The sequence below is a fragment of the Scyliorhinus torazame genome, chromosome 12 (genome assembly GCF_047496885.1).
Source record: "Scyliorhinus torazame isolate Kashiwa2021f chromosome 12, sScyTor2.1, whole genome shotgun sequence".
In the NCBI taxonomy this organism is placed as follows: Eukaryota; Metazoa; Chordata; class Chondrichthyes; order Carcharhiniformes; family Scyliorhinidae; genus Scyliorhinus; species Scyliorhinus torazame.
In genome coordinates this window covers 3616529-3760707 of record NC_092718.1, presented here as the reverse complement: position 1 = coordinate 3760707, position 144179 = coordinate 3616529, and the positions used below count along the sequence as shown (strand labels likewise).

The 144179-nt window shown below is 51.3% G+C and overlaps 1 protein-coding gene across 1 annotated transcript; it reads right to left on the bottom strand.

Annotated features, from left to right (window-relative positions):
- Window positions 1-30485: 30485 nt before the first annotated feature.
- On the bottom strand, window positions 30486-125439 carry LOC140387343 (glycine amidinotransferase, mitochondrial-like). Its single transcript, XM_072470289.1, has 9 exons — window positions 125285-125439; window positions 120366-120602; window positions 72725-72920; window positions 59333-59523; window positions 56559-56696; window positions 56148-56312; window positions 44253-44316; window positions 38421-38537; window positions 30486-33498 (listed from the first exon to the last, which is right to left on the bottom strand). Exons 1-9 carry the CDS (start codon window positions 125351-125353, stop codon window positions 33386-33388), a joined length of 1290 nt encoding a protein of 429 aa, XP_072326390.1. The 5' UTR covers window positions 125354-125439; the 3' UTR covers window positions 30486-33385.
- Window positions 125440-144179: the final 18740 nt, after the last annotated feature.

Sequence of the window (144179 nt, the reverse complement as noted above, 5' to 3'; positions counted from 1 at the left end):
TCCTCACATGCTCCCTATTGTTGTGTGCGCGCTTCTCCTGTGGGGGGGGGGGGGGTGGTGGCAGGGGTAAAAGGCAACAGTGTTAGGCAGGTATATGAATGCACGCCATCGGTTGCACGTGCATTGCAGAGGTTAAGGTTAGTGCTGGATTCACTTGGGGATATGGGGGATATGGGGGAGGGGGGATATGGGGGAGGGGGGGATATGGGAGATATGGGGAGGGGGGATATGGGGGAGGGGGGATATGGGGGAGGGGGGATATGGGAGATATGGGGAGGGGGGATATGGGGGAGGGGGGATATGGGGGAGGGGGGATATGGGGGAGGGGGGATACGGGGGAGGGGGGATATGGGGAGGGGGGATATGGGGGGGATATGGGGGAGGGGGGATATGGGGGAGGGGGGATATGGGGGAGGGGGGATATGGGGGAGGGGGGATATGGGGGAGGGGGGATATGGGGAGGGGGGATATGGGGAGGGGGATATGGGGGAGGGGGGATATGGGGGATATGGGGGATATGGGTTAGGGGGGATATGGGGGATACGGGGAGGGGGGATATGGGGGATATGGGGGAGGGGGGGATATGGGGGAGGGGGGGATATGGGGGAGGGGGATATGGGGGAGGGGGGATATGGGGAGGGGGGATATGGGGGGGATATGGGGGAGGGGGGATATGGGGGAGGGGGATATGGGGGAGGGGGGATATGGGGGAGGGGGGATATGGGGGAGGGGGGATATGGGGGATATGGGGATGGGGGGATATGGGGGAGGGGGGATATGGGGGAGGGGGGATATGGGGGAGGGGGGATATGGGGAGGGGGGATATTGGGGGGATATGGGGAGGGGGGATATGGGGGAGGGGGATATGGGGAGGGGGGATATGGGGGAGGGGGGATATGGGGGAGGGGGGATATGGGGGAGGCTCACCCTGCCTGCTCTGACGAGGTCGTTCACCTTCTTGTGGCACTGGGTGCCTGTCCGTGGTGTCAGGGCCACAGCGGTGACGGCCTCTGCCACTTCCCTCCACAGACGCCGGCTGTGGCGTGGGGCAACTCTGCGGCCGTGCCCGGGATACAGGGCGTCCCTCCTCTGCTCCACCGCATCCAGGAGCGCCTCCACATCCCGTGACTCGAACCTCGGGGCTGAGCGACGGCCAGCCATCCAGTCGGGTGTTGCGGTCGGGTGTTCCGGTCGGGTGGGGGGGAGCAGCGCGGCCTTATGAGCCGTCACGCCGTGCAGCGCGTATGACGCTGCACGGCGTGAACCACTGCGCAAGCGCGGATCCCGTTACGTCGCTGCTAGCCCATTTCGGGCCGGAGACTATCGTCCCATTTTTATGACGTGACGCAAGTGGGATTTGCGCCGTTTTTTGCGCCGATCGGCGGACTTTCCGCCGATAACGGAGAATTTTGCCCCTTAATTCTGCACTCCACTCTGACCTTAGCCTCTGCAGCGTTCCAATAAAGTTCCACTCAAGCTCAAGGAACAGCACCTCATCTTTCAATGAGGCACATTCAAGCCTCTGAACTCAATGCCGAGTTCACCAATTTCAGATCATATTCTTTGCCCCCATTCATTTATTGGAGCTGGGGTTAATTTTGCTGTTGGTAACGATTCTACTTTCCCGTTTACACCTCGCCTAAATACCTCTTTTCTTTGCTTGCCTCATTACCACCTCCTTTGGCCTTACACCCTCAGCCCATCTCTCCTGCCTCCCACCCTTTCATTCTTTCCTCTCGTTTTGCCTTACCCGTCTCTGTTCTTGTTCAAACCCAGTTACATCTCTCACCTTTTACACTTCTGGTGAAAGATTCATCCACCTGAATGTTAACTCCATTTCTCGCTCCACAGATTCCAGAATGACTGAGAATATCCAGCATCTTTCTGAGCTCACTAGCTCCTCTCTACCTGGATTTGAGTGTTATTGTTTTACAGCCGGGTGTTGTCAGATTTCTTACTGTGCCCACCCCAGTCCTAAACAGACAGATCCTAAACCAGGATCTTGCCACTCCACTGGGTTATGGTGGGAGCCAGCTTGTATTTTGGGCAAGGTGGTGACTTTACTTTGAACCAGCAAAGCCCTTTCTCATAGGATATGTGGCGGAAAAATACCTTCTCCTGTCCCTCGGTGAGTCACCTGATGAAGGAGCTAGTGACTCCAAACAAACCTGTTGGATTTTAACCTGTTGTAAGCCTTCTTACTAGGTCACTGTAGAAAGACCCCTGTGAGAATGTGGGCCCAGCTCATATTCCCAACAGTCAGATTAACCTGATGAAGCTCACTGTCTAGACCAAGGCACAATAGGCACTTTACGGGTGTTAACCATTGATACCAAAAGATCCAGAGTGTTCAGAAAGGACCGGGAGGAAAACAGAAGAGGAAGGGAAAAAAAGACAGCATTGATTGGGGAAAAAGGGTTATTAGTTAAGATATTGTAGCTTAAAGGAGGGCAGATAGCAGGATGTAATCTGTGACACACACTCCCGACAGTTTAATCACATTTCACACAAAATCGGCATGGATTTACATCACTCGTCATTTTATCAGGTGTTGAGCAGTAGACCCCTTCCCCTTTTCACAACACATTCCATCACAGCTGCTCCTTCAATGTGGATTAGCCAACCCGTAAGTGTTTAATCAGTTTCATGTGCGTTTGCTTTTAGAGTGGTCATATATTGCTCAATGACTGTTTAAACCTGTGACGTCAAGATTACAGGTACAAGCTCCCAGTAATTTACACTGAACTGTTTTATTACACAAGCACAATAGCAACCCTCCAGATAAAAGCTGAATACCAGTGTCGGTCCTTGGAGGATAAATATTAGTCAGGCCCCCAATCCAGCAATTGATTCAAGCACGGATCACATCAGATTAGACAAAATCGACTAAGAACAGAGTTTTGCCCTTGGCTGTGAATAAAGCCCCTCAAACATACTCTTACCTCCGAGAATAGCAGGCCAGACTTTTCAGATAGCGGGTATGTGACTGATAAAGCTATCCATGGCCTCATGTGGTCTCAACGCATGTGGATTCTCCCGTATGTTTTCTGCACATGATCCAATTTCTTCCCTTCTGGGGTCATTTAAAGACTAAATTGGTTATTCTTCAGATTGTTACTGAGGAAACGGCACTGTACATCTCTGGGAACCTGAATGACAGGCACCATGGTCAGAATGCCAGGATAGGCCCCGCTTTACCTCGAATCAGCCCTTAATCTAGGCATGGCTCAGTTGGCAGTAGTTCAACCAGAAGGTTAAGGGTTCCACTCCAGAGACTTGAACTCTATAACAATGCTCCAGTGCAGTATGGGAAGAGTGCTGCACAGCTGGAGATACTGTTTTTCCGATGAGACATTAAACAAAAGTCCTGCCTGCCCCCTCAAGTTCCCATGGCATTATTTTGAAGGGGAGCAGGGATATTAACTCTGGGTTTCCTGGAAAGCACTTACCACTCAATCACCATAAAAGTAGATTATCTAGTAATTTTCATATTGCTTCGGGTGGAGCTGCTGTCTACAATTCACTTGTTGTATTTTCGACTTTACACTTCAAAACTACATCACTGGCTATAAGGCACTTTACAAGGATGTCCAGGCGGCTATATAAATGCAAGTTTTTTTAAAAAGACACATACTTCCATGTGACTCTCAAACAACAAACAGGTCATTGTCATTTGTATTTTAGAAGAAATCGTCCGTCTGCAGAGCAGGAGAAAGAGGAACGAGAGGATATCAGCTCATTCCTGGATCAGATTAACATCAAAACAATCACTCCAGTATCAGGATCAATGTTTTGTCCCGGCGTGATATTTAGCAAATACTGCTCAAATTAACCATCCCCCCCTAATGTCTAACTCACACATTCATCGTTATTAGCCTGGTTTGGCCCTCGTGGTTGGGAAGGCTGCCCCTCAGGTTACCCACTGAAGCTCAGCCAACACAAGCTGCAACACTCAGACCTGTGAATTAGCAGCAGTGGGTTTGTGAAAGCAGTTTCTGCCACAGATTAGCAATTGTTGCTTGGGCAACTGCATCGCTCTATTACAATAATCTGTCAGCTAATGTTCATTAGTACGCAGCTCATAGTTTTGGACTGACAAACTAATACGCACCGATAATGGATATTGGCACTCCATACAATAAATTAAAATAATTTGGTGTTATTCCAGGTCACACAGTTTTCAGCAACCTGGGCTACAAAAGATTTCTGGGGCTGGATTCTCCGGACCCCATTGCATCCGGCGCCGGGGCAAAGAATCCATTTCCGGCCGTGGAATTGGGGCCGGTACCCCGGCCCTCGAAAAGCACCGCGTATCCCCTACCTGCGGTCATTGCCAGAGGCCCGCCCCGCCATTATCCACCCCCGACCGGCCAAAGTCCCAACGGCGTATTTATAATGTGGTCCTGCCGTTCTCAGGGTACTCAGTCCGCGGCCGACATGGTCGGGGGCGGACTGATCGGAGGGCAGGGGGGGGGGGGCTCATATGGGACCGGGCCATTTTTGGGCGGGCAGTCCGGGTCGAGAGCGCGGCCGATCGGGGGCACTATTTAGGAGGTCTAGCTCCGCGGTCTGAGTTGGCCATGGAGCACGGCGCGGCCGCTGGAGGCCGCCATGAACATGCGCAGCCTCTGACCCGGAGGTGCAGTGACCCGTATCTGCAGCTAAAGCTGCCAGATTCACGCCGGGTTCCTACTCGCACCCTGCAGGGCTGGGAATATGGGGCCTTTTCACACCAGTTATTCCGGCGAGAAAGGCCATAGTTTTTACGACGGCGTGGGGACATAGTCCCAAAAACGGGAAATATAAGGGAAAAACGTTGTTTTTTTAAAAGGAGCCGGTGCCTCCATCATTAAATAGAAGTCTTGAGATTACCTTGCATTTTTTAAAAGTTGTAATTATGACTTTTTTCTACGGAATCCTTCTCGGGTTTAAAGTTCCACCAAGGACCAAACGGAAGTCTCTAAGAACCACATATTATTCTGGTTGGGAACATTTGTTCCTAATTGGACAAGATCCCACCTGATCAATATCCACATGTGCAATGGTTCAGGAGAGAGATCCCATCTATAACAAAATTAATTGGAGAATTGACGGTGTAATCTAATTGAGCGATTTGCCAAGTGAAAGAGACGAAACGGTTACCTGGGAGTGATTACAGTATAAGAATCTAACCAAGAGATGGAATAATCAACAATAATATTGCTCAACATGGCAATATAACCAGAATCCCTGGGCTCAATTACTGGTTGCAATTCACTCCCAAATCTCCATTAATCTACACACAGAACCAGGCCTTCCAGCCCAACCAGTCCCTGCTGGAATCAGAACCCCTTAATGGCATTTTTGTACGTCAGAAATGTCCAATGCAGAACACAACACAAATTATGGTTAACAGATCTTTATAATCACGAGTGAAAGCCACAAGTTACAAAATCACCCTCAGTCGATGATGATGGGAGCAGTGTCTCTGGGCTCACCATTAACCACTGGTGTACAAATCACTCCATGCAGAGATCCAGCAAATGTTACACTCAGCATTGCAATGGTCAATCCCACAAAGCAACACTATTCAGCATTTCAAACACTGCTACTATGGAAAGGTTAAATCACTGGGAGATGTAGGGCGGGATTCTCCAATAATGGGGCTATGTCCCCACGCCGGTGTGAAAACCGGTGCCAACCACTCCGGCGTCAACGGCCCCCGAAAGTGAGGAATTCTCCACTTTCTAGGCAGCTAGGTTGACGCCGGAGTGATTCCCGCAGCTCCAGCCGGCGGCGTAGGGCCGGCGTGAGTTCACGCATGCGCGGAACGGGCGGCGTATTTCCGCACATGCGCGGGGGTTCCCTTCTCCGCGCCGGCCCCCAGGCAATATGGCGGAGCCCGACAGGGGCCCGGCGTGGAGGAAAGAAGGCCCCCACAGAACCAGCCTGCCCGCCGATCGGTAGGCCTCGATCGCGGGCCAAGCCACTGTGGGGGCCCCCCGGGGTCGGATCCCCCCCCCCTCCCAGGACGGCCCCCGCATACTTACCTGCCAGATCCCGCCGTGTGTGAGGTCAGTAATTCACGCCGGCGGGACTGGGCAAAACCTGTCGGCCACTCAGCCCATCAGGGCACAGAGAATCGCTGGAGGGCGGGATTCTCCAATAATGGGGCTATGCCCCCACGCCAGTGTGAAAACCGGCGCCAACCACTCAAGCTGTCAACGGCCCCTGAACCGGCGTGGCGGGAATCCCGCTGGCCGCCCGAAAAACTGCGGCAGAGAATAGGGAAGCCAGTGTCGGGGTGGGATTCGCGCCTCCCCCGGGGATTCTCCGACCCAGCGCAGAATCAGAGAATCCCTGCCAAAGTTTATTTTTTCTTTTTCAAAATAAATTTAGAGTACTGTCATGAGAATGTCGCTTTTAGAAATGGTTAGCTGCTCATGTTACTGCAGTGATGTCAGAGTGTGGGTGGAGCTGAGCTCTGGTTCTACTTTTTAGTGTCACTTTGAGAAAAGCTTGGGTGTGTCTGTCTTTTTGGTTTCGTTTTGCAGTGTGTCGCAGCTGAAGACAGACAAAGCAGCTGTACTGTTGATCTCTCTGCCATGAAGGACTCTCTCTTAATCATTTGGTGAATTCAGAATTATAAATGTTTTCAGTATTTAATGTAAACTCTGATGTGCTTCTGTTTAAAGGTTTGTGAAGTCTTTTGGGTGTAAAAGGACAGCAGACAGGTTACTTAGTGTTGTATTCTTTGGGGGTTATATTTGAATTGATGGTTGCTAAGATATTCACTGTATGTTTTAAAAAGGTTAACTTGAGTTGAATAAACATTGTTTTGCTTTAAAAAATACTTTTCCATTTCTGCTGTCCCACACCTGTAGAGTGGGCCATGTGCTCCCCATACCACAATCTAGTAAAAGTTCTATCCACCCGATTAGGGCAGTGTGAAGGAGAGGTCTCCTCATCAACTACCGCCCTCCTCTTCCGAAATGAACTTATCCTCAACTTTTCCTTTGACTCCACTTATTTCTTCCAAACAATAGCTGTTGCTATGGGAACCTGTATGGGTCCCACCTAAACTGATGTGTTGCTATGGGAACCGGTATGGGACCTACCTAAACTGATGATGTGTTTTTTGTTCCAGTCTAACTCAGGCCCTCTCCCTCACTTCTTTTCCCAGTATATTGATGACTGGTTCAATTTAAGGGCAGCACAGTGGTTAGCACAGTTGCCTCACAGCGGCAAGGACTCGGGTTCAATTCCAACCGTGGGTCACTGTCTGTACGGAGTCTGCACATTCTCCGGGTGCTCAGGTTTCCTCCCACAGTCCAAAGATGTGCATGTTAGGTGGATTGGCCGTGATAAATTGCCCTTCGTGTTCAAAGTTGTGCAGATTAGGTAGGGTTACGGGGATAGGGCGGGGGAGCGGGCCGAGGTAGAATGCTCTTTCAGAGGGTCAGTGCAGACTCGATGGGCCAAATAGCCTCCTTCTGCACTGTGGGGATTCTGGAAACGCAGCTCTTGCTCCGAACTAGAAAATTTAATCAACGTTAGTTCTACTTTCATCCCTCACCTTCAGCGGGTCAGCCTCCAATTCTGGGGAAAGCATGTTAACCAATATCTACTGACAGCCAGGCCACCCTGATATACTCCTCCCTACCCCCATTTTCCTGCTATCCTTCCAGCTTGCCCATCTGCATCGCATTTGTTCTAACAACACCACCTTGTATACCAGCACATCGACTATATCTGCCTTTTTCCAGAACCAAGGGGGCCATAGGTAATAGAATCCTTAACCACTTGCACCCAATTTCCTGCATTTCAGTGCTCTTCTCCTCCATGCCTTGCCAGAAGTGCATTAGGGTTCCTCTTATCCTCACCTTACATCGCACCAGCCTCCCCGTGCAATGGTCCATTCCGTTACTTCTCCACTACCAAACACAGCTTCCAGTCTCCCCACAAAATCCTAAAGGCGTTAAATTCACCATGAACCGCTCTTCAAACCACCCTCAACACTTTCTACTGCATCCTTACATTGTACTTCCTCCATTTCTACTCCTATCCATGGCCCCAAATATTCCCTCCAAATGAAACAGAATTTAAAATGAAATGAAAATCGCTTATTGTCACAAGTCGGCTTCAATGAAGTTACTGTGAAAAGCCCCTAGTCGCCACATTCCGGCGCCTGTTCGGGGAGGTTGGTACGGGAATTGAACCGTGCTGCTGGCCTGCCTTGGTCTGCTTTCAAAGCCAGCGATTTAGCCCTGTGCTAAACAGCCCCTATTAGAAAAAATGAGAATATTGGGCTCGATTCTCTGATTTGGAGACTATGTTCCCACGCCGTCATGGGAACGGTGGCGTTTTAAGCCAGGAAAACTGGCGCAAAACGGCCCTCGATTCCCCGCGTTGCTGGGGACTAGCACGCCGACAGCGTACAGCCCCCGGATCCAGATGCTGATACGTCTGGAGAATTGCTGGGTCCGAGGCAGCACACGCGCACGACGGCAGCCTGCAGCTGTGCTTCATGGCGGACGCAGCCCCCCCCCCACTTCGGCCGGCTCGCGCGTCCCAGACCGCCACACCACAGTGCCCCCAGCCCCGAATATGTCCACTCCTGTCCGCGGATCAGCCCTCCCCCGACTGTGGCGGTGCTGGACTGAGTCTGCAGCCGCCACGCTGAGTTCCCGTCGGGTGAGACCATGAGAGACCTGCGCCGTAGGGAACTCAGCTGGTCGGGGGCGGAGCATCGGGGGGGGCGGGCCTCAGGCAATGACCTGAGGCCGTGGATATGTGGCGCGCCTTACTCTGCGTGTACACCGCTTTGGAGGGGGTGGGGCATAGCACAAGAGGCTCCGCCCCCGATTCTGTCTGGAATTTGGATTCTCTGGCCCGTCACCAAATGCGATTTCGGCGTCCGGAGAATCCAGCCCATTGTGTTTGCTACTCACAATACGGCCTCCTCTACACGAAGGAGACCAAATGCAGATCGGTTGATCGTGTACAGACCACCTTCATTTAGTCTGTAAGTGTGACCGCGATTGGGGGACAGCTGTTATTTTAAAAAAATATATTTTTTATTGAAGCATTTGTAAAATTTTATAACAAAAACAGACAACGAACAATAAGCGTTAAACATTAACATAGAGCAAAAATAGATATTCCCCGAACGGCTCTGTATTCACAGACCACCGAAAATAACAAAAAAACAGACAAACACAACACTTACCCCACCCCCCCCCCCGGAAAGCTGCTCCTGCCGACATTTTAATTTTCCCCGAGAAAGTCGACCAACGGCTGCCACCTCCGGGAGAACCCCAACATTGACCCCCTCAAGGCAAACTTTATTTTCTCGAGAATGAGAAACCCAGCCATGTCGCTAACCCAGGTCTCTGCACTCGGGGGCTTCGAGTCCCTCCACATTAACAGGATCCGTCTCCGGGCTCCCAGGGAGGCAAAGGCCAGGACGTCAGCCTCTTTCGCCCTCTGAACTCCCGGGTCTTCCGACACTCCAAAGATCGCTACCTCTGGACTCGGCACCACCCGCGTCCCAAGCACCTTGGACACTGCCTTGGTAAACCCCTGCCAGTATCCACCAAGCTTCGGGCATGCCCAAAACATATGGACATGTTTGCTGGGCTCCCCGCACACCTCACACATCTGTCTTCCACCCCAAAAAACTTGCTGATCCTGGCCTCCGTCATGTGTGCCCAGTGTACCACTTCAAACTGTATCAGACTGAGCCTGGCACATGATGAGGAGGAATTGACCCTGCTTAGGGCATCCGCCCACAGACCCGCCTCTAACTCCCCTCCTAACTCCTCCTCCCACTCGCGTTTAAGCTCCTTCACCGGGGTTGTAGCCACCTGGGTTGGCCACTTCCCGACTTTAAAATGGAGACCCGCTAAGAATGCTGGGAAATTCAGCCAACGCAGGAAAAACAAGCAGGTGCAAAGTTTCCTGGATATCAGAACTTGCAGGAACCCAGACAGCACTGAAACTAACAACCATCTACATATTGATGAGCGATCTCCGGGAACAATTGGAAACAGTTAAGATAAACAAGGCCAAGCCAGACTCCTCGGTGCCAGCAGGAGCCAAGACAAAGGAAGGCCACCGGACACTCAGGGACCGCCCAGCGATCAGGGAACGGCTCCAGTATTGGAGAAATCGATCCAAGTGATCGGAACGTAGTCCAACCAGATACGGGGTCCGCCCCGAAGGGCGGGAAGCCCCTGGGGACTATAAAATAGAGCCCCCAAGTTCAATTTGTCCTTCTTGGCAGGGCCTCTCAGCAGCTCGAAACAACCCTTGACCGTGACCTGCCTAGTAGCTGCACCAACCAAGTAAGTCTCCAGTCAACGCACGCTACGAGATAGGCGCTCCTAGCTACCAGTCTAGACCAGCATTGAAGCCTGCAGACTCACAATCGAACAAATGGCCACTTGTTCCCCTGACCTTATGGGCCAGTTCCAAAGCTAAGTATAGGCCTTTTAGTGTTAGAGATAGTCTAGTAAGTAGAGTTGTATACATGAGTAGTGATTGACTGTGTATAATAAATGTGTTTTGATTTGAAACGTACTAACTGGTGTATTGAGTTATTGATCAGCACTTGAACTTGAACCTCGTGGCGGTATCATAAAGATACCTGGCGACTCTAGAGCAAAGGTTATAGAAACAGAGCAAATTAAGTAAAGACACAACAAGCAACATTTAAGAGCCAACCAAAAGTTAGCAACATTTACTGGTAACATCTGACGGGACCTGACTTAGAAGTGGCCTAACCACTCCGAGAGAACCCAAAATTTGAATTGAGAGTCCAATTGGGAACAGAAACATTCACAAGTGTTCAAGCAGTTCTGATCAATCCTCAGAATTCGGAAGCGTGTTAATGCATGCGTAACTAACAGGGCTATAAGGTAAAACTGATAGATTTTGTTGCGAAAAACTGTCGGGAGTTTGTATTCCGGAAAGTAGCGAACGCCGTACCCATGTTTACAACACCGCCTTGGTACCCCTCGTTCCAAATTTTAAAAGAGAGCATTCAGATAGGAAAAATGGCAATGAAGGCAATGGAACGCCTCATGAACCCTCAAGAATTTGTGGTCGCAGCGACCAGCAGCAGAGTAGGTCAGTGTCCCGTTTGGGAAGTTGAGATTAGAAGGTACCTCAAAGGGAAGGGATGGCCCCTTTGGAGTGACCTTTGTTCAAATGAGGAAACAGGTCCCAGGAGTATTGGACATACTTGGAGGGAGAACCTGAGCGAAATCCATAAGAAGAGCTTAGGGAAAGCTCGCAAGCCGATGGCAATCGTGTCCTGTCTGGCACAATTGCGAGGCACAGAGGAGGTCGTTCGGACGCTCCGCAAAGAGACAGAAGAGAGACATCGAATGAGCAAGGTCGATGTTAGTGAGGTTGAGAGAGAGAATGTAGAATTGAGAAGGAAGTTGGCAGCAAAGGACGGAGAGGTGGATGATGCCAAGTGGGCACACCAGTCTTGTCTAGCGCATCTGAGCAGCTTCCAAACCCAATACGATAAGGCCTATCAGGACACACAACGTGCAGTGCTGGTAAAAGAGACAGAGAAACAGGTAGAGGCATTGCAAAGACAGTGCAGCGATCTAAAAGCAGCGTTAAGAGCATTCCAAGACACAACGAGCAACGTTTAAGTGCCAACCAAAAGTTAGGAAAAAGGTTTTCCTCCGCCTCCGACAGCTCCTGGTAGATATCCAACACCTTCCCCTCCCCCACCCAGGTACCGGACACTACTCTCTCCTGTAGCCCCCGTGGCGGCAGCAGCGGGAAGGCCACCACCTGCTTCTTCAGGAAGGTCCGCACTTGTAGATACCTAAAGCCGTTCCCTGGCGGCAATTTAAATTTGTCCTCCAGTGCCTGCAGGCTGCGAAAGCTCCCATCTATAAACAGGTCACCCATTCTTCTAATACCCGCCCTCTGCCAGCTCTGGAACCCGCCATCCATCCTACCTGGCAGGAACCTGTGGTTATTACATATCGGGGTCCAGACTGACGCTATCAGTTGTTATTTTAATTGTCCTACCCCTCCCTTCCACTCTGACCTCAGCCTCCTACACTGCTCGACTGAAACTCGAGGGACATCACCCATCGATTAGCTACTTTACAGTCTTCTCGACTCAACATGGTTTAGCACAGGGCTAAATCGGTTCAATTCCCGTACCAGCCTCCCCGAACAGGCGCCGGAATGTGGTGACTAGGGGCTTTTCACAGTAACTTCATTTGAAGCCTACTTGTGACAATAAGCGATTTTCATTTCATTTCATTTCAACAGTTGAATTCAACTATTTCACATCATAACCACTGTCCCTATTTGTTCAGAGGGCAGCTGTTATCGCGCTTCTGTCATTTAAACACTCCTCCCTTTCACCCTACAAAGCTAATTTTCTTTCTGTACTTTGACAACATGAGCAAGCGTTGAAAAACCACTCTTGGATGGTTCACTCATCGAGCTGGCTCTGGTATTACAGAGTCTTCATGTAAATGCAGAGAGTCAGTCTATTCCTGTAACAGGGTGCTCAGAATTTATTAACACAAAAGTTAATTTGTGGCCTTCATTTCCAGGAGCGGGAGAGAGAGAGGGAGCCGGAGTGCAGCTTGGGAATCTGTATATAAGTTGGGCGGTTGCTCTTCTTTTCTTTTTTTTCTTCTTCTTCTTTCTTCTTGTTTTATCTGGAGGGGATGGCAGGGAAGGCAGTGCAATGTTCCTCATGCAGAATTAGATAGGGTGGACAGTGAGAGCCTTTTTCCTCAGATGTTGATGTTGAGCACGAGGGGACATAGCTTTAAATTGAGGGGAGATAGATATAGGACAGATGTCAGAGGTAGGTTCTTTACTCAGAGAGTAGTAAGGGCGTGGAATGCCCTGCCTGCAACAGTAGTGGACTCACCAACACTAAGGGCATTCAAATGGTCATTGGATAGACATATGCGCGATAAGGGAATAGTGTAGATGGGCTTTAGAGTGGTTTCACAGGTCGGCGCAACATCGAGGGCCGAAGGGCCTGTACTGCGCTGTAATGTTCTATGTTCTAATTTGGAATGTTACAAAACAATGACAGCACCACATTATTTTAAAAATTAAACCACTTTTACTCGATACAAAGACAAACATTAATTTTAGCCAGTGGTATCTGGGACACAAGGGGAACAAAATGATCTTTTGGTTCAAGGAGCCTTTGGTTCATTGGCAGCACGGTAGCATTGTGGATAGCACAGTTGCTTCACAGCTCCAGGGTCCCAGGTTCAATTCCGGCTTGGGTCACTGACTGTGCGGAGTCTGCACGTTCTCCCCGTGTGTGCGTGGGTTTCCTCCGGGTGCTCCGGTTTCCTCCCACAGTCCAAAGATGTGCAGGTTAGGTGGATTGGCCATGATAAATTGCCCTTAGTGTCCAAAATTGCCCTTAGTGTTGGGTGGGGTTACTGGGTTATGGGGATAGTGTGGAGGTGTTGACCTTGGGTGGGGTGCTCTTTCCAAGAGCCGGTGCAGACTCGATGGGCCGAATGGCCTCCTTCTGCACTGTAAATTCAATGGTAATCTATGATTAATCTAGGACAAAGGTTCGGCACAACATCGCGGGCCGAAGGGCCTGTTCTGTGCTGTATTTTTCTATGTTCTATGAAATCCCATTGGTAAGAGGGAAGATAGAATCTCGCGTTCTGGAGCTGGGTGACTAGAGGATCCAGCCCATGATACATTGGCACTTTCACACCCTCCTCCTGCATTTATTTTGCAGGATACACTGACTGAATTCCAATATATGAAGTTATCTTGCAGATTGTATGTAAAGAGAAAAAGATTGATAAAAACGAATGTAGGTCCCTTACAGTCAGAAACGGGGAAATTCATAACAGGGAACAAAGAAATGGCTGATGAACTAAATTCATTTTTAGATTTTCTTTAATGTAACATAACTCCTAAGTTGTGAACATCAAAGGTTACAAATAGAATGTCGGGGTTGAGGAGTGTGACTGTGATCAACAACTGGAAGGAATAGGAATATAGAAAACAGAAGGAGGCCATTCAGCCCTTCGAACCTGCTCATTGTGATCAGGGCTGATCATCAAGTTCAATACCCTGATCCCCCCTTCCCCCCAGATCCCTTGATCCCTTTAGCCCCAAGAGCTGTATCTAATTCCTTCTTGAAATGACACAACGTTTTGGCCTCAACTACTTTCTGTGGCAGTGAATTTCACCGATTCACCGCTCCCTGGGTGAAGAAATTCCTCCTCACCTCAGTCCTAAAAGGTTTAGCCCTTTTCCTCAAACTACGACCCCTAGTTCTGGGCTCCCCCACCATCAGGAACATTCTTTCTGAATCTGTCCTGTTTAATCCTGTTAGAATTTTGTAAGTTTCTATGAGATCCCCTCTCACACTTCTAAACTCCAATGAATATAATCCTAACCGACTTAGTCTCTCCCCATAGGACAGTCCCGCCATCCCAGGAATCAGCCTGGTAAACCTTCGCTGCTCTCCCTCCATAGCAAGAACATCCTTCCTCAGGTAAGGAGACCAAAACTGCCCACAATACTCCAGGTGTGGCCTCACCAATGCCCTAGACAATTGCCGTAAAACATCCCTATTCCTATACTCAAATCCTCTCGCTATGAAGGCCAACACACCATTTGCCTTCTTCCCTGCCTGCTGTACCTGCGCGCTTACTTTCAGTGCCTGATGCACGAGGACACCAAGGTCTCGCTGAGTATCTGCCTCTCTCAATTTACACCCATTCAAATAATAATCTGCTGTCCTATTTTTGCTACGGAGGTAGATAACCTCACATTTATCCACATTATACTGCATCTGCCATGCGTGTACCCACTCACTCAGCCTGTCCCAATCCCGCTGAAGCATCTCTGCATCCTCCTCACAGCTCACCCTCCTCACAGCTCACCCTCCACCCAACTTTGTATCATCTGCAAATTTGGAGACAATACATTTTGTTCCCTCGTCCAAATCATTAATATATAATGTGAGCAGTTGGGGTCCTGGCACAGATCCCTGCGGTACCCCACTGGTCACTGCCTGCCAATCAGAAAACAACCCATTCATTCCAACATTTTGCTTCCTGTCTGTGAACCAGTTTTATATCCATCTCAAGAGAATACCTGCAATCCCATGAACTTTAACTTTACATATTAATCTGCTATGTGAGACTTTGTCAAAAGCCTTCTGAAAGTCTAAATAAACCACATCCACCGGTTCTCCCTGGTCAACTCGACTAGTTACATCTTCAAAGAATTCTAGTAAATTTGTCAAACATGATTTTCCTTTCGTTAATCCACGCTGACTTTGTCTGGTGTTCGCCAGGCGAACTCACTTGCTGGGAGGTTTATCATATGTCCCTGTTACCTGTATCTATTCACATGAAACCAATCCCAACATCTTGATTCTTTTACCATGCAATAGCCGGCACTAGAACACCTCACACAAACAAACCCCGAGTCTATGTCTTGCAAGTAAGTATTGGATAGTGAAATAGGAGGGAGAGTACTGGTTATGCAATTTCACATTTCTGACTATACAGTGGGAGCGGAGATTGGTTACAATTACTCAACAGAAGGAGCATCAGTAATTAGAAAGCACCGTCCCTAAACAGAAGAGAATTTAATCAGTGCATTCGCCCAACAGAAACCAGGGGCAGTATTCTCCGAACCCGCCAGGTCGGAGAATCGGCGCGGCGCCTCGCAAATCGCACCACACCGCAACCCTCTGCAGTGCGAAGAATTGGCGCCATTGGTGCCGGCATAGTTTGCTCGCCGCCGGTCGGCGTATGCACCGATTCTCCGGCCTGGGCCGGCGCGCCGATACTCCGGGCAGGATGGGTCGCGCGCCTGTCACCAAAAAGCCGAGTCCTGCCGGCGGCGTTCTAACATCCTCTGCGCCGGCTCCTGTAGCCCTGCGCCATTTGGCGTCGGGGCCGATGCGGGGAAGGCCACTGCACATGCGCGGACCCCGCGGCGCCGGGATCGCCAGCTGGAGAGGCGTGGGCCTCTCCAGTGCCGTGCTAGCCCCCTGTGGGCCGCAGAATGGGGTCCCTGAATGGGCTCCGACGCTGGGGTAAAACACTCCCGTTATTACGCCGCCGTCGGCACGTAGCCGCCCGATGGGAGAATCCAGCCCCAGTTTTTTCGATTGATGGATGTTGATGTCGCTGCTAGACCAGCATTTATTGTCCATCCCTAATTTTCCCTTGACCTGAGTGTCTTGCTCGGCCATTTCAGAGTCAACCCCATTGCTGTGGGTCTGGAGTCACGTGTAGGCCAGACCGGGTAAGGACGGCAGATTTCCTTCCCTAAAGGACATTAGTGAACCAGATTGTTTTTAACACCTTTGTAGTGATGCACTGGCCTACTTCCGATTCATCTCCCGACACTAAAAGTTAGACATCATTCAGGCTTCATTTGAGTCATAGTTGAACTAAAGAATTTTAAATCTGCTGCTGTGATTTATTAGCAATCTGCAAGGTTCCCGTTCGGGCAACACAGCAAGTTGTTGCGATCAGGAATGCACCGCCTCAAAAAGATCCAACAGTGGCTCACTGAAAATATCTGAATGATAAAATGTACAGGACTATGAATAACGAGCAGGGGAGTGTGACATTAATGTTTTAAATTAAAGATAAAAAAAGATCTTCAGGTCATTCATGTGAAATATATAAATCAATGGATTTCTTTCTGGAACCCTCACACCAGGCCATGCACACACACCATGCACACACACACCATGCACACACACACCATGCACACACACCAGGCCATGCACACACACCATGCACACACACCATGCACACACACCAGGCCATGCACACACACCATGCACACACACACCATGCACACACACACCATGCACACACACCAGGCCATGCACACACACCATGCACACACACCATGCACACACACACCATGCACACACACCAGGCCATGCACACACACCATGCACACACACCATGCACACACACACCATGCACACACACCATGCACACACACACCAGGCCATGCACACACACCATGCACACACACACCAGGCCATGCACACATTCCGAGGCACAGCAATAAACCGCTGTACAAAGACAAACCTGTGTTGACATCATTGCCTAAATGATTCACAAATCCACTCAGGATTACAGCATTTAAATTGCTGTTTAACCAGATGATCTTTGAACTCAAAAGTACGCAAGCCAAAAAGACAAATGGAGCCATTTGACCAGCTGTAATTTGAACAACAAGACTCATCACTAACACTTCTTTCTCATGCAAAAGATTCACACAGTACTTGTTGGTACACATTCCAAATTGCGTGTTTTGGATTGGATTGGATTTGTTTGTTGTCACGTGTACCGAGGTACAGTGAAAAGTATTTTTCTGCGAGCAGCTCAACAGATCATTAAGTACATGAGAAGAAAAGGGAATAAAAGAAAATACATAATAGGGCAACACAACATATACAATGTAACTACATAAGCACTGGCATCGGGTGAAGCATACAGGGTGTAGTGTTAATGAGGTCAGTCCATAAGAGGGTCGTTTAGGAGTCTGGTGACAGTGGGGAAGAAGCTGTTTTTGAGTCTGTTCGTGCGTGTTCTCAGACTTCTGTATCTCCTGCCCGATGGAAGAAGTTGGAAGAGTGAGTAAGCCGGGTGGGAGGGGTCTTTGATTATGCTGCCCGCTTTCCCCAGGCAGCAGGAGGTGTAGATGGAGTCAATGGATGGGAGGCGGGTTCGTGTGATGGACTGGGCGGTATTCACGACTCTCTGAAATTTCTTGCGGTCCTGGGCCGAGCAGTTGCCATACCGGGCTGTGATGCAGCCCGATAGGATGCTTTCTATGGTACATCTGTAAAAGTTGGTAAGAGTCAATGTGGACATGCCGAATTTCCTTTGTTTCCTGAGGAAGAATAGGCGCTGTTGTGCTTTCTTGGTGGTAGCGTCGACGTGGGTGGACCAGGACAGATTTTTGGAGATGTGTACCCCTAGGCTCTGCCAGAATCCCGCTCACCGAGAATCCCGCTCAGCCAGAATCCCGCTCACCGAGAATCCCGCTCTGCCAGAATCCCGCTCACGGTGAATCCCGCTCAGCCAGAATCCCGCTCACCGAGAATACCGCTCACCGAGAATCCCGCTCACAGAGAATCCCGCTCTGCCAGAATCCCGCTCAGCCAGAATCCCGCTCACCGAGAATCCCAATCCACCCAGAATCCCGCTCACCGAGAATCCCGCTCTGCCCAGAATCCCGCTCACGGTGAATCCCACTCTGCCCAGAATCCCGCTCACCGAAAATCCCGCTCAGCCAGAATCCCGCTCACCGAGAATCCCGCTCAGCCAGAATCCCGCTCCGCCCAGAATCCCGCTCACCGAGAATCCCGCTCAGCCAGAATCCCGCTCACCGAGAATCCCGCTCACCGAGAATCCCGCTCTGCCAGAATCCCGCTCAGCCAGAATCCCGCTCACCGAGAATCCCAATCCACCCAGAATCCCGCTCACCGAGAATCCCGCTCTGCCCAGAATCCCGCTCACGGTGAATCCCGCTCTGCCCAGAATCCCGCTCACCGAAAATCCCGCTCAGCCAGAATCCCGCTCACCGAGAATCCCGCTCAGCCAGAATCCCGCTCACCGAGAATCCCGCTCAGCCAGAATCCCGCTCCGCCCAGAATCCCGCTCACCGAGAATCCCGCTCTGCCCAGAATCCCGCTCACGGTGAATCCCGCTCTGCCCAGAATCCCGCTCACCGAAAATCCCGCTCAGCCAGAATCCCGCTCACCGAGAATCCCGCTCACCGAGAATCCCGCTCTGCCAGAATCCCGCTCAGCCAGAATCCCGCTCACCGAGAATCCCGCTCAGCCAGAACCCCGCTCTGCCCAGAATCCCGCTCCGCCCAGAATCCCGCTCACCGAGAATCCCGCTCCGCCCAGAATCCCGCTCACGGTGAATCCCGCTCTGCCCAGAATCCCGCTCCGCCCAGAATCCCGCTCACCGAGAATCCCGCTCTGCCCAGAATCCCGCTCACGGTGAATCCCGCTCTGCCCAGAATCCCGCTCACCGAAAATCCCGCTCAGCCAGAATCCCGCTCACCGAGAATCCCGCTCAGCCAGAATCCCGCTCCGCCCAGAATCCCGCTCACCGAGAATCCCGCTCCGCCCAGAATCCCGCTCACGGTGAATCCCGCTCCGCCCAGAATCCCGCTCACCGAGAATCCCGCTCTGCCAGAATCCCGCTCACGGTGAATCCCGCTCAGCCAGAATCCCGCTCACCGAGAATCCCGCTCCACCCAGAATCCCGCTCACCGAGAATCCCGCTCACCGAGAATCCCGCTCTGCCAGAATCCCGCTCAGCCAGAATCCCGCTCACCGAGAATCCCAATCCACCCAGAATCCCGCTCACCGAGAATCCCGCTCACCGAGAATCCCGCTCTGCCAGAATCCCGCTCACGGTGAATCCCGCTCTGCCCAGAATCCCGCTCCGCCCAGAATCCCGCTCACCGAGAATCCCGCTCACCGAGAATCCCGCTCACCGAGAATCCCGCTCTGCCAGAATCCCGCTCACGGTGAATCCCGCTCTGCCCAGAATCCCGCTCTGCCCAGAATCCCGCTCACGGTGAATCCCGCTCTGCCCAGAATCCCGCTCACCGAAAATCCAGCTCAGCCAGAATCCCGCTCTGCCCAGAATCCCGCTCACCGAGAATCCCGCTCAGCCAGAATCCCGCTCCGCCCAGAATCCCGCTCACCGAGAATCCCGCTCCGCCCAGAATCCCGCTCACGGTGAATCCCGCTCTGCCCAGATTCCGCTCACCGAAAATCCCGCTCCGCCCAGAATCCCGCTCACCGAGAATCCCGCTCCGCCCAGAATCCTGCTCCGCCCAGAATCCCGCTCCGCACAGAATCCCGCACAGCCCAGAATCCCACTCACAGAGAATCCCGCTCTGCCCAGAATCCCGCTCCACCCAGAATCCCGCTCACCGAGAATCCGCTCTGCCCAGAATCCCGCTCCACCCAGAATCTCGCTCAGCCAGAATCCCGCTCACCGAGAATCCCGCTCTGCCCAGAATCCCGCTCATGGTGAATCCCGCTCTGCCCAGAATCCCGCTCACCGAAAATCCCGCTCAGCCAGAATCCCGCTCACCGAAAATCCCGCTCAGCCAGAATCCCGCTCACCGAGAATCCCGCTCAGCCAGAATCCCGCTCCGCCCAGAATCCCGCTCACCGAGAATCCCGCTCAGCCAGAATCCCGCTCCGCCCAGAATCCCGCTCACCGAGAATCCCGCTCCGCCCAGAATCCCGCTCACGGTGAATCCCGCTCTGCCCAGAATCCCGCTCCGCCCAGAATCCCGCTCACCGAGAATCCCGCTCTGCCCAGAATCCCGCTCACGGTGAATCCCGCTCTGCCCAGAATCCCGCTCACCGAAAATCCCGCTCAGCCAGAATCCCGCTCACCGAGAATCCTGCTCAGCCAGAATCCCGCTCCGCCCAGAATCCCGCTCACCGAGAATCCCGCTCCGCCCAGAATCCCGCTCACGGTGAATCCCGCTCTGCCCAGAATCCCGCTCACCGAAAATCCCGCTCCGCCCAGAATCCCGCTCACCGAGAATCCCGCTCTGCCAGAATCCCGCTCACGGTGAATCCCGCTCAGCCAGAATCCCGCTCACCGAGAATCCCGCTCCACCCAGAATCCCGCTCACCGAGAATCCCGCTCACCGAGAATCCCGCTCTGCCAGAATCCCGCTCAGCCAGAATCCCGCTCACCGAGAATCCCAATCCACCCAGAATCCCGCTCACCGAGAATCCCGCTCACCGAGAATCCCGCTCTGCCAGAATCCCGCTCACGGTGAATCCCGCTCTGCCCAGAATACCGCTCCGCCCAGAATCCCGCTCACCGAGAATCCCGCTCACCGAGAATCCCGCTCACCGAGAATCCCGCTCTGCCAGAATCCCGCTCACGGTGAATCCCGCTCTGCCCAGAATCCCGCTCTGCCCAGAATCCCGCTCACGGTGAATCCCGCTCTGCCCAGAATCCCGCTCACCGAAAATCCCGCTCAGCCAGAATCCCGCTCTGCCCAGAATCCCGCTCACCGAGAATCCCGCTCAGCCAGAATCCCGCTCCGCCCAGAATCCCGCTCACCGAGAATCCCGCTCCGCCCAGAATCCCGCTCACGGTGAATCCCGCTCTGCCCAGATCCCGCTCACCGAAAATCCCGCTCCGCCCAGAATCCCGCTCACCGAGAATCCCGCTCCGCCCAGAATCCCGCTCCGCCCAGAATCCCGCTCCGCACAGAATCCCGCACAGCCCAGAATCCCACTCACAGAGAATCCCGCTCTGCCCAGAATCCCGCTCCACCCAGAATCCCGCTCACCGAGAATCCGCTCTGCCCAGAATCCCGCTCCACCCAGAATCCGCTCTGCCCAGAATCCCGCTCACCGAGAATCCGCTCTGCCCAGAATCCCGCTCACCGAGAATCCCGCTCACCCAGACTCCCGCTCTGCCCAGAATCCCGCTCCACCCAGAATCCCACTCACCGAGAATCCGCTCTGCCCAGAATCCCGCTCACCGAGAATCCGCTCTGCCCAGAATCCCGCTCACCGAGAATCCGCTCTGCCCAGAATCCCGCTCACCGAGAATCCCGCTCACCAAGAATCCCGCTCACCGAGAATCCCAATCCACCCAGAATCCCGCTTAGCTGAATCCCGCTCAGCCAGAATCCCGCTCACGGTGAATCCCGCTCCGCCCAGAATCCCGCTCCGCCCAGAATCCCGCTCCGCCCAGAATCCCACTCACCGAGAATCCCGCTCCACCCAGAATCCCGCTCACCGAGAATCCCGCTCCGCCCAGAATCCCGCTCACGGTGAATCCCGCTCTGCCCAGAATCCCGCTCACCAAGAATCCCGCTCTCAGAGAATCCCGCTCACCGAGAATCCCGCACTGCCAGAATCCCGCTCCGCCCAGAATCCCACTCACCGAGAATCCCGCTCCGCCCAGAATCCCACTCCGCCCAGAATCCCGCTCCGCCCAGAATCCCGCTCACCGAGAATCCCGCTCCGCCCAGAATCCCGCTCACCGAGAATCCCGCTCCACCGAGAATCCCGCTCAGTCAGAATCCCGCTCACCGAGAATCCCGCTCCGCCCAGAATCCCGCTCACCGAGAATCCCGCTCCGCCCAGAATCCCGCTCCGCCCAGAATCCCGCTCACCGAGAATCCCGCTCCGCCCAGAATCCCGCTCACCGAGAATCCCGCTCACCGAGAATCCCGCCCACCGAGAATCCCGCTCCGCCCAGAATCCCGCTCACCCAGAATCCCGCTCACCCAGAATCCCGCTCACCCAGAATCCCGCTCCACCCAGAATCCTGCTCCACCCAGAATCCCGCTCACCTAGAATCCGCTCTGCCCAGAATCCCGCTCACCGAGAATCCCGCTCCGCCCAGAATCCCGCTCAGCCAGAATCCCGTCTCACCGAGAATCCCGCTCCGCCCAGAATCCCACTCCGCCCTGAATCCCGCTCCGCCCAGAATCCCGCTCACCGAGAATCCCGCTCCGCCCAGTATCCCGCTCACCGAGAATCCCACTCACCGAGAATCCCGCTCCGCCCAGAATCCCGCTCTGCCCAGAATCCCGCTCACCGAGAATCCCGCTCCGCCCAGAATGCCGCTCCGCCCAGAATCCCGCTCACCGAGAATCCCGCTCCGCCCAGAATCCCGCTCACCGAGAATCCCGCTCACCGAGAATCCCGTTCCGCCCAGAATCCCGCTCCGCCCAGAATACCGCTCACCCAGAATCCCGCCCACCGAGAATCCCGCTCCGCCCAGAATCCCGCTCACCCAGAATCATGCTCACCCAGAATCCCGCTCCGCCGAGAATCCCGCTCACCCAGAATCCCGCTCACCCAGAATCCCGCTCACCCAGAATCCCGATCACCCAGAATCCCGATCACCCAGAATCCCGCTCCACCCAGAATCCCGCTCACCGGGAATCCAGCTCACCGGGAATCCCGCTCAGCCAGAATCCCGCTCAGCCAGAATCCCGGTCACCGATAATCCGCTCCGTCGAGAATCCCGCTCACCGAGAATCCCGCTCACCGAGAATCCCGCTCACCGAGAATCCCGCTCAGCCAGAATCCCGCTCAGCCAGAATCCCGCTCACCGAGAATCCCGCTCACCGAGAACCCCGCTCACCGAGAACCCCGCTCACCCAGAATCCCGCTCACCCAGAATCCCGCTCATCCAGAATCCTGCTCACCGAGAATCCCGCTCTGCCCAGAATCCCGCTCTGCCCAGAATCCCGCTCCCCCGAGAATCCCGCTCACCGGGAATCCCGCTCTGCCCAGAATCCCGCTCTGCCCAGAATCCTGCTCACCGAGAATCCCGCTCTGCCCAGAATCCCGCTCACCGAGAATCCTGCTCACCGAGAATCCCGCTCCGCCCAGAATCCCAATCCGCCCAGAATCCCGCTTAGCCGAATCCCGCTCACCGAGAATCCTGCTCACTGGGAATCCCGCTCCCCCGAGAATCCCGCTCTCCGAGAATCCCGCTCACCAGGAATCCCGCTCACCGAGAACCCCGCTCACCGGGAATCCCGTTCCCAGAGAATCCCGCTCACCGAGAATCCCGCTCACCGGGAATCCCGCTCACCCAGAACCCCGCTCACCGGGAATCCCGCTCACCGGGAATCCCGCTCACCCAGAACCCCGCTCTCCGAGAATCCCGCTCACCGGGAATCCCGCTCACCGAGAACCCCGCTCACCGGGAATCCCGCTCACCGAGAATCCCGCTCACCGAGAATCCCGCTCTCCAGGAATCCCGCTCACCCAGAACCCCGCTCACCGGGAATCCCGCTCACCGGGAATACCGCTCCCCGAGAATCCCGCTCACCGTGAATCCCGCTCCCAGAGAATCCCGCTGAGGATTAGAGAATCATGTAGGGGGTCCAGTCTGAGGGCTATGGCAACGGTGTCGCTACCGCTGGCACTGAGGAGGTTCACGGAGAGCCCGGTGGAACAGTCCATGGTCAGGGTGTGGAACCAGTTGAGGAGGGGTTGAAGGATGGAGGGTTGGCGGTGCCGACACCGCTGTGTGGGGTTTAAGCCGGGGAGACGGGCGGCGCGTACAGGAAGCGGGGAGAGGCGGGGCTGCTGAGGGATTGGTATCTGGAGGAGCGGTTCGCAAGTCTGGAAAAGCTGCGGGAGAGGGTGGAGCTGCCAAAGGGAAGTGAATTCAGGGATATACAAGTGAAGGCAGTGGGTTAGCACTGCTGCCTCACGGCACCGAGGCCCCAGGTTCGATCCCAGCCCCGGGTCACTGTCCGTGTGGAGTTCGCACATTCTCCCCGTGTCTGTGTGGGTCTCACCCCCACAGCCCAAAGATGTGCAGGGTAGGAGGATTGGCCACACTAAATTGCCCCTTAATTGGAAAAAAATAATTGGGTACACTAAAAAATTTTTTCAAAAAACATTCAAGTGAGGGACTTTCCACGGGCAGCATGGACAGGGTTACACGGGCAGCATGGACAGGGTTACACGGGCAGCGTGGACAGGGTTCACGGGCAGCGTGGACAGGGTTGGACGGGCAGCGTGGACAGGGTTACACGGGCAGCGTGGACAGGGTTCACGGGCAGCGTGGACAGGGTTGGACGGGCAGCATGGACAGGGTTACACGGGCAGCATGGACAGGGTTACACGGGCAGTGTGGACAGGGTTGGACGGGCAGCATGGACAGGGTTACACGGGCAGTGTGGACAGGGTTGGACGGGCAGCATGGACAGGGTTACACGGGCAGCATGGACAGGGTTACACGGGCAGTGTGGACAGGGTTACACGGGCAGCGTGGACAGGGTTACACGGGCAGTGTGGACAGGGTTGGACGGGCAGCATGGACAGGGTTACACGGGCAGTGTGGACAGGGTTGGACGGGCAGCATGGACAGGGTTACACGGGCAGTGTGGACAGGGTTGGACGGGCAGCATGGACAGGGTTACACGGGCAGCGTGGACAGGGTTGGACGGGCAGCGTGGACAGGGTTACACGGGCAGTGTGGACAGGGTTGGACGGGCAGCATGGACAGGGTTACACGGGCAGTGTGGACAGGGTTACACGGGCAGCGTGGACAGGGTTGGATGGGCAGCGTGGACAGGGTTACACGGGCAGCGTGGACAGGGTTACACGGGCAGCGTGGACAGGGTTCACGGGCAGCGTGGACAGGGTTGGACGGGCAGCGTGGACAGGGTTACACGGGCAGCGTGGACAGGGTTGGACGGGCAGCATGGACAGGGTTACACGGGCAGTGTGGACAGGGTTGGACGGGCAGCATGGACAGGGTTACACGGGCAGCGTGGACAGGGTTGGACGGGCAGCGTGGACAGGGTTACACGGGCAGTGTGGACAGGGTTGGACGGGCAGCATGGACAGGGTTACACGGGCAGTGTGGACAGGGTTACACGGGCAGCGTGGACAGGGTTGGATGGGCAGCGTGGACAGGGTTACACGGGCAGCGTGGACAGGGTTACACGGGCAGCGTGGACAGGGTTCACGGGCAGCGTGGACAGGGTTGGACGGGCAGCGTGGACAGGGTTGGACGGGCAGCGTGGACAGGGTTGGATGGGCAGCGTGGACAGGGTTGGATGGGCAGCGTGGACAGGGTTACACGGGCAGCGTGGACAGGGTTACACGGGCAGCATGGACAGGGTTACACGGGCAGCATGGACAGGGTTACACGGGCAGCGTGGACAGGGTTACACGGGCAGCGTGGACAGGGTTACACGGGCAGCATGGACAGGGTTACACGGGCAGCGTGGACAGGGTTCCCGGGCAGCGTGGACAGGGTTCCCGGGCAGCGTGGACAGGGTTGGATGGGCAGCATGGACAGGGTTGGACGGGCAGCGTGGACAGGGTTACACGGGCAGCGTGGACAGGGTTACACGGGCAGCATGGACAGGGTTACACGGGCAGCGTGGACAGGGTTCCCGGGCAGCGTGGACAGGGTTCACGGGCAGCGTGGACAGGGTTCACGGGCAGCGTGGACAGGGTTCACGGGCAGCGTGGACAGGGTTACACGGGCAGCGTGGACAGGGTTCCCGGGCAGCGTGGACAGGGTTCACGGGCAGCGTGGACAGGGTTCACGGGCAGCGTGGGGAGAGTTCACGGGCAGCGTGGGGAGAGTTCACGGGCGGCGTGGGGAGGGTTCACGGGCAGCGTGGACAGGGCTGGACGGGCAGCGTGGACAGGGTTGGACGGGCAGCGTGGACAGGGTTACACGGGCAGCGTGGACAGGGTTGGACGAGCAGCGTGGACAGGGTTACACGGGCAGCGTGGACAGGGTTCATGGGCAGCGTGGACAGGGTTACACGGGCAGCGCGGACAGGGTTGGACGGGCAGCGTGGACAGGGTTGGACGGGCAGCATGCACTGGGTTGGACGGGCAGCATGGACAGGGTTACACGGGCAGCATGGACAGGGTTACACGGGCAGCGTGGGCAGGGTTGGACGGGCAGCGTGGACAGGGTTACACGGGCAGCGTGGACAGGGTTGGACGGGCAGCATGGACAGGGTTGGACGGGCAGCATGCACTGGGTTGGACGGGCAGCATGAACAGGGTTACACGGGCAGCGTGGGCAGGGTTGGACGGGCAGCGTGGACAGGGTTGCACGGGCAGCGTGGACAGGGTTGGACGGGCAGCGTGGACAGGGTTGCACGGGCAGCGTGGACAGGGTCACACGGGCAGCATGCACTGGGTTGGACGGGCAGCATGGACAGGGTTACACGGGCAGCGTGGGCAGGGTTGGACGGGCAGCGTGGACAGGGTTGCACGGGCAGCATGGACAGGGTTACACGGGCAGCGTGGACAGGGTTACACGGGCAGCGTGGACAGGGTTGGACGGGCAGCATGGACAGGGTTGGACGGGCAGCGTGGACAGGGTTACACGGGCAGCGTGGACAGGGTTGGACGGGCAGCGTGGACAGGGTTGGATGGGCAGCATGGACAGGGTTGGACGGGCAGCGTGGACAGGGTTACACGGGCAGCATGGACAGGGTTGGACGGGCAGCGTGAACAGGGTTGGACGGGCAGCGTGGACAGGGTTACACGGGCAGCGTGGACAGGGTTGGACGGGCAGCATGGACAGGGTTGGACGGGCAGCATGGACAGGGTTACACGGGCAGCGTGGACAGGGTTACACGGGCAGCGGGGACAGGGTTGGACGGGCAGGGTGGACAGGGTTACACGGGCAGCGTGAACAGGGTTGGACGGGCAGCGTGGACAGGGTTACACGGGCAGCGTGGACAGGGTTGGACGGGCAGCGTGGACAGGTTTACACGGGCAGCGTGGACAGGGTTACACGGGCAGCGCGGACAGGGTTACACGGGCAGCATGGACAGGGTTGGACGGGCAGCGTGGACAGGGTTGGACGGGCAGCATGGACAGGGTTACACGGGCAGCGTGGACAGGGTTACACGGGCAGCGTGGACAGGGTTACACGGGCAGCGCGGACAGGGTTACACGGGCAGCGTGGACAGGGTTGGACGGGCAGCATGGACAGGGTTGGACGGGCGGCATGGACAGGGTTACACGGGCAGCGTGGACAGGGTTACACGGGCAGCATGGACAGGGTTACACGGGCAGCGTGGACAGGGTTGGACGGGCAGCGTGGACAGGGTTGGACGGGCAGCATAGACAGGGTTACACAGGCAGCGTGGACAGGGTTACACGGGCAGCGTGGACAGGGTTGGACGGGCAGCGTGGACAGGGTTACACGGGCAGTGTGAACAGGGTTACACGGGCAGCGTGGACAGGGTTACACGGGCAGCATGGACAGGGTTACACGGGCAGCGTGGACAGGGTTGGACGGGCAGCGTGGACAGGGTTGGACGGGCAGCATGGACAGGGTTGGACGGGCAGCATGGACAGGGTTGGACGGGCAGCATGGACAGGGTTACACGGGCAGCGTGGACAGGGTTACACGGGCAGCATGGACAGGGTTGGACGGGCAGCATGGACAGGGTTGGACGGGCAGCGTGGGGATGGACCAGCGAACCACACGCACATGTACTGGGGGTGTAAGAAGTTGGAGGGATACTGGGACGGGGTGTTCGGGGCACTAGCAAAGATTTTGGGGGTTAGACACCGGGCCGGACCCCATGGTGACGATTTTGGGGCTATCAGAAATGCGGAGCTGATGAAGGGGAGGACGGCCCATGTGGTGGGCTTCGCCTCTCTGGTTGCTGGAATGGCGGTCGACAAAGCTGCCAGGAGTGGCGGCCTCGCTCGGGGACCTATACGACTTCCTCTGGTTGGAGAAGAACATTTTGAAATGAGGGGATCAACGGAGAGATTTGAGACAGGGGCGGGGGACGGGGGACGGGGGGCGAAGGAGGAGGTGGTACGGCGGTGCAATGGTTAGCACTGCTGCCTCACGCCGTCAAGGACCCGGTCCCGGTGCCTTGTCAACTTTCAGAACCGACAGTCTATTCAGTTTCCGTGACTGTCACAATGTCCTAGGTAGCATCTATCTCCTTGGCAAAGACGATGCAAAGTATTATTTAACCTCAGCCATACCCCCAGCCTCCATGTGTAAATCCCCTTTTCGGCCCCCACCCCTCCTTTTACTATTTATTTGCCAGTAGAAGTAGAAGGGCAGCACGGTAGCCTTGTGGATAGCACAATTGCTTCACAGCTCCAGGGTCCCAGGTTCGATTCCGGCTTGGATCACTGTCTGTGTGGAGTCTGCACATCCTCCCCGTGTCTGCGTGGGTTTCCTCCGGGTGCTCCGGTTTCCTCCCACAGTCCAAAGAAGTGCAGGTTAGGTGGATTGGCCATGATAAATTGCCCTTAGTGTCCACAATTGCCCTTAGTGTTGGGTGGGGTTGCTGGGTTATGGGGATAGGGTGGAGGTGTTGACCTTGGGTAGGGTGCTCTTTCCAAGAGCCTGTGCAGACTCGATGGGCCGAATGGCCTCCTTCTGCACTGTAAATTCTACGATAATCTATGAGAAGACTTGGGGATTCCCCTTTGTGTCGGCTGACAGTCTTTTCTCAAAATTCCTCTTCAACTCTCTAATGAACGTCTTCACCGCTCTGAACCTTCTCTCTTCCTCTTGGTTCTCAACTGTCTTTTCTACCTGACACCTGTTTCTCCCTTATCTTAATTTCTATCTCCTTTTTCATCCAGGGAGCCTCGGATTTGTTTGCTCTACTTTTCCCGTTTAAGGGAATGGACCGTGACTGTGTCGGGACCATTTCTATTTGAAGGTAGCCCATTGTTCAGTTCCAGTTTTTCTCGCCAACCTTCTGTCCCAGTCTAACCGGCCCAGCTCCGTTCTTGCCCCATTGCAGTCGGCTCCCCTGTAAATTATTTCTCCTCTGGATTGCCGATTTTCCTTTTTTATTATCATCCTAAACCTTACAATACAATGATCACTGTCTCCGAAATGTACCCCCACCCCAACACCTGGGGCTGCATTCTCCGAGCCTTTCATGCCGTCAACCCGGAAATCGGGTCCAGTGCCCGAAGAATCATTCGGGAGTCTTTCGTGCGCGAACTACGCAGCGCGTAGGGGACCATTGACGAGGAAAGTCCAGAGTGAAACGCCAGCGTAAAGTGGGGGCATAGCCCCATTATTGGTGAATCCAGCCCCTGATCTATTGGCCCGCCTCATTTCCAAGAATCAGGACCAACAGGGCATCCTTTAGTGTTGGACTGGACACAAACTGCTGGAGAAAATGGTCCTGAGCACAATCTAGGAGCTTTTACCCCTCTCCGCCCTTTACACTACCATTATCCCAGTCTACAGGCTTTTCCCCAGGGTAGAGGGGTCAATTACTAGGGGGCATAGGTTTAAGGTGAGAGGGGCAAGGTTTAGAGTAGATGTACGAGGCAAGTTTTTTACGCAGAGGGTAGTGGGTGCCTGGAACTCACTACCGGAGGAGGTAGTGGAGGCAGGGACGATAGGGACATTTAAGGGGCATCTTGACAAATATATGAATAGGATGGGAATAGAAGGATACGGACCCAGGAAGTGTAGAAGATTGTAGTTTAGTCGGGCAGTATGGTCGGCACGGGCTTGGAGGGCCGAAGGGCCTGTTCCTGTGCTGTACATTTCTTTGTTCTTTGTTTGTACATTCGGGTAATTAAGTCCTCCATTATAACTACTCTCTAATGTTTGCATCTCTCTGTAATTTCCCTGCAGATTTTTTCCTCTACCTCCAACCCACTTGGTGGTTGTTAGACTACACCCAGCAATGTCATTGCAACCTTTTTATTCCTTAGCTCCAAATCGATCCTGTCCTGGAACATTCCGACATCCTCTTTCTCCAGCACTGCAATGCTCTCCTTCACCAATCCCGCCACCTCCCATCGTTTTTGAGCACCTTGTACCCAGGAGTGTTTACCACTCTGTCCTGCCCTTTCTTGAGTCAGGTTTCTGTTATCGCCACAACATCATATTTCCACATGGTAATCTGCAGACATGTTTGGGAATTTATCACAGCAAAACCTCCAGAGATAAAATGCAATAGAGCTTTTATTGAGAAAGAACACAAAATTAAAAATAGATTGCGTGCTCATTCAACATGTTGCAGCAAAATACAAGTAAACCATTTAATTATTGCCATACTAAATATTGCGTTCATAAAAAAGTGGCAGCATTTCATTACATTCGTCATTTATTCGGTTTTCGGAATAGTGTTTGTACTTTCTGTAGTAGCTGGATTGTAATAGCCGCCTGGGTTAATGGTTCCGACCTTAACAGTTAGAAAACATTTAGTTCTCAGACACAAGGGAAAAAGCTGGGGAATTGGGAATGCGTGATCCTGCCTGATGGATAATCACTCTGCCAGAAGGCTGTGTATGTTGAGGGTAGCTCCGAAGAGCTGGGCGGCAATCCCACAGACCGTCTCCAAAGCAGCAAAAAGGAGAGAACCAAAGAATAAAAATTCCCTCCAGAAGGAAAAGTGGGATCAGGATTGGGACTCACTAAAGGTTGAGAGCAGCCATTGGGAAACGGCAGCAAGACTTCTCGAACAGCGAGTCCATTCCTAATGCTTTGGCTGCAGCACCCTCTGCTGGACTGTGTTTTAAAAACCCTCTCTATGGATTTATCAGTTTATAATTGTTCTAATTGCATGAGCAACAATTTTATGATTTCCAAACAGGAAACTACTGCACAACATGTAGTGTCCAGCAGGCTTTTAGGGTCAGTACGGCAACTTACACTCTCAGGATTCAACTGACTCCATTATTCAAACACAATTGATTTAAAACAAATTAAATGAAGGAAAAAATCAGAGGCATTCCAGTCTGATAACCCCTTGCTACCTTTCAAAAGAGCTTCACATTGAGGAACCCCACACATGCGGATTGTTCTCTGTAATCCCCAATCACTGAGATCTTCAGCCAGTGAGATGTTTTTGTGAAGCACCGGATTACACAGGGTAAGTAATTACATAGTTTTTACTGTCACTCAAGACTGATGAAGAAAGGCTGTGGTCCAAACAGCAGGCGACACTGTGCGGGGCATGTCCAGATGTTTCAGGAATTCTTGGTGCTAAACTGTACTGTGCCAAATCATTTGCTTTGATACAGCTGCCAAATAAAACCTGAGACATGATTTTCTTTTAAATGGGCAATGCACAACTGCCAATTCATATGTCAAATACAAACATGGTCCTAGTTAAAATTCTTGTCAACTTAATAACAAATATAAAATGATCCAGTGAAGTGACTGGCCCAATTTCCGGTAATGAGAATGACAACAGTTTGGGTGAAGACGTGACAGTCTCACACTTACCCTGAAACAACTGAGGACTTTTCTCAACAGAAACTGAAATGCCAGATTCATCAGAAAAGGAGGAAATGTTTTGGAAGCTCGCCAGAGGAGCTCTGTTGCAGATCACAGGTGAATTTTAACACATCTCCCGAAGGGGAGAATGTTGAAAAAAAGCTTTAACAGCACTTTTTGATAGAAGGCACTGTTCAAAAAAAACACATCATGCACACCTTCGACCAAAGTGAATCACCAACTTGTGTTTGTGTTCAGGTTTGGATCAAATTAACAGAAGAAAAAAGGAACAGGAAGAGGTCATTCGGCCCATCAAGTCTGCTCCACCATTCAATTTGATCAATTAATATTCTTGCCAAACTGAAACCTCTCGATCGCTTTTGAAATGTTCAATTGCCCTCAACAACCTTTTTGGGAGAGAGCGTCCCAGATGTTCACCATCCACTGAAGTGGTTAATTTTGGTCAGGAGAGTGAGGAGCGGCAATGTAACCAAAAGGAATGGAGGAGCAAAGAGACCTGGGGTGAGGGGCAGTTTATGCTCACACCAATTCTGAAAGAGGGGGACAAGTTGAGAAATACATGAGATGATTGGCCAGAATACAAAAACCAGGAGGTTTTGTGAAAGCTCTAAAAGTTAGGACTCAGCTCGAGGCTGGTGTTCAGTTCTGGGCACCACATTTCAGGCAAGATGTCTCGGCCTTGGAAAGATTCCAGAGGAGATTTACTGGAGTGACTTCTGGGATGAGGGATCTCAGTGATTGTGGAGAAGCTGGGATTGATCTCCTTAGAGCAGAGAAGGTTCAGAGGAGATTCAATGGAGGTGTTCAAAACCAGGAAGTGTTTTGATAGAGTAAATGAGGAGAAACTTTCTTTTGTTAGAAGAATTAGAAAGCAGAAGATACAGATAATTAGCCAAAGAACCAGAGGTGACTTGAGGAATTTACACAGCGAGTTGTGAGTGGGAGCACACTGCCTAACGGTGTGATGGAAACAGATTGAAAAATAACTTTGAAAAGGGAATCGGTTAAATACTTGAGGGAGAGGAATTTTCAGGGTTATGGTGGTGGGGGGAGGGGGAGCAAGAGAGTGGAATGAGTAAAATAATCTTTTCAAAGATTAGAGACAAGCAGTGGCCTCCTGTCATTCTAAAATTCTACTTAGTGAAGAGTTGTTTCTGAGCATTACCCATTATATGTGCAAGCTCTAATTTTGAGGGAAACCCCTTTGTTTCAAATTTCCCCACCAGAAAATATATTTTCCCTTAATCTACCCAAGCAAATTCTTCAATCTTCTTCGACAACTTAATTGTATGAATTACAGGCAAAACATACAAATTGGGGGCAGGAGTAGGCCTGTGTTTTTAATTGGTGTTTTATCTCCTATGTTGATGCAGAAACAAACCTATTCTATGCAACCTGACTACATAATTCAACCCTTTATAGGCCATTCTGGTGAATCTATCGCCCCTCCAAGGTCTTGTCAAGGTGCAGTACCAGAACTGAATGAAGCGTTAAACAGACCTTTATATAAAACTTCCTTCCCTTTGTATTCCAGCCTCATTGAGATAACGGTCAATATTCCATGAGCTGTTTTGAATTCTCAATGTCCTGACTCCCTGCAAAACTCAGTCAAAGTATGATTGGAGAGTGCCACGACGACGGATGTCACATGTCCAGCAATGAAAGCCCCCGCCCAATGAGTTTGCATGACTGATGTTGACTTTAATCGTTTCGATTCCTGGAAAAGGAAAGAGATTTTATTTAATGGTGGATTACTTCATTGCAGTGTTAATGTAAGCCTACTTGTGACAATAATAAAGTTTATTATTATAACTCCATTGTGCTTTGTATGATAGCGGCAGTCTGTTCACATAAAACGTGGCTCTCAAACTGGGATCCGTACGTGCTTTTGACAGGGTCTGTGAATAATATGAATAGGACCCAAAGGTACAAGCTGGGTGCTGGCTGTTATCCTGATTTCCTTTGCAGCTGGGAGCTTGAACAGGGGGGGGGGGGGGGGGGGGGGGGGGGCGGGTTCAGAGACCGCTCCAAAACAGATTAGCTAGTGGGGCCATGGGCTGACTGGAAAGCCCAAGAGGAGGAGAGAGATCAGAAAATCCCTCTACCTCTCAACAGTCGTGTGTTGAATGGGCAGGTGGGGGATAGTTGCAGCTAAAATGTGCCGATGCTCCCAACACAGGACATTGAACCTGACCCCCCTCCAGGAAGGGCAGGGAGGGGAAATATTTAACAGGTATGTTGCTGAAACTTTACCTGGATGTTCTTACAGGAAACCACACCTATTGTATAAAACTTATTACACTTCTACCTCTCCAGCTCTAAAAAGGAGTCATACAATACCCTCCTGCCAGAAAGGGCAGCACGGTAGCACAGTGGTTAGCACAATTGCTTCACAGCTCCAGGGTCCCAGGTTCAATTCCGGCTTGGGTCACTGTCTGTGCGGAGTCTGCACGTCCTCCCCGTGTCTGCGTGGGTTTCCTCCGGGTGCTCCGGTTTCCTCCCACAGTCCAAAGATGTGCAGGTTAGGTGGATTGGCCATGATAAATTGCCCTTAGTGCCCAAAATTGCCCTTAGTGTTGGGTGGGGTTGCTGGGTTATGGGGATAGGGTGGAGGTGTTCACCTTGGGTAGGGTGCTCTTTCCAAGATCCGGTGCAGACTCGATGGGCCAAATGGCCTCCTTCTGCACTGTAAATTCTATGACATGAACTCAAAACATTAACTCCATCTCTCTCTCCACCAATGCTATCAGAGGTTAGGCCACATTTGGACCATGTCCAATTCTGGTCACCGGAAGGACGTGGAGGCTTTGGAGAGAACATAGAACACACAGTGCAGAAGGAGCCCATTCGGCCCATCAAATCTGCACCGACCCACTTAAGCCCTTACTTCCACCCTATCCCCGTAACCCAATAACCCTGCCTAACCTTTTTGGACACTAAGGGCAATTTATCATGGCCAATCCACTTAACCTGCACGTCTTTGGACTGTGGGAGGAAACCGGAGCACCCGGAGGAAACCCACGCACACACGGGGAGAACGTGCAGACTCCGCACAGACAGTGACCCAAGCCGGAATCGAACCTGGGACCCTGGCGCTGTGAAGCCACAGTGCTACCCACTTGTGCTACTGTGCTTCCCACAGCACTCAGTGCTGAGTACAGAAAAGGTTTACTGGGATGTTGCCTGGTGTGGAGGGTATTGGCTATGAAGAGAGATTGAATAAACTGGGATTGTTCTCCCTAGAGAGACGGAAGCTGAGGGGCGACCTGATAGAAGTTTATAAAATTATTAGGGGTCTAAATAGGGTGAACAGTTGGAGGCTTTTTCCCAGGGTGGAAATGACAATTACAAGGGGGCACAAGTTCAAGGTGAGGGGGGAATAGTTCAGTGGAGATGTGCGGGGGAAGTTTTTTTACTTAGAGGGTGGTGGTGACCTGGAATGCGCTGCCAAGTGAGGTGGCTGAGGTAGATATGTTAGCGACCTTTAAGACCTATCTGGATCGGCACATGAACAGACGGGGTAGAGAAGGACACAGGCGGTTGGTCTGGATAGGGCACGTGATCGGAGCAGGCTTGGAGGGCCGAAGGGCCTGTTCCTGTGCTGTAATTGTTCTTTGTTGTTCTTTGTCATGATAACTTGTCTCTTACCGGTGAGCTTGTGGGCAGCGGTAAGCAATTCAGGATGTTGGCAATGTGTGTTCCTGTGTGATGCTCGATGGGGCACTCATAAGCTGCCAACAATCGTGCTCAGCAGTGGATCAGAGACGAGGCGGTGGGAAAGATCACCGTTTCCTCATTAAAAAAGGCCCCACAGTCCGTAATTATCATAAAATGTTGGCCGTAGATGTTTGGATGGAATTTCTTCACTCCGAATGTCACGGCCACACCCTCTTTTTCAATTTGTGCACAGCATCATTTCATATCTATCAGGGTTCATGATGCAGAGCTGGGCACTGAGAGGAGCGGGAGCTCGGAGATGGCGCACTCAAAAATTGAAGCTGCTGATGCCACGAAGGATCAGCCACTGACTGAGCCAGAAACGGAAGACATCGTCCCAACATTGGAGAAACTGGTCTCAGAGGAACGTGGTGACTCATTCCGGGACTTTGAAACGATTCCTGTAATTGATTCCCAGATCATCGAGAACACTGACGATGAGTGGGAAGACAGCGATGATGACTGCGATGACACCAACTCGGATGACAGCGACCGAGACTGACCCAGAGGAAGCGCTGATGACAATCTCAATATGCAGCTCCACAGATCACTTATACATTCTTCAATTTGACCAAACTGACCCAGAGCCTGGGTCATCGCAACCAGAGAGCATCGTAATCTCGAGTGACGAAGAGCAAGTGAGCGAGGCTCCAGTCAGCCGAGAACGGGCGACACCTGTTGCCCCAGTTCTAATGTCCGCCCAGGCACCCGAAACCGAGGCTCCAACATTTCGGGGAGGCCGCAGAAGTGGGCGGGATCACACTACTCAATGATGACCCATCAGCCCCCCAGGATCCACCTGAAACTGCGCAGACCTCTGAGCACAGGGTGAAGACCAGCACCGAACCAGAGGCTGTCAAACCCAAACATAAAAGCAAGAAACACAAGAAACTACGTCATCATGTTCTCAAAATAAAGAGGAGAAAGAGGGGAGACTGGGAGAGTTAGCTCAGCTCACTAACAAACCAGAAACAGAAACTAATAGAAGCAGCAAGCAGCACCATGCCAGGAAGCGCGAAAGAGGCTGGTGACGCAAGTGTGGCAATCATGGGCACAGGCCTTCCAAAGGTTAGAGAGGTTGAGTAGACTGGGACTGTACTCGTTGGAATTTAGAAGGATGAGGGGGGTTCTTATAGAAACATATAAAGTTATGAAGGAAATAGATAGGATAGATGCGGGCAGGTTGTTTCCACTGGTGGGTGAAAGCAGAACTAGGGGGCATAGCCTCAAAATAAGGGGAAGTAGATTTAGGACTGAGTTTAGGAGGAACTTCTTCTCCCAAAGGGTTGTGAATCTATGGAATTCCTTGCCCGGTGAAGCAGTTGAGGCTCCTTGACTAAATGTTTTTAAGATAAAGATAGATAGTTTTTTGAAGAATAAAGGGATTAAGGGTTATGGTGTTCGGGCCGGAAAGTGGAGCGGAGTCCACAAAAGATCAGCCATGATCTCATTAAATGGCGGAGCAGGCTCGAGGGGCCAGATGGCCTACTCCTGCTCCTAGTTCTTATGTTCTAAAGACACAGAGCAAAGAGGAGAAGAAACAAGAAGCTGGCACGTAAATCAGTCTTTGGAGAGGCTGGCAACTGCCCAGATGATCACCGAGGTGATCCCGTGAGGGAGGCACAATGACTTGTGCGGGAAGAAGACGGACACTGGCCAGGCACAGCATGTTTATGGACACCATAGTTGAACTCATTCACAGTGTTAGACAAAAATCATGATTGTATAAAGTTAAACGGTCAATGTTGGTTGTAAACAAATCTTATTGTTTTCTGAGGAAGGGGGATGAGGTGATATGCCTGGAAGCAATATCATAGGTGGATGGTGTGTGACCTCCAACCAGCAGGTGGCGGTGCAGAGACACCATGCAGTCTCAAGGCCGTGGTCATGTGACCAGGGACTCCAATATAAGTGGGGGCAAGTCCGTCCATCAGCTGATGGTGTAGGAGATGGTAGTCAGACATCAGGTGAACAGTCGGTGCTAGGTTAGTTCCAGACGAGTACAAAGAAACTCCGTGATAACGTGCTCCGTAACAGATCACTATCTTACCCCGTGTGATTCAATAAAGGTCCTGGTTTGGACAAGTCAAGGTGTTTGGTGGATTCCTTTGCAAGGTACAGAAGACCAAACACAACAACGCCCACATCCCATAAATGAATTTTTAAAAGCAGCATTTTGTGTTCTCTCTCTCCCTCACTTGACTGCTTGTCGCTTGTTGTCAATACTCAATACATTCATATGTACTTTCAAACTATTCAACAATGAGCAAGGTTGCATTGTTTGGAGATTGAACTGTCCAGACTAATGGACACATTCAGTAGGACAAGCAACTGAGGGGTAGAGAAGTACGACAATATCCCAGCTTGTGTTAGGAGGGCACGTGGCTGGAAATCGATGGATTCAAAATATATATATATATTTTAGAGTTCCCAATTCATTATTTTTCCAATTAAGGGGCAATTTAGCGTGGCCAATCCACCTACCCTGCACATCTTTGGGTTGTGGGGGTGAAACCCACGCAGACACGGGGAGAATGTGCAAACTCCACACGGACAGTGACCCAGGGCCGGGATCGAACCTGGGACCTCGGAGCCGTGAGGCAGCTGTGCTAACCGCTGTGCCACCGTGCTGCCATGCAGGAAATCGATGGATAATAAGGAGCGAACTGTAGGCTGCAATTACACGGAGTAAGGTTCGGAGTAGCACACTCGCCAGAACCCCCCCAGTCACAGCTGTGTGACAGGCCGTGGAGGAGACTCCATAGGGCCAAATAACCAATCAATAGCTCAGAAATACCGTGTACCTAACCCCTGCTGCAGGAGGGTTAATGTTCCTGGTACTGAACCCGTACAGAAAATCCCCTATCAACATATCTGTGTAGGTGGAGGCTGTGTGTATAGTAATTGTGAATGATCAGTTACCCAGTTTCTCAAACATCTTCTGAATTGTAGTCTCGTTCTTCTGAACCATCACTCTCTTCGCATCCAACATCAGAACATTCATGGATAACCATTTAGACGACATCCAAAGAGGGTGATCTGCAGGAAACATGGAGTGGAGCAATGAACAATCTGCCACCTTGGCCAACATTACTTTACAGGTTGTCTACCAAGAAATTTGTCGCTTTCTTTTTTAAATGGGGACACGTTCCCTGTACTTTATCCCATTTTGAATTGTCTGATGACAGGTTTTGTGACATTGTTCTAGGATGCTCTCTCCTCCTCCATTGCTCTCGTCTGCTCTCTCCTCCTCCATTGCTCTAGTCTGCTCTCTCCTCCTCCATTGCTCTAGTCTGCTCTCTCATCCTCCATTGCTCTAGTCTGCTCTCTCCTCCTCCATTGCTCTAGTCTGCTCTCTCCTCCTCCATTGCTCTAGTCTGCTCTCTCCTCCTCCATTGCGCTAGTCTGCTCTCTCCTCCTCCATTGCTCTAGTCTGCTCTCTCCTCCTCCATTGCTCTAGTCTGCTCTCTCCTCCTCCATTGCTCTAGTCTGCTCTCTCCTCCTCCATTTCTCTAGTCTGCTCTCTCCTCCTCCATTGCTCTTGTCTGCTCTCTCCTCCTCCATTGCTCTAGTCTGCTCTCTCCTCCTCCTCACTGAACCCCCCCCCCCTCCAGGTGTCAGGGACCCCGAGGCAGGAATGGGATTTGTTGGGCCAATTCTCAATCACCATGACTACCAGTCAAAAGCTTCATTAAAACGTCAGCAGCTCCTGGAAAAGCTAATTAATTATTTTCCCCATCGGGTTGGCTGCAACTACAGATCTTTAACATCTGTGCGCACAGCTTCGCAACCAGCCACCCCTCAAAAAAACATTTCCCCACTTTCCTTTCGACCTAATGGTGCTAATTGAGGCCTCACTAACAGTCAGTGATGGGAGTCAATAACAAATCATCCGATTAATCCCGCATCAGAAAACTGATCAAATATTAGTACTGGCCAGGGCTTTGGGCCAGTGGCATGGACACAGGCCCGAGCATGTCGACAAGAGTGTGAAATACCCTGGACACACACCCTGTGGGTGTGGCGGGGGCGGGGGCGGGGGCGGGGGGGGGGGGGGGGGGTACCCTGGACTCGCACCCTGTGGGGAGGGGGGGGGTGGGGGGGAGCTGATAATTGCGAAAGTTTTCCAAATCTCGGCTCGAACAGGTTTGCCTAAATCACAAACAGAATCATTGAGAAAGCAGCTGAATCAATCACAGTTTCAGAATGGGGGAGAGTTGGCTACATTTCTCTTTAAAACCAACTTCATAAACAGAGGGTTTGGGAAAACACAAAATCGCCTATTTCAAAAATTAAATCACCTCGGCTCCCCGACAGGCAGCGGGAAAAATAAAGGAGTTCAGTTTGCATCCCTCCCCTCTCCACAAACACTACACAGAGCCATTTATAGCTTCATTTGTGTACAGTGCTCAGATCTTATAATTGTTAGGAAAACAAAGGTAGTTTTAAGGCATTTATATTGGTAAACATTAGAAATAAGGTATAGTTTTAAAGTGGGTTTAATGTTTTGGTAAAACCTATAGTTAGATTCATGCTGGGCAAAGGTGTTTGTATGTGTGGGCGTTGGCTTTGTTCCAACTGTGTTTCTATTGTGCTTCAGTGAACATCTCTCAACTCTGCCAGAATAAAGACTGGACAGGACTGCAGCTGTGAAGGGGCAGGATTCTGAAAGTATAAGTTACAGTCCAGATAACCAGGGAATTAGGGCAGAAATAAAAAGTGTTTAAGACGACTGGACAAACTGAACAGAGGCCAAGATATTGTTCAGAAAAATTCATCGGAACAGGAGGAGGCCGAGGCCATTCCGTCCCTAAAGCCTCTCTCGCCATTCACTGAGACCCTGGCTGATCTATAACCTAACTCCACATTCCTGATTTGGCTCATATCCCTTCATATCTTTGCTTAACAGAAATCTATCTATCTCAGATTTAAATTTAACAATGATGTAGCTTGAGCTGCTGTGTGTGGGAGGGAGTTCCAATCTCTACCACCCTGTGAGTGAAGAATTTGTTCCCAACATCTCCCCTGAACGGTCTGGCCCTAATTTTTATACTATGCCCCCGAGTTACAGAATCTCCAATCAGTGGAAATAGTTTATCTTTATCTGTCCTGTCTTTCCCTGTGAATTCTGGAATACTTTGATCAGATCACCCCTTAACATTCTAATTCTAGCGAAAACAGGTCTAATTTGTGAAATCGCTCCTCGTAACTCAACCCCTGTAATCCAGGTATCATTTTTGTAAACCTGCGTTGCTCTCCCTCCAAGGCTAAAATATCCTTCCTGATGTGGTGCCCAGAACTGCTGACAGTGACTCTGAGTGGGGTCTAACCAGGGGTTTGTAAAGCTGCAGCATAACCCCTGTGTCTTTATTCTCCAATCCTCTGGATATAAAGGCCAGCATTCCATCAGCCTTTTTGATTATTTTCTGCACTTGCTCCTGGGATATTAAGGCTCTATGTATCTGACCCCCCCCCCCCCCCCAAAGTCTCTTTGGACACCCACTGTACCTAACCTCTTTCCATTTACAAAGTGAAAATGAAATGAAAATCGCTTATTGTCACAAGTAGGCTTCAATGAAGTTACTGTGAAAAGCCCCTAGTCGCCACTTTCCTGCGCCTGTTCGGGGAGGCTGGTACGAGAATTGAACCGTGCTGCTGGCCTGCCTTGGGCTGCTTTCAAAGCCAACGATTTAGCCCTGAGCTAAACAGCCCCTTTAGTGCTCTGCTCTATCCTTTTCTGGTCCAAAATGGATAACCTCACACTTGTTAACATTAAATTCCATCTGCCACAATTTTCCCATTTACCCAGTTTGTCAATATCTCCTTGCAATTTTGTCATCATCTAGACTGTCTACAATGCTGCCTAACTTTGTATCATCAGCAAATTTGGATATATGACTTTCCACGCAGAGCCCAAATCATTAATGAATAATGTGAATAATTGAGGCCCCAACACAAAGGTTAAATCAAGTGTTGTTCTGAGTTAAAGAGACAATTGCAGTAACCAGATTTAAAGTGGGACAGTCAAGAGGGGCGGGGCGGGGGGGGAGGGGGTGGAAAGAGAGGGGGGGGGGGGGGAAGAGACCATGTGCACATGTTCTGAGAGTGTCCAAGGTTGATGGAGTTCTGGAAGGGATTTTCGGATGTAATATCAGAGATTCTGGCGGTAGAGGTAATAATAATAATAATCTTTATTGTCACAAGTAGGCTTACATTAACACTGCAATGAAGTTACTGTGAAAATCCCCCAGTCGCCACATTCCGTCGCCTGTTCGGGTACACAGAGGAAGAATTCAGAATGCCCAAATTACCTAACAGCACATCCTTCGGGATTTGTGGGAGGAAACCCACACAGACATGGGGAGAACATGCAGACTTTGCTCAGACAGTGACCCAAGCTGGGAATCGAACCTGGGACCCTGGAGCTGTGAAGAAACAGTGCTAACCACTGTGCCATCGTGCTGCCCGAGTCAGAGTCCGGAGGTGGCGATATTTGGAAGATCTGGGGGTTCAAATGGGGAGAGAGGCTGAAAACTTGGCCTTTGCCTCCCTGATAGCCCGGAGACAGATTCTGTTGGGTTGGCGGGACTCGGAGCTGCCAAATGCGGGGGTACAGGTGAGTGATCTGGCAAAATGTCTGCATTTGGCACCACCTGGAGGTCGGTGACCAGTGGTGTCCCGCAGGGATCTGTTCTGGGCCCTCTGCTCTTTGTGGTTTTTATAAATGACTTGGATGAGGAAGTGGAAGGGTGGGTTAGTAAGTTTGCCGATGACACGAAGGTTGGCGGAGTTGTAGATAGTGTTGAGGGTTGTTGCAGGTGACAACAGGACATTGACAGGATGCCGAGCTGGGCTGAGACGTGGCAGATGGAGTTCAACCTTGATAAATGTGAAGTGATTCATTTTGGAAGGTCGAATTTGAATGTTGAATACAGGGTTAAAGGCAGGATTCTTGGAAGTGTGGAGGAACAGAGGGATCTTGGGGTCCACGTACATAGATCCCTCAAAGTTGCCACCCAGGTTGATAGGGTTGTTAAGAAGGCGTGTGGTGTGTTGGCTTTCATTAACAGGGGGGTTGAGTTTAAGAGTCGCGAGGTTTTGCTGCAGCTTTATAAAACCCTGGTTAGACCACACTTGGAATATTGTGTCCAGTTCTGGTCACCTCATTATAGGAAGGATGTGGATGCTTTGGAGAGGGTACAGAGGAGATTTACCAGGATGCTGCCTGGACTGGAGGACATGTCTTATGAAGAAAGGTTGAGGGAGCTAGGGCTTTTCTCACTGGAGCGGAGAAGGAAGAGAGGTGACTTGATAGAGGTGTCCAAGGTGATGAGAGGCATGGATAGAGTGGACAGCCAGAGACCTTTCCCAGGGTGGAAATGGCTGTCACGAGGGGACATAATTTTAAGGTGATTGGAGAAGGTATAGGGGAGATGTCAGAGGTTCTTTACACAGAGAGTGGTGGGTGTGTGGAATGCACTGCCAGCAGAGGTGGTGGAGTCAGAGTCATTCGGGACATTTAAGCGACTCTTGGACAGGCACATGGACAGCAGTAAATTGAAGGGGTGGAGGTTAGGTTGATCTTAAATTAGGATAAATGGTCAGCACAACATTGTGGGCTGAAGGGCCTGTACTGTGCTGTACTGCTCTATGTTCTATGTGGCTCTTGGGGCTAAAGGGATGAAGGGCCGAATGGCCTCCTTCTATTTTCTATGTATGTAACGGGGATCATAACATTTAAATATATCTTTTCACTGCCTTCAGTGACACTAAAAAAAGCTGAATACGAAAAGCCTTGGTGAAGGTCTGCAAACAATGCAATCAGTAGAATATCACCATGGTGATTGATTGGAACTGAGGGTATGGCCAGTTTTATGGGTTGGGCCACATTCGAGTCTGGTGCCTTTTAAACCAATGCAAAAGATCCCAGAGACTCGATTAGCGCTGGACATAACTGGCACTGAAATTCCCCGATGTCTGTCCTGATTTTGGGCTCATTGCACCAGGAACACTGACACAATACAGAAACTATTCCAATATTCAAACCCAATGTTAGGGGCAGCATGGTGACGCAGTGCTTAGCACTGCTGCCTCATGGCGCCGAGGTCCCAGGTTTGATCCCGGCCCTGGGTCACTGTCCATGTGGAGTTTGCACATTCTCCCGGTGTCTGTGTGGGTCTCACCCCCACAACCCAAAGATGTGCAGGTGGGTGGATTGGCCACGCTAAATTGCCTCTTAATTGGAAAAAACGAATTGGGTACTCTAAATTTATTTTTTTTAAATTGAAAGCCAATGTATGAATTTAGCTGTCCCAAAGTCATGTCTCAAATCAAATAGTAATGTCACTGGGCTGGTGATCCGGAGACCCTGACAACATGGGTTCAAATTCCACCACGGCAGCTGGTGGAATTTAAATTCAGTTAATAAAACCTGGAATATAAATCTAGTTTCAATAATGGTGACCATGAAACTAGCAGCAATTGTTGTAAAATGTCCTTTAGGGAAGGAAATCTGCCGTCCTTACCCGGTATGGCCTACACGTGACTCCAGACCCACAGCAATGGGGTTGAATTTTAACTGCCGTCAGAAATGGCCTCAGCTGAAGGGCAATTAGGGCCGGGCAATAAGTGGCGGCCTTGCAAGTGACATCCCGAGAACGAATAAAGAAAAACAATAATCTTGGGACATTAGATATTGGGGTGAAATGGTCATTCTTTTATCTCCGGTGTTGGAATGTGAAATAATACAATTACCATCAGGCATCAGAGGACGCGGGGGAGAGACAATCGTCCATCCAGCCTTCTTGAAAATATCAATCTGAGGGTTAAAGAGTGACAAGTCAGACAGTGAATAGCAACTTACATCTTCCCCAGTCGGAGCATGACTTCCCCAGTCGGAGCGTGACTTCCCCAGTCGGAGCGTGACTTCCCCAGTCGGAGCGTGACTTCCCCAGTCGGAGCATGACTTCCCCAGTTGGAGCATGACTTCCCCAGTCGGAGCATGACTTCCCCAGTCGGAGCATGACTTCCCCAGTCGGAGCATGATGTCCTATGTTACACTCACAGAATAGACACAATTGGAGAGCTAATATTTCACTATCCTCACTCAGAATATTATCGGAGATATTAAGAATGTGAACCTTTACCATCCTGAACAAAAGCAAATTCCTGCAGATGCTGGATTGGAAATAAAAACAGTTATTTAAAATGTTGGAAACACTCAGACAGACGGACAGTGTCTGTGGACAGAGAAACAGAGTCAATGTTTCAGGTCAACAACCTTTCTGCAGAATTGGGGAGATCTCGGGGGGGATTCGCTATCGGTCGACGCTGGAATTTCAAATCGCAAACCGGGCGGAGAATACGGTGTCAGCCAATAATGGAAGTCGGCGCCGGGAGCGCATTGCTCTGGCGCCTCGATAGCGCCGTGAATGTGGTCCTCGCCACGCACCAGCCTGCACATGCAAAATCTACAGGAGCAAAATGTACAGGAGCATACATTAACATCTCATTAATGGCCCGACCCAGAATTCTCCGGCCTCCCGCGATGCTCCACCACCCCCAGCCCGTGGCCCATCAGGTGTTGGCACCCCTCAGTGCACCCCTCCGAAGCTTTGCCCCTCCGAGGGCAACAGGGGGGCCCTTCAACCCCTTCGGAAAATGGAGTTCGGTATCCAGCCAGGAATGGTTGGCATCTGCCTGGCCGCTGCAGCCCTGGTGGACACACTGCGGCTGTACGAGCAGGAGCCACTCGGGAAGGGCCCTGCACAGCCGGAGCCCGTCCCAGAGCCACTCGGGGGGGGGGGGGGGGGGGGGGGGGGCTGTACAACCGGAGCCAGTCCCAGAGCCACTCGGGGGGGGGGGGGGCTGCACAACCGGAGCCTGTCCCACAGGAGCAGGATCGAGCCGGTGTAGATGGAGAGCTGGACGCCCAACAGGTCGAGGAGGAGGCGGGAATGAGGCGTCATATCAGGTCTGTGTTTACCGGCGGCACCTGTCATTCGAGGACCTGCCAGGCCGAGCGTGGTGCTGAAGACTCTGGCTAACCAGGGAGACCGTGCGGCATATCTGCCGCATTATGGTGCACCCGGAGCCGTGGGGGTTTGGGGGAGGACACCCCCTCCCGGTCGCCCTGAGCTATTACGCCATGGAGTCCTTCCAGGTGCCGATTGGAGAGCTGTCCGGGGTCTCACAGATTCTGTGCACAGGGGCATCCGCGCCGTTACGGAGGCCCTGTCTGCCCAGGCGGCACAATCCATCAACCGGAATATGGACCGAGCCCACCACGTTGCTGGTGCAGCAGGATTCACCGCTATCGTCAGTATGCCCCAGGTCCAGGGGGTGATCGACGGGATGCATGTCCCACTGTGAGCACTGGCACCCTTCCCAAATCAGAACGGATTCCACTCCCTCAATGTGCAGTCGGTGTGAGACCACCAGCTGCAGGTCTGCGTCCAATACCCGGGCAGTGTGCATGATGCCGTTCTCCTGGCACACTCCACGGTTCCCGACACCTTCGAGGTTCTCCCCTAGGTGAGGGGTTGGCTCCTGGGCGACAGGGGTTATCCGCTGTAGTCGTGGCCTATCCGGAGGCCCCAGACCAACGCGGAGACCCGCTACAACGATGCCCATGAAGCGACCAGGAGCGTGATCGAGCGGTGCTTCGGCGTCCTGAAGATACAGGTGCCTGGACCGCTCTGGAGGGGCCCTCCAATACTACCCCAGGAGTGTCTCCCATATTGTGGCGGCCTGCTGCATTCTTCACAACATAGCGCAGCAGAGAGGGGACATGCTGGAGGAGGAGGATGAACGCCAGGCCTCGTCTGATGAGGAGGATGCGGAGGAGCCTCAGGATGGGCAGGGCATAGGGGAGGGGGTTGGATATCAGGGTGGCATGCGGTGATGGGTCACTCACCAGGTCGGACCCACCACAGGTTAAGCAACGTTTCACCATCACCACTTCCAATTTGGTCTACTGCATTCGCTGCTCCCAATGTGGTCTCCTCTATATCGGAGAGACCAAACGCAGACTGGGTGATCGCTTTGCTGAGCACCTTCAGTCTGTGTGCATTCAGGACCCTGACCTTCCTGTTGCTTGCCATTTTAACACAAGACCCTGCTCCCAGGCCCACATGTCTGTTCTTGGCCTGCTGCAATGTTCCAGTGAAGCTCACCGCAAACTGGAGGAACAACATCTCATCTTCCGGCTAGGCACGCTGCAGCCTTCCGGTCTCAACATCGAATTCAACAACTTCAGATGATTAGTTCTGCCCGGCCCCTCCTCCACCGCATCCTGCAGGGTCTCCAGCTCTGCATCGGTGAACCTCGGGATGGCCTCTTTGTGACTGGAATGAGAGTGTGTGGGCAGTGGAGTCCTTAAATGCGGCTGCAGCTGGTCAGCTTCTCGCGTGTGTCGATCCTGACCCCGGTGAATCACACGCCGGCGGGCGTTGGGACTACACCAGTGCTCGCTCATCAGCAAGTCCTGAATGAGTCCGGGTCTGGCACCCCCATCGTGACCATAGAACAACCGCCAATCAGTCCCGGCGCCAACACTTAGTCTCGGAAACGGAGAGTCCTGCCCCACAATTTTGAACATTTGGTGCAATTCACGGGACAAAAACAGAATCGCATTTTGGCCGGGTTTAGCGAGGTGCCTGTAGCGCCAAGAGCCACGCCGCTATTTAGTGGGACTTTGCACTTTGAGGCCACACTTACCCGATTTCCTGCCCCATTTTTAAATGCCACCCCGATCTTTTGCTGCCACTCAGCCACCCCACTGTGGCTTCCGGACCCCCCACTGCACCCAACTTATCTCTTCGGGGGTCTTCGATATCCCCCCCCCCCTAACCCTTAAGGGCAAGGCACACTCAATGGGCAGCACGGTAGCACAGTGGTTAGCACTATGGCTTCACAGCACCAGGGTCCCAGGTTCGATTCCCGGCTTAACAATAATAGCTTGTTGTCACAAGTAGGCTTCAATGAAGTTACTGTGAAAAGCCCCTAGTCACCACATTCCGGTGCCTGTTCGGGGAGGCTGGTACGGGAATTGAACCCACGCTGCTGGCTTTGTTCTGCATTATGATGCGACCATCAATTCACTCAAGGACTCGTGTCGGAGTAAAACAGTGGTGTTAATTAACTATCAGCTTTGCCTGCCTGCGACTGGTACATACTGAGGACAGTCCCACAGGCCAGCTACTCCTATACTCCTTCAAAGGGGCGGAGCCATGGGCGGAGCCCGTACATGCTCCAACATCCTCCAACATCTCCCCCTGTGGGTGAAGCCATACAATGGCCCACAGATAAAACCCACAGGGTTAATAACATAGAACATAACTGGTGAATTAACTATTTACATTCACCACATTCACCCCCTGTAAAAAAATAAAGTCCGGCGGGGATGATGGGCCACACGCTCAGCCGGTCCGGCGCCCGGATCGTGCGCTGCGACCGCCGAAGCGCTGGTGTTGCAGCCGCTTCAGGTGGCTGGGGAAGTGGGTCCGGAGCAGCCCCAGGGGTGGACTCCGGGAGCGGCTCTTCCTGAGCTTCATTCCTGCGGACTGGTGTGCCGGGTGGAAGGGAGCTCGGGAGCCCAATGGGCGCGAGGGTGCTGGGCATGGGAGAAAGAGCGGGGTACAGCGCGGGGGGTACTGTGGACGTAGTGGTGGCGGAGCCTGCGGGCGCAAGGTCTCGGAGGGAGACGGTATCCTGTCGACCATCGGGGTGCTCAACATATGCGTAGTGCGGGTTTGAGTGCAGGAGCTGGACCCTCTCTACCAGGGGATCGGTCTTATCGGTCCGAACGTGTTTCCGGAGGAGAACCGGACCCGGTGACATCAGCCAGGGTGGGAGCGAGGCCCCTGAGATAGTTCCCCTAGGGAAAATAAACAAGCGCTCATGAGGAGTCTGGTTTGTGGCCGTGCAAAGGAGGGACCTAATAGCATGGAGCGCATCGGGGGGGACTTCCTGCCAGTGGGAAACCAGGAGATTCCTGGACCGTAGGCTCAGTAGGACGGTCTTCCAGACCGTCGCGTTCTCCCTCTCCACCTGGCCGTTTCCCCGGGGGTTATAGCTGGTAGTCCTGCTCGAGGCAATGCCCTTACTGAGCAGGTATTGACACAGTTTGTCGCTCATGAACGACGAGCCCCTGTCGCTCTGGACGTAGTTGGGGAAACCGAACAGGGTGAAGACCCTGTAGGGCTCTGATAACAGTGGGGGTGGTCATATCGGGGCACGGGATGGCAAACGGGAAACGGGAGAACTCATCAATAATATTGAGAAAGTAGGTATTGCGATTATTTGAGGTGAGGGGCCCTTTGAAATCGATACTGAGGCGTTCAAAGGGCCGAGACGCCTTCACCAGGTGGGCCTTATCTGGTCGAAAGAAACGCGGTTTACACTCCGCACAGATTGGGCAGTCCCTGGTTACAGCTCTGACCTCCTCGGTGGAGGAGGGCAGGTTCCGGGCCTTGATATAATGGGTGAGCCGGGTGACCCCCGGGTGGCAGAGGTCGTTGTGGATAGCCCGTAGTCGGCCTTCTTGCGCACTGGCGCATGTGCCGTGGGACAGGGCATCTGGGGGCTCGTTGAGCTTCCCAGGACGATATACTATAGCGTAATTATAGGTGGAGAGTTCGATTCTCCACCTCAAGATCTTATCATTCTTGATTTTGCCCCGCTGCGTATTGTCGAACATGAAGGCTACCGATCGTTGGTCGGTGACGAGGGTAAACCTCCTACCAGCGAGGTAGTGCCTCCAGTGCCGCACGGCTTCCATGATGGCTTGGGCTTCTTTTTCGACCGAGGAGTGTCGAAGTTCAGAGGCGGTGAGGGTGTGTGAAAAAAACACAACCGGTCTGCCTGCTTGATTGAGAGTGGCGGCAAGAGAGACCTCTGATGCGTCGCTCTCCACCTGGAAGGGGACGGACTCGTCCACCGCGCGCATCGCGACTTTGGCGATGTCCGCCTTGATGCAGTTGTAGGCCTGGCGGGCCTCGGCTGCCAGAGGGAAAAGGGTGGCCTTAAATAGTGGGCGGGCTTTGTCCGCATACTGGGGGACCCACTGGGCGTAGTAGGACAAAAATCCAAGGCACCTCTTGAGGGCCTTGGGACAGTGAGGGAGGGGGAGTTGCAGGAGGGGGTCACAGACGGTCAGGGTCGGGCCCTCGGACTCCGTTTTCCACGACGTAGCCGAGGATGGCTAGTCTGGTTGTGCGGAAAACGCATTTCTCCTTGTTGTAGGTGAGATTAAGTTTTTGGGCGGTTTGAAGTAATCGGTGGAGGTTGGCGTCGTGGTCCTGCTGATCATGGCAGCAGATGGTGACGTTGTCCAAGTACGGAAACGTGGCCCGCAGCCCGTACTGGTCCACCATTCGGTCCATCACTCGTTGGAACACCGAAACCCCGTTTGTGACGCCAAAAGGGACCCGGAGGAAATGAAAAAGGCGGCCGTCTGCCTCAAACTGCCTCTGCGGCCTGTGGATCGAGCTCCAGTCTGTCAGGTTTGAGGGCTGACTCCATAATCGTTTTTGTTCAGATGGTTAATTAAATTGATGCGACCATCAATTCACTCAAGGACGCGTGTCGGAGTAAAACAGTGGTTTTAATTCACTATCAGCTTTGCCTGCCTGCGACTGGTACACACTGAGGACAGTCCCACAGGACAGCTACTCCTATACTCCTTCAAAGGGGCGGAGCCATGGGCTGAGCCCGTACATGCTCCAACATCCTCCAACATCTCCCCCTGTGGGTGAAGCCATACAATGGCCCACAGATAAAACCCACAGGGTTAATAACACAGAACATAACTGGTGAATTAACTATTTACATTCACCACACATTACAAGCCAGCTGTTTAGCCCACTGTGCTAAACCAGCCCCTGGTTGGGTTGGGTCACTGTCTGTGTGAAGAGATCAGATCAGTCCATAAGAGGGTCATTGAGGAGCCTGGTGACAGCGGGGAAGAAGCTGTTTTTGAGTCTGTCCGTGCGTGTTCTCAGACTTCTGTATCTCCTGCCCGATGGAAGAAGTTGGAAGAGTGAGTAAGCCGGGTGGGAGGGGTCTTTGATTATGCTGCCCGCTTTCCCCAGGCAGCGGGAGGTGTAGATGGAGCCAATGGATGGGAGGCAGGTTCGAATGATTGCGGCAATTAAATTGATTCTCTTTCCACAGACACAGTTTGACCTCGAGTATTTTGGTTTTAATTCCTTTCTCATTCTATTTTCTCGCTAACATTTATCAGCAACGGCGTTGGAGCCGTAAACGTGATCACCCCCCACCCCACCCCCCCAGACCCCCACCCCACGCCCCCCCACCCCACCCCCCTCCCACCCCACACACGTGATCACCCCCAACCCCCCCACCCCCTCCGTACACGTGATCGCCCCAAACCCCTCCACCCCTCCGTACACGTGATCATCCCTCCAACCCCTCCGTACACGTGATCCCCCCTCCGTACACAGGATCACCCCCCCCAGCCCCCTAAGTATACGTGATCACCCCACACACACACCTTCCTTACACATGATCACCCCCACCCACCCCTCTCCGTACACGTGATTTCCCCCCCCATACACGTGAAAACAGCGCGGGAGGTGAGTGAGCCGGGAAATTTAAAAAGCGCGGGAGATTTAAAAAGCGCAGGAGGAAAGAGAGCCGGGACATTGAAAACAGCGCGAGAGGAGAGAGAGCCGGGAGATTTAAAAAGCGCGGGAGCTGCGAGTCAGAGCGGAGATTTTAAAAGATAGCGGCCTAGTTTCGGGAGCCGTTCGGGGGAGGAGGAGCAGTCTCTGTCGGGGAGAGAACCCGAAAACATCGAAAACACTCAGAAGATAAGAAGGTAAGTAAGTGATTTTTACTCATTTTTAACTTTTATACCTTTTTCAAATTGTGTGTGTGGGGGGGAAACAGAAAAGCTGTGACCTGAGTGGCTGGTTGGGATTCTACACTAAATTAAAAAAATTCAGCATTGGTAACTAATTAAACATAATTACTGAATTATAATTTAGAGGGGTATCTAAGCCAGAGATCGGAGAGTACTATATTTAGCTTTCGCATTTATATTAGAAATCTAGTGCTAGGAAACAGATAGTTAACAGTAACTTTGAAATTTTTTTTAAAATATATTAAAAAATGTTTTTAAAAACTTTTATTTTTAATTAATTGATGCAATGTCAGTTAGAGGGGTGCAGTGCTCTGACTGTGAGATGTGACAGGTCTGGGAGACTTCCAGCGTCCCGGATGGCTTAATCTGCAGAAAGTTCACCCAACTGGAGCTCCTCACAGACCGCATGGTTCGGTTGGAGCAGCAATTGGATGCACTTAGGAGCATGCAGGTGGCGGAAAGCGTCATAGATCGCAGTTATGTAAATGTGGTCACACCCAAGGTGCAGGCAGAGAAATGGGTGACCACCAGAAAGGGCAGGCAGTCAGTGCAGGAATCCCCTGTGGTTGTCCCCCTCTCGAACAGGTATACCCCTTTGGATACTGTCGGGGGGGATAGCCTATCAGGGGAAAACAGCAGCAGCCAGAGCAGTGGCACCACGGCTCGCTCTGATGTTCAGAAGGGAGGGTCAAAGCGCAGAAGAGCAATAGTAATAGGGGACTCTATAGTCAGGGGCACAGATAGGCGCTTCTGTGGACGTGAAAGAGACTCCAGGATGGTATGTTGCCTCCCTGGTGCCAGGGTCCAGGATGTCTCCGAACGGGTAGAGGGCATCCTGAAGGGGGAGGGCAAACAGGCAGAGGTCGTTGTACATATTGGTACTAACGACATAGGCAGGAAGGGGCATGAGGTCCTGCAGCAGGAGTTCAGGGAGCTAGGCAGAAAGTTAAAAGACAGGACCTCTAGGGTTGTAATCTCGGGATTACTCCCTGTGCCACGTGCCAGTGAGGCTAGAATTAGGAAGATAGAGCAGCTAAACACGTGGCTAAACAGCTGGTGTAGGAGGGAGGGTTTCCATTATCTGGACCACTGGGAGCTCTTCCGGGGCAGGTGTGACCTATATAAGAAGGACGTGTTGCATGTAAACCGGAGAGGCATAAATATCCTGGCCGCGAGGTTTGCTAGTGTCACACGGGAGGGTTTAAACTAGTATGGCAGAGGGGTGGGCACGGGAGCAATAGGTTCAGAAGGTGAGAGCATTGAGGGAGAACTAGGGAATAGGGACAGTGGGGCTCTGAGGCAGAGCAGACAGGGAGAAGTTGCTGAACACAGCGGGTCTGGTGGCCTGAAGTGCATATGTTTTAATGCAAGAAGTATTACGGGTAAGGCAGATGAACTTAGAGCTTGGATTAGTACTTGGAACTATGATGTTGTTGCCATTACAGAGACCTGGTTGAGGGAAGGGCAGGATTGGCAGCTAAACGTTCCAGGATTTAGATGTTTCAGGTGGGATAGAGGGGGATGTAACAGGGGAGGCGGAGTTGCACTACTGGTTTGGGAGAATATCACAGCTGTACTGCGGGAGGACACCTCAGAGGGCAGTGAGGCTATATGGGTAGAGATCAGGAATAAGAAGGGTGCATTCACAATGTTGGGGGTTTACTACAGGCCTCCCAACAGCCAGTGGGAGATAGAGGAGCAGATAGGTAGACAGATTTTGGAAAAGAGTAAAAACAACAGGGTTGTGGTGATGGGAGACTTCAACTTCCCCAATATTGACTGGGACTCACTTAGTGCCAGGGGCTTAGACGGGCCGGAGTTTGTAAGGAGCATCCAGGAGGGCTTCTTAAAACAATATGTAGACAGTCCAACTAGGGAAGGGGCGGTACTGGACCTGGTATTGGGGAATGAGCCCGGCCAGGTGGTAGATGTTTCAGTAGGGGAGCATTTCGGTAACAGTGACCACAATTCAGTAAGTTTTAAAGTACTGGTGGACAAGGATAAGAGTGGTCCTAGGATGAATGTGCTAAATTGGGGGAAGGCTAATTATAACAATATTAGGCGGGAACTGAAGAACATAGATTGGGGGCGGATGTTTGAGGGCAAATCAACATCTGACATGTGGGAGGCTTTCAAGTGTCAGTTGAAAGGATTTCAGGACCGGCATGTTCCTGTGAGGAAGAAGGATAAATACGGCAATTTTCGGGAACCTTGGATAACGAGAGATATTGTAGGCCTCGTCAAAAAGAAAAAGGAGGCATTTGTCAGGGCTAAAAGGCTGGGAACAGACGAAGCCTGCGTGGAATATAAGGAAAGTAGGAAGGAACTTAAGCAAGGAGTCAGGAGGGCTAGAAGGGGTCATGAAAAGTCATTGGCAAATAGGGTTAAGGAAAATCCCAAGGCTTTTTACACGTACATAAAAAGCAAGAGGGTAGCCAGAGAAAGGGTTGGCCCACTGAAGGATAGGCAAGGGAATCTATGTGTGGAGCCAGAGGAAATGGGCGAGGTACTAAATGAATACTTTGCATCAGTATTCACCAAAGAGAAGAAATTGGTAGATGTTGAGTCTGGAGAAGGGTGTGTAGATAGCCTGGGTCACATTGAGATCCAAAAAGACGAGGCGTTGGGTGTCTTAAAAAATATTAAGGTAGATAAGTCCCCAGGGCCTGATGGAATCTACCCCAGAATACTGAAGGAGGCTGGAGAGGAAATTGCTGAGGCCTTGACAGAAATCTTTGGATCCTCACTGTCTTCAGGGGATGTCCCGGAGGACTGGAGAATAGCCAATGTTGTTCCTCTGTTTAAGAAGGGTAGCAAGGATAATCCAGGGAACTACAGGCCGGTGAGCCTTACGTCAGTGGTAGGGAAATTACTGGAGAGAATTCTTCGAGACAGGATCTACTTCCATTTGGAAGCAAGTGGTCATATTAGCGATAGGCAGCACGGTTTTGTGAAGGGGACGTCGTGTCTCACTAACTTGATAGAGTTTTTCGAGGAGGTCACTAAGATGATTGATGCAGGTAGAGCAGTGGATGTTGCCTATATGGACTTCAGTAAGGCCTTTGACAAGGTCCCTCATGATAGACTAGTACAAAAGGTGAAGTCACACGGGATCAAGGGTGAGCTGGCAAGGTGGATACAGAACTGGCAAGGTCATAGAACGCAGAGAGTAGCAATGGAAGGATGCTTTTCTAATTGGAAGGCTGTGACCAGTGGTGTTCCACAGGGATCAGTGCTGGGACCTTTGCGGTTTGTAGTATATATAAATGAATTGGAGGAAAATGTAACTGGTCTGATTAGTAAGTTTGCAGACGACACAAAGGTTGGTGGAATTGCGGATAGCGATGAGGACTGTCAGAGGATACAGCAGGATTTAGATTGTTTGGAGACTTGGGCGGAGAGATGGCAGATGGAGTTTAATCCGGACAAATGTGAGGTAATGCATTTTGGAAGGTCTAATGCAGGTAGGGAATATACAGTGAATGGTCGAACCCTCAAGAGTATTGAAAGTCAGAGAGATCTAGGTGTACAGGTCCACAGGTCACTGAAAGGGGCAACACAGGTGGAGAAGGTAGTCAAGAAGGCATATGGCATGCTTGCCTTCATTGGCCGGGGCATTGAGTATAAGAATTGGCAATTCATGTTGCAGCTGTATAGAACCTTAGTTAGGCCACACTTGGAGTATAGTGTTCAATTCTGGTCGCCACACTACCAGAAGGATGTGGAGGCTTTAGAGAGGGTGCAGAAGAGATTTACCAGAATGTTGCCTGGTATGGAGGGCATTAGCTATGAGGAGCAGTTGAATAAACTTGGTTTGTTCTCACTGGAAAGAAGGAGGTTGAGGGGCGACCTGATAGAGGTCTACAAAATTATGAGGGGCATAGACAGAGTGGATAGTCAGAGGCTTTTCCCCGGGGTAGAGGGGTCAATTACTAGGGGGCATAGGTTTAAGGTGCGAGGGGCAAGGTTTAGAGTAGATGTACGAGGCAAGTTTTTTTACGCAGAGGGTGGTGGGTGCCTGGAACTCGCTACCGGAGGAAGTGGTGGAAGCAGGGCCGATAGTGACATTTAAAGGGCATCTTGACAAAATACATGAATAGGATGGGAATAGAGGGATACGGACCCAGGAAGTGTAGAAGATTGTAGTTTAGTCGGGCAGCATGGTCGGCACGGGCTTGGAGGGCCGAAGGGCCTGTTCCTGTGCTGTACATTTCTTTGTTCTTTGTGATCCCCCCTCCATACATGTGATCCCCCGCAACCCCTCCGTACATGTGATCCCCCCTCCTTACACTTGATCTCCCCTCCTCCGTACACGTGATTACCCCCCCCCCCAACCCCTCCATACACGGGATCACCCCCACCCCCCTCTGTACCACAACAGAAAGCTGGCATTTCCGAGTTCAGAGTGGGGTATGAGTGTTTGATTAGTCAACGTGACGAGAAGGATTTCCTCACCAAGTGCAGGAACCAGCCTGTTAAATACAGAGACGATGCTGTAAAAAGATTATGGCCCCCACCTTGTACAGCAGGGTCAATATCAGAAAACCCCTCAATATTTTAACGTCTTCAAACAGAAGGAGCGAATCACAGTGGCGAGTGCTGAGCTCCAGGAATGAGCCCCCCCCCACCCCCGATATCAATTATACTGAATTGAATTTGTCTGTTCAAGGGTAACAATGTGAACATAAATAAAAACATTTATCTGTTCCAAAATCCTTTATTAGACCAGTATTAGGCTGTATGGTGTTTCTCAATGATCTTACTTGGTTACAGGGCCGTTCCGGATTCGCTAATACCAAACCAGGTCCAATGATGTTGAAGGTTGCATCAATATGCATGGGGTTTGGATCCTTGAAAGAAATTGTGTGAAGTCTGTATGTTGGTGCAAGGTGCCTGCGCATCCACTCAATCCCCAGATAATTAGTCACCTGGAAAATTAAAACAAACCCAATATTCACACTGGATCTCAACCTGTTGGAGTTGTTCATGTTTTATATGCTATGTAGACAAGTCAGTCTGCAGATTATGGGCACAGCCCAACTTCAATGGAAATAATGAATGAGTGAACATGAATCTGCACTGAGGGACACTAGCTTTAACCTCAGTTTGGACAGGAGGCATTAGGGAGACAATGAGATGTTACCTTGAAGGATTAAGTGATATAAAACACCCACCTGGCTGCGTTGTACAAATATATCTCTCCCAGCTCTCATGAAGTCGGCAGCATCAAAACACGGCTCAAATTCGGTGGTTACAAATTTCCCAAGGGCAGCGAGTTTGTGTCTGTCCTCCGCTGACTGCATGGGGTAGTCCTGCAGCAGCAAAGATTAGTGCAACAAAATCAAACGTCACAGTCAATCTTAAAATCATCCACTGCTTACTGCAGGGCAGGGGAATGTTCCGTGTCAGGCCTCGAAAGACACAATGCTCTCAGTGCCATCCCCCACCTTCTCCCCATAACCGGCACATTCTTCCGTTTCAGAAAACAATTTCCCTTTGAATACTTCAATTGTCCATGTCTCCACCACACTCACAGACAGTGCACTCCAGATCATAACCACTCGCTGTGTGAATGTCTCCACCACACTCACAGACAGTGCTCTCCAGATCCTAACCACTCGCTGTGTGAATGTCTCCACCACACTCACAGACAGTGCATTCCAGATCCTAACCACTCGCTGTGTGAATCTGTCTCCACCACACTCACAGTCAGTGCTCTCCAGATCATAACCACTCGCTGTGTGAATCTGTCTCCACCACACTCACAGACAGTGCACTCCAGATCATAACCACTCGCTGTGTGAATCTGTCTCCACCACACTCACAGACAGTGCATTCCAGATCCTAACCACTTGCTGTGTGAATCTGTCTCCACCACACTCACAGACAGTGCTCTCCAGATCCTAACCACTCGCTGTGTGAATCTGTCTCCACCACACTCACAGTCAGTGCTCTCCAGATCATAACCTCTCGCTGTGTGAATCTGTCTCCACCACACTCACAGACAGTGCATTCCGGATCCTAACCACTCGCTGTGTGAATCTGTCTCCACCACACTCACAGTCAGTGCTCTCCAGATCCTAACCACTCGCTGTGTGAATCTGTCTCCACCACACTCACAGACAGTACATTCCAGATCCTAACCACTCGCTGTGTGAATCTGCCTCCACCACACTCACAGACAGTACTTTCCAGATCCTAACCACTCGCTGTGTGAATCTGTCTCCATCCCACTCACAGACAGAACATTCCAGATCCTAACCACTCGCGGTGTGAATTTGTCTCCACCACATTCACAGACAGAACATTCCGGATCCTAACCACTCGCTGTGTGAATCTGTCTCCACCACACTCACAGACAGTACATTTCAGACCCTAACCACACGCTGTGTGAATCTGTCTCCACCACACTCACAGATAGAACATTCCGGATCCTAACCACTCGCTGTGTGAATCTGCCTCCACCACATCACAGATAGAACATTCCGGATCCTAACCACTCGCTGTGTGAATCTGCCTCCACCACATCACAGACAGAACATTCCGGATCCTAAGTGAATCTGTCTCCACCACACTCACAGATAGAACATTCCGGATCCTAACCACTCGCTGTGTGAATCTGTCCCCACCACACTCACAGACTGAACATTCCAGATCCTAACCACTCGCTGTGTGAAAGTGCTTTTCCTCAGGTTGCCATTGCTGCTTTTGCCAAAGACCCTCGATCAGTGCCGTCTGTTTCTCAATGTTTTCACCAATTTTCCTTTAATAAATTTGCCCTGACTTTCTTTAATTAACCTACATTTGTTCATGGTGACTATTAATTTCCCCCGAATGATCATTTTTTGAAATTTCCCCACCTCCAAAGTTATTGACTGACCTGCCAGTGTTGGGCTTATCTTTACATCCTTTTGCGAACAATCATAGAATCATAGAATTTACAGTGCAGAAAAAGGCCATTCGGCCCATCGTTTCTGCACCGGCTCTTGGAAAGAGCATCCTACCCAAGCCCACACCTCCACCCTATCCCCATAACCCAGTAACCCCACCCAACACTAAGGGCAATTTTGGACACTAAGGGCAATTTAGCACGGCCAATCCACCTAACCTGCACATCTTTGGACTGTGGGAGGAAACCGGAGCACCCGGAGGAAACCCACGCAGACACGGGGAGAACGTGCAGACTCCGCACAGTCACCCAAGCTGGGAATCGAACCTGGGACCCTGGAGCTGTGAAGCAATTGTGCTAACCACTGTGCTACCGTGCTGCCCTGCAAACAAGGGTGTAACATTCACAATTCTCCAGTCCTCTGGCACCAGCCCACAGTCGGAGGAAGACTGAAGGATTATGGCCGGTTTCTCCAGAATGTCTCCTCTCACTTCCCTCAGTATCTTTGGATACATCTCATCCAGTCCCTCAAATACCTCCTCATCAATCTGAAACTCTACAATAGTGTCTGAATGACCTCCTCTTTCACCATGGCCAGGGTCAGCTTCTTCCGTGGTGAAGACTGGAGTATAATATTCATTGAATATCCCAGCCTTGCCCCCTGCCTCTTTCGATAAATCTCCTTTCTGGTACCTGATCAAATAAATTAGGAGCAGCAGGAGGCCACTCGGCCCCTCGACCCTGCTCCACCATTTAGTAAGATCACAGCTGACTGGATTGTGTCCTCAACCCTCAATAACTTCGGACTCCTTTATTGGTCAAGAAACTATTGGTCCCATTCCTTTTCCCACTCTTTCACTTGCACCCACATCCTTCCTATAGAGTGGCACCCAGCACAATACTGTATTGTGTCCACGTTGGCATTGTGCCCACAACACAATACTGTGTATTGAACTGTACACAATATCCAGCTGAGGTCTCACTCGTGTCTGAGGAAGAGTTTAATGATGTGAGGAATTTTCCCTTTGACACAAACTCTCCGAGCGAGTCCATGCTTACCAAGTCATAGAGTTTGTCGGACATTTGTGGTTTAGGAGCTGTTGTCCATTTTGCTCCCCGCAGAAAGTAATCCTTGATGAGTGTCCGATAGGCTCGGTATTCAAAAAAGCGAGCACGCCAGGCCATTGGTGCTTCAATGATCTCATTGCCAACCACCAGCAATATATCTCTTGGCATAGCAGCGTACATCCCTGAGGAGAGGAGTTACTATCAGTACAACATTCTGTGATCAGTTTACCTCAGCCAATATTCAACTCAACAGTATCTGCTTCAGAAAATATAACAGGTCCTCTGTGCTCATCAAAGTGATGGACTTTCAAAAAAATCATTTTGCAGGATGTGGGCATCATTGGCTCGGTCAGTATTTACTGCCCATCCCTAATTGCCCTTGAGAAGGTGGTGGTGAGCTGCCTTCTTGAACCGCTGCAGTCTCTGTGGTGCAGGGTGATGTTCCCCAGGTCCTGTCTGCTCTTGTCCTTCGAGGTGGCAGTGGCCGTGATTTTGGAAGGTGCTGCCTGAGGAGTTGTGCTGGGTTCCTGCAGTGAATCGTTTAGATGGTACACACGGCTGCCACTGTATGTTAGTGGAGGTGAAGGGAGTGAATGTTTGTGGAAGGGGGAGCAATCAAGCGGGGCTGCTTTGTCCTGGATGGTGTCGAGCTTCTTGAGTGTTATTGGAGCCGCACTCATCCAGGCAAGTGGAGAGTTTTCCATCACACTCCTGACTTGTGCCTTGTCGATTGTGGACAGGCTTTGGGGGGGTCAGGAGGTGAGTTATTTGTCCCAGGATTCCCAGCCTCTGACCTGCTCTTATAGCCACAGTATTAATATGGCTAGTACAGTTCAGTTTCTGATCAATGGTAACCCCCAGGATGTTAACAGTGGGGGATTCAATTATGGTAATGCCATCAACAAGAGAGAATCTAACTATCGCCCCATGACAGTCTATAGATAGTCTTTGTCTATATATGTGTTCATTCACCTGAGGAAGGAGCAGTGCTCTGAAAGCTAATGATTCCAAATAAACCTGTTGGACTATAACCTGGTGTTGTCAAGACTTCTTTCTGTAGTTTAGTGGAGTTCTTCCTCAATGTGGATAAGGGGGAACCTGTGGATGTGCTGTACTCAGATTTCCAAAAGGAAATTTCATATGGCGTGACATCAAAATTATGATGCAAAATAAGAGCTTATGGAGTAGGGGATAACAAATAGGAATTTTTAATCCACCAGCTGGTAACATTAATTGAACTTTTAAAAAAGATTTCTATTTAAATAACAGACTGAAGTAACTTGAACTGACAAACAGAGTGGCGACCTGCAATTCTGTATGTTTCACATTCTGACCCCATTGAGGTGGAAATAACAATAACCCAAAGACAATGACCTCAGCGGAATGTAAATGATACATATTTACTATCCATTAGCATAAAGTCCACATTGTTAGGACACCCAATCAGACCCCAGCTTTTGTTCGGATACCGGACGAGAAAACACAAACACTTTTTTAATTTGTAAAACAGTGAGGAAAGGAAACTTCACCCCAGGAGTAATGATCTGACCAATAGGACTCTTTTCTATTAAAACAGACTTTAATTTAAAACACAGAATTAACCATATTAACATCAAAAGAATAGTTTTACAATTATCAGTTAAATAGTTCTTAAATAAAAGGAAAAACTTGAACTTATTATCTATACCTGCCACTGATTCCAATTAAGAACCCAATACAGTTCAAATGCCATTTAGAAATAAAGTTAACAAAACAGGTTTACTTGCTTAGCTGTGCAGATCATTGGAGAGAGTTCCATTTAAGACCAGATCAAGTATACTTCTGCTCAACCTCACAGCATTTAGCAAAACTGCTGTTCAACTTAAAATCCCATAGCAGACTACAAAGATACAGACAGACCTGGCTCCTCCTGCTAATTATATCACCTGTATCTCAGTCTGTTCCATGACCTGCTGAGCCACGACTAAATTAAATCTCTCATAAATTAGCCATACCCCAGGGAATCTAGAGCAATCTAAACACGATACCATTAACCCTTTATCTGTAGCCATGGGGTTAAAATTATTACCTCACCTTTTACGACTTTTAAACCAGTATTTTTAGTAACATTACTGCGACAGAACATAAAACATAACGTATAACAGTTTCTACATTAATCACAACATACTCAACTGAGTGGGGACAATCCATCAACCTTACCACCTGAACAATTAGACCCTGGCTCATGGAGAGGGCAGTCACATGACAAGCCAACTTGTTTAAAGCCAATATCATCTCAGCAGAACCGAGGGCAAGCAGCTAAGAGAGATCTCAGCATTTATAGCATCGGTTTATATTCTGAAATAATGGCCAGAATTCTCCGGTTGTCAAAATGCACTTTTCCTGCTGGCAGCGCACCTCTCCCGTGGGTATCCCGGCAGATTGGGGTAGTTACAATGGGAAATTACAGTGAGTTTCCTCCGGGTGCTCCGGTTTCCTCCCACAGTCCAAAGATGCGCAGGTTAGGTGGATTGGCCATGATAAATTGCCCTTAGTGTCCAAAATTGCCCTTAGTGTTGGGTGGAGGTGTTGACCTTGGGTAGGGTGCTCTTTCCAAGAGCTGGTGCAGACTCAATGGGCCGAATGGCCTCCTTCTGCACTGTAAATTCAATGGTAATCTATGATTAATCTAGGACAAAGGTTCGGCACAACATCGTGGGCCGAAGGGCCTGTTCTGTGCTGTATTTTTCTATGTTCTATGAAATCCCATTGGTAAGAGGGAAGATAGAATCTCGCGTTCTGGAGCTGGGTGACTAGAGGATCCAGCCCATGATACATTGGCACTTTCACACCCTCCTCCTGCATTTATTTTGCAGGATACACTGACTGAATTCCAATATATGAAGTTATCTTGCAGATTGTATGTAAAGAGAAAAAGATTGATAAAAACGAATGTAGGTCCCTTACAGTCAGAAACGGGGAAATTCATAACAGGGAACAAAGAAATGGCTGAGGAACTAAATTCATACTTTGCTTCAGTCTTCACAAAGGAAGACATGAATCATGTACCAGAGGTTCTGAGAATCACAAGGTTCAGTGAGGAGCTGAAGGAAATTAGCATTAGTAGAGAAATGGTTTTGGAGTAACTGTTGGGATTGAAGGCGGATAAATTGCAGGGCCGGATAATCTTCATCCCACAGTACTTAAGGAAGTGGCCCTAGAAATAGTAGAATTGGTGGTCATTTTCCAAAATTCTTTGGACTCTGGAATGGTTCCTACAGATTGGAGAGTAGCGAATGTGACCCTGCTATTCAAAAAGGGAGGTAGAGAGAAAACGGAACTATAGACCAGTGAGCCTAACATTGGTAGTAGGGAAGTTGCTGGAGTCCATTATTAAGACCATAAGACATAGGAGTGGAAGTAAGGCCATTCGGCCTTAAGGAATTCATAGCACAGCATTTGGAAAGCAGTGATATAATCAGGCAAAGTCAGCATGGATTTACAAAAGGAAAATCATGCTTAACAAATCTACTCGAATTATTTGAAGATGTAACTAGTAGGGTTGACGAGAGAGAACCGGTGGATGTGGTTTATTTAGACTTTCAGAAGGCTTTTGACAAGAGCTCACATAGCAGATTACTATGTAAAGTTAAAGCGCATGGGATTAATGATAGCGTCTTGAGATGGATAAAAACTGGTTCGCAGACAGGAAGCAAAATGTTGGAATAAATGGGTTGTTTTCTGATTGGCAGGCAGTGACCAGTGGGGTACCGCAGGGATCTGTGCCAGGACCCCAACTGCTCACATTATATATTCATGATTTAGACGAGGGAACTAAGTGTATTATCACCAAGTTTGCAGATGATACAAAGTTAGGTGGGAGGGTGAGCTGTTAGGAGGGTGAGCTGTGAGGAGGATGCAGAGATGCTTCAGCGGGATTTGGACAGGCTGAGTGAGTGGGCACACACATGGCAGATGCAGTATAATGTGGATAAATGTGAGGTTATCCGCTTCGGTAGCAAAAATAGGACAGCAGATTATTATTTGAATGGGTGTAAATTGAGAGAGGCGGATACTCAGCGAGACCTTGGTGTCCTCGTGCATCAGGCACTGAAAGTAAGCGCGCAGGTACAGCCGGCAGGAAAGAAGGCAAATGATATGTTGGCCTTCATAGTGCGAGGATTTGAGTACAGGAATAGGGATGTTTTACTGCAATTGTATCGGGCATTGATGAGGCCACACCTGGAGTATTGTGGGCAGTTTTGGGTGTTTTACCTGAGGAAGGATGTTCTTGCTGTCGAGGGAGAGCAGCGAGGGTTTACCAGGCTGATTCCTGGGATGGCGAGACTGTCATATGAGGAGAGACTAAGTCGGTTAGGATTATATTCATTGGAGTTTAGAAGAGTGAGGGGGGATCTCATAGAAACTTACAAAATTCTAACAGGATTAAACAGGACAGATTCAGAAAGAATGTTCCTGATGGTGGGGGAGCCCAGAACTAGGGGTCGTAGTTTGAGGATAAGGGCTAAACCTTTTAGGACTGAGGTGAGGAGGAATTTCTTCACCCAGAGAGCGGTGAATCTGTGGAATTCACTCCCACAGAAAGTAGTTGAGGTCAAAATGTTGTGTCACTTCAAGAAGGAATTAGATACAGCTCTTGGGGCTAAAGGGATCGAGGGATGTGGGGGGAAGGCAGGATCAGGGTATCGAACTTGATGATCAGCCATGATCATAATGAATGGTGGAGCAGGCTCGAGGGGCCGAATGGCCTCCTATTGGCCCTATCTTCTATGTTTCTATTCTTAACTATACTTTTTACCTGCAAACTCTAATTGAGGTCTTTATTTCCACCAGATGTCAATTAAATTACAACCATTTCATTTAGTTTGCAGAGCTCAGCATTAAATGTAAATAATCTTTATTGTCACAAGTAGGCTTACATTAACAGTGCAATGAAGTTACTGTGAAAAGCCCCTAGTCGCCACATTCTGGTACCTGTTCGGGTACGCTGATGGAGAATTCAGATTTGAACCCGCGCTGCTGGCCTTGTTCTGCATTATAAGCCAGCTGTCTAGCCCACTGAGCTAAACCAGCCACTCCCTCACTTCACACTCCCTCATCCAGATGTGTTCATTCCCAATCAATAGATTCCCAATCAATAGATTCCCAATCAATAGATTCAACTCATTCACTTTCAGTTGATTTTGTAATTTCTTTCCAGCTTCAATATTTCCTCGCACGTTTCACTATTCCATTTCTCCTCCACCTGCCTACACAATCTTTATTTTCTTTACAATTTCATCATACTCGGGTGTGTTCCTTTTCTTTCCTCTTTCTATCATTATTGTTCTGATCTCCGCTGCCACCCACCCCTCGTCTGTTTTTCTTTTCCACTTTGTGGCATGTTCTAGACTCTCATTTTCCATTTTTTAATTTTTTATTTCTTGTTCTGAGACCTCGATCTATTTTGATTCTGGAGACATTCAGACTGGTTTTGTCATTTCGGCTGCTGTTAGGTAATGAGTACTGTGTTAAGGTAAGACTTAATTTTTACTGTGTATTTAACAATAGGGAGAATTTATTTGGAAAAAAGGAAAAGTGATAGTTCGATGTGGTTTTGCGAATACTGTTGGCTTATTATGTTCCAAATGTTATAATGGAAAATATACACTTCATGTGGTAAGGGAAATGATAACGGATGAAAGGGATTTGAAGGAAACTTAGCAGAAAGTTATTATCTCATGTAAACCAGGGGCTGGCAGACATACATGGTTCAGGACAATGTTAGATATTAATGTGAGGAAGTCAGGAATAGAAGCAGGATCGATTGACCCTTTTAAATTAATGAAGCAAGGGAATCAATGGATAGTACATGATATCATAATTTACCATTCGAATGAGAAACGGAAAGCAATTTGGATGACGGAAAAATGGGACACTAGACAGCCAGTGATGGACAAAAGACCTTTTTGGTTACTGATGGACTGAGTTGTGTGCTGTTTCTAAGGGACATGAGGAAGCTTCTACGGAGCTGCTACCCCAAGGAAGTAAAATACTTTGGAGGTAGTGGAACACACGGATATAGCCTTTGGGTTACCTTCCTGAGCAGCTACAACTATGGTTCACGGTAATTGGACTTGAGGAAAGAACAAAAAAAGACTCTTATTGACACTGGCCTGTGGTATGGATACATTTACGAATTGACTTTGGTGCACAATTTAAAATCACAACACATACATACAAATGACAAAGATCGGGGTTATATGTTAGTCAGTACAATTAGATGGGGGGATAATTGACCAAAAGAGAGTTATATTTCAAATGACAAGACGGGGTGTAATTGAAAATATGGCAAGATATGTCTTTTGAAACATGGAAGTCTGGCAATACCTGATCTAAGAGTGCATGAGAGAATGTAGGGAAAAATCCCACGAAGGGTTAACAGCAGCTGCAGGAGAGGGCTGTGAAATGCAGATAGCCTTTGTCAAGTAGGCTTAGCAAACAAAACAAGCAGGTCTTTCAAGTCACAATCGAGTGAATTTTAGTATACAGCTAAAAGCAATGTTTTGCATCTCCTTTTGAAGTTAGGTAAGCAGATGGAAAAGAATGGATAAGATTTTCAGCTGAATGGGGTGACACATGTTTAAATGTGAGTCAAGTCTTTTTAACTCACCACCAATTGAATCTTTAGTATAAAGCTAAAAGCAATATTTCACACCTTCATTGAAGTTAAGTAAGCAGCTGGCAAAGAATGGATGAGGTTTTCAGTTGAATTAGGTGACAAATGTATAGATGTGAAATTCTGCTGACACCAGGTGAATATGGGAAGCTGGAGACAACGTGTCTACGAGAACACAAATTAGACCCAAATCTAAGTCAAAATTATGAGCTGGGGGACACAATTTGATAATAAAACTATAGAAATGACAGGAATCAAAAGTCACACTATTTTGAATTCAAAGCATTTTTGAACATCACAAAGGATACAATGTAATCAGAGATCTATCAGCTGAGGTCATGCTCAAAATGAATACTTAAGTCGTATTAGAAAAATTTAGATTAAAGGTACTTTTTACAATCCAAGTGAAATAAAAGTTACTTTACAATAAAGTCATAAAAACTTAATAACTGTTAGAAAGATATATAAACCCGGAGAAAGGGGACGTTAGGCAGAGCAGCACAGAAGGAACAAGAGACGCAAACAGTGTCAGCTCAGAGTCAGCTCTCACAGCTCGGTCATGGGAAAGGGACAGAGCAAAGCAGCCGAGCTAAAACAACTAATACATCTAAGGAAGACCAGAATTTAAAGAGGAGGCAGGGTCAGCTCAGGGTCAGCGCAGAGCCAGCTCTCACAGCTCGGTACATGGGAACATTAGAGCATAGCAACCGAGCAGAACAGCGAATACATCTGAGGAAGACCAAAAGCTAAAGAAGAGTGATTATCAGGGTGGACCTGAAGGTCTCTTCAATTAACCAGGAGAATCCAGAAGCAAGACCTTTTTACTTTTCTGTAAAGACAGTGATTGCATCTTTTAAAAGAAAAAAAATATAATAATAAAATAACTTAAAAGTTTTAACCTGAAACAGTTGTTATTACAAAGTCTACTTACTTAGCAACGCGGGACCTAGGATCGATGCTACTAAGTGGTAAGTAGATGAAATCTTCTGTGAAGGTATGGGTTATACCGGGGGATAACTTGAAAATATAGTTTGATCTGAATAGCACCCACTGAACCCTGTATCGGAGTCAGGGAGTGAGAATCCCTGTTCACCATTTAGAATGTCGACCCTTTTTGGTATAGGGGGAATTCTAAGAACAGGGGTGAGTTTTTAAACTTCAAGTCCCTACCCAGGACAGGAATGAGATCATTTGTAAATTCCATGACAGACATGGACACCAAGGGATAGAATTCACCCTTGCCCACCTCAGACCTCTCTGCTGGTGGCCTGATTTAAAATCTGATGTATCCCATTACGTTGAGAATTGCTTGATTTGTGCACAGAACAACCCGGACAGATATGCGAAAAAGCCCAACTACGACACACCCACCCTGTAAATGGCCCGTGCACAAACCTGCAATTAGATTATAGTGGTCCCCTCCCCCCCCTGCAGAAATGGATACAAATAGGTGTTGGTTGTAATCGACACATTTACGTAATGGGTCAAAGCTTTCCCCTCGAGAGCAAATACAGCCAAGGCCATGGCAAAGATCCTAACCGAGCAAATTTTCACCAGATGGGGACTCCCCCGTGATATTGACTTGGACCAAGGTTCGCACTTCACAGGCAGGGTCATGAAAAATGTCAGGACAATTTGGGGGATAAAGCAAAAGTTCCACATTGCCTATCACTCGCAGTACAGCGGCATTGTGGAACGCATGAATCGGACACTAAAGGCCACACTTAGAAAAATGTGCTCCCATTCGCACTGATGTTTATTAGAAACACGGTGTCGAGTTCGACAGGTTACACCCCCCATGCCCTCATGACCGGACAACCCATGAAGGGTACCGAGTATTTATTTGGACTTGATTTGGCCAGCTCCGCAATCACCACCCTGACCCATGAGAAATCAAACCAGCACATGGTAGGGAATATTAAAGCAGCACAGCTCGCTGCAGCTGTTCGAAACGAACAGCGCTAAACGAAAGCAGAGTAAGGCCTGCTTTGATAAGACAGCACACCCGACAGGGTATACAGTCGGACAGCAAGTCATGATCGCCTTATACAACCCCAGCTCATTCCTCTCCCCTAAATTTGCAGGACCCTATTCAATCTCGGACAAAGTAAGCCCCTCAGTTTATAAAATCACATATCCAAATGGAAAGTCAGGATGGTTCCATGTAAATCAGCTTAAGGTTTATAAAACGCAGTGCAGCCACTCGCAACATCTCTCATTGGCAATGGCAGACAATGGAGACCCGGCCACTGACAACCCAACCCCGCCCTCCCCCAGCAGCAGCAGCAGGTCCACAGACACGACCTTGACCCCACCCCCAGGATCAAATTTTACCCTAACTCTCGATTCGGCTGCTAGCGACAGCGACAGTACAACGGACGCCCCTGAGAGACCCAAACAATGGACACACAGACCAGGCCCCAGTCACTACAGCCCCAAAGACACCAACCATGATATGTTCAGCCCCTTAGAGATGATTTGTTTGCCCTCACCGGAACCTGACCCACCACCCAACGATAGCGACATCTCCTTTGCCCCGACCGCCCTACGGACCGCGATAATTCGTGTCGCCTGACACGGAATGACGAAATTCCATTTCTAATGGACCCCACATTGACACACGCCGCATTGGCACGAAAACTTCATGCACGAGTTTGGCACCCGGGAGATGGTGATGACTACGAGTCTGACCCTCACCATGGTAACCCCTTTGAGACCCTTTTCAGAATGGAACTTTGAGGTGTCCAGATGATGAGAGACAGGAACCGATTGAGATTTACGGTGTCCTATACTCTGATGGAACCTGCCCGCTTTTACCTATAGTTTGTTTTTAAATGTTGTCCGGTCTCTCTTGTACGGTTTTGTGTGCCGGCCTCACAAATAATTTCTTGATACAGTAATGACTACTCTTCTGACGCCACATGGCAGTTAAAGAAACAAGTTTGTTGGAGCCCATATATTCCCAAATTCTTACCGCTCTTGGAAGGTCACTCAGGCAGTGGAGTAACGGCACTTAAGAACATAAGAACATAAGAACTAGGAGCAGGAGTCGGCCATCTGGCCCCTCGAGCCTGCTCCACCATTCAATGAGATCATGGCTGATCTTTTGTGGACTCAGCTCCACTTTCCGGCCCGAACACCATAACCCTTAATCCCTTTATTCTTCAAAAAACTATATATCTTTATCTTAAAAACATTTAATGAAGGAGCCTCAACTGCTTCACTGGGCAAGGAATTCCATAGATTCACAACCCTTTGGGTGAAGAAGTTCCTCCTAAACTCAGTCCTAAATCTACTTCCCCTTATTTTGAGGCTATGCCCCCTAGTTCTGCTTTCACCCGCCAGTGGAAACAACCTGCCGCATCTATCCTATCTATTCCCTTCATAATCTTATATGTTTCTATAAGATCCCCCCTCATCCTTCTAAATTCCAACGAGTACAGTCCCAGTCTACTCAACCTCTCCTCGTAATCCAACCCCTTCAGCTCTGGGATTAACCTAGTGAATCTCCTCTGCACACCCTCCAGTGCCAGTACGTCCTTTCTCAAGTAAGGAGACCAAAACTGAACACAATACTTCAGGTGTGGCCTCACTAACACCTTATACAATTGCAGCAGAACCTCCCTAGTCTTAAACTCCATCCCTCTAGCAATGAAGGACAAAATTCCATTTGCCTTCTTAATCACCTGTTGCACCTGTAAAGCAACTTTTTGCGACTCATGCACTAGCACACCCAGGTCTCTCTGCACAGCAGCATGTTTTAATATTTTATAATTTAAATAATAATCCCTTTTGCTGTTATTCCTACCAAAATGGATAACCTCACATTTGTCAACATTGTATTCCATCTGCCAGACCCTAGCCCATTCACTTAGCCTGTCCAAATCCCTCTGCAGACTTCCAGTATCCTCTGCACTTTTTGCTTTACCACTTCTTAGTGTCATCTGCAAACTTGGACACATTGCCCTTGGTCCCCAACTCCAAATCATCTATGTAAATTGTGAACAGTTGTGGGCCCAACACTGATCCCTGAGGGACACCACTAGCTACTGATTGCCAACCAGAGAAACACCCATTAATCCCCACTCTTTGCTTTCTATTAATTAACCAATCCTCTATCCATGCTACTACTGTCCCCTTAATGCCATGCATCTTTATCTTATGCAGCAACCTTTTGTGTGATCAAGAGGACGGAGTGTAGCCATCTGGGATGGCCACTTACAACTAGGGACAGAGAAACTCGCAAAGCTGAGCGGGTAAAAGGGGCAAAGCAAGACTCAGGCAGGCTCAGAGCCTGAAATGTATATTTGCGAGTGAGGAATCCAGGCGGTATCGAAACTCCGACCAATTAGCATTTGATGGCCCATCTCCGCCAGACAAAGGACTGGTACTTGAGCGACCGGTACAGTCCCAGACATTTTGGCGCCACTCCCTGTACTAGGGAAGCGTAAACAACAGGGTCAGTGACCGCTTGGGACACGCCCAGCCATACAGGCACCCGCCCATTTATTGGTTAGAAATCAAACATAGTGATCAGGGATCATCCAATTAGTGGGGTCCAAACTGAAGGGCCGCCCAAAAGAGCGTGAAAACCCCCAAGCATAAGAAGAGAGTCCGCCGTGCGTTCGTCCTCTCTTAGACCCGGCGCCCTGGCTACGACCATCTCCAATCGCAGCACCACCAGAAGCAAGTCCATGTTCAACGCTCGCTACCAGACGGATGAGCCCAGCTGAGCAGCAGTTACTTCTCCAGACTCGATAGATCCAGAATCGAACAGCGGCCACTGTTTCTCTGACCTAAGCCGGGTGCCTGAAGTTAAGTACAGGTTGTCTTAGTCGATAGGTGTAGTTAACTAGTAGTGTTTATGTTGCCTGACTAATTGTGTGTAAATAAAGTACCCTTGACCTTGAACTAACTAATTGGTGTTTGGCTCTTTGATCGGTATCCGGTTGAACCTTGTGATGGTATCATTCGATACCTGGCGACTCTGAGCATTAGAACATAGATATCAAAAGAAAGGAAAGCAACCTGACTGATTGCCGTAGTTACAGCAGAGCCACAATAAAGACAACAATTTTATGGTGACATTTTGAAGTGTTACGATCAAATCCACTGGTGTGGTGGTGAGACATGTTTGTTAGGGTGAATTGGACATTCTGAATTCTCCCTCTGTGTCCCTGAACAGGGGCCGGAGTGTGGCGACTAGGGGCTATTCACAGTAACTTCATTGCAGTGTTAATGTAAGCCTACTTGTGACACTAATAAGGATTATATATATAATACTAATGAGCGACTAAATGGGAAAATCAGTGAAGGAACATCGGGATTGAACACCAGTCGATATGGCCTCGGATTGAGAAAGTGAAAGGGGAGAGAAACTGATACAATTCTGTCAAGAAAATGATGTGACGGGGTGGCAAATAGCTCTTTTAAACAACTAAAAAGATGAGCATACACTTGTAGAAATCCATGCGATGTGTATAGAATCAAATAGATTGTAATAGTGTAACAACATTTTAGAAAGGGTATAGAGGAACATTGATATGTAAGATGGCAGCGATATAAATTCAGACTATTGTCTCCTTGTGATTAAAAAAGACAAAACTGAAAATACCAAAAAAAGGTGTGTGAACACATAGATCTTTGAAGGATGGGAGCATTAGGGAGGTATGCAGACTGGTGCGTGAATGTTTTAGGATTTAGGAATTGGAACAGATCACCAATTGTATCATTGAAACTGTATTTCACTGACAGGTACCTTTCCTCCAATCTCCTCGCCCTGTCCCACCATTCAGGAAATGATGGAGTTGCTCAGGCCATGAAGCAATCAATCAAAGGCATGGGAAAGATTTGCTTCAGCCCGGCCAGGCAACCCCCCTCCCCTCCAACGTTCCTGGGCCCTGGTCCCTCAGAATCTACCCTGTCAAAACCCCTCAAAATGTTCAATAAGATCATCTCTCATTCTTCTCAACTCCAATGAATATAGGGCCAACCTGCTCAATCTTTCCTTCGAAAACACCTTCATCTCAGCAATCAGCCCAGTGAACATTCCCTGAACTGCTTCCACTGCAAGTAGATCTCTCTTTCAGTAAGGAGACTGCGAACCAAGTGTGCTCTCACCAACGCTCTGCACATTTGCAGCAACATTAAGGATATGGAAGGTAAATCAGGTTGAGGTAGAGATCTGCCATGCTCTGATTGAATGCTGGAACAGGTTGGGAGTGATGAATGGGTTCTTGTTTTTCCTGACCAGTGTTGTACCTCTAAGATCTGATTCAAACACATCACACCTAATTCCATTTGACGTCCTGGTCATCTTAAAACTAGAAAGGACAAAACACATGTCTGGGCTAAAAGAGAACTTCAGCCATAGTTCCTGCTCCCTCCTCATTACCCTGTGTGGACACCAGGTTTGAACAGGGTAAACTCCAGAGATTCCATCTCTTGGTCAAGTGGTGCTCACTGAGAAACAGCCCAGTGGTGGGAGAAAATTGCGATTGGTTCTCTCCAGAGAAAGAGGCAGGATCTTCAGGAAAGGAGGGGCTAATTTAGAAGAAAGGCGGGGCTTTACCCAGAGCCAATGATCAGATGACCTAAATAAAATAGAAAATGCATCGTCTGTTCCAGTCGGGCCACTGTCCATATTGACCAAATATATGTTTTTATTTGGATTAATCACTCATTATTACAGAAAATGTTCCACGGAAATCAGAACTTTTATTTACCTGTCGATGCAAAGTCTGGTGTTTTATAATATGCAGACCAGTCAATGAGGTCTGGGTGTCTAACAGTGACTCCTTCCCCACGGAGAACATTACACATCTCGTCTATTTCTGCAACAACTTTCTTCAAATGTTCCTCAGGAAAGCGGTGGCCTCCGTGCTGCAGGTAAAATGGCCAATTCTTCTCGGAGGTGTTGGCCTGGAAAAGAAATGACAAATCAGAGCGTGGTCCTCGTGCACATGAACAAGGTGGAGTCAAGCTGGTCTTTTCATTTAAAGATCAGTTGGATTAATTTGATACATTTGCTTCTAGGTCAGAGTGGTGGGTGTGACCCTCACTAGCACTTCGCGAGCAAAGTGTTCTTTATTCTTTCGGGTTTTGGCTAAAGGTCGTACCATGACCGGTACAGGCTGGGAGGGCCGAAGGGCCTGACCCTGTGCTGTATTGTTCTTTGTTCTTTATCCTATTGCTTGAAGAGTTTTCCTTCTGTTAAGATGTTAAATCAAGACCCTATCTTGTTGACGACGGTGCCAGGGTTTGAAGGGAAACACCAGGGCAACAGGCCTGTATCTCATTGCCTTCATTGGGTATTTACTGTTCACTAAATGGCCGCCTACTATGGCTAAATTATGTGAAGCACTCAGATCTTTCAGGATGAAAGGGAAGGTGACAGACGGGATAATCTATTGAGAAACATTGGACATTGATCAATTCACGAACGGGGGTGTTACTCCTTACTCCAAAACAACAAAAAGAATTTGCAAAGTAACTAAAATCTTCTTTAAAGCATCAACTGGAAAAAAACCTTTAAACTGCTGTCTACATTCCACCATAATCAGGCGCCCAATCACGGACAGTGGTCAGTCCCCAAGCCGTGAAAACAAAGGAAGTAAACCTTTGAAATTACAGCAGATGTAATCCAAATACAGACCCTCACAAAACAGGAAGCTCGTGTTCGATTGAAACCAACTAATAACAGGAGATTTAATGAATAATAGTTCATAGGGACCTGAATGTCCATCTCCTTTAAACACAAGAACTGTTACCTTAGGAAGAGGAAGGAAACGCCATGTGGACCATCCAGTTGCTCTCACTCCCCACAATAAACTCTCAGCTTTAACTAACTTATAAAATAAAAATCAGAAAGACTGTTTCTCTCTCCACAGATGCTGCCAGATGTGCTGAGTTTTTCCAGCATTTTCTATTTTGATTTCAGATTCGCAGCATCTGCAATATTTTGTTTTTATGTAAATGATTTGGTGGATAAACAGCAACTCCAAGCAACTGTCCTGGGCCCAACCATCTTCAGCTGCTTCATCAATGACCTCCCTTCCATCAATAGGTCAGAAGTGGAGATGTTTGCGGATGACTGCACAATGTTCAGCACCATTCACAACTCCTCAGATAATGAAGCAGTCCCTGTCCAAATGCAGCAAGTGGACAATATCCAGGCTCGGGGCTGACAAGTGACAAGTTGCATTCGTGCCACACAAGTGCCAGGCAATGACCATCTCCTACAAGAGAGGATCTAACCACCGCCCCTTGACATTCAATGACATTACCATCACTGAATCCCCCACAATCAACATCTTGGGGGTTACCATTGATCCAAAACTGAACTGGACTACCCATATTAATACTGTGGCTACCAGAGCAGGTCAGAGGCCAGGAAACTGGTGAATAACTCACATCTCGACTCCCTAAAGCCTGTCCATCATCTACAAGGCACAAGTCAGGAGTGTGATGGAATACTCTCCACTTGCCTGGGTGAGCGCAGCTCCAACACTCAAGAAGCTCGACACCATCCAGTGCAAACAGCCCATTTTATTGGCACCCCTTCCATAAACATTCAAACCCTCCACCACCGACGAAAAGTGGCAGCCGTGTGTACCATCTACAAGATGCACAGCAGTAACTCACCAAGGTTCCTTAGACAGCACCTTCCAAATACACGACCACTACCATCTAGAAGGACAAGAGCAGCAGATATCTGGGAACCCCACCATCTGGAGGTTCTCCTCCGAGTCACTCACCGCCGTGACTGGGAAATATATCACTGTTCCTTCACTGTCGCTGGGGCAACATCCTGGAACTCCCTCCCTAACAGCACAGTGGGTGTACATACACCATGTTGACTGCAGCGATTCAAGAAGGCAGCTCACCACCACCCTCTGAAGGTCATTAGGAATTGGCAGCGAGTGTTTCCCTAGCCAGCGACGCTCACACCCCAACACAGAATGGCATACTATCCCACCCTTGCCTGACATCACTCTCAATGACAGACTTAAAGGCAGTCAAAGCCACCCATTTTTATTGATCTTTATTCCAATAATTTAAATGTTTTATTACTTTATATTCTTGTTGCAACCCTCCACTGCAGTGATGAAATCATTCCTTCCTCTCAGTGTATTAATTATTGTGAATTCTGCTCTTAAAATAAGCAACAAATGATACAATTTTTCAAGCACCTAGTGTACAGTTTAAAAAAAAATTTTGATTACCCAATTCAGTTTTTCCAATTAAGGGGCAATTTAGTGCGGCCAATCCACCTACCCTGCACATCTTTGGGTTGTGGGGGTGAGACCCACACAGACACGGGGAGAATGTGCAAACTCCACACGGACAGTGACCCAGAGTCGGGATCGAACCTGGGACCTCGACGCTGTGAGGCAGCAGTGCTAACCACTGCGCCACCGTGCTGCCCTTCCTCGTGTACAGTTAATGGTTGCTTTCAAATTGTGGAAAGATCTTCCAGTTAAAGACCTTCCAGTTGTTATTCCAATCAATTGGACTTCAAACGTCAACGAAATTGAAAGTGATCTGGAATGATTCCTCTCGGACAGTATCATCAGATCTGGAGGAGGCAACGTTCTCCAGTTACTTTGATTCAGTTTCTTAGAATCACAGTTAAATCTGCTTCTTGCATTTCACAGGTGTGTGACTTGCTTCTCATTTCTCCAGCTTAGCTCTCGGACAGCAATCTGCCAAGTCGACAGTCCCACTCTCTAACCAGCTGATTCGGAGTGGGTCAAGTTCCAATCAGGAAATTAGACACTTAATGTGCAGCAAAATCTGAAAAGACAACACGAGAAATCCTCCAGCAGCATCTGTGTGAAGTGAGAGTGTAAATTGGAACCGAGAAATGGACTGTGTGCAGGGGGTCGCAGTAAGTACCCGGCCTGTGCCTCACTCACCTGTACCTGCACCTTGCTTGCCCAATGAGGAGGGGTTCAGGCGGTTGGAGTGATGGGTCTGAGTGGGTTTCCCGTTGGACCATGGCTAAGGTGGCCACCCACAGGTTCAGGTTGGACACAGCCCATGTGTGGGAGTGGGGTGAGGGGGTCACTCGAGCACATGGTGTCTGACAGTATGCTCGGGGTCTTCGGCTGCCCCTGGGCACCACAGGGGGCTGGCATGTGACGAGTGGATTTAAATTATTGTTTCCTTTGTCAGTTATCTCGCTCTAAAAGAGGACATTTATTTTTCAGAAAACATTTTATTAAGGCATTTATAATTTTAACAGCGATCCAACAAACAAAAAACCCACAATAACATATCCATCTCCCCCAAGCGCAAACCCTAACTGTTATGGTCCATGTAACCACTCCATCTCACGGTTCTCCCTTCATTAGTTTCCCTATCCACATTCATCACTTCCATGCCCCCCTTCCCGCCCCCCCCCCTGCTGACAGTCAATTCTCCTTGAAGAAGTCGATAAACGGCTGCCATCTCTGAGTGAACCCCTGTAATGAACCCCTCAAGGCGAACTTGATTTTCTCCAACCTAAGAAACTCCGATATGTCGCTGACGCAAACCCTCTGCCTATGGAGGCTCCGAGCCCCTCCATCCCAGCAGGGAGCTAAACGCCAAAACGTCAGCCTCTCTTCCCTCCCCCCACTGGGCTCCCACATCTTCCCACACTCCAAATATTGCCATCTCTGGACTCGGAGTCACCCTCCCTTCCAGGACCTCAGACATGGCATCCGCAAATCCCTGCCAAAATCCCCTCAGTCTCGGACACGTCCAGAACATATGTACGCGATTCGCTGGACTTCCCCCGCACAGCCCACACCTGTCCTCCACCTCCTCAATAAACCTGCTTATCCGGGCTACGGTTATATGCGCTGTGTGGACCACCTTGAGCTGGATCAGGCGGAGCCTGGCACACGATGAGGATGCATTGACTCTCCTCAGGACCTTCTCCCATAACCCAGCTCCCCTCCCAACTCTTCCCCCCACTTCCTCTTCACCTCCCCAATTGAGACCCCTTCCCTCTCCATCAGCTCCTTTTATATTTCTGAGACCTACCCCTCCCCAACCCCTGTTTTGACATCACCTTGTCCTTAGTGGGAGGCGCGGGATGCCAGGACCTGACTACAAACAAAATCCACACTTGCAAGTACCGGAACCCATTCCCACCTGGCACCTTCAACTCCTCCTCTGGCTCCTCCAAACTCGGGAAACACTCCTCAATACAAGATTTCCGAATCCCTGCCCTCTGCCACCTCCTAAAGCCCCCGTCCAGCCCCCATTAATGGGTGACATTAGTGAACAGGCTTCTGGGGCACAATCTGGCGAGCAAGAAACATCCAAGGGCGACAGCAGTCGGAGTTCTGCTGGATCCCAGGACTCTGCTGGGTCCCAGGACTCTGCTGGGTCCCAGTCGGATTCCGAGCCTCTGGACTAGGTTCTCCCAGAGCTGATGCAGTTGTTAGGACATAGCCGTGAGACGCATAGAATTTACAGTGCAGAAGGAGGCCATTCGCCCCATCGAGTCTGCACCAGCTCTTGGAAAGAGCACCCTACCTAAGCCCACACCTCCACCCTATCCCCGTAACCTAGTAACCCCACCTAACCTGTTTTGTGGGCACTAAGGGCAATTTAGCATGGCCAATCCACCGAACCTGCACATTTTTGGACTGTGGGAGGAAACCGGAGCACCCGGAGGAAACCCACGCAGACACGGGGAGGACGTGCAGACTCCACACAGCCAGTGACCCAAGCCGGGAATCGAACCTGGGACCCTGGAGCTGTGAAGTGACAATGCTAACCACTGTGCTACCGCGGTGCCCCAAATTCATGAGGGGATATCAGCGACATTCCATTGATCGGATAGCTGATTAGAGGAGTCTCAAAGGCTACAGGGGCTGGAGGTAATGCTGACAATTCGTGGTACCGAGGCCAACACTGTTGGGATGGCCACCACAACGGAAAACCTGGAGCATGATGTCCACGTCTTGAGCGGTGGTGTCCAAGGCGTGGCTCGGTCTGTGAGGACCAAGGTTGAGGGTCTCGACACATGTCCCAGTCGCTGAGGGACATGTCCCAGACGCAGGTGGACTTTGCAGAGGCCCTGCAGAGCACGGCCCAATCACGGAGGACCTTCGCTGAGGGCATTGACACCATGATGCAGACAATATGGAGTCTCCAGGACTGGCAGAGCCAGATGGCTCAGAGACCTCGGGAGCTCACTCCAGCTGCCCCTCCAACCCCTGGAGTCCCCCCGGGCCCTACGGGCATCATCAGGGAGGAGGAGATGCTGGAGGCCATCCCAGGGCCTACTGCCAAGGAGAATCCACCCCCACCCTGCCCCCGACACCGGCACGTCAGGGGCAGCGGCAGAACAGGGTGGCATGGCGATGCTAGTATAACCGGTAAGTCCGACAGGGCCTTCCAGCTCCAGATCCTCGAGACAACGTCCGCCAAGGGAATCAAAGGCCACAGGGCGCGGAAAGCAACAGGCATCCTGGGGACACACCTCAACGTAGCAGTGACCATAGAAAATTGGATTGGATTTATTTTATTGTCACGTGTACCGAGGTACAGTGAAAAGTATTTTAACTGCGAGCAGCTCAAACAGATCATTAAGTACATGAAAATAAAATAAAAAATAAAATACATAATAGGGCAACACAAGGTACATAATCTAAACACATAGACACAGGCATCGGGTGAAGCATACAGGGTGTAGTGTTAATCAGGTCAGTCCATATGCAGGTCGTACAACACCAGGTTAAAGTCCAACAGATTTGTTTTGAATCACTAGCTTTCGGAGCTCACTTGAGGAAGGAGCAGCGCTCCGAAAGCTAGTGTTTGAAACAAACCTGTTGGACTTTAACCTGGTGTTGTAAGACTTATTACTGTGCTCACCCCAGTCCAACGCCGGCATCTCCACATCACAAGAGGGCTGTTTAGGAGTCCGGTAACAGCGGGGGAGAAGCTGGTTTTGAGTCTGTTGTGTTCTCAAACTTCTGTACCTCCTGCCCGATGGAAGAAGGTCAAGAAGATCGAAGAGTACGGAGTGGGCACAGGGGGGAGGGGCTGTGTGTGTATCTGGGGGAGGGGCACTGGGTGTATCTGGGGGGAGGGGCACTGGGTGTATCGGGGGGAGGGGCACTGTGTGTATCTGGGGGGGGAGGGGTTCTGTGTGTATCTTGGGGGGAGGGGCTCTGTGTGTATCTGGGGGGAGGGGCTCTGTGTGTATCTGGGGGAGGGGTTCTGTGTGTATCTGGGGGGGGCTGTGTGTGTATCTGGGGGGAGGGGCTCTGTGTGTATCTGGGGGGAGGGGCGCTGTGTGTATCGGGGGAGGGGCTCTGTGTGTGTCGGGGGAGGGCACTGTGTGTATCGGGGGGAGGGGCTGTGTGTATCTGGGGGAGGGGCTCTGTGTGTGTCAGGGGAGGGGCTCTGTGTGTGTCAGGGGAGGGGCTCTGTGTGTATCGGGGGGAGGGCACTGTGTGTATCGGGGGGAGGGGCTCTGTGTGTACCTGAGGGGAGGGGCTCTGTGTGTATCTGAGGGGAGGGGCTCTGTGTATCTGAGGGGAGGGGCTCTGTGTGTATCTGAGGGGAGGGGCTCTGTGTGTATCTGAGGGGAGGGGCTCTGTGTGTATCTGAGGGGAGGGGCTCTGTGTGTATCTGAGGGGAGGGGCTCTGTGTGTATCTGGGGGAAGGGGCACTGTGTGTATCGGGGGGAGGGGCACTGTGTGTATCGGGGGGAGGGGCTGTGTGTGTGTCTGGGGGAGGGGCTCTGTGTCTGGGGGAGGGGCTCTGTGTCTGGGGGAGGGGCTCTGTGTGTATCTGGGGGGAGGGCTCTGTGTAATTGGGGGAGTGGCTCTGTGTGTGTCAGGGGGAGGGGCTCTGTGCGTGTCTGGGGGTGGGGGGAGGGCACTGTGTGTACCTGGGGGAGGGGCTGTGTGTGTATCTGGGTGGGGAGGGCTCTGTGTGTATCGGGGGAGGGGCTGTGTGTGTGTCTGGGGGTGGGGGTGGGGGGAGGACACTGTTACCTGGGGGGGGGGGGGCAGTGTGTATCGGGGGGGAACAATGTGTATCTGTGGAAGGGGGGGGGGGAAGGGGCTCTGTGTGTATCTGAGGGGAGGGGCTCTGTGTGTACCTGAGGGGAGGGGCTCTGTGTGTACCTGGGGGAAGGGGCACTGTGTGTATCGGGGAGGGGGCACTGTGTGTATCGGGGAGGGGCTCTGTGTGTATCTGGGGGAGGGGGCACTGTGTGCATCGGCGGAGGGGGCACTGTGTGTATCGGGGGAGGGGTTCTGTGTGTATCTGGGGGAGGGGCTCTGTGTGTATCTGGGGGAGGGGCTCTGTGTGAATCTGGGGGGGAGGGGCTCTGTGTGTATCGGGGGAAGGACGCTGTGTGTATCGGGGAGGGGCTCTGTGTGTATCTGGGGGGAGGGGTTCTGTGTGTATCTGGGGGGAGGGGCTCTGTGTGTATCGGGGGAAGGGCGCTGTGTGTATCGGGGGAGGGGTACTGTGTGTATCTGGGGGAGGGGCTCTGTGTGAATCTGGGGGGGGAGGGGCTCTGTGTGAGTCTGGGGGGGAGGGGCTCTGTGTGTATCTGGGGGAGGGGCTCTGTGTGTATCTGGGGGGGAGGGGGCGCTGTGTGTATCGGCGGAGGGGCTCTGTGTGTATCTGGGGGAGGGGGCACTGTGTATCGGGGGAGGGGGCACTGTGTGTATCGGGGAGGGGCTCTGTGTGTATCTGGGGGGAGGGGGCACTGGGTATCGGGGGAGGGGGCACTGTGTGTATCGGGGAGGGGCTCTGTGTATCTGGGGGAAGGGGGCACTGTGTGCATCGGCGGAGGGGGCATAGTGTGTATCGGGGAGGGGGCACTGTGTGTATCGGGGGAGGGGGCACTGTGTGTATCGGGGGAGGGGGCACTGTGTGTATCGGGGAGGGGGCACTGTGTGTATCGGGGGAGGGGCACTGTGTGTATCGGGGAGGGGCACTGTGTATCGGGGAGGGGCACTGTGTATCGGGGAGGGGCTCTGTGCGTTTCTGGGGGGGATGGGGCACTGCGTATTGGGGGAGGGGCACTGTGTGAATCGGGGGGAGGGGCTCTGTGTGTATCGGGGGGGAGGGCTCGGTATGTATCTGGGGAGGGGTTCCGTGTGTATCGGGGTAGGGGCTCTGTGTGTATCTGGGGGGAGGGGCTCTGTGTGTGTCAGAGGGGGAGGGGTTCGGAGTGTCTATGGGGGTGGGGGTAGGGCACTGTGTATACCGGAGGGTGAAAGCTGTATACCTGGGGGCGGGGGGGGGGTGAGGGCAGTGTGTATCGGGGGGACGACGACTGTGTGTATCTGGGGAGAGGGGGGGGGGGGGGGAGGGCTCTGTGCGTATCTGGGGGAGGAGCTCTGTGTGTATCTGGGGTGGGCTCTCTGTGATTCAGGGTGAGGGGCTCTGTGTGTATCTGGGGGAGGGGCTATATGTGTATCTGAGGGGAGGGGCTCTGTGTATCTGAGGGAGGGGCAGTGTGTGTATCTGGGGGAGGGGCTCTGTGTATCTGGGGGAGGGGCTCTGTGTATCTGGGGGAGGGGCTATGTGTGTATCTGAGGGGAGGGGCTCTGTGTGTATCTGAGGGGAGGGGCTGTGTGTGTATCTGGGGGAGGGGCTCTGTGTATCAGGGAGGGGCTCTGTGTATCTGGGGGAGGGGCTCTGTGTGTATCTAAGGGGGAGGGGCTCTGTGTGTATCTGGGGCGGAGGGGCACTGTGTATCTGGGGGGAGGGGCACTGTGTGTATCTTGGGGGGAGGGGCTCTGTGTGTATATGGGGGAGGGGCACGGTGTGTATCTGGGGGGGAGGCGCTCGGTGTATCGGGGAGGGGCTTGGTGTGTATCTGAGGGAGGGGCACTGTGTATCTGGGGGGGGAGGACTCTGTGTGTGTCTGGGGGAGGGGCACGGTGTATCTGGGGGGAGGGACACTGTATCTGGGGAGGGGCACTGTGTGTCTCTGGGGGGGAGGGGCTCGGCGTATCGGGGAGGGGCTCGGTGTGTATCTGAGGGGGAGGGGCTCTGTGTATCTGGGGGAGGCGCTCGGTGTATCTGGGGAGGGGCACTGTGTGTATCTGTGGGGAGGGGCTCTGTGTGTGTCTGGGGGGAGGGGCTCTGTGTGTATCTGTGGGGGAGGGGCTCTGTGTATCTGGGGAGGGGCATTATTTGTGTCTGGGGGAGGGGCTTTGTGTATCGGGGAAGGGCTCTGAGTATCTGCGGGGGAGGGGCACTATGTGTATCTGAGGGGAGGGGCTCGGTGTGTATCGGGGAGGGGCTCGGTGTGTATCGGGGAGGGGCTCGGTGTGTATCTTGGGGAGGGGCTCTGTGTGTATCTGGGGGGGGGAGGGGCTCGGTGTGTATCGGGGAGGGGCTCGGTGTGTATCTGGGGGAGGGGCTCTGTGTGTATCTGGGGGGGAGGGGCTCGGTGTGTATCGGGGAGGGGCTCGGTGTGTATCTGGGGGGAGGGGCTCTGTGTGTATCTGGGAGGGAGCGGCTCTGTGTGTATCAGGGAGGGGCTCTGTGTGTATAGGGGAGGGCCTCTGTGTGTATAGGGGAGGGGCTCTGTGTATCTGGGGGAGGGGCTCTGTGTATCTGGGGGAGGGGCTCTGTGTATCTGGGGGAGGGGCTCTGTGTATCTGGGGGAGGGGCTCTGTGTGTATCTGGGGGGAGGGGCTCTGTGTGTATCTGTGGGGGAGGGGCTCTGTGTGTATCTGGGAGGGAGCGGCTCTGTGTGTATCAGGGAGGGGCTCTGTGTGTATAGGGGAGGGCCTCTGTGTGTATAGGGGAGGGGCTCTGTGTATCTGGGGGAGGGGCTCTGTGTATCTGGGGGAGGGGCTCTGTGTATCTGGGGGAGGGGCTCTGTGTGTATCTGGGGGGAGGGGCTCTGTGTGTATCTGGGGGGAGGGGCTCTGTGTGTATCTGGGGGGAGGGGCTCTGTGTGTATCTGGGGGGGAGGGGCTGTGTGTGTGTCTGGGGGAGGGGCACTGGGTGTATCTGGGGGGAGGGGCACTGGGTGTATCGGGGGGAGGGGCACTGTGTGTATCTGGGGGGGGAGGGGTTCTGTGTGTATCTTGGGGGGAGGGGCTCTGTGTGTATCTGGGGGGAGGGGCTCTGTGTGTATCTGGGGGAGGGGTTCTGTGTGTATCTGGGGGGGGCTGTGTGTGTATCTGGGGGGAGGGGCTCTGTGTGTATCTGGGGGGAGGGGCGCTGTGTGTATCGGGGGAGGGGCTCTGTGTGTGTCGGGGGAGGGCACTGTGTGTATCGGGGGGAGGGGCTGTGTGTATCTGGGGGAGGGGCTCTGTGTGTGTCAGGGGAGGGGCTCTGTGTGTGTCAGGGGAGGGGCTCTGTGTGTATCGGGGGGAGGGCACTGTGTGTATCGGGGGGAGGGGCTCTGTGTGTACCTGAGGGGAGGGGCTCTGTGTGTATCTGAGGGGAGGGGCTCTGTGTATCTGAGGGGAGGGGCTCTGTGTGTATCTGAGGGGAGGGGCTCTGTGTGTATCTGAGGGGAGGGGCTCTGTGTGTATCTGAGGGGAGGGGCTCTGTGTGTATCTGGGGGAAGGGGCACTGTGTGTATCGGGGGGAGGGGCACTGTGTGTATCGGGGGGAGGGGCTGTGTGTGTGTCTGGGGGAGGGGCTGTGTGTCTGGGGGAGGGGCTCTGTGTCTGGGGGAGGGGCTCTGTGTGTATCTGGGGGGAGGGCTCTGTGTAATTGGGGGAGTGGCTCTGTGTGTGTCAGGGGGAGGGGCTCTGTGCGTGTCTGGGGGTGGGGGGAGGGCACTGTGTGTACCTGGGGGAGGGGCTGTGTGTGTATCTGGGTGGGGAGGGCTCTGTGTGTATCGGGGGAGGGGCTGTGTGTGTGTCTGGGGGTGGGGGTGGGGGGAGGACACTGTTACCTGGGGGGGGGGGGGCAGTGTGTATCGGGGGGGAACAATGTGTATCTGTGGAAGGGGGGGGGGAAGGGGCTCTGTGTGTATCTGAGGGGAGGGGCTCTGTGTGTACCTGAGGGGAGGGGCTCTGTGTGTACCTGGGGGAAGGGGCACTGTGTGTATCGGGGAGGGGGCACTGTGTGTATCGGGGAGGGGCTCTGTGTGTATCTGGGGGAGGGGGCACTGTGTGCATCGGCGGAGGGGGCACTGTGTGTATCGGGGGAGGGGTTCTGTGTGTATCTGGGGGAGGGGCTCTGTGTGTATCTGGGGGAGGGGCTCTGTGTGAATCTGGGGGGGAGGGGCTCTGTGTGTATCGGGGGAAGGACGCTGTGTGTATCGGGGAGGGGCTCTGTGTGTATCTGGGGGGAGGGGTTCTGTGTGTATCTGGGGGGAGGGGCTCTGTGTGTATCGGGGGAAGGGCGCTGTGTGTATCGGGGGAGGGGTACTGTGTGTATCTGGGGGAGGGGCTCTGTGTGAATCTGGGGGGGGAGGGGCTCTGTGTGAGTCTGGGGGGGAGGGGCTCTGTGTGTATCTGGGGGAGGGGCTCTGTGTGTATCTGGGGGGGAGGGGGCGCTGTGTGTATCGGCGGAGGGGCTCTGTGTGTATCTGGGGGAGGGGGCACTGTGTATCGGGGGAGGGGGCACTGTGTGTATCGGGGAGGGGCTCTGTGTGTATCTGGGGGGAGGGGGCACTGGGTATCGGGGGAGGGGGCACTGTGTGTATCGGGGAGGGGCTCTGTGTATCTGGGGGAAGGGGGCACTGTGTGCATCGGCGGAGGGGGCATAGTGTGTATCGGGGAGGGGGCACTGTGTGTATCGGGGGAGGGGGCACTGTGTGTATCGGGGGAGGGGGCACTGTGTGTATCGGGGAGGGGGCACTGTGTGTATCGGGGGAGGGGCACTGTGTGTATCGGGGAGGGGCACTGTGTATCGGGGAGGGGCACTGTGTATCGGGGAGGGGCTCTGTGCGTTTCTGGGGGGGATGGGGCACTGCGTATTGGGGGAGGGGCACTGTGTGAATCGGGGGGAGGGGCTCTGTGTGTATCGGGGGGGAGGGCTCGGTATGTATCTGGGGAGGGGTTCCGTGTGTATCGGGGTAGGGGCTCTGTGTGTATCTGGGGGGAGGGGCTCTGTGTGTGTCAGAGGGGGAGGGGTTCGGAGTGTCTATGGGGGTGGGGGTAGGGCACTGTGTATACCGGAGGGTGAAAGCTGTATACCTGGGGGCGGGGGGGGGGTGAGGGCAGTGTGTATCGGGGGGACGACGACTGTGTGTATCTGGGGAGAGGGGGGGGGGGGGGGGGAGGGCTCTGTGCGTATCTGGGGGAGGAGCTCTGTGTGTATCTGGGGTGGGCTCTCTGTGATTCAGGGTGAGGGGCTCTGTGTGTATCTGGGGGAGGGGCTATATGTGTATCTGAGGGGAGGGGCTCTGTGTATCTGAGGGAGGGGCAGTGTGTGTATCTGGGGGAGGGGCTCTGTGTATCTGGGGGAGGGGCTCTGTGTATCTGGGGGAGGGGCTATGTGTGTATCTGAGGGGAGGGGCTCTGTGTGTATCTGAGGGGAGGGGCTGTGTGTGTATCTGGGGGAGGGGCTCTGTGTATCAGGGAGGGGCTCTGTGTATCTGGGGGAGGGGCTCTGTGTGTATCTAAGGGGGAGGGGCTCTGTGTGTATCTGGGGCGGAGGGGCACTGTGTATCTGGGGGGAGGGGCACTGTGTGTATCTTGGGGGGAGGGGCTCTGTGTGTATATGGGGGAGGGGCACGGTGTGTATCTGGGGGGGAGGCGCTCGGTGTATCGGGGAGGGGCTTGGTGTGTATCTGAGGGAGGGGCACTGTGTATCTGGGGGGGGAGGACTCTGTGTGTGTCTGGGGGAGGGGCACGGTGTATCTGGGGGGAGGGACACTGTATCTGGGGGAGGGGCACTGTGTGTCTCTGGGGGGGAGGGGCTCGGCGTATCGGGGAGGGGCTCGGTGTGTATCTGAGGGGGAGGGGCTCTGTGTATCTGGGGGAGGCGCTCGGTGTATCTGGGGAGGGGCACTGTGTGTATCTGTGGGGAGGGGCTCTGTGTGTGTCTGGGGGGAGGGGCTCTGTGTGTATCTGTGGGGGAGGGGCTCTGTGTATCTGGGGAGGGGCATTATTTGTGTCTGGGGGAGGGGCTTTGTGTATCGGGGAAGGGCTCTGAGTATCTGCGGGGGAGGGGCACTATGTGTATCTGAGGGGAGGGGCTCGGTGTGTATCGGGGAGGGGCTCGGTGTGTATCGGGGAGGGGCTCGGTGTGTATCTTGGGGAGGGGCTCTGTGTGTATCTGGGGGGGGAGGGGCTCGGTGTGTATCGGGGAGGGGCTCGGTGTGTATCTGGGGGAGGGGCTCTGTGTGTATCTGGGGGGGAGGGGCTCGGTGTGTATCGGGGAGGGGCTCGGTGTGTATCTGGGGGGAGGGGCTCTGTGTGTATCTGGGAGGGAGCGGCTCTGTGTGTATCAGGGAGGGGCTCTGTGTGTATAGGGGAGGGCCTCTGTGTGTATAGGGGAGGGGCTCTGTGTATCTGGGGGAGGGGCTCTGTGTATCTGGGGGAGGGGCTCTGTGTATCTGGGGGAGGGGCTCTGTGTATCTGGGGGAGGGGCTCTGTGTGTATCTGGGGGGAGGGGCTCTGTGTGTATCTGTGGGGGAGGGGCTCTGTGTGTATCTGGGAGGGAGCGGCTCTGTGTGTATCAGGGAGGGGCTCTGTGTGTATAGGGGAGGGCCTCTGTGTGTATAGGGGAGGGGCTCTGTGTATCTGGGGGAGGGGCTCTGTGTATCTGGGGGAGGGGCTCTGTGTATCTGGGGGAGGGGCTCTGTGTGTATCTGGGGGGAGGGGCTCTGTGTGTATCTGGGGGGAGGGGCTCTGTGTGTATCTGGGGGGGAGGGGCTCTGTGTGTGTCTGGGGGAGGGGCTCTGTGTGTATCTGTGGGGGAGGGGCTCTGTGTGTATCGGGGAGGGGCTCTGTGTGTATCAGGGAGGGGCTCTGTGTGTATCAGGGAGGGGCTCTGTGTGTATAGGGGGAGGGGCTCTGTGTGTATCTGGGGGGAGGGGCTCTGTGTGTATCTGGGGGGAGGGGCTCTGTGTGTATCTGGGGGAGGGGCTCTGTGTGTATCTGGGGGGAGGGGCTCTGTGTGTGACTGGGGGAGGGGCTCTGTGTGTATCTGGGGGGGAGGGGCTCTGTGTGTGTCTGGGGGAGGGGCTCTGTGTGTATCTGTGGGGGAGGGGCTCAGTGTGTAGCTGGGGGGAAATGGAAATGTTCAAAATTAAAGCATGTCACAGCTGATACATGTGAAGCCGCTGTTACGTCAATCTTCACGGCGGGTCTGCGTGGACCCCCGCCCCACATTACCCTCCCCCTCCCCCCCCCCCCGCCCACAGCAGAGCTTTCCCCACAGCGAGTGATTATCACTGTCCTGCCCGTTGACGGTGCCGACAGAGCCCAGCACCCTGGGGTGATGTTACACAGACCCTGGGAGGAGGGGAAACAGGGTAGTTGGGGGGGGAGGGGGGGGGTGTGAGCTGATTGACAAAGCCTCGTCCGCTGAGGAGCAGGAGAGAGTGAGGTCCACCCTGGTCCTCCGGGAGACCGATCCCTCGCCACCACCTGTCCTCCGCCCTCCGGCTCCTCCTGTGGGTCCTCCCCAGGCTCGTCCTCCAGGCTGCCTGTCCCTCCTCCTCCTCCAGCACGTCGTCCCGCTGCTGTGCCAGGTTGTGGAGGGCACAGCAGACCAGCACAAAGAGAGAGACCCTCCGGGGGGTGTACTGCAGGGCACCACCAGAGCAGTCCAGACATCGGAACCACACTCTGAGCTGTCTGATCCACCGCTCAGTAACTGCACAGTGGCAGCAGGGACCTCTCTATCTCGGGTCTCCGCCTCGGTCTCCAGCTCCGCACTGCCATCATCAGCCAGGCCCTCAGCGGGAACCCCTTGTGGTAGTCCCAGGTATTGCGGTACCTAAGAGGCTGATGACCATTGGTTAGACCCAGGAGTCTACCATTGGCTGTTGTACGTAGCTCCGCCCTGGCAGGCAGAGTATAAGAACCGGTGCCGTCCCAGCAGCCTTCACTTTCTGTACCGAAGCTGCTGGGGAAGAGTTCTAGTAGATTAAAGCCTTCAGTTATGAAATCACTTCGTCTTGAGTGTAATTGATCGCGCATCACCCCTTATCCACCAAGAGCCAACCCGTCATCCTGGGGTGGTCCTCGAAGATAGCGGGGATCACCGGGTGTCGCTGTCATGCACGCTCCCTGGGTAGCGGGCACACACGTACATGATCCAGAGGTGGTGGTCGCACACGAGTTGAACATTCAGCAAGTCAAATCCCATCCAATTAATGAAGGGCACTCCCTGATGTCCGGTGTGCGCAAGGCGACATCTGTGCCATCGATTGCCCCATGGACTGGGGCATCCCGGTGTTGGCGGAGACTCCTCCGGCATCTGTCCGGGCACCTTGGTGGGCTTAGTCCAGCACAAAGTTGATAACATCTGCTGCTCGGGCACACCTGTCGGCTGCAACTTGGGAAATGCCCCACAAGCCCCCACTCGAGCCCTGGAAAAAGCCGGTTAAATAGAAATTCAGAGCTGCAGTGATCTTCATGGCCACTGGGGGCAGGTGTCCTCCTCCACACTGTGCCACGCCCGCGAGGGTGTGCCACGGGTACCACGCTGTGCCAAGTCCGCGAGGATACGGCACGGGTACCACACTGTGCCAAGCCCGCGAGGGTGTGACACGGGTACCACACTGTGCCAAGTCCGCAAGGATACGGCACGGGTACCACACTGTGCCAAGTCCGCGAGGGTGTGACACGGGTACCACGCTGTGCCAAGTCCGTGAGGGTGTGGCACGGGTACCATGCTGTGCCAAGCCCGCGAGGGTGTGGCACGGGTACCACGCTCTCTTTATTGAGACGGAGCCTCCTGCGGCAATTGCTGCCCGTCATCTCATCGTCACCTCGCCTGCTGCCAGCACCGCGAGGGAAGCCTCTACAGGACCAACATATGCAGCCATATTGCTATATCTGTAAGGAATTGAAGGAGAGACCAACAATCAGTTCGGGTTTCACCCCAGGACCCTCAAATCCCCAAACCTCCCCCACCCATGTGTCCTCACAGTGCCACCAGCGAGCTGGTTGTGCTGGCGAACCCTGCCCTGCACACTCACCCCGGGCCACAGTCGGAGCTCCCAGACCCCAGACCCGTGCCGGGAACATTAGGGAGACAGTGCTCGAGTGCCCTGATCCACACACTCCCCCTATGGTCATGAGGATATCCCCGTGCTGAAGCCAGACTCTCGAGTGTTTGATTGTTGGCTGCTCCCTCGATGGTTCGACGAGCCCAGGGAAACTGTTCAGGAATCAAAGTTTGATTGAAACGCAATGCAATAATCATCGTCTGAGACATGGCCCATGTGCCCTTGAGAAGCCACTTGAGTAATATTTTGTTTATTAAATAATCAACAGTACCTTTATATAAAAAATATGAAAACAAGCAACTTCACAGTCCATATATCACATTAACCATTAACTGACAAGGAAAAGGCACTGTGCCACACACACAAGTACCTTTTTGCTACAGAACATTGATACAAATACAGAGCTACAAAGGAAACCAAACACACTTTAAACATTAAACAGTCAACATTATAATAAGGTCGGCAGCAATCTGGAAGAACATTTCTTCAACACCTTCATCAAGTTGCTAATTTGGATCAATCCGCCTCTCTCTCCCCCTCCTGCAGCTCCCAGCAAGAGACTCTCAACAGTGGAAAGTCACACCAACACAGAGCACATCAGAAGAGAGAAAGAGCACTCCCTCTCCAGCGCAGGCAGCTGGTCATCTTACAGCCTCCCTTTCCTTACTCCAGGCCACAGAAGCAGAAGGGGTGGCAGCAAACAAACACACGACCTTCCCACCAGCAGCGGCAAACACAACCTCCAGCACTACTCGAGAACTGTAAAGTGCTCTCACAACTAACAAAGCCCCCCCCCCATTTGAAATAGCCTTCATTTGTGAAGCTAGAGGCTGCTCACAGTCAAAGGGTGTTAAAGTTACCTTCAGCATACAGCAAAGAGCAGGGCTCAGTCTTGGATGTGTTGAGTAGGGCAGACAGGCAGCAGCTGTAGTTACCCCTGTTATGGGGATCCGCGATATTTAAAGATGGTTTCAAGGCCTGGCATATGAAATATCCACCCCCCCACCCGTCCTCGTCCCCCGGCTCAGGGGCAACCCCCGACCTGCAATGTTTCAGACCCCCCCCAAGCAAGACTAGCCCCTCTTCACCAAGACCACCACCCCCCTCCCCTCGAGGCAGCAGCTCCAGCACCCTTGAGCTACCAGCCGGAAGGGGAAATGGCCCCTCACCTCCGTTCTCCCTCAGCAGACATTGCGTCGGCTTCACGTTTTTAAAAAGAGCACTAAACGTCGCCCGCGTGACTTCCCGCTGGGGAGTCGGTTAATTCCCGGGAGGCCGTTGCATTAGACTTCAAACTCGATGGTGAGATTGAAATGAATGCAAATGAGGGTTAATGCTATGCCCGCCGTGTTTGGGCGAGATCTGGAACTCTCCACCAGAGGGGGCTGGTTAAACTGCTCGTGCCTCGATTTGGGCCTTTTCCTGTATTTAACCAGCTTGCGCAAATCACACGATGGTTAAATTGTACCCTGGGTGTTCCCGCTGGAACTGAATAGCGTGCCATTCATGTTCCCGTTGGAGCCGCTGTTTGCTCCGAGTTTCAGGACATGCACTCTGCCGGCATGAATTGAAATTCCCAACTCCGGCAGCAGCGGAATTCGTGCGGACGATGGTGGCCGGACAGCTGGAGCAGCTTAGAAACTCCAATCAGCACAAACTCACTGCAGCTGTGAAGGTGGCTCAGTGAAGACCTGCCCCCCCCGATATCAGGAATCCCACATCAGTGAGGAGCGGAGGGACACTCTCTTCCCCAGGGTGGGCCCCAGACCCAAGCCTGCCCTCCTGAAAGTTCCTGGGAGGAGGTGGCAGAGGCAGTCAGCACTGCCAGGCTCACCCGCAGTCAGCTGGTGATGCTGAGGGGTGGGGGGTCGCTGGTGAGGCCTCTGCCATGAAAGGGGCAGAGAACCAGGGGTGGGTTCCAAAGGCCACGGTGCAGGTGTCCTTTGTTTGGGGTGAGCTCCGCTAATCCCCCGCTTCTTCCTCTGCAGTGGGGCTGCTCTTCTGAGGAGTGCCGACACATTGGGGGGGGGGGGGGGGAACAGTGATTGCGCTTGGCCATGCCCATCCCCTTGATGATACCGCTGGGGTAGGAGGGTTTCCAGAGGGGAGCCTGGGTGGGGCCCCACATCACCAGAGGCTCTCTGAGCATTTACAGGCACAGAGAGCAGCGAGGAGCCCTGAGGCAGCAACAGAGAGTGGGTAAAAATCACAGACTGCAGCAATGGTGGCCTGAGCCCAGCCACCCCAATGCCGAGCAAGGGCATTCTGTGCAGCGATGCGCAGTAACAGTGTATATAGCCTCCAACCACTAGGTGTCATGCAACAGGAACAGGACCATGGAACCGGACAGAGCCAGTCTTGGTCACGGTAGCCTTGTGGATAGCACAATTGCTTCACAGCTCCAGGGTCCCAGGTTCGATTCCGGCTTGGGTCACTGTCTGTGCGGAGTCTGCACATCCTCCCCGTGTGTGCGTGGGTTTCCTCCGGGTGCTCCGGTTTCCTCCCACTGTCCAAAGATGTGCAGGTTAGGTGGATTGGCCATGATAAATTGCCCTTAGTGTCCAAAATTGCCCTTAGTGTTGGGTGGGGTTACTGGGTTATGGGGATGGGGTGGCGGTGTTGACCTTGGGTAGGGTGCTCTTTCCAAGAGCCGGTGCAGACTCGATGGGCCGAATGGCCTCCTTCTGCACTGTAAATTCTATGATCTAAGGACAAAGAAAAGTACAGCACAGGAACAGGCCCTTCGGCCCTCGAAGCCCGTGCCGACCATGCTGCCCGTCTAAACTAAAATCTTCTGCATTTCCGGGGTCCGTATCCCTCTATTCCCATCCTATTCATGTATTTGTCAAGATGCCCCTTAAATGTCACTATTGTCCCTGCTTCCACCACCACCTCCGGCAGCGAGTTCCAGGTACCCACTACCCTCTGCGTAAAAAAACTTGCCTCGTTCATCTACTCTAAACCTTGCCCCTCGCACCTTAAACCTGTGCCCCCTAGTAATTGACCCCTCTACCCTGCGGAAAAGCCTCTGACTATCCACTCTGTCTATGCCCCTCATAATTTTGTATACCTCTATCAGGTCTCCCCTCAACCTCCGTCGTTCCAGTGAGAACAAACCGAGTTTATTCAACCGCTCCTCATAGCTAATGCCCTCCATACCAGGCAACATTCTGGTAAATCTCTTCTGCACCCTCTCTAAAGCCTCCACATCCTTCTGGTAGTGTGGCGACCAGAATTGAACACTATACTCCAAGTGTGGCCTAACTAAGGTTCTATACAGCTGCAACATGACTTGCCAATTTTTATACTCAATGCCCCGGCCAATAAAGGCAAGCATGCCGTATGCCTTCTTAACTACCTTTTCCACCTGTGTTGCCCCTTTCAGTGACCTGTAGACCTGTACACCTAGATCTCTCTGACTTTCAATACTCTTGAGGGTTCTACCATTCACTGTATATTCCCTACCTGCATTAGACCTCCCAAAATGCATCACCTCACATTTGTCCGGATTAAACGCCATCTGCCATCTCTCCGCCCAAGTCTCCAAACGGTCAGAGTTACAGGAGCTGTTAGAAGGATGGTTAGAAGCTCCACAGTTTGGTCAGCAATAGTTTAGTCTCCCCACAGGTTATTCAACAATAAATAACTAGTCTTGAACTAGGTGTTCTGTCGGACACGGATTCATTTATTATCACGGTAACAAACACAACACCCCGAGCCACGGACTTGGCACCAAGTCGCTCCACATTACAGCTCCCCCCCCCCAGCCCCACACCCCGCCTCCCCAACCCAGGCAGCCACACCCCCCCCCCAAAAAATCTTGACAATTTTTGAGAGTTTCTTTGCCCCCTTGCAGCCCCTCAATGGCCATGGCGCCCAGGCCGCGCTTGTAAATACCAGTTTGCTGCCGTGTCACGTCTGGCTGAGAGCAAGCAGCATGATGTGTCCAAACTGCTGATGAGATTTTAATCCATGCAAATGACGGTTTTGCACGGGTCCACCGCCCCCGGGGCTCAAACTTCACTAACACCTCCAGTGGGGACTGGAGCCTGGCGTTGGAATCAGCGTTGGCCATAAAGTCCGGTTTTTCCTTTGCGCGCGCTTTTCTCTGGCCAATCGCAATTCCCGCTGCCGGTGGCATACATAGAACATAGAACATAGAAAATACAGCACAGAACAGGCCCTTCGGCCCACGATGTTGTGGCGAACCTTTGTCCTAGATTAATCATAGATTATCATTGAATTTACAGTGCAGAAGGAGGCCATTCGGCCCTTTGAGTCTGCACCGGCTCTTGGAAAGAGCACCCTACCCAAACTCAACACCTCCACCCAACACCAAGGGCAATTTGGACATTAAGGGCAATTTATCATTGGCCAATTCACCTAACCCGCACATCTTTGGACTGTGGGAGGAAACCGGAGCACCCGGAGGAAACCCACGCAGACACGGGGAGGACGTGCAGACTCCGCACAGCCAATGACCCAAGCCGGAATCGAACCTGGGACCATGGAGCTGTGAAGCAATTGTGCTATCCACAATGCTACCGTGCTACCCTTAAGAACAAATAAATCTACACTATATCATTTTACCGTAATCCATGTACCTATCCAATAGCTGCTTGAAGGTCCCTAATGTTTCCAACTCAACTACTTCCACAGGCAGTGCATTCCATGCCCCCACTACTCTCTGGGTAAAGAACCTATCTCTGATATCCCTCCTATATCTTCCACCTTTCACCTTAAATTTATGTCCCCTTGTAATGGTGTGTTCCACCCGGGGAAAAAGTCTCTGACTGTCTACTCTATCTATTCCCCTGATCATCTTATAAACCTCTATCAAGTCGCCCCTCATCCTTCTCCGCTCTAATGAGAAAAGGCCTAGCACCCTCAACCTTTCCTCGTAAGACCTACTCTCCATTCCAGGCAACATCCTGGTAAATCTTCTTTGCACCTTTTCCAGAGCTTCCACATCCTTCCTAAAATGAGGCGACCAGAACTGTACACAGTACTCCAAATGTGGCCTTACCAAAGTTTTGTACAGCTGCATCATCACCTCACGGCTCTTAAATTCAATCCCTCTGTTAATGAACGCGAGCACACCATAGGCCTTCTTCACAGCTCTATCCACTTGAGTGGCAACTTTCAAAGATGTATGAACATAGACCCCAAGATCTCTCTGCTCCTCCACATTGCCAAGAACTCTACCGTTAACCCTGTATTCCGCATTCATATTTGTCCTTCCAAAATGGACAACCTCACACTTTTCAGGGTTAAACTCCATCTGCCACTTCTCAGCCCAGCTCTGCATCCTATCTATGTCTCTTTGCAGCCGACAACAGCCCTCCTTACCATCCACAACTCCACCAATCTTTGTATCGTCTGCAAATTTACTGACCCACCCTTCAACTCCCTCATCCAAGTCATTAATGAAAATCACAAACAGCAGAGGACCCAGAACTGATCCCTGCGGTACGCCACTGGTAACTGGGATCCAGGCTGAATATTTGCCATCCACCACCACTCTCTGACTTCTATCGGTTAGCCAGTTTGTTATCCAACTGGCCAAATTTCCCACTATCCCATGCCTCCTCACTTTCTGCATAAGCCTACCATGGGGAACTTTATCAAATGCCTTACTAAAATCCATGTACACTACATCCACTGCTTTACCTTCATCCACATGCTTGGTCACCTCCTCAAAGAATTCAATAAGATTTGTAAGGCAAGACCTACCCCTCACAAATCCGTGCTGACTATCCCTAATCAAGCAGTGTCTTTCCAGATGCTCAGAAATCCTATCCTTCAGTACCCTTTCCATTACTTTGCCTACCACCGAAGTAAGACTAACTGGCCTGTAATTCCCAGGGTTATCCCTAGTTCCTTTTTTGAACAGGGGCACGACATTCGCCACTCTCCAATCCCCTGGTACAACCCCTGTTGACAGTGAGGATGAAAAGATAATTGCCAACGGCTCTGCAATTTCATCTCTTGCTTCCCATAGAATCCTTGGATATATCCCGTCAGGCCCGGGGGACTTGTCTATCCTCAAGTTTTTCCAAAATGCCCAACACATCTTCCTTCCTAACAAGTATTTCCTCGAGCTTACCAATCTGTTTCACACTGTCCTCTCCAACAATATCGCCCCTCTCATTTGTAAATACAGAAGAAAAGTACTCATTCAAGACCTCTCCTACCTCTTCAGACTCAATACACAATCTCCCGCTACTGTCCTTGATTGGACCTACCCTCGCTCTAGTCATTCTCATATTTCTCACATATGTGTAAAAGGCCTTGGGGTTTTCCTTGATCCTACCCGCCAAAGATTGTTCATGCCCTCTCTTAGCTCTCCGAATCCCTTTCTTCAGTTCCCTCCTGGCTATCTTGTATCCCTCCAATGCCCTGTCTGAACCTTGTTTCCTCAGCCTTACATAAGTCACCTTTTTCCTCTTAACAAGGCATTCAACCTCTCTTGTCAACCATGGTTCCCTCACTCGACCATCTCTTCCCTGCCTGACAGGGACATACATATCAAGGACACGTAGCACCTGTTCCTTGAACAAGTTTCACATTTCACTTGTGTCCTTCTCTGCCAGCCTATGTTCTCAACTTATGCACTTCAATTCTTGTCTGACAACATCGTATTTACCCTTCCCCCAATTGTAAACCTTGCCCTGTTGCACGTACCTATCCCTCTCCATTACTAAAGTGAAAGTCACAGAATTGTGGTCACTATCTCCAAAATGCTCCCCCACTAACAAATCTATCACTTGCCCTGGTTCATTACCCAGTACTAAATCCAATATTGCCCCTCCTCTGGTCGGACAATCTACATACTGTGTTAGAAAAGCTTCCTGGACACACTGCACAAACACCACCCCATCCAAACTATTTGATCTAAAGAGTTTCCACTCAATATTTGGGAAGTTAAAGTCGCCCATGACTACTACCCTATGACTTATGCACCTTTCCAAAATCTGTTTCCCAATCTGTTCCTCCACATCTCTGTTACTATTGGGGGGCCTATAGAAAACTCCTAACAAGGTGACTGCTCCTTTCCTATTTCTGACTTCAACCCATACTACCTCAATAGGGTGATACTCCTCGAACTGCCTTTCTGCAGCTGTTATACTATCTCTAATTAATAATGCCACCCCCCCCACCTCTTTTACCACCCTCCCTAATCTTATTGAAACAGCTATAACCTGGGACCTCCAACAACCATTTCTGCCCCTCTTCTATCCAAGTTTCCGTGATGGCCACCACATCGTAGTCCCAAGTACCGATCCATGCCTTAAGTTCACCCACCTTATTCCTGATGCTTCTTGCGTTGAAGTATACACACTTCAACCCATCTCCGTGCCTGCAAATACTCTCCTTTGTCAGTGTTCCCTTCCCCACTGCCTCATTACATGCTTTGGCGTCCTGAATATCGGCTACCTTAGTTGCTGGACTACAAATCCGGTTCCCATTCCCCTGCCAAATTAGTTTAAACCCTCCCGAAGAGTACTAGCAAACCTCCCTCCCAGGATATTGGTGCCCCTCTGGTTCAGATGCAACCCGTCCTGCTTGTACAGGTCCCACCTTCCCCAGAATGCGCTCCAATTATCCAAATACCTGAAGCCCTCCCTCCTACACCATTCCTGCAGCCACGTGCAGGAAGCGGAGAATTTAGCTTGCGGTCCCCTCATTTTAATTAAAAGAAGCAGAACAGATTAAAAGCATCAGAGTTCGAGCCGCAAAATAAAACCAGTGAATCCCTACTCGGCAAATCGAATCCGTACCGACCCTTCGATAGAGCATTCCACCCAGCCCCACCCTATCCCTGTAACCCCACCTAACCTGTACATATTTGGACTGTGGGAGGAAACCCACGCAGTCACGGGGAGAACATGCAAACTCCACACAGACAGTCACCCGAGGCCGGATTTGAACCCGGGTCCCTGGAGCTGTGAGACAGCAGTGTTAAACCCGGGTCCATGGCACTGTGAGACAGCAGTGTTAACCCGGGTCCCTGGCTCTGTGAGACAGCAGTGTTAACCCAGGTCTCTGGCTCTGTGAGACAGCAGTGTTAACCCAGGTCCCTGGCGCTGTGAGACAGCAGTGTTCACCCGGGTCCCTGGCACTGTGAGACAGCAGTGTTAACCCAATCCCTGGCACTGTGAGACAGCAGTGTTAATCCGGGTCCCTGGCACTGTGAGACAGCAGTGTTAACCCGGGTCACTGGCACTGTGAGACAGCAGTGCTAACCTGGGTCCGTGGCACTGTGAGACAGCAGTGTTAACCCGGGTCCCTGGCACTGTGAGACAGCAGTGTTAACCCGGGTCCCTGGCACTGTGAGACAGCAGTGTGAACCCGGGTCCCTGGCGCTGTGAGACAGCAGTGTGAACCCGGGTCCCTGGCGCTGTGAGACAGCAGTGTTAACCCGGGTCCCTGGCACTGTGAGACAACAGTGTTAACCTGGGTCCCTGGCGCTGTGAGACAGCAGTGTTAACCCGGGTCCCTGGCACTGTGAGACAGCAGTGTTAACCCGGGTCCCTTATCGAGGCAAGACTTAGGATGCATCGGATGGAGAGGAAAACTGCAGGGGATGGGCACAATGGAAATGTGGAGCTTGTTCAAGGAACAGCTACTGCGTGTCCTTGATAAGTATGTACCTCTCAGGCAGGGAGGAAGTGGTCGCGCAAGGGAACCGTGGTTTACTAAAGCAGTCGAAACACTTGTCAAGAGGAAGAAGGAGGCTTATGTAAAGATGAGACATGAAGGTTCAGTTAGGGCGCTCGGGAGTTACAAGTTAGCTAGGAAGGACCTAAAGAGAGAGCTAAGAAGAGCCAGGAGGGGACATGAGAAGTCTTTGGCAGGTAGGATCAAGGATAACCCTAAAGCTTTCTATAGATATGTCAGGAATAAATGAATGACTAGGGTAAGAGTAGGGCCAGTCAAGGATAGTAGTGGGAAGTTGTGCTTGGAGTCCGAGGAGATAGGAGAGGTGCTAAATGAATATTTTCGTCAGTATTCACACAGGAAAAAGACAATGTTGTCGAGGAGAATACTGAGATTCAGGCTACTAGACTAGAAGGGCTTGAGGTTCATAAGGAGGAGGTGTTAGCAATTCTGGAAAGTGTGAAAATAGATAAGTCCCCTGGGCCAGATGGGATTTATCCTAGGATTCTCTGGGAAGCTAGGGAGGAGATTGCTGAGCCTTTGGCTTTGATCTTTAAGTCATCTTTGTCTACAGGAATAGTGCCAGAAGACTGGAGGATAGCAAATGTTGTCCCTTTGTTCAAGAAGGGGAGTAGAGACAACCCCGGTAACTATAGACCAGTGAGCCTTACTTCTGTTGTGGGCAAAATCTTGGAAAGGTTTATAAGAGATAGGATGTATAATCATCTGGAAAGGAATAATTTGATGAGAGATAGTCAACACGGTTTTGTAAAGGGTAGGTCGTGCCTTGACGAATGTGATATAAAATAGTTACTTTAGAGATACTAGTTAATGTAATGTAGAAATAAGCCACTTTGATTTTTGCAGTTAGGGACAAAGGAATTTGAGACCGCATGGAAAAAGCAGGAAGAGGTGTGTCTATGAGAGTGAGACTGCATTGATAGGGGCCAGAGAAAGGGATTGGAAGTGAGCCAATCAGAATAGATCGAACAGGTCAGGAGGGACCTAGGCTGACCTATGTCCGTCGAGTATGTGAAACTTGATACCATTTGAACTGATTTTGCAGAGATCCCTTTGTCTGTTAGTTCAGTCGTTTTCTGGAGTGTAAGAGGCAGGATGTCCTGTTACATTTCTGTAAGATGATTCAAGCTTGCAAGCTAAATAAATAACTTCTGTTTACGTGCGAATCCGTCTCAACTTTTATTGAGGCCAGACTGACAGAGAAAGAAATTTGGGGATCAACATTTGGTGCCGAAAACCGGGATTTCTCTGGGCGATCCTGATCCAACTGCGAAATCAGAATTAGACTGATTATGAACAGGAGGACGGGAACAAAGGGCCCTCAATGTAGAAATGGAAAACGACCAGCATTGATTGTTCCCCTCTTCTTATCGTCTGATTAGTCTGGTCACTCGCGGTTGGCACAGAAAGACCGCCTCGACGAAATCACAGGTCAGTCTGGGGATTAGCACTTTAATTGATGGGATTTCATATTGTTGTTTCGGCTTGGGTTAGGGTTTTGGGCTGATGGGACTTTAAATAATGAAGGTTCAGTCTATTATCGGGGTTCAGAGGCTGATGGGACTTTAAATAATAAAGGTTCAGTCTATTATTAGGGTTCAGAGGCTGATGTGACTTAAATAATAAAGGTTCAGTCTATTATTAGGGTTCAGAGGCTGATGGGACTTTAAATAATAAAGGTTCAGTCTATTATTAGGGTTCAGAGGCTGATGTGACTTAAATAATAAAGGTTCAGTCTATTATTAGGGTTCAGAGGCTGATGGGACTTAAATAATAAAGGTTCAGTCTATTATTAGGGTTCAGAGGCTGATGTGACTTAAATAATAAAGGTTCAGTCTATTATCAGGGTTCAGAGGCTGATGGGACTTTAAATAATAAAGGTTCAGTCTATTATATGGGTTCAGGGGCTGATGGGACTTCAATAGATAGGGGTTCAGTCCAGTATAACTGTTTTTAAATCTGAAGATGGTTCAACTCTATGTGTGAGTGTTTTAAATATATAGTTGATTAAGCTAAAATTGTCTCCTTGGACTGTAAAGTTCCGAGGTCTAGTTGAGATTGTGAGGTTGAAGCAGAAGTCTCTCAAAGGGTTAACAGCAGCAGGCGGAGTTGAAAACAGACAGTGCTTCTCACTCAGGCCTTGAGATAACAGTCTGCAGTGTAATCGGATACCTTTCCTTTGAGTCAGTGAACACCAGCAAAGTTACGTTTTGAATTAATTAAAGGAAACCAGTGGGTTTCTCCACCTCTTTGATAAAAGTTATTATTTTCGAAAGCAATTGATTGAAATTGCCAGAATCTTAAATTTTACTTACTTGAAATAAGGTTTATCTCATTTTATCTGGAGATTAATAGAAACTTAAAGAAGATCATGGACACCATTTTAAAAAGTGTCAATCTGGAGATGATAATTGATTTTGCTAATACTTATGATAGTTGATTTTGCTAATACTTATGTGTATGTAACAGAAAAAAAACTTGTTAAAAGAAAAATTGTTAAGATAAAGAAATAATTAAGTTGTAAATGTTATACAAGTTTGTGTTAAGCAAATTGTAAATTTAGTTCTGAGTTGAGATCAGAGCTAAGCTTGCAAGTTGCAGTAATTCAATTTGAATTTTCAAACATTTTTAAGTTTAAAAAAAAAGAGAGCAAATAGAGAAAAGAAGGACACAGATCTTGAATGCGTTGAATAGCACATTTCAAAGGCCCATAAATCTTTCTGTTATCTTAGACCTAAAACCTAGGAAGATTGATGAGCCATAGGAATGTCTGGGGCGTTTTAATGAAATCTACCGGGGGCAGTCAGGCGATTTGCTGTATCAAACTGGTCAGAATTCCCCTCAATACTGTGCTATGTTAATGCATTGCCTACCACCTTCTGTGGTTACTGCTGTGAAATGTAATAACATGAATTGGACAGAGAACGACCCTTCCCAGATGGCAAGGGCAGTCAGATTTTACTGGAAGGAGGGTGTAGGCCAAGAAGGAGGCTCAGTTACAAAGGTTAAGACTGAGTATGTAATGAAAAAGGATGATCTGCGATCCCAACAAGCGGCAGAAATGGTAGTTTACCAGCAGGAGCTCCAATATAGTGACTTTGGGTGGGTGGATCAGCGAAGAGGAGGATGAGACAACAGTGCTATATTTCTATCACCCCCCAGTGGTGGACGTTAGACATTGAACAGTCACTGCATCACGTTACCCTGGCCTATGACAGAACTGGACGAAACAGGGAGTTGGAGGACAAATACCGGCCATTACTTGAGACCGAATGGCCAGTCAAGGTTACAGCCACAGTCACGGGAAAAGAAGGTACAGCCGATTTTGTTACAATATCACCACATTTATGGCCACAGTCAGCTTCGGTAAGCCCTCATATTACACGTCAGGTCCATGACCAGTACCATGCCAGGGATATGGGGCGAATGGTCAGCATCTTACCGCAGCTCGTCAGAATAGGTATGAGATATACCTTTTGAACAATCCACGTCTGACATTTAAATACTGTACCACTATCAATCCAGCCTGTTTTCTTAGTGGTCCCCCTGTCCATGAAGACGCACCTGGCCACAACTGTTTAGCCTTGATTCAGGAAACTACCACAATAAGGGGCGATTTGAGTGACATTGTCAGAACAACCTGACATGATTATGTGTGGTCAAATATCCCACCGGGGTTTAGTTAATGACCTACTGCAGGCCCTCCTTCTGCCAGCGCAGATTTCCGTTATTAAATGCGCTGCCCACACGAATGGTACAACCCCAGTTGACGTTGGTAATGAACGAGCAGATTGTGCAGCGCGCACAGCCGCACAAATTCAGCAAGTGATGGTGCCTAAAATGTTAAGTCAGACTAAACGATCTACTATGAATGTGTCTGCTTCTGACAAGCCAATGCCAGACGTCATAAGGTTACAGGAGGACGCTCCTGAGAGTGATAAACAAATGTGGAAACGGTTAGGTTGTACATATGATTCTGTTTCCTCTTTATGGACCACGCCTGCACATCAGACTTGTATGTCTGATGTACTGGCTTTATGGGTCATCGAATGTGTACACTTTGCAACTCATTGTGGGGCTCGAGGGACTAGTGATTTGTTGCTGGACACTTGGTGGCACCCTGAAATGCAGGGGTTGGCCCAAAGTATCAGTAATCGGTGTTTGATTTGTCAGCAATATAACACCGGAAAAGGTATCCCTTGTGGGAAGGGGAAAACCCCGTTGCCCAGTGGTCCCTTTGAGACGCTCCAAATGGATTACATTGAGTTGGAAAGGTGTCAATGTTACAAATATGTTTTGGTCATTGTGGATGTGTTCAGCAGATGGGTTGAGGCGTATCCGACTATCTATAGTAAAGCTGCTACTGTGGTTAAAGTCTTGATGAGGGAAATCATTCCCCGGTACGGTATACCAGCTCAGTTAAGTTCTGATAATGGGCCTCATTTTATTGGACAAATTAACAAGGAGTTTTGCTCCCAGTTGGGCATACGCCAGCAGTTACACTGTGCTTACAGACAGGCAGCCGGGGTGGTTGAGAGACACAATCAGACCCTCAAAACTAAATTGGCTAAATTAAGAGCAGACACGGGACTGACATGGCTTAAGTTGCTCCCCGTTGCCCTCTTCCAGCTGCGGGTTACACCTGCGGGACCAGCCCGGCTCTCTCCCGCCGAGATTCTTTATGGCAGGCCTCTTAGAATTCCTTGGAGCCTGCAGGTTCCCAGACGGGTTCAGTTTCATCAGATGACTGAAGAAATGACCACCTATGTTCTAGCCTTTACGCAAGTGCTCAAGGAACTCCATGGCCCAGTCCGTGCGGCTCACCAGCCATTGCCCCAGTACCTAGCTCACTTTCAGTCCAGCCCGGTAGTTATGTCATGGTCAAAAAATTGGACTAGGAAGGGGTCGGAGCCGCGATGGGACGGGCCCTTCCAAGTTCTCCTTACCACCCCCACAGCAGTTAAAGTGGAGGGGCGAAATGCTTGGGTCCACCTACATCACTGTAAATTGAGTCCATCTCCACTACTGTAAAAGGTCGGATACTAACCTGCCTCCCTTCTCCAGTGCTATTTTACAGGTGTGGAGCATGATGGAGTGGCTACGCATCGTCTGTCTGATATTTGGCCTCACTTCGCTTGGCGTGTTATTGGCGATGGACATGGAAAAGGGGAATATTATGTATCTGTGTAGCCCCAACCAATCTACAAGGATACATCACCTATGCACAGGTGATGTTCTTCACTGCCCCCATATACGAGGACATGGTATCGACTCATGGAAGGTCATCAAAGTTAAGGAGAATGCGGGAGTCATGAAGCAGCTGCACCGGTCCCGGCGATGGGAAGGGAACATTATATGGACATTGCCTTGTTTTTGGAATACATGTAAATTTGATTTTGGATGTGTTAAAAGTGGTACAATAAAGGTAACATCAGGCTGTCAGAAGAGTGTAGGAAGAGACCATGAGAAAGAGAAAGGGACTAGAGAGAGGACGGGGCGTGTGAGAAGGGAAGTACAGCTAGAACGTAGGTTACCGGGAGATGCACTTAAGTTAATTAAAGGCCAAACTGAGGAAAACCCGGGTAGTATGAATCTCTTCTACCAGATTTACCACCGTCTGTATGGCCAGGGACGGGTTGTCTGCTACCCAAACCCCGCAGCGGTGTCTAGGTTATTTTCTGTTTCACCGCTTTGGGGCACTCCCCAAACGGTGGTTCATTGTCAGCATTCCGAGCCATTGCCCGAGCACGTCACTCTTCCTTACGATCCGGATTCAGCACCACCGGCTATTTGCCTTCCCCTCCCTCGGGATAATTCCCATTCACAGTACGATAGGCTGCGACGGTGGAGGGCGTACATACCTAGCCACTTCACTCCCAATAGGGATTCCCGGTCGTACGAGAATTGCTTCAGCAGTGAAGGATACGGCTGTTTGCTGGTAGAGGTGGACACAAATATAACATGTCTGTTTCCCACCTGTACGGACAGGAGGTGCCATATCACCCAGGCGTCTGGCCAATGCGTTTGTTACAACATCACTTGCGTTCCATTGAACGCTGGCCTCCAGCTCCTTTGTGGCTGGGCGAATGTCTCTCATATCACTGTTGGGAATAGGGCTTTCTGCATTGCTGGGCGGCCCGAATGGGCATTTCAAAATTGGATAAACTGGGCTACTGGGAGGTCCTTACGCAACCGATATGCTGATTGTGATGCTAGCCTGCACACGGAACAAGGATACTACTTTTTATTTAATGGTACGGCGACCAACGTTTTGTCACCCCATTTCCCCGCCAAATTGCTATAGGGACTCTAGTCCCTACCACAGTCCCCTGCCCTTCGGCGTGGAACCTGCATAATCAGTTAGCACGCCGGGCAGTCTCTGCTGAATTTTGCGAGAACTGGAAAAAAACCTCAGGTTCTTGCACCCAACCGGGGCCACTCAGCCGGGTGGGGCATTCTGAGCGTATTGACACTGGGAGGTGTGGGGGGTTCCTTGGCTGTTAGTGATCGGAATTATTTTATTTGCGGCCTTACCATTTTGGGAAATGAAACCTTGGGAGCCCTCGGGGCAATAACTAAGGAGTTGTCTCAGCTACGGTTGTTTGCAATGCAGAACCGGTATGCTCTTGACTATCTTCTGGCCCGTGAGGGTGGGGTATGCGCCATAGTACAGGGCAAGTGGATCATGTGTGTTCAGGACTTGACCGCTAACATTACTAAATTTATGGATCGCATACGGGATCACTTGGACGGGATGCAGGATCCTGACTCTTGGGGTAACTGGGGATCTGGAGGATGGAAGGACTGGTTGATAAATATGGCCATGTATCTAGTGGTAGCTATCGGCTGTATCTTTGTGGGCCTGGCCATCCTTAAATGTGTGATGGGTAGAATGCGGGGTGCACTAGATCAGATCACCGCCCCAATCACCGAGAAAAAAATTTTAACTGTTAAAATCCATGAGGGTGAGGCAGATGAAGGGGGGCTAAGACCAGAATTGGAACTGCAGCGACGGATCTTTTTAGATGAGGAACCGTAGCTATAGATTGGATAGTTCGGTTATCATGGAATGATAAAAGGAGGGAATGACGAATGTGATATAAAATAGTTACTTTAGAGATACTAGTTAATGTAATGTAGAAATAAGCCACTTTGATTTTTGCAGTTAGGGACAAAGGAATTTGAGACCGCATGGAAAAAGCAGGAAGAGGTGTGTCTATGAGAGTGAGACTGCATTGATAGGGGCCAGAGAAAGGGATTGGAAGTGAGCCAATCAGAATAGATCGAACAGGTCAGGAGGGACCTAGGCTGACCTATGTCCGTCGAGTATGTGAAACTTGATACCATTTGAACTGATTTTGCAGAGATCCCTTTGTCTGTTAGTTCAGTCGTTTTCTGGAGTGTAAGAGGCAGGATGTCCTGTGACATTTCTGTAAGATGATTCAAGCTTGCAAGCTAAATAAATAACTTCTGTTTACGTGCGAATCCGTCTCAACTTTTATTGAGGCCAGACTGACAGAGAAAGAAATTTGGGGATCAACAGCCTCACAAACCTTATTGAGTTCTTTGAGAAGGTGACCAAACAGGTGGATGAGGGTAAAGCAGTTGATGTGGTGTATATGGATTTCAGTAAAGTGTTTGATAAGGTTCCCTACGGTAGGCTGCTGCAGAAAATACGGAGGCATGGGATTCGGGGAGATTTAGCAGTTTGGATCAGAAATTGGCTAGCTGGAAGAAGTGGTGATTGATGGGAAATGTTCAGACTGGAATCCAGTTACTAGTGGTGTACCACAAGGATCTGTTTTGGGGCCACTGCTGTTTGTCATTTTTATAAATGACCTGGAGGAGGGCGTAGAAGGATGGGTGAGTAAATTTGCAGATGACACTAAAGTTGGTGGAGTTGTGGACAGTGCGGAAGGATGTTACAAGTTACAGAGGGACATAGATAAGCTGCAGCGCTGGGCTAAGAGGTGGCAAATGGAGTTTAATGCAGAAAAGTGTGAGGTGATTCATTTTGGAAGAATAACAGTAAGACAGAGTACTGGGCTAATGGTAAGATTCTTGGCAGTGTGGATGAGCAGAGAGATCTCGGTGTCCATGTACATATATCCCTGAAAGATGCCCCCTAGGTTGAGAGGGTTGTTAAGAAGGTGTACGGTGTGTTAGCTTTTATTGGTAGAGCGATTGAGTTTCGGAGCCATGAGGTCATGATGCAGCTGTACAAAACTCTGGTGCGGCCGCATTTGGAGTATTGCGTGCAATTCTGGTCACCGCATTATAGGAAGGATGTGGAAGCATTGGAAAGGGTGCAGAGGAGATTTACCAGAATGTTGGCTGGTATGGAGGGAAGATTTTATGAGGGAAGGCTGAGGGACTTGAGGCTGTTTTCGTTAGAGAAGAAGGTTAAGAGGTGACTTAATTGAGGCATACAAGATGATCAGAGGATTAGATAGGGTGGACAGTGAGAGCCTTTTTCCTCGGATGGTGATGTCTAACACGAGGGGAGATAGCTTTAAATTGAGGGGAGATAGATATAGGACAGATGTCAGAGGTAGGTTCTTTACTCAGAGAGTAGTAAGGGCGTGGAATGCCCTGCCTGCAACAGTAGTGGACTCGCCAACACTAAGGACATTCAAATGGTCATTGGATAGACATATGGACGAAAAGGGAATAGTGTAGATGGGCTTTAGAGTGGTTTCACAGGTCGGCGCAACATCGAGGGCCGAAGGGCCTGTACTGCGCTGGAATGTTCTATGTTTTATAATCCGGGTCGCTGGCTCTGTGAGGCAACAGTGTTAACCCGGGTCCCTGGCACTGTGAGGCAGCAGTGTTAATCCGGGACACTGGCACTGTGAGGCAGCAGTGTTAACCCGGGTCCCTGTCACTGTGAGGCAGGAGTGTTAATCCGGGACACTGGCACTGTGAGACAGCAGTGCTAATCCGTTTCCCTGGCACTGTGAGGCAGCAGTGTTAACCCAAGTCCCTGGCACTGTGAGACAGCTCTGTTAACCCAGGTCCCTGGCTCTGTGAGACAGCAGTGCTAACCCGGGTCCCTGGCACTGTGAGACAGCTCTGTTAACCCAGGTCCCTGGCACTGTGAGGCAGCAGTGTTAACCCGGGTCCCTGGCGCTGTGAGGCAGGAGTGTTAACCCGTGTCCCTGGCACTGTGAGACAGCACTGTTAACCCAGGTCCATGGCTCTGTGAGACAGCATTGTTAAGCTGGGCCCCTGGCACTGTGAGACAGCAGTGTTAACCCGGGTCCCTGGCACGGTGAGACAGCAGTGTTACCTGGGCACCTGGCACAGTGAGACAGCAGTGCTAACCCGGGTCCCTGGCACTGTGAGACAGCAGTGTTAACCCAGAACCCTGGCACTGTGAGACAGCAGTGCTAACCCGGGTCCCTGGCACTGTGAGACAGCAGCGTTAACCCGCATCCCAGGCACTGTGAGACAGCAGTGTTAACCCGGGTCCCTGGCTCTGTGAGACAGCAGTGTTAACCCGGGTCCCTGGCTCTGTGAGACAGCAGTGTTAACCCGGGTCCCTGGCTCTGTGAGACAGCAGTGTTAACCCGGGTCCCTGGCACTGTGAGGCAGCAGTGTTAACCCGGGTCCCTGGCACTGTGAGACAGCAGTGTTAACCCGGGTCCCTGGCACTGTGAGACAGCAGTGTTAACCCGGGTCCCTGGCACTGTGAGACAGCAGTGCTAACCCGGGTCCCTGGCACTGTGAGACAGCAGTGTTAACCCGGGTCCCTGGCACTGTGAAACAGCAGTGTTAACCCGGGTCCATGGCACTGTGAGACAGCAGTGTTAACCCATCCCTGGCACTGTGAGGCAGCAGTGATAACCCAGGCCCCGGGCACTGTGAGGCAGCAGTGTTAACCCAGGTCCCGGGCACTGAGGCGGCAGTGTTAACCCATCCGTGGCTCTGTGAGACAGCAGTGTTAACCCGGGTGCCTGGCGCTGTGAGGCAGCATTGCTAATCCGGGTCCCTGGCACTGTGAGACAGCAGTGTTAACCCGTGTCCCTGGCACTGTGAGGCAGCAGTGTTAACCCAGGCCCCGGGCACTGTGAGGCAGCAGTGTTAACCCAGGTCCCGGGCACTGAGGCAGCAGTGTTAACCCATCCGTGGCTCTGTGAGACAGCAGTGTTAACCCGGCTCCCTGGCACTGTGAGGCAGCATTGCTAATCCGGGTCCCTGGCACTGTGAGACAGCAGTGTTAACCTGGGTCCCTGGCACTGTGAGACCGCAGTGTTAACCCGGGTCCCTGGCACTGTGAGACAGCAGTGTTAACCCGGGTCCCTGGCACTGTGAGACAGCAGTGTTAACCCGGGTCCCTGGCACTGCGAGACAGCAGTGTTAACCCGTGTCCCTGGCACTACGAGGCAGCAGTGTTAACACGGGTCCCTGGCGCTGTGAGGCAGCAGTGTTAACCCGGGTCCCTGGCACTGTGAGACAGCAGTGTTAACCCGGGTCCCTGGCACTGTGAGGCAGCAGTGTTAACCCGGGTCCCTGGCGCTGTGAGGCAGCAGTGTTAACCCGGGTCCCTGGCACTGTGAGACAGCAGTGTTAACCCGGGTCCCTGGCACTGTGAGACAGCAGTGTTAACCCGGGTCCCTGGCACTGTGAGACAGCAGTGTTAACCCGGGTCCCTGGCACTGTGAGACAGCAGTGTTAACACGGGTCCGTGGCGCTGTGAGGCAGCAGCGTTAACCCGGGTCCCTGGCACTGTGAGACAGCAGTGTTAACCCGGGTCCCTGGCACTGTGAGACAGCAGTGTTAACCCGGGTCCCTGGCACTGTGAGACAGCAGTGTTAACACGGGTCCGTGGCGCTGTGAGACAGCAGTGTTAACCCGGGTCCCTGGCACTGTGAGGCAGCAGTGTTAACCCGGGTCCCTGGCACTGTGAGACAGCAGTGTTAACCCGGATTCCTGGCTCTGTGAGACAGCAGTGTTAACCCGGGTCCCTGGCACTGTGAGACCGCAGTGTTAACCCGGGTCCCTGGCACTGTGAGACAGCAGTGTTAACCCGGATTCCTGGCTCTGTGAGACAGCAGTGTTAACCCGGGTCCCTGGCACTGTGAGACCGCAGTGTTAACCCGGGTCCCTGGCACTGTGAGACCGCAGTGTTAACCCGGGTCCCTGGCTCTGTGAGACAGCAGTGTTAACCCGGATTCCTGGCACTGTGAGACAGCAGTGTTAACTCGGGTCCCTGGCACTGTGAGACAGCAGTGTTAACCCGGATTCCTGGCACTGTGAGACAGCAGTGTTAACTCGGGTCCCTGGCACTGTGAGACAGCAGTGTTAACCCGGGTCCCTGGCACTGTGAGACAGCAGTGTTAACCCGGGTCCCTGGCACTGTGTGACAGCAGTGTTAATCCGGGTCCTTGGCGCTGTGAGACAGCAGTGTTAACCCGAGTCCTTGGCGCTGTGAGACAGCAGCGTTAACCCGGGTCCCTGGCACTGTGAGGCAGCAGTGTTAACCCGAGTCCTTGGCGCTGTGAGACAGCAGCGTTAACCCGGGTCCCTGGCACTGTGAGACAGCAGTGTTAACCCGGGTCCCTGGCACTGTGAGGCAGCAGCGTTAACCCGCATCCCAGGCACTGTGAGACAGCAGTGTTAACCCGGGTCCCTGGCTCTGTGAGACAGCAGTGTTAACCCGGGTCCCTGGCTCTGTGAGACAGCAGTGTTAACCCGGGTCCCTGGCGCTGTGAGGCAGCAGTGTTAACCCGGGTCCATGGCACTGTGAGACAGCAGCGTTAACCCGGGTCCCTGGCACTGTGAGGCAGCAGTGTTAACCCGGGTCCCTGGCACTGTGAGACAGCAGTGTTAACCCGGGTCCCTGGCGCTGTGAAACAGCAGTGTTAACCCATCCCTGGCACTGTGAGGCAACAGAGTTAACCCGGGTCCCTGGCACTGTGAGGCAGCAGTGTTAACCCTGGTCCCTGGCTCTGTGAGACAGCAGTGTTAACCCGGGTCCCTGGCACTGTGAGGCAGCAGTGTTAACCCAGGCCCCGGGCACTGTGAGGCAGCAGTGTTAACCCAGGTCCCGGGCACTGAGGCAGCAGTGTTAACCCGGGTCCCTGGCGCTGTGAAACAGCAGTGTTAACCCATCCCTGGCACTGTGAGGCAACAGAGTTAACCCGGGTCCCTGGCACTGTGAGGCAGCAGTGTTAACCCTGGTCCCTGGCTCTGTGAGACAGCAGTGTTAACCCGGGTCCCTGGCACTGTGAGGCAGCAGTGTTAACCCAGGCCCCGGGCACTGTGAGGCAGCAGTGTTAACCCAGGTCCCGGGCACTGAGGCAGCAGTGTTAACCCAGGTCCCGGGCACGGAGGCAGCAGTGTTAACCCATCCGTGGCTCTGTGAGACAGCAGTGTTAACCCCGGTCCCTGGCGCTGTGAGGCAGCAGTGTTAACCCGGGTCCCTGGCACTGTGAGACAGCAGTGTTAACCTGGGTCCCTGGCACTGTGAGACAGCAGTGCTAACACGGGTCCCTGGCACTGTGAGACAGCAGTGTTAACACGGGTCCCTGGCACTGTGAGACAGCAGTGTTAACCCGGGTCCCTGGCACTGTGAGACAGCAGTGTTAACCCGTGTCCCTGGCACTATGAGGCAGCAGTGTTAACCCGGGTCCCTGGTGCTGTGAGGCAGCAGTGTTAACCCGGGTCCCTGGCACTGTGAGACAGCAGTGTTAACCCGGGTCCCTGGCACCGTGAGACAGCAGTGTTAACCCGGGCCCCTGGCACAGTGAGACAGCAGTGTTAACCTGGGTCCCTGGCACTGTGAGACAGCAGTGTTAACCCGGGCCCCTGGCACAGTGAGACAGCAGTGCTAACCCGGGTCTCTGGCACTGTGAGACAGCAGTGTTAACCCAGGTCCCTGGCACCGTGAGACAGCAGTGTTAACCCTGGTCCCTGGCGCTGTGAGACAGCAGTGTTAACCCGGGCCCCTGGCACAGTGAGACAGCAGTGCTAACCCGGGTCTCTGGCACTGTGAGACAGCAGTGTTAACCCAGGTCCCTGGCACCGTGAGACAGCAGTGTTAACCCTGGTCCCTGGCACTGTGAAACAGCAGTGTTAACCCGGGTCCCTGGCACTGTGAGACAGCAGTGTTAACCCAGGTCCCTGGCACCGTGAGACAGCAGTGTTAACCCTGGTCCCTGGCGCTGTGAGACAGCAGTGTTAACCCGGGTCCCTGGCATTCTGAGGCAGCAGTGTTCACCCGGGTCCCTGGCGCTGTGAGGCAGCAGTGTTAACCGGGTCCCTGGCACTGTGAGACAGCAGTGTTAGCCCGTGTCCCTGGCACTGTGAGGCAGCAGTGTTAACCGGGGTCCCTGGCGCTGTGAGACAGCAGCGTTAACCCGGGTCCCTGGCTCTGTGAGACAGCAGTGTTAACCCGGGTCCCTGGCACTGTGAGACAGCACTGTTAACCCAGGTCCCTGGCACTGTGAGGCAGCAGTGTTAACCCGGGTCCCTGGCACGGTGAGACAGCAGTGTTAACCTGGGTCCCTGGCGCGGTGAGACAGCAGTGTTAACCCGGGTCCCTGGCACGGTGAGACAGCAGTGTTAACCTGGGCACCTGACACTGTGAGACAGCAGCGTTAACCCAGGCCCCGGGCACTGTGAGACAGCAGTGTTAACCTGGGTCCCTGGCGCTGTGAGGCAGCAGTGTTAACCCGGGTCCCTGGCTCTGTGAGACAGCTCTGTTAACCCAGGTCCCTGGCACTGTGAGGCAGCAGTGTTAGCCCGGGTCCCTGGCGCTGTGAGACAGCAGTGTTAACCCGGGTCCCTGGCGCTGTGAGACAGCAGTGTTAACCCGTGTCCCTGGCACTGTGAGACAGCACTGTTAACCCAGGTCCATGGCTCTGTGAGACAGCATTGTTAAGCTGGGCCCCTGGCACTGTGAGACAGCAGTGTTAACCCGGGTCCCTGGCACGGTGAGACAGCAGTGTTACCTGGGCACCTGGCACAGTGAGACAGCAGTGCTAACCCGGGTCCCTGGCACTGTGAGACAGCAGTGTTAACCCGGAACCCTGCCACTGTGAGACAGCAGTGCTAACCCGGGTCCCTGGCACTGTGAGACAGCAGCGTTAACCCGCATCCCAGGCACTGTGAGACAGCAGTGTTAACCCGGGTCCCTGGCTCTGTGAGACAGCAGTGTTAACCCGGGTCCCTGGCTCTGTGAGACAGCGGTGTTAACCCGGGTCCCTGGCTCTGTGAGACAGCAGTGTTAACCCGGGTCCCTGGCACTGTGAGGCAGCAGTGTTAACCCGGGTCCCTGGCACTGTGAGACAGCAGTGTTAACCCGGGTCCCTGGCACTGTGAGACAGCAGTGTTAACCCGGGTCCCTGGCACTGTGAGACAGCAGTGCTAACCCGGGTCCCTGGCACTGTGAGACAGCAGTGTTAACCCGGGTCCCTGGCACTGTGAGACAGCAGTGCTAACCCGGGTCCCTGGCACTGTGAGGCAGCAGCATTAACCCGGGTCCCTGGCACTGTGAGGCAGCAGCGTTAACCCGGGTCCCTGGCTCTGTGAGACAGCAGTGTTAACCCGGGTCCCTGGCTCTGTGAGACAGCAGTGTTAACCCGGGTCCCTGGCTCTGTGAGACAGCAGTGTTAACCCGGGTCCCTGGCGCTGTGAGGCAGCAGTGTTAACCCGGGTCCATGGCACTGTGAGACAGCAGTGTTAACCCATCCCTGGCACTGTGAGGCAGCAGTGTTAACCCAGGCCCCGGGCACTGTGAGGCAGCAGTGTTAACCCAGGTCCCGGGCACTGAGGCAGCAGTGTTAACCCATCCGTGGCTCTGTGAGACAGCAGTGTTAACCCGGGTGCCTGGCGCTGTGAGGCAGCATTGCTAATCCGGGTCCCTGGCACTGTGAGACAGCAGTGTTAACCCGTGTCCCTGGCACTGTGAGGCAGCAGTGTTAACCCGGGTCCCTGGCACTGTGAGACAGCAGTGTTAACCCGGGTCCCTGGCACTGTGAGACAGCAGTGTTAACCCGGGTCCCTGGCACTGTGAGACAGCAGTGCTAACCCGGGTCCCTGGCACTGTGAGACAGCAGTGTTAACCCGGGTCCCTGGCACTGTGAGACAGCAATGCTAACCCGGGTCCCTGGCACTGTGAGACAGCTCTGTTAACCCAGGTCCCTGGCACTGTGAGGCAGCAGTGTTAGCCCGGGTCCCTGGCGCTGTGAGACAGCAGCGTTAACCCGGGTCCCTGGCACTGTGAGGCAGCAGCGTTAACCCGCATCCCAGGCACTGTGAGACAGCAGTGTTAACCCGGGTCCCTGGCTCTGTGAGACAGCAGTGTTAACCCGGGTCCCTGGCTCTGTGAGACAGCAGTGTTAACCCGGGTCCCTGGCTCTGTGAGACAGCAGTGTTAACCCGGGTCCCTGGCGCTGTGAGGCAGCAGTGTTAACCCGGGTCCATGGCACTGTGAGACAGCAGTGTTAACCCATCCCTGGCACTGTGAGGCAGCAGTGTTAACCCAGGCCCCGGGCACTGTGAGGCAGCAGTGTTAACCCAGGTCCCGGGCACTGAGGCAGCAGTGTTAACCCATCCGTGGCTCTGTGAGACAGCAGTGTTAACCCGGGTGCCTGGCGCTGTGAGGCAGCATTGCTAATCCGGGTCCCTGGCACTGTGAGACAGCAGTGTTAACCCGTGTCCCTGGCACTGTGAGGCAGCAGTGTTAACCCAGGCCCCGGGCACTGTGAGGCAGCAGTGTTAACCCAGGTCCCGGGCACTGAGGCAGCAGTGTTAACCCATCCGTGGCTCTGTGAGACAGCAGTGTTAACCCGGGTCCCTGGCACTGTGAGGCAGCATTGCTAATCCGGGTCCCTGGCACTGTGAGACAGCAGTGTTAACCTGGGTCCCTGGCACTGTGAGACCGCAGTGTTAACCCGGGTCCCTGGCACTGTGAGACAGCAGTGTTAACCCGGGTCCCTGGCACTGTGAGACAGCAGTGTTAACCCGGGTCCCTGGCACTGCGAGACAGCAGTGTTAACCCGTGTCCCTGGCACTACGAGGCAGCAGTGTTAACACGGGTCCCTGGCGCTGTGAGGCAGCAGTGTTAACCCGGGTCCCTGGCACTGTGAGACAGCAGTGTTAACCCGGGTCCCTGGCACTGTGAGGCAGCAGTGTTAACCCGGGCCCCTGGCACAGTGAGACAGCAGTGCTAACCCGGGTCTCTGGCACTGTGAGACAGCAGTGTTAACCCAGGTCCCTGGCACCGTGAGACAGCAGTGTTAACCCTGGTCCCTGGCACTGTGAGACAGCAGTGTTAACCCGGGTCCCTGGCACTGTGAGACAGCAGCGTTAACCCAGGTCCCTGGCACCGTGAGACAGCAGTGTTAACCCTGGTCCCTGGCGCTGTGAGACAGCAGTGTTAACCCGGGTCCCTGGCATTCTGAGGCAGCAGTGTTCACCCGGGTCCCTGGCGCTGTGAGGCAGCAGTGTTAACACGGGTCCCTGGCACTGTGAGACAGCAGTGTTAGCCCGTGTCCCTGGCACTGTGAGGCAGCAGTGTTAACCGGGGTCCCTGGCGCTGTGAGGCAGCAGTGTTAACCCGGGTCCCTGGCACTGTGAGGCAGCAGTGTTAACCCGGGTCCCTGGCACTGTGAGACATCAGTGCTAACCCGGGTCCCTGGCACTGTGAGACAGCAGCGTTAACCCGGGTCCCTGGCGCTGTGAGACACCAGTGTTAACCCGGGTCCCTGGCACTGTGAGACAGCAGTGTTAACCCGGGTCCCTGTCGCTGTGAGACAGCAGTGTTAACCCGGGTCCCTGGCGCTGTGAGACAGCAGTGTTAACCCGGGTCCCTGGATCTGTGAGACAGCAGTGTTAACCCGGGTCCCTGTCACTGTGAGACAGCAGTGCTAACCCGGGTCCCTGGCACTGTGAGGCAGCAGTGCTAATCCGGGTCCCTGGATCTGTGAGGCAGCAGTGTTAACCCGGGTCCCTGGCACTGTGAGACAGCAGTGTTAACCCGGGTCCCTGGATCTGTGAGACAGCAGTGTTAACCCGGGTCCCTGGCACTGTGAGACAGCAGTGTTAACCCGGGTCCCTGGATCTGTGAGACAGCAGTGTTAACCCGGGCCCCTGGATCTGTGAGACAGCAGTGTTAACCCGGGTCCCTGGCTCTGTGAGACAGCAGTGTTAACCCGGGTCCCTGGCACTGTGAGACAGCAGTGTTAACCTGGGTCCCTGGATCTGTGAGACAGCAGTGTTAACCCGGGTCCCTGGCACTGTGAGACAGCAGTGTTAACCCAGGCCCCGGGCACTGTGAGACAGCAGTGTTAACCCGGGTCCCTGGATCTGTGAGACAGCAGCGTTAACCCGGGTCACTGGCACTGTGAGACAGCAGCGTTAACCCAGGCCCCGGGCACTGTGAGACAGCAGTGTTAACCCGGGTCCCTGGCACTGTGAGACAGCAGTGTTAACCCGGGTCTCTGGCACTGTGAGACAGCAGTGTTAACCCGGGTGTCTGGCACTGTGAGACAGCAGTGTTAACCCGGGTCCCTGGCACTGTGAGACAGCAGTGTTAACCCAGGCCCCGGGCACTGTGAGACAGCAGTGTTAACCCGGGTGCCTGGCACTGTGAGACAGCAGTGTTAACCAGGGTCTCTGGCACTGTGAGACAGCAGTGTTAACCCGGGTCTCTGGCACTGTGAGACAGCAGTGTTAGCCCGGGTCTCTGGCACTGTGAGACAGCAGTGTTAACCCGGGTCTCTGGCACTGTGAGACAGCAGTGTTAACCCGGGTCCCTGGCACTGTGAGACAGCAGTGTTAACCCGGGTCCCTGGCACTGTGAGACAGCAGTGTTAACCCGGGTCCCTGGCACTGTGAGACAGCAATGTTAACCTGGGTCTCTGGCACTGTGAGACAGCAGTGTTAACCCGTGTCTCTGGCACTGTGAGACAGCAGTGTTAACCCGGGTCTCTGGCACTGTGAGCCAGCAGTGTTAACCCGGGTCCCTGGCACTGTGAAACAGCAGTGTTAACCCGGGTCCCTGGCGCTGTGAGACAGCAGTGTTCACCCGGGTCTCTGGCACTGTGAGACAGCAGTGTTAACCCGGGTCCCTGGCGCTGTGAGACAGCAGTGTTAACCCGGGTCCCTGGCACTGTGAGACAGCAGTGTTAACCCGTCTCCCTGGCACTGTGAGACAGCAGTGTTAACCAGGGTCCCTGGCACTACGAGACAGCAGTGTTAACCCGGGTCCCTGGCACTGTGAGGCAGCAGTGTTAACCCGGGTCCCTGGCACTGTGGGCAACAGTGTTAACCCGGGTCCCTGGCTCTGTGAGACAGCAGTGTTAACCAGGGTCCCTGGCTCTGTGAGACAGCAGTGTTAACCCGGGTCCCTGGCACTGTGAGGCAGCAGTGTTAACCCGGGTCTCTGGCACTGTGAGACAGCAGTGTTAACCCGGGTCTCTGGCACTGTGAGACAGCAGTGTTAACCCGGGTCCCCGGCACTGTGAGACAGCAGTGTTAACCCGGGTCCCTGGCTCTGTGAGACAGCAGTGTTAACCCGGGTCCCTGGCACTGTGAGACAGCAGTGTTAACCCGGGTCCCCGGCACTGTGAGACAGCAGTGTTAACCCGGGTCCCTGGCACTGTGAGACAGCAGTGTTAACCCGGGTCCCTGGCACTGTGAGACAGCAGTGCTAACCCGGGTCCCTGGCACTGTGAGACAGCAGTGTTAGCCCGGGTCCCTGGCACTGTGAGATAGCAGCGTTAACCTGGTGAAGAGGGGAGCTCCATTGTCCATTTGACTGTCTCAGGGCCAATTGTGCAGTCGCGTGCAAACCCCAGCCAATGGGGAGTTTGACCGGGGCCCTGTGCAGTTGGATTGTGTTCTGTGCCTGTTATTTAACTGCCTATCATCAATAAACCTGTTTGGCGATGACTACAAGGCTCCAGTGTTTCTCTCGAGCCAACACCATTTTTTACTCCATTAACAAAACAGATTTTTCAAAGCGAGGCCCAGTCCGAAGCTGAATCGTTTCATGTAATTGGCAGGTACGTTAGTGTCAGACAACACAATGTGCTCATCATAGAGCTTTAAAAAAAATACACAATTCTTTTTTTCCCAATTAAGGGGCAATTTAGCGCGGCCAATCCACCTGCCCTGCACATCTTTGGGTTGTGGGGGCGAAACCCACGCAGACACAGGGAGAATGTGCAAACTCCACACGGCCAGTGACCCAGAGCCGGGATCGAACCCGGGGCCTCAGCGCCGTGAGGCAGCAGTGCTAACCACCGAGCTGTTGATAGAGTTGGACTGGAATCCCAACTTTGTTGCTAAGATCACTAACCTTTACTCCAGCTCACAGTTACTCGTGAGAGTAAATTACACTCACCATATGTCAATGCTGGAATTTTAGTCAAGTTGGGCTCACTGCTCAGATTTCAACAGCTGTTCCAATATATTCCTGACCTGCACAGACCCAAGGACCAAGCTGTTTAACATTCAGACAAGTTAAATCATAAAGTGAAGCTTCCAGCGCAGGAGATCCTACAGCTCACTGAGTCCGTAGTGTCAGTGCCACTCTCCCATTCTATCCCCAGGGCCTCCAAGTTGGTTTCCCTCTGTCCCTATCCAGGTCCTGTCCCTTCTGCTTGCCAGCTGCCCCGACCCAATCACTGTCAGCTTCCAACTTCCAGCTCTCCCCAATCCTGGTCTAATTGGTGATTCGAAACAAGATATTAACTGCCGCAAATGTCAAATGTCAGACGGGTTCTGAACCCCAAGTTTCCTCCTCCTCAATCATTTTGTGATGGTTTTGTTTGGCTATGTAAGTGTTGAATGGAGCAAGCCCGAACCTTCTTGGGGCTAAACCACCCAGAGGGACAACTTTTCTGAATTTTCCAACACTTAGGATAGAGAGTTGGAATGACCAGCAAAGGGTCAGTTAACTTTCCATTGCTCCGGGAATGGTAACACCCACCCTCTCCATGAATAGCCGATCACAATTGTACTTACCCGCAGGTTTTTTTCACATCTTTTTAAAGTTACTGGAATGAATGATTAGCGGCTGGCTTCTCTGTTCCGGAGGCTCAGTGTTGACGCCGGGGCAGGATTCGTGGACTTCCGCGACAGCAAAGCTGGCACCGCACCTGGACCGATTCAGTGACTGTGGAGGGACTAGCACCACGTGGAACACAATCGATTCCAATCAGAAACGGTGCGGGACTCGCCGGGTCCGTGATTGACGCTCGGGAGGCTACAAGCTGCAGCCGCACATACACATTACACTCCCCACACACACTCATCCCAGCCGCACACACACATTACACTCCCCACACACACTCATCCCAGCCGCACATACACATTACACTCCCCATGCACACTCACCCCAGACAACAATATGGCACAGGTTGTGCTGGAGCGCGCCCATCCCGCTGATGCGTTTTCTGGGGCCAGAGGGTACCTGGGGGGCACCCATAAGACCCGTGACCCTCAGTTCACAGCGGGCTGTCAGGGGCGTGCACAGCTGCCTGGCTGGCCGCGGCAATGGTGTTCCACTCCGACCCCACAGTCCACCTCCTGGTGACACCCCCCCTACTCCCCCTCACCCTGGCACAAGCCCCCGGCCAGCGGCACGACTGTCAGCGAACTATGGCGATGTTGGACACTGTCCGTACTCTCTTTCTCCCCGTTTAAAAGCGCAAGCGAACCGCGGCGTCGGGAATTCGCTCCAGCGGAGGTGGGGAATACCGGGAGTTTACTCTACGTGCGTTCTGGAACGCATTGACGCGCTGTCGAGGCACTAGGGAATTGTGATTTGGCGTGAAACCGGCGCCCGTCATGATTCCGGTGTTGTAACTGATTCTGCGCCTGAACGCGTTTCCCAATTCTAGCATCAGCCGATGTAGAATTCCGCCCCAGATTGCAACTGTACAACACAAGAATAATTTGTAGCTAGCAACGATAACAATTTATAGAACAATTATAACTGGGTAAAAGAATGTGTAAAGGAGTGAATACTTTAGGATTCTAGACAGGTGTGTGATGATAGGTAGACTATCATCTGCATATAATATGAGTGGATCATCATCATCTGCATGTGGATTATAAATTATGGGCGCGATTCTTCCAGCCCCGGGCCGGGCCGGAGCATCACCGCAACCGCGCCCCGACGCTGGCGCACGACTTTCCGAGGTGTGGAGAATCGGCGCCATTTGCGCCGGCGCGGCGCTGGTCGTGGGCGCGGCGCTGGTCGTGGGCGCGGCGCTGGTCGTGGGCGCGGCGCTGGTCGTGGCGCTGGTCGTGGGCGCGGCGCTGGTCGTGGGCGCGGCGCTGGTCGTGGGCGCGGCGCTGGTCGTGGGCGCGGCGCTGGTCGTGGGCGCGGCGCTGGGCGCGGCGCTGGTCGTGGGCGCGGCGCTGGTCGTGGGCGCGGCGCTGGTCGTGGGCGCGGCGCTGGTCGTGGGCGCGGCGCTGGTCGTGGGCGCGGCGCTGGTCGTGGGCGCGGCGCTGGTCGTGGGCGCGGCGCTGGTCGTGGGCGCGGCGCTGGTCGTGGGCGCGGCTGCCGATTCTCCGGCCCGAATGGGCCGAGCGGAAAAAGCAGAGTCCCGCTGGCGCCGTCCACACCTGGTCGCTGCCGGCGGGAACTCTGCGCAAAGGGTCGGGGGGCAGTCTGTGGGGGGCAGAGGGGGGCTCCGTCCCCAGGGGGGCCACCGATGGGGTCTGGCCCGCAATCGGGGCCCACCGATCAGCGGGCCGGCCTCTCCACCCCCCCGGGCCTACTTTGTTGCGCGTCCGGCCCCTGAACCCCCACTGCGCGTCCGGCCCCTGAACCCCCACTGCGCGCCCGGCCCCTGAACCCCCGCGCTATGGTGCGTCGGGGCCGGAGCATTCAGTAAGGCCATCGCGCATGCGCGGGTTGGCGCCTCCCCCAGTGCGCGCCAGGAAGTGAGGCTGGAGCGGTGTGAACCACTCCCGCGCCGTGCTGGCCCCTTATGGGGGCCAGAATCGCTACTGCCCGTGCCCGTTTCGCACCGTCGTGAAACGCGACGGTGTTCACGATGGCGCGGACACTCTGTCCCCCAATCGGAGAATCGTGTCCTATATCTTTTACTCTTGTAGTTCTAGCATCTGACCAGCATGTTATGCAAGTATCCAGGCACGTGAGCCGGACGCACCATGTGTTCCAGGACAAGGTGTGAGTAAGGAGTTGATAGCAGTCACATATTAGAGTAGCTCTGTACTATCTTCGTGTAAGTTAGCATTACACCATTATTTCCAACTGTATTAATCTTCAACATTATAGTAATCCTTTAGAGTAGTGTTAGTAATAAATAGTTTTGTTGTAAAACAAAGTCTAATGTTCTTTGTTAACACTATCACAAGATTCAACATCAGCATTATCAGGTGCAAACTCATTTTGTTTATGTTACTAATCTGATCAATAAATCAAATAGGTTAAACTTCAATGGAATATAATGGAATATCAGCAGGCTGGTATAGTGAGCATTTTTAAAGCAAGGTGTTATAATTGTATATTCTACTGGATACCATTGGTGTAAACTAGAGATACACCTTTAGGACAAGAATTATACCTTTATTTCCAGTGTGAAAGGGGGCACACATGCATTCTCTGGTCTCCCAACAATCACTTCTTCCAGAGTGTCCCACTCATTGTAGGAGCAGACAGGACACTCTTCAGTAAGGGCATCAGTAGCCTTGTCCTTGTGATTATCATCTGCAACAGAGGACCTCTCGCTGGCTGTAGCAGCAACAGCAGCCCGAGTGCTTTGGAAAGCTTTTCGCACCCACCCGGCAACAGTGCGACCAATCTGAAAGAAACAAGAGAAACCATCAGAAAATGTCCGAGGCGGAGAAGATGTTGAGGAAAATTTCAATCTGGGATTGAGTTTTCTGGCAATGGCAAGCATCCATTGTTGGAAATTGGAGGAGGCTGGGGGACAACAAGGGTAGGAATGATGAGATTGCAATGCATGAACAGAGAGTCACACTGAGGGAGGGTCAGCAGCTGCCATGACATCCCAAATACCCCCGCCCTCCCACCAACACCCCCATCCTCACAGCTCCCATCTGGAAAGCAAGCCGACTCTTCATTATCCCATTGGATGATAATCTTTCACCCAATATTATCATGAAAAACTCAGTAGGATGTTTAATGCTCTGTGATGTTTCTCCCTAATTGCTCAGCAGATTAACTCCTGAAGACACAGGAGAATCGAGAGGTCGGTGACTATAATCATCTGCAAACATTATATATTGCCAATCCTTAGCTCACTAAAATATTGCAAACATTTGTGTATTTTGTGGTTGAGCGATCTTTACATTGACACATACTTACAGCATTGACAGTCTGCCGAGTCTGATCATTTAGATGTGGGAGCTGACATTAGGTCATGTGCCAGGTGAAGTGTCCAGCCTGGATAAAATGGCTACTTCCTTTAGCAAAGAGGTCAATAATAGATTTAAAATCATCGGGAGAAGGAGCAGATGGGAGTTGAGGAGTGTTTATTTCATGCAGAGTGTAGTAACCTGCACGGGACACATCCGGCTGGGGTGACTGTGTCCCCGTGCTCATCGAGACTGCGAGCTCCCTCCACTATAGGTGGGGTAACTTACCAGTACTGGTATAAAAGGTCAGCTAGTGTGCGGCCAACCAAAAAGGAGAGAGGACCTGGTGAGGTGTAACCGAGCCTCGTGGAGTAATCTTGTTGTAAAATGTTTTTAGAACCCTCTCTGTGGCCTATCCATGTCTTATTAAACAGAGGGAGTTGTGAATCCAGATCTCACTGCCTGAAAGCATGGATTGGGTCGGATTGGACTAGTTAGCTGCAGACTGTTGACGCAGAGTAGAAAGTGGGATTGGGCAAGTTGCCCCTTTTGTGAGCAGCACTGATACAATGACCCCTTCTCGGTGTCATAACGTTGATTCTAGGAACTGCATCTAGGAATGAATTCTTTGGCATCAAATCAGGTGTTGGAAAGACCCAAGATCAAAGGACAATTGACACAGTAGATGTGCATTTATCAGCTGCTACCCAATGGTATTAATAACTCTCGATGTGAACCGGGAGCCAGGATCCAGCTTAACTGCCCTGAAAAGTTTGATTTTATTTTCACATTTCATAACCAATTTTAAACGGACTTTTTTGGTTATTAATTTGAGTTATCCATAGGTTTAGAATTTATAACAACTTCTAGATTAGGGAGGGGAAATAAAATTAGCTCTGACTCCCGCTCCTGGTCACTATCCTATAAACCCTCTCAAATGGACATCGTCCGGAGCTGTACAAGAGCAAGAGTCAATAGGGTTTAATTGTCCATCATTCTCATCATCTAGATTCACACGTAAAGAATGAAGTCTTGGCTAAGATAGCAGAGGGTCCAAGACCTGTACCTACAGCTCACATTAAAGTCAGGAAAAGGGTTGATGAGTGGAAGTGGCTTTGTGGAAGGTTGGTGAAAGATTAGATTGGAGACGCTCAGCACCAGGAGAACAATGCATCATGTTGCTGAACTGGGTTGGGTATTTACGAGCACCAGAATGTAACTTCAGCAATAAATACAACCAGAAAATGTTTATTTGATACAATGATCTGATTAATACTACAGCCCTGTATGCTTCACCCGATGCTGGTGACTATGTTGCCCTATTACGCATTTTCTTCCCATGTATTTAATGATCTGTTGAGCTGCTCGCAGAAAAATACTTTTCATTGTACCTCGGTACACGTGACAATAAACAAATCCAATCCAATTCATGAATGTTGCACTTTCAACAGAAGCAGTGTGGCTGAGTAATGCACCTGTTCAGAGCGTAAGAGCAGAACCCATTCCACATGTTACTGTTCAGGCGATTTGAGAATCGTACAGTATTGCAGGTCTGGCAAAGCTCTGTATTTACACTAGCTGCTGTGTCTGAATAACTTGGAAAAGAATGAATGGCAATTTGTGCTTTGTAACCCGATGATTATTAATAACCACTCAAACGTTTATGGTCATTCATATTTCAGTTGGTGTTACAGAAACATATCTTCTTTCAATTCTTTTTCTGGCCAGCTGTTAAAGGGCAGTTGCTAGACTAGACATTTCTATTTCTAGTCCTCCGAGGATAACACTTGTATAAGGAATGTCAGGGTAAGCAAAATACTGAGCAGTACTGTACCCAGTGTCAAATTCTCCAAAAGGAACTGGCCTCAACTCCTGTACAATAAATTACTTTTCCTAAAAAAAAAAAAATCCTCCAACGCCAACTGTGAGGAACTTTTAAATGCTTTATAATATCTCATTTAACAACAGCACTATCAATTCTTGTTAACCTCCAAGTATTTGGATTTTAGAATACAGTTGCGACTTATACGGAGATTTCTGGATCTCTCCATGTAGTAACTCTTCAATCTCAGCCAGACCCAGTTGGGAAAGGCAGTTTTCCCAGGATGCAGAGAGGAAGCAGAACTGGAGATTCCAAACAAACCTTTAAATATACACCCAAAAACAGAAAATACTGGACAATCTCAGCAGGTCTGTGGAGAGAGAAGTGAGCTAACGTTTTGAGTCTGGATGATTCCTTGTCAAAGCTAGAGAGAGCTGGAAATGGGGTCAGATTTATACTATAGTGGGGGGGGGGGGTTGATAGGGGGCCAGCGGGGGCCAGCAGTAGTTGGAGATTGACAACAGTGTGGTGGACAGAAAGGCAAGAGGAATGTAAATGAGAGTGATCAAGACTGGGAAGGGAGCTGATAGTGGCACATAGAGATTAGAATGTGTGAATGGCAGAACAGAGGTAAGCAGTGTGTTAAAGGTTAATTAGGAACAGGGAACAGGTGGCCAAGTGGGGTGGGGGGACAAGGGCGAGGGGAAAATAGATTGATGTAAGAAATTAAAGTGAATTGATGGAAATAAAATGTGGTGAAGGTGGAGGAGAGAGTTCAGTCTGAAGTTGTTGAAATCGATGTTAGGTCCGGAAGGTTGTAAGTGCCTGATCGGAAGATGATACGGTCCCTGCGAAATGCTGACAGGGGGAGTGAGGCGCTGATGTGTTTGGTGGTGGCGCCTGTGGGGTGCAAAGAGAGGACAAGGAGGACTCGACCCGGATTCTGGGAGGGTGGGGAAGAGATGAGACAGGGGTGCGGGAGATGGGTCGGACACGGCTGAGAGACTTGTTGACCACACTTGGTGGGAAACCATGATTAAGGAAGATGTTAACTAACTTTAATTAGGGAAGATTTGAAAGAACTTTTAAATGTATACATTCCGTGGATGTGTGGCCCATCCCCAGTTACCCGGACTAGGGGCTTTTCACAGTAACTTCATTGAAGCCTATTTGTGGCAATAAGCGATTTTCATTTCATTTCATGTATAAACTCTAGTAAGGTGCTGTTCTTTATAAATGACTCTCACTTGACAGAGCAGCTGTGTTCAGGTTATTATACAATAATAAAATCATTATTATAGCCAGAAAGACAGGCAGCAGGAGATTGGATGTAGTTGCTGGACACACTCCAGCAGAACTACAATACTGGAGGGAAACTAACTGTTCCCCTTTGAAAGAAAAGAGTTTCCCAGCGCTCCCTGACTAACGTCTCCCTCCAGATCTTCTCCAGTCAGCTGAAGTTTGCAGGAAATGCTGCTTTAATGAAGAATCATTTCTATATAAGAGTCTGTTTATGATGCAGCAACAAAACATGAAAGATTCCTTTACATCACCAAACAGCCCTGTAAACAACATTTTGTTATTGGTTTTCCTGATTGAATCATTCTGGCAATACTTCCGAACACGCAGCACAGTGTAGGTTAATTAGCGAGTTATCAGCAAGTTATTGCCTGGATAATAGGCAGTTATTTTTGTTCGAAAAACTCAGTTTTACATTCAGCAAATATCCAAAAACAATTTCCCAACGGGAATCACATTTTACATCGAAAAGTTCAGCGTCATTGTCGTTCGCCCAGCTTCCTGGAAGCATGTAGCAAACTTCAAGAGCAGCTCCCAGAGTGTGGAAAACTCTTTGACTCCGGCTGGAACTTTGGGCTAAGTTACTGTCCAGCCTGGTGTCAGACTTCTTGCAGTTCAGCTGCAAGGACACAGCCTGGAATTCAGTCTCCCAGCAAACTATCCACAAACACAACCTGCCCAACAAAATCCACACCCAGCGCCACAACTTTCTCCTGCAGTTTAGTATTTACTTTCTGTCAATTATTAAAGTCACAAATGAACGGGGAATGAGGCAGCAATCAGCAAATCAAACTTCCCGACAAGTCTCCTTTCTCTTTTTTTTACACATTCCCCAGTCTCGTTTTTTTAGATATTTTCGCAAAATTTAGGATTTTTAAATGATCCACTTGCTGCTCGGGGCTGGATACTGGAGGCTGCAGATTGGCCTCAGGACCCAGGGTCAGAGCTGGGGCGCGATTCCCGCCGGGATACTGCCCAGGCTGGGGCGCGATTCCCGCCGGGATACTGACCAGACTGGGGCGCGATTCCCGCCGGGATACTGACCAGAGCTCCGAGGAAATGGGCGGATTCGGCCCCTCTGCTCCCTCCTCGCAGACACCGGACCCGGATCATGGCGCTGAGTGAGTGTGAATCCCGCCGGGTCTGATTCACGCCGGGTCTGATTCACGCCGGGTCTGATTCCCGCCGGGTCTGATTCTAATCCTCTCACTCCGCCAGCTCCAGACTTTTAAAGGAGGCGGTGCCGCGCTCCCATTGGCCGCGAGAGGAGCCCGGCTGACGTTTCAAACTTCAGCTCAACATTTCCAAACTTAGAAAAGATTCAGGATCAGACCCAGAGTCCAGTCCGGGATCAGACCCAGAGTCCAGTCCGGGATCTAACCAGAGTCCAGTCCGGGATCTAACCAGAATCCAGTCCGGGATCTAACCAGAGTCCAGTCTGGGATCAGACCCAGAGTCCAGTCCGGGATCAGACCCAGAGTCCAGTCCGGGATCAGACCCAGAGTCCAGGATCACACCCAGAGTCCAGTCCGGGATCAGACCAAAGTCCAGTCCGGGATCACACCCAGAGTCCAGTCCGGGATCTAACCAGAGTCCAGTCCGGGATCAGACCCAGAGTCCAGTCCGGGATCTAACCAGAGTCCAGTCCGGGATCAGACCCAGAGTCCAGTCCGGGATCTAACCAGAGTCCCGTCCGGGATCAGACCCAGAGTCCAGTCCGGGATCACACCCAGAGTCCAGTCCGGGATCAGACCCAGAGTCCAGTCCAGGATCAGACCCAGAGTCCAGTCCGGGATCTAACCAGAATCCAGTCCGGGATCTAACCAGAGTCCAGTCCGGGATCAGACCCAGAGTCCAGTCCGGGATCAGACCCAGAGTCCAGTCCGGGATCAGACCCAGAGTCCAGGATCACACCCAGAGTCCAGTCCGGGATCAGACCCAAAGTCCAATCCGGGATCACACACCGAGTCCAGTCCAGGAACACACCCAGTTCCAATCCGGGAACACACCCAGAGTCCAGTCCGGGAACACACCCAGAGTCCAGTCCGGGAACACACCCAGAGTCCAGTCCGGGATCAGACCCAGAGTCCAGTCCGGGATCAGACGCAGAGTCCAGTCCGGGATCAGACGCAGAGTCCAGTCCGGGACCAGACACCGAGTCCAGTCAGGGATCACACCCAGAATCCAGTCCGGGAACAGGTCCAGAGTACAGTCCGGGATCTAACCAGAGTCCAGTCCGGGATCACACCCCGAGACCAATCCGGGATCACACCCAGAGTCCAGACCGGGATCACACCCTGAGTCCAGTCCGGGATCACACCCAGAGTCCAGAGAAAGAGAGAGTGAGATTCAGGATCAGACCCAGAGTCCAGTCCGGGATCAGACCCAGAGTCCAGTCCGGGATCTAACCAGAGTCCAGTCCGGGATCAGACCCAGAGTCCAGTCCGGGATCTAACCAGAGTCCAGTCCGGGATCTAACCAGAATCCAGTCCGGGATCTAACCAGAGTCCAGTCCGGGATCAGACCCAGAGTCCAGTCCGGGATCTAACCAGACTCCAGTCCGGGATCAGACCCAGAGTCCAGTCCGGGATCTAACCAGAGTCCAGTCCGGGATCTAACCAGAGTCCAGTCCGGGATCTAACCAGAGTCCAGTCCGGGATCAGACCCAGAGTCCAGTCGGGATCTAACCTGAGTCCAGTCCGGGATCTAACCAGAGTCCAGTCCGGGATCAGACCCAGAGTCCAGTCCGGGATCTAACCAGAGTCCAGTCCGGGATCTAACCAGCATCCAGTCCGGAATCAGACCCACAGTCCAGGATCAGACCCAGAGTCCAGTCCGGGATCTAACCCGAGTCCAGTCCGGGATCTAACCAGAGTCCAGTCCAGGATCTAACCAGCATCCAGTCCGGGATCAGACCCACAGTCCAGGATCAGACCCAGAGTCCAGTCCGGGATCAGACCCAGAGTCCAGTCCGGGATCACACCCAGAGGCCAGTCCGGGATCACACCCAGAGTCCAGTCCGGGATCACACCCAGAGTCCAGTCATGGATCACACCCAGAATTCAGTCCGGGATCACACCGAGTCCAGTCCGGGATCACACCCAGAGTCCAGTCCGGGATCAGACCCAGAGTCCAGTCCGGGATCACACCCAGAGTCCAGTCCGGGATCACACCCAGAGTCCAGTCCGGGATCAGACCCAGAGTCCAGTCTGGGATCAGACCCAGAGTCCAGTCCGGGATCAGACCCAGAGTCCAGTCCGGGATCTAACCAGAATCCAGTCCGGGATCTAACCAGAGTCCAGTCTGGGATCAGACCCAGAGTCCAGTCCGGGATCAGACCCAGAGTCCAGTCCGGGATCAGACCCAGAGTCCAGGATCACACCCAGAGTCCAGTCCGGGATCAGACCCAAAGTCCAGTCCGGGATCACACCCAGAGTCCAGTCCGGGATCTAACCAGAGTCCAGTCCGGGATCAGACCCAGAGTCCAGTCTGGGATCTAACCAGAGTCCAGTCCGGGATCAGACCCAGAGTCCAGTCCGGGATCTAACCAGAGTCCCGTCCGGGATCAGACCCAGAGTCCAGTCGGGATCTAACCAGAATCCAGTCCGGGATCAGACCCAGACACCAGTCCGGGATCTAACCAGAGTCCAGTCCGGGATCTAACCAGAGTCCAGTCCGGGATCAGACCCAGAGTCCAGTCCGGGATCTAACCAGAGTCCCGTCCGGGATCAGACCCAGAGTCCAGTCCGGGATCACACCCAGAGTCCAGTCCGGGATCAGACCCAGAGTCCAGTCCAGGATCAGACCCAGAGTCCAGTCCGGGATCTAACCAGAATCCAGTCCGGGATCTAACCAGAGTCCAGTCCGGGATCAGACCCAGAGTCCAGTCCGGGATCAGACCCAGAGTCCAGTCCGGGATCAGACCCAGAGTCCAGGATCACACCCAGAGTCCAGTCCGGGATCAGACCCAAAGTCCAATCCGGGATCACACACCGAGTCCAGTCCAGGAACACACCCAGTTCCAATCCGGGAACACACCCAGAGTCCAGTCCGGGAACACACCCAGAGTCCAGTCCGGGAACACACCCAGAGTCCAGTCCGGGATCAGACCCAGAGTCCAGTCCGGGATCAGACGCAGAGTCCAGTCCGGGATCAGACGCAGAGTCCAGTCCGGGACCAGACACCGAGTCCAGTCAGGGATCACACCCAGAATCCAGTCCGGGAACAGGTCCAGAGTACAGTCCGGGATCTAACCAGAGTCCAGTCCGGGATCACACCCCGAGACCAATCCGGGATCACACCCAGAGTCCAGACCGGGATCACACCCTGAGTCCAGTCCGGGATCACACCCAGAGTCCAGAGAAAGAGAGAGTGAGATTCAGGATCAGACCCAGAGTCCAGTCCGGGATCAGACCCAGAGTCCAGTCCGGGATCTAACCAGAGTCCAGTCCGGGATCAGACCCAGAGTCCAGTCCGGGATCTAACCAGAGTCCAGTCCGGGATCTAACCAGAATCCAGTCCGGGATCTAACCAGAGTCCAGTCCGGGATCAGACCCAGAGTCCAGTCCGGGATCTAACCAGACTCCAGTCCGGGATCAGACCCAGAGTCCAGTCCGGGATCTAACCAGAGTCCAGTCCGGGATCTAACCAGAGTCCAGTCCGGGATCTAACCAGAGTCCAGTCCGGGATCAGACCCAGAGTCCAGTCGGGATCTAACCTGAGTCCAGTCCGGGATCTAACCAGAGTCCAGTCCGGGATCAGACCCAGAGTCCAGTCCGGGATCTAACCAGAGTCCAGTCCGGGATCTAACCAGCATCCAGTCCGGAATCAGACCCACAGTCCAGGATCAGACCCAGAGTCCAGTCCGGGATCTAACCCGAGTCCAGTCCGGGATCTAACCAGAGTCCAGTCCAGGATCTAACCAGCATCCAGTCCGGGATCAGACCCACAGTCCAGGATCAGACCCAGAGTCCAGTCCGGGATCAGACCCAGAGTCCAGTCCGGGATCACACCCAGAGGCCAGTCCGGGATCACACCCAGAGTCCAGTCCGGGATCACACCCAGAGTCCAGTCATGGATCACACCCAGAATTCAGTCCGGGATCACACCGAGTCCAGTCCGGGATCACACCCAGAGTCCAGTCCGGGATCAGACCCAGAGTCCAGTCCGGGATCACACCCAGAGTCCAGTCCGGGATCACACCCAGAGTCCAGTCCGGGATCAGACCCAGAGTCCAGTCTGGGATCAGACCCAGAGTCCAGTCCGGGATCAGACCCAGAGTCCAGTCCGGGATCTAACCAGAATCCAGTCCGGGATCTAACCAGAGTCCAGTCTGGGATCAGACCCAGAGTCCAGTCCGGGATCAGACCCAGAGTCCAGTCCGGGATCAGACCCAGAGTCCAGGATCACACCCAGAGTCCAGTCCGGGATCAGACCCAAAGTCCAGTCCGGGATCACACCCAGAGTCCAGTCCGGGATCTAACCAGAGTCCAGTCCGGGATCAGACCCAGAGTCCAGTCTGGGATCTAACCAGAGTCCAGTCCGGGATCAGACCCAGAGTCCAGTCCGGGATCTAACCAGAGTCCCGTCCGGGATCAGACCCAGAGTCCAGTCGGGATCTAACCAGAATCCAGTCCGGGATCAGACCCAGACACCAGTCCGGGATCTAACCAGAGTCCAGTCCGGGATCAGACCCAGAGTCCAGTCCGGGATCTAACCAGAGTCCAGTCCGGGATCAGACCCAGAGTCCAGTCCGGGATCTAACCAGAGTCCCGTCCGGGATCAGACCCAGAGTCCAGTCGGGATCTAACCTGAGTCCAGTCCGGGATCTAACCAGAGTCCAGTCCGGGATCAGACCCAGAGTCCAGTCCGGGATCTAACCAGAGTCCAGTCCGGGATCTAACCAGCATCCAGTCCGGGATCAGACCCACAGTCCAGGATCAGACCCAGAGTCCAGTCCGGGATCTAACCCGAGTCCAGTCCGGGATCTAACCAGAGTCCAGTCCAGGATCTAACCAGCATCCAGTCCGGGATCAGACCCACAGTCCAGGATCAGACCCAGAGTCCAGTCCGGGATCTAACCAGAGTCCAGTCCGGGATCAGACCCAGAGTCCAGTCCGGGATCAGACCCAGAGTCCAGTCCGGGATCACACCCAGAGGCCAGTCCGGGATCACACCCAGAGTCCAGTCCGGGATCACACCCAGAGTCCAGTCATGGATCACACCCAGAATCCAGTCCGGGATCACACCCAGAGTCCAGTCCGGGATCACACCCAGAGTCCAGTCCGGGATCACACCCAGAGTCCAGTCCGGGATCACACCCAGAGTCCAGTCCGGGATCACACCCAGAGTCCAGTCCGGGATCAGACCCAGAGTCCAGTCCGGGATCAGACCCAGAGTCCAGTCCGGGATCTAACCAGAATCCAGTCCGGGATCTAACCAGAGTCCAGTCCGGGATCAGACCCAGAGTCCAGTCCGGGATCAGACCCAGAGTCCAGTCCGGGATCAGACCCAGAGTCCAGGATCACACCCAGAGTCCAGTCCGGGATCAGACCCAAAGTCCAGTCCGGGATCACACCCAGAGTCCAGTCCGGGAACACACCGAGTCCAGTCCGGGAACACACCCAGTTCCAATCCGGGAACACACCCAGAGTCCAGTCCGGGAACACACCCAGAGTCCAGTCCGGGAACACACCCAGAGTCCAGTCCGGGATCAGACCCAGAGTCCAGTCCGGGATCAGACGCAGAGTCCAGTCCGGGATCAGACGCAGAGTCCAGTCCGGGACCAGACACCGAGTCCAGTCAGGGATCACACCCAGAATCCAGTCCGGGAACAGGTCCAGAGTACAGTCCGGGATCTAACCAGAGTCCAGTCCGGGATCACACCCCGAGACCAATCCGGGATCACACCCAGAGTCCAGACCGGGATCACACCCTGAGTCCAGTCCGGGATCACACCCAGAGTCCAGTCCGGGATCACAGCCAGAGTCCAGAGAAAGAGAGAGTGAGACATAAATACAGCAGAGAGAGAGAGACATAAATACACAGAGAGAGAGACATAAATACAGCACAGAGAGAGAGAGACATAAATACACAGAGAGAGAGAGACATAAATACACAGAGAGAGAGAGAGAGACATAAATACAGAGAGAGAGAGTGAGACATAAATACAGCACAGAGAGAGAGAGACATAAATACACAGAGAGAGAGAGACATAAATACACAGAGAGAGAGAGAGAGACATAAATACAGCAGAGAGAGAGAGACATAAATACACAGAGAGAGAGACATAAATACAGCACAGAGAGAGAGAGACATAAATACACAGAGAGAGAGAGAGAGACATAAATACAGAGAGAGAGAGAGAGAGACATAAATACAGCTCAGAGAGAGAGAGAGAGAGAGAGAGACATAAATACACAGAGAGAGAGAGAGACATAAAAATGGTTGACCAGCACGGGTTGCAGGCCACGTTCCCGTATCTCGACAACGTAACCATCTGCGGCCACGATCAGCAGGACCACGACGCCAACCTCCAAAAATTCCTCCAGACCGCTAACGCCTTGAACCTCACATACAACGAGGAAAAGTGCGTTTTTAGCACAAACCGGTTGGCCATCCTGGGATACGTAGTGCGCAATGGGATAATAGGCCCCGACCCCGAACGCATGCGCCCCCTCATGGCATTTCCCCTCCCCCACTGCTCCAAAGCCCTGAAACGCTGCCTGGGGTTCTTTTCATATTACGCCCAGTGGGTCCCCCAGTACGCAGACAAGGCCCGCCCCCTAATACAGACCACTACCTTCCCCCTGTCGACAGAGGCTCGCCAGGCCTTCAGCCGCATCAAAGCGGATATCGCAAAGGCCACGATGCGCGCCATCGACGAGTCCCTCCCCTTCCAGGTCGAGGGCGACGCATCCGATGTAGCTCTAGCGGCCACCCTTAACCAAGCGGGCAGACCCGTGGCCTTTTTCTCCCGAACCCTCCATGCCTCAGAAATCCGCCACTCCTCAGTGGAAAAGGAAGCCCAAGCCATAGTGGAAGCTGTGCGACATTGGAGGCATTACCTGGCCGGCAGGAGATTCACTCTCCTCACTGACCAACGGTCGGTAGCCTTCATGTTCGATAATGCACAGCGGGGCAAAATTAAAAATGACAAGATCTTAAGGTGGAGGATCGAGCTCTCCACCTTCAACTACGAGATCTTGTACCGTCCCGGAAAGCTGAACGAGCCGTCCGATGCCCTATCCCGCGGCACATGTGCCAATGCACAAATAGACCGTCTCCAAACCCTCCACGAGGACCTCTGCCACCCGGGGGTCACTCGGTTCTACCATTTTATAAAATCCCGCAACCTCCCCTACTCTGTGGAGGAAGTCCGTACAGTCACCAGGAACTGCCACATCTGCGCAGAGTGCAAACCACACTTTTTCAGGCCAGATAGAGCCCACCTGATCAAGGCTTCCCGCCCCTTTGAACGCCTCAGTCTGGATTTCAAAGGGCCCCTCCCCTCCACCAACCGCAACGCATACTTCCTGAACGTGGTGGACGAGTACTCTCGTTTCCCCTTCGCCATCCCCTGCCCCGACATGACAGCGGCCACAGTCATTAAAGCCCTTGGCACCATATTCACACTGTTCGGTTGCCCCGCATATATCCATAGCGACAGGGGGTCCTCCTTCATGAGTGACGAGCTGCGCCAGTTCCTGCTCAGCAAGGGCATAGCCTCGAGCAGGACGACCGGCTACAACCCCCGGGGGAACGGGCAAGTAGAGAGGGAGAACGGCACGGTCTGGAAGACCGTCCTGCTGGCCCTACGGTCCAGGGATCTCCCAGTTTCCGGGTGGCAGGAGGTCCTCCCGGACGCTCTCCACTCCATCCGGTCCCTGCTGTGTACCACCACTAATCAAACGCCTCATGAGCACCTCCTTGTCTTCCCCAGGAAGTCCTCCTCCGGAACGTCGCTGCCGACCTGGCTGGCGGCCCCAGGACCCATCTTGCTCCGGAAACATGTGCGGGCGCACAAATCGGACCAGTTGGTCGAGAGGGTTCACCTTCTCCACGCGAACCTGCAGTACGCCTACGTGGCGTACCCCGACGGCCGACAGGACACGGTCTCCCTGCGAGACCGGGCGCCCGCCGGCAACACACGCTCCCCTCAACATCCCCTCCCTACCACCGGCGCACCCCGCGACCGCCCCCTTCCCGGGAGGATCGGTCCTCCTCCAGTGCCCGCCCAGGAGTGAAACGAACGAACACCGAAACGCTCCCGGAGACGACAACGCCTGAACAAGCACCTGCACCACCACCGGGGCTGAGGCGATCGACGAGGAAGACCAGACCGCCCGCTCGATTCGTGGCATCGGCGTGACACCAAGAATGTTGTTGGATTGTAACAAAAAATTTTTTTTCTCTTACTAATATTGTAAATAGTTTCACAAACTTTGTACATAGCCCAGTGTAGGGCTAAAACTGTAGTAACGTGCCCGAATTTTACTCCCAGGACCAGCCTTGTAAACCCCTACCACCATGCAAACCACCAATCCGCCAGGTTCCTTTTTAACAAGGGGTGAATGTGGTGGTATGTATTAGGGGTCATGTGGGACTGTGAAGCCGTGATGCTATTGGCTGACAGATCCCGGGTCCTGGTTGGCCGTTGACTGCTGGCTCCAGCCTGAAGGCGGAGAATAAGAACCCGAGTTTCTCGCTTAATAAAGCCTCATCGACTTCATCACTACTCGTCTCTCTCGTAAGTCATTGTGCGCTACAGAGACATAAATACAGAGAGAGAGAGAGAGAGAGACAGAAATACAGCACAGAGAGAGAGACATAAATACAGCACAGAGAGAGAGAGAGAGAGAGATAAATACAGCAGAGAGAGAGAGAGAGACATAAATACAGCACAGAGAGAGAGAGAGAGAGACATAAATACAGCACAGAGAGAGCGCCATAAAGACAGCACAGAGAAAGAGAGAGAGACATAAAGACAGAGAGAGAGAGAGACATAAATACAGCAGAGAGAGAGACATAAATACAGCACAGAGAGAGAGAGACATAAATACAGCACAGAGAGAGAGAGAGACATAAATACAGCAGAGAGAGAGAGAGAGACAGAAATACAGCACAGAGAGAGAGACATAAATACAGCGCAGAGAGAGAAAGAGACATAAATACAGCACAGATAAAGAGAGAGAGACATAAAGACAGAGAGAGAGAGAGACATAAATACAGCAGAGAGAGAGACATAAATACAGCACAGAGAGAGAGAGACATAAATACAGCACAGAGAGAGAGAGAGACATAAATACAGCAGAGAGAGAGAGAGAGACAGAAATACAGCACAGAGAGAGAGACATAAAGACAGCACAGAGAGAGAGAGAGACATAAATACAGAGAGTGAGAGAGAGAGAGACATGAATACAGCACAGAGAGAGAGAGACATAAATACAGCAGAGAGAGAGAGAGACATAAATACAGCAGAGAGAGAGAGAGACATAAATACAGCACAGAGAGAGAGAGAGAGACATAAAGACAGCACAGAGAGAGAGAGAGAGACATAAATACAGCAGAGAGAGAGAGAGAGAGACATAAATACACACAGAAAGAGAGAGAGATACATAAATACAGAGAGAGTGACATAAATACAGCAGAGAGAGAGACATAAATACAGCACAGAGAGAGAGAGACATAAATACACACAGAGAGACATAAATACAGAGAGAGAGAGAGAGATACATAAGTACACAGAGAGAGAGAGACATAAGTACACAGAGAGAGACATAAATACAGCAGAGAGAGACAGAAATACACAGGGAGAGAGAGACATAAATACAGAGAGAGAGAGAGACATAAATACAGAGAGAGAGAGAGACATAAATACAGCACAGAGAGAGAGACATAAATACAGCACAGAGAGAGAGAGAGAGACATAAATACAGCAGAGAGAGAGAGAGAGATAAATACAGCAGAGAGAGAGAGAGAGAGACATAAATACAGCACAGAGAGAGAGACATAAATACAGCACAGAGAGAGAGAGAGAGAGACATAAATACAGCACAGAGAGAGAGAGAGAAAGAGACAGAAATACAGCAGAGAGAGAGAGACATCAATACAGAGAGAGGGAGAGACATAAATACAGAGAGAGCGAGAGAGAGACATAAATACAGCAGAGAGAGAGAGAGACATAAATACAGAGAGAGAGAGAGAGAGAGACATGAATACAGCACAGAGAGAGAGAGACATAAATACAGCACAGAGAGAGAGAGACATAAATACAGCACAGAGAGAGAGACATAAATACAGCAGAGAGAGAGAGAGAGATAAATACACAGAGAGAGAGAGACATAAATACAGAGAGAGAGAGAAACATAAATAGCGCAGAGAGAGATACATAAATACAGCACAGAGAGAGAGAGAGAAAGAGACAGAAATACAGCACAGAGAGAGAGAGACATCAATACAGAGAGAGAGAGAGAGACATAAATACAGCAGAGAGAGAGAGAGACATAAATACAGAGAGAGAGAGAGACATAAATACAGAGAGAGAGAGAGAGAGAGAGACATGAATACAGCACAGAGAGAGAGACATAAATACAGCAGAGAGAGAGAGAGAGATAAATACACAGAGAGAGAGAGACATAATTACATCAGAGAGAGAGAGAGAGACATAAATAGAGCAGAGAGAGAGAGAGAGACATAAATACAGCACAGAGAGAGAGAGAGAGATACATAAATACAGCACAGAGAGAGAGAGACATAAATACAGAGAGAGAGAGAGAGACATAAATACACAAAGGGAGAGAGAGAGACATAAATACAGCAGAGAGAGAGAGAGACATAAATACAGCAGAGAGAGAGAGTGAGAGACATAAATACAGGAGAGAGAGAGAGAGACATAAATGCAGCACAGAGAGAGAGAGAGAGACATAAATACACAGAGAGAGAGAGAGAGACATAAATACAGCACAGAGAGAGAGAGAGAGACATTAATACAGAGAGAGAGAGAGAGACATAAATACAGAGAGAGAGAGAGACATAAATACAGAGAGAGAGAGAGAGAGACATAAATACAGCACAGAGAGAGAGAGAGAGACATTAATACAGAGAGAGAGAGAGAGACATAAATACAGAGAGAGAGAGAGACATAAATACAGAGAGAGAGAGAGACATAAATACAGAGAGAGAGAGAGAGAGAGACATAAGTACAGAGAGAGAGACACATAAATACAGCACAGAGAGAGAGAGACATAAATACAGAGAGAGAGAGAGAGAGAGACACATAAATACAGCACAGAGAGAGAGAGAGAGACATAAATACAGCACAGAGAGAGAGAGAGAGAGACATAAATGCAGCACAGAGAGAGAGAGACAAAATACAGAGAGAGAGAGAGACATAAATACAGAGAGAGAGAGAGAGAGAGACACATAAATACAGCACAGAGAGAGAGAGAGAGACATAAATACAGCACAGAGAGAGAGAGAGAGAGACATAAATGCAGCACAGAGAGAGAGAGACAAAATACAGCAGAGAGAGAGAGACATAAATACACAGAGAGAGAGAGAGAGACATAAATACAGCACAGAGAGAGAGAGAGAGACATTAATACAGAGAGAGAGAGAGAGACATAAATACAGAGAGAGAGAGAGACATAAATACAGAGAGAGAGAGACATAAATACAGAGAGAGAGAGAGAGACATAAGTACAGAGAGAGAGACACATAAATACAGCACAGAGAGAGAGAGACATAAATACAGAGAGAGAGAGAGAGAGAGACACATAAATACAGCACAGAGAGAGAGAGAGAGAGACATAAATGCAGCACAGAGAGAGAGAGAGAGAGACATAAATGCAGCACAGAGAGAGAGAGAGAGAGACATAAATACAGCACAGAGAGAGAGAGAGAGAGACATAAATGCAGCACAGAGAGAGAGAGACAAAATACAGCAGAGAGAGAGAGATACATAAATACAGCACAGAGAGAGAGAGAGAGAGACAGAAATACAGCACAGAGAGAGAGAGAGAGACATAAATACAGCAGAGAGAGAGAGAGAGAGACATAAATACAGCACAGAGAGAGAGAGAGAGACATAAATACAGAGAGAGAGAGAGAGACATAAATACAGCACAGAGAGAGAGAGAGAGAGAGACAGAAATACAGCACAGAGAGAGAGAGACACATAAATACACAGAGAGAGAGAGAGACAGAAATACAGCACAGAGAGAGAGACATAAATACAGCACAGAGAGAGAGAGAGACATAAATACACAGAGAGAGAGAGAGACATAAATACAGCACAGAGAGAGAGAGAGAGAGAGACATAAATACAGCACAGAGAGAGAGAGAGACATAAATACACAGAGAGAGAGAGAGACATAAATACAGCACAGAGAGAGAGACATAAATACAGCACAGAGAGAGAGACATAAATACAGAGAGAGAGAGAGAGACATAAATACAGAGAGAGAGAGAGAGAGAGACATAAATACAGCAGAGAGAGAGAGATACATAAATACAGCACAGAGAGAGAGAGAGAGAGAGACAGAAATACAGCACAGAGAGAGAGAGACATGAATACAGAGAGAGAGAGACATAAATACACAGAGAGAGACTTAAATACAGCACAGAGAGAGAGGGAGAGAGACATAAATACAGCACAGAGAGAGAGAGAGAGAGAGACAGAAATACAGCACAGAGAGAGAGAGACATAAATACAGAGAGAGAGAGACATAAATACACAGAGAGAGACTTAAATACAGCACAGAGAGAGAGAGAGACATAAATACACAGAAGAGAAAGAGAGACATAAATACAGCACAGAGAGAGAGACATAAATACAGAGAGAGAGAGAGAGAGACATAAATACAGCACAGAGAGAGAGAGAGAGTCATAAATACAGCAGAGAGAGAGAGAGAGACATAAATACAGAGAGAGAGAGACATAAATACAGCACAGAGAGAGAGAGATAAATACAGCTCAGAGAGAGAGAGAGACATAAATACAGCACAGAGAGAGAGAGAGACATAAATACAGCACAGAAAGAGAGAGAGACATAAATATAGCAGAGAGAGAGAGATACATAAATACAGCACAGAGAGAGAGAGACATAAATACAGAGAGAGAGAGAGAGACATAAATACACAGAGAGAGAGAGAGACATAAATACAGCAGAGAGAGAGAGACATAAATACAGCACAGAGAGAGAGAGAGACATAAATACAGCAGAGAGAGAGAGAGACATAATTACAGCAGAGAGAGAGAGAGAGACATAAATACAGCAGAGAGAGAGACACAAATACAGCACACAGAGAGAGAGAGAGAGAGAGATATAAATACAGGACAGAGAGAGAGAGAGACATAAATACAGAGAGAGAGAGAGAGACATAAATACACAGAGAGAGAGAGAGAGAGAGAGACATAAATACAGCACAGAGAGAGAGAGAGAGACATAAATACAGAGAGAGAGAGAGAGAGACATAAATACAGAGAGAGAGAGAGAGAGACATAAATACAGCACAGAGAGAGAGAGAGAGACATAAATACAGCAGAGAGAGAGAGAGACATAAATACAGAGAGAGAGAGAGAGAGAGACATTAATACAGAGAGAGAGAGAGAGAGAGACATAAATACAGCACAGAGAGAGAGAGAGAGACATAAATACAGCACAGAGAGACAGACATAAATACAGCACAGAGAGACAGACATAAATACAGCACAGAGAGAGAGAGAGACATAAATACAGAGAGAGAGAGAGAGAGACATAAATACAGAGAGAGAGAGAGAGAGACACACACATAAATACAGCACAGAGAGAGAGAGAGACATAAATACAGAGAGAGAGAGAGAGAGACATAAATACAGCACAGAGAGAGAGAGAGAGACATAAATGCAGCACAGAGAGAGAGACATAAATACAGCACAGAGAGAGAGAGAGAGACATAAATACAGCAGAGCGAGAGAGAGACATAAATACAGCAGAGAGAGAGAGATACATAAATACAGCACAGAGAGAGAGAGAGAGAGAGACAGAAATACAGCACAGAGAGAGAGATACATAAATACAGCACAGAGAGAGAGAGACATAAATACAGAGAGAGAGAGACATAAATACACAGAGAGAGACTTAAATACAGCACAGAGAGAGAGAGAGACATAAATACACAGAAGAGAAAGAGAGACATAAATACAGCACAGAGAGAGAGACATAAATACAGCACAGAGAGAGAGAGAGAGTCATAAATACAGCAGAGAGAGAGAGAGAGAGAGATAAATACAGCACAGAGAGAGAGAGAGAGACATAAATACAGCACAGAGAGAGAGAGATAAATACAGCTCAGAGAGAGAGAGAGAGACATAAATACAGCACAGAGAGAGAGAGAGACATAAATATAGCAGAGAGAGAGAGATACATAAATACAGCACAGAGAGAGAGAGAGAAAGAGACAGAAATACAGCACAGAGAGAGAGACATAAATACAGAGAGAGAGAGAGAGACATAAATACAGAGAGAGAGAGAGAGACATAAATACAGCAGAGAGAGAGACATAAATACAGAGAGAGAGAGAGAGAGAGAGATAAATACAGCATAGAGAGAGAGAGAGAGACATAAATACAGCACAGAGAGAGAGAGATAAATACAGCTCAGAGAGAGAGAGAGAGAGACATAAATACAGCACAGAGAGAGAGAGAGACATAAATACAGCACAGAGAGAGAGAGAGACATAAATATAGCAGAGAGAGAGAGATACATAAATACACAGAGAGAGAGAGAGACATAAATACAGCAGAGAGAGAGAGAGCCATAAATACAGCACAGAGAGAGAGAGAGACATAAATACAGCACAGAGAGAGAGAGAGAGAGACATAAATACAGAGAGAGAGAGAGACATAAATACAGAGAGAGAGAGAGAGAGAGAGACATGAATGCAGCACAGAGAGAGACATAAATACAGCACAGAGAGAGAGACATAAATACAGCAGAGAGAGAGAGAGAGACATAAATACAGCAGAGAGAGAGACATAATTACAGCAGAGAGAGAGAGAGAGACATAAATACAGCAGAGAGAGAGACACAAATACAGCACACAGAGAGAGAGAGAGATACATAAATACAGGACAGAGAGAGAGAGAGACATCAATACACAGAGAGAGAGAGAGAGACATAAATACAGAGAGAGAGAGAGAGAGACATAAATACAGAGAGAGAGAGAGAGAGACATAAATACAGCACAGAGAGAGACAGAGAGACATAAATACAGCAGAGAGAGAGAGAGAGACATAAATACACAGAGAGAGAGAGAGAGACATAAATACAGCAGAGAGAGAGAGAGAGACATAAATACAGCACAGAGAGAGAGAGAGAGACATAAATACAGAGAGAGAGAGAGAGAGACATAAATACAGAGAGAGAGAGAGAGAGACATAAATACAGCACAGAGAGAGACAGAGAGACATAAATACAGCAGAGAGAGAGAGACATAATTACAGCAGAGAGAGAGAGAGAGACATAAATACAGCAGAGAGAGAGACACAAATACACAGAGAGAGAGAGAGACATAAATACAGCAGAGAGAGAGAGAGACATAAATACAGAGAGAGAGAGAGAGAGACATGAATACAGCACAGAGAGAGACATAAATACAGCACAGAGAGAGAGAGAGACATAAATACAGCAGAGAGAGAGAGAGACATAATTACAGCAGAGAGAGAGAGAGAGACATAAATACAGCAGAGAGAGAGACACAAATACAGCACACAGAGAGAGAGAGAGAGATATAAATACAGGACAGAGAGAGAGAGAGACATAAATACACAGAGAGAGAGAGAGACATAAATACACAGAGAGAGAGAGAGAGAGAGAGACATAAATACAGCACAGAGAGAGAGAGAGAGACATAAATACAGAGAGAGAGAGAGAGACATAAATACAGAGAGAGAGAGAGAGAGACATAAATACAGCACAGAGAGAGAGAGAGAGACATAAATACAGCAGAGAGAGAGAGAGAGACATAATTACAGCAGAGAGAGAGAGAGAGACATAAATACAGCAGAGAGAGAGACACAAATACAGCACAGAGAGAGAGAGACATAAATACACAGAGAGAGAGAGAGAGAGAGACATAAATACAGAGAGAGAGAGAGAGAGACATAAATGCAGCACAGAGAGAGAGAGACATAATTACAGCAGAGAGAGAGAGAGAGAGACATAAATGCAGCACAGAGAGAGAGAGACATAAATACAACTCAGAGAGAGAGAGAGACATAAATACACAGAGAGAGAGAGAGTCATGAATACAGCAGAGAGAGAGAGACATAAATACACTTAGAGAGAGAGAGAGAGACATAAATACAGCAGAGAGAGAGAGACATAAATACAGAGAGAGAGAGAGAGAGAGATAAATACAGAGAGAGAGAGAGAGACATAAATACAGAGAGAGAGAGAGACATAAATACAGCACAGAGAGAGAGAGACATAAATACAGAGAGAGAGAGAGACATAAATACAGAGAGAGAGAGAGAGAGAGACATGAATACAGCACAGAGAGAGACATAAATACAGCACAGAGAGAGAGACATAAATACAGCAGAGAGAGAGAGAGAGATAAATACACAGAGAGAGAGAGACATAAATACAGAGAGAGAGAGAGACATAAATACAGCACAGAGAGAGAGAGACATAATTACATCAGAGAGAGAGAGAGAGACATAAATAGAGCAGAGAGAGAGAGAGAGACATAAATACAGCACAGAGAGAGAGAGAGAGACATAAATACACAGAGAGAGAGACATAAATACACAGAGGGAGAGAGAGAGACAGAAATACAGCACAGAGAGAGAGAGAGAGAGACATAAATACAGCAGAGAGAGAGAGAGAGAGACATAAATACAGCACAGAGAGAGAGAGAGAGAGACATAATTACAGCAGAGAGAGAGAGAGACATAAATACAGCAGAGAGAGAGAGAGAGAGACATAAATACAGCACAGAGAGAGAGAGAGAGAGACATAAATACAGCACAGAGAGAGAGAGAGAGATACATAAATACAGCACAGAGAGAGAGAGAGAGACATAAATACACAGAGAGAGAGACATAAATACACAGAGGGAGAGAGAGAGACAGAAATACAGCACAGAGAGAGAGAGAGAGAGACATAAATACAGCAGAGAGAGAGAGAGAGAGACATAAATACAGCACAGAGAGAGAGAGAGAGAGACATAATTACAGCAGAGAGAGAGAGAGACATAAATACAGCAGAGAGAGAGAGAGAGAGACATAAATACAGCAGAGAGAGAGAGAGAGAGACATAAATACAGCACAGAGAGAGAGAGAGAGAGACATAATTACAGCAGAGAGAGAGAGAGACATAAATACAGCAGAGAGAGAGAGAGAGAGACATAAATACAGCACAGAGAGAGAGAGAGAGAGACATAAATGCAGCACAGAGAGAGAGAGAGAGTCATGAACACAGCACAGAGAGAGAGAGACATAAATACAGCAGAGAGAGAGAGACATAAATACAGCAGAGAGAGAGAGAGACATAAATACAGCACAGAGAGAGAGAGAGAGACATAAATACACAGAGAGAGAGAGAGACATAAATACAGCACAGAGAGAGAGAGAGAGACATAAATACACAGAGAGAGAGAGAGACATAAATGCAGAGAGAGAGAGAGAGAGAGATAAATACAGAGAGAGAGAGAGAGACATAAATACAGAGAGAGAGAGAGACATAAATACAGCACAGAGAGAGAGAGACATAAATACAGAGAGAGAGAGAGACATAAATACAGAGAGAGAGAGAGAGAGACATGAATACAGCACAGAGAGAGAGAGAGACATAAATACAGCACAGAGAGAGAGAGACATAAATACACAGAGAGAGAGAGAGAGAGAGAGACTGAAATACAGCACAGAGAGAGAGACATAAATACAGAGAGAGAGAGAGAGACATAAATACAGCACAGAGAGAGAGAGAGTCATAAATACAGCAGAGAGAGAGAGAGAGAGAGATAAATACAGCACAGAGAGAGAGAGAGAGACATAAATACAGCACAGAGAGAGAGACATAAATACAGCTCAGAGAGAGAGAGAGAGACATAAATACAGCACAGAGAGAGAGAGAGACATAAATACAGAGAGAGAGAGAGAGACATAAATACAGCACAGAGAGAGAGAGAGAGAGACATAAATGCAGCACAGAGAGAGAGACATAAATACAGCACAGAGAGAGAGAGAGAGACATAAATACAGCAGAGAGAGAGAGACATAAATACAGCTCAGAGAGAGAGAGAGAGACATAAATACAGCACAGAGAGAGAGAGAGGCATAAATACAGCAGAGAGAGAGAGAGAGAGAGAGACATAAATACAGCACACAGAGAGAGAGAGTCATAAATACAGCAGAGAGAGAGAGAGAGAGACATAAATACAGCACAGAGAGAGAGAGACATAAATACACAGAGAGAGAGAGAGAGAGAGAGACTGAAATACAGAGAGAGAGAGAGAGAGAGACATTAATACAGAGAGAGAGAGAGAGAGAGACATAAATACAGCACAGAGAGAGAGAGAGAGACATAAATACAGCACAGAGAGACAGACATAAATACAGCTCAGAGAGAGAGAGAGAGACATAAATACAGCACAGAGAGAGAGAGAGACATAAATACAGAGAGAGAGAGAGAGAGACACACACATAAATACAGCACAGAGAGAGAGAGAGACATAAATACAGAGAGAGAGAGAGAGAGACATAAATACAGCTCAGAGAGAGAGAGAGAGACATAAATACAGCACAGAGAGAGAGAGAGAGAGACATAAATACAGCAGAGCGAGAGAGAGACATAAATACAGCAGAGAGAGAGAGAGTCATAAATACAGCACAGAGAGAGAGAGAGAGAGAGACAGAAATACAGCACAGAGAGAGAGAGACATAAATACAGAGA

Bases quoted from the DNA above. Each gene is read 5' to 3' on its own strand.
- LOC140387343 (XM_072470289.1), bottom strand. From the start codon at position 125,353: ATGATCCGGGTCCGGTGTCTGCGAGGAGGGAGCAGAGGGGCCGAATCC. The intron at 59,524-72,724 runs GTAAATAAAAGT...TCCTCTCCTCAG, and splicing joins ACCAGACTTTGCATCGACAG to GGATGTACGCTGCTATGCCA. The intron at 33,499-38,420 runs GTAACTGATCAT...TTCCTTTTCCAG, and splicing joins GAAGATGTTTGAGAAACTGG to GAATCGAAACGATTAAAGTC.